Source organism: Lagopus muta, chromosome 1 (assembly GCF_023343835.1).
Source record: "Lagopus muta isolate bLagMut1 chromosome 1, bLagMut1 primary, whole genome shotgun sequence".
NCBI lineage: Eukaryota > Metazoa > Chordata > Aves > Galliformes > Phasianidae > Lagopus > Lagopus muta.
In genome coordinates this window covers 187,189,670-187,298,669 of record NC_064433.1, presented here as the reverse complement: position 1 = coordinate 187,298,669, position 109,000 = coordinate 187,189,670, and the positions used below count along the sequence as shown (strand labels likewise).

At 45.0% G+C, this 109,000-nt stretch overlaps 3 protein-coding genes and 2 long non-coding RNA genes across 13 annotated transcripts; 2 read left to right on the top strand and 3 right to left on the bottom strand.

The window, feature by feature from the left end:
* Window positions 1–12,333: 12,333 nt before the first annotated feature.
* On the bottom strand, window positions 12,334–24,645 carry LOC125691261 (uncharacterized). Its single transcript, XR_007376064.1, has 2 exons — window positions 16,653–24,645; window positions 12,334–15,601 (listed from the first exon to the last, which is right to left on the bottom strand). It is a non-coding gene; the product is annotated as an uncharacterized LOC125691261 (long non-coding RNA).
* A 158-nt stretch (window positions 24,646–24,803) lies between these two features.
* Window positions 24,804–70,776, top strand: RAB30 (RAB30, member RAS oncogene family). 6 transcript variants are annotated; one of them, XR_007376061.1, is made up of 7 exons: window positions 24,804–25,229; window positions 54,371–54,471; window positions 55,980–56,063; window positions 59,383–59,566; window positions 62,291–63,737; window positions 64,376–64,427; window positions 65,399–70,776. XR_007376061.1 is itself a non-coding variant. In XM_048940307.1 (5 exons), exons 2-5 carry the CDS (start codon window positions 54,379–54,381, stop codon window positions 62,539–62,541), a joined length of 612 nt encoding a protein of 203 aa, XP_048796264.1. In that variant the 5' UTR covers window positions 24,804–25,229; window positions 54,371–54,378; the 3' UTR covers window positions 62,542–70,776. The 6 variants fall into 6 exon arrangements, 1 of the variants encoding a protein (XP_048796264.1); XR_007376060.1 differs by lacking the exon at window positions 64,376–64,427; XR_007376058.1 differs by having other exon boundaries at window positions 64,376–70,776.
* A 1,566-nt stretch (window positions 70,777–72,342) lies between these two features.
* Window positions 72,343–80,967, bottom strand: DDIAS (DNA damage induced apoptosis suppressor). 2 transcript variants are annotated; one of them, XM_048940103.1, is made up of 6 exons: window positions 80,703–80,967; window positions 79,959–80,087; window positions 78,450–78,611; window positions 77,116–77,233; window positions 74,880–75,281; window positions 72,343–74,789 (listed from the first exon to the last, which is right to left on the bottom strand). In XM_048940103.1, the coding sequence occupies exons 2-6, from the start codon at window positions 80,069–80,071 to the stop codon at window positions 72,741–72,743; spliced, it is 2,844 nt and encodes a 947-aa protein (XP_048796060.1). In that variant the 5' UTR covers window positions 80,072–80,087; window positions 80,703–80,967; the 3' UTR covers window positions 72,343–72,740. The 2 variants fall into 2 exon arrangements, with proteins under 2 accessions (XP_048796060.1, XP_048796053.1); XM_048940096.1 differs by having other exon boundaries at window positions 72,344–75,281; window positions 80,703–80,966.
* Window positions 80,968–81,190: 223 nt separating this feature from the next.
* LOC125691166 (prolylcarboxypeptidase) lies at window positions 81,191–108,686 on the top strand. Of its 2 annotated transcripts, none has more exons than XM_048940195.1 (9): window positions 81,191–81,438; window positions 96,698–96,838; window positions 98,097–98,198; window positions 99,629–99,810; window positions 100,544–100,701; window positions 101,439–101,611; window positions 101,917–102,081; window positions 102,538–102,725; window positions 105,534–106,136. In XM_048940195.1, exons 1-9 carry the CDS (start codon window positions 81,301–81,303, stop codon window positions 105,577–105,579), a joined length of 1,293 nt encoding a protein of 430 aa, XP_048796152.1. In that variant the 5' UTR covers window positions 81,191–81,300; the 3' UTR covers window positions 105,580–106,136. The 2 variants fall into 2 exon arrangements, with proteins under 2 accessions (XP_048796152.1, XP_048796143.1); XM_048940186.1 differs by lacking the exon at window positions 105,534–106,136 and adding an exon at window positions 106,253–108,686 and having other exon boundaries at window positions 81,192–81,438.
* Window positions 102,734–105,513, bottom strand: LOC125691267 (uncharacterized). Of its 2 annotated transcripts, XR_007376068.1 has the most exons (3): window positions 104,932–105,513; window positions 104,373–104,492; window positions 102,734–103,020 (listed from the first exon to the last, which is right to left on the bottom strand). It is a non-coding gene; the product is annotated as an uncharacterized LOC125691267 (long non-coding RNA). The 2 variants fall into 2 exon arrangements; XR_007376067.1 differs by lacking the exon at window positions 102,734–103,020 and having other exon boundaries at window positions 103,254–104,492.
* Window positions 108,687–109,000: the final 314 nt, after the last annotated feature.

Below are 109,000 nucleotides of genomic sequence, written 5' to 3'. Positions count from 1 at the left end.
TTTGTTCCCTCATCGCGTCCCCATTGGCTGACGTTCATCCGCTCCGCACGTGATTGGCTCGACCTGAAGAAGGCAAACGTGATTCGCTGGAACCTCCCCCTCTCCCGCTGATTGGTTACTGCGACGAAACCCCGCCCTCGTCCCCCGAGTCCCGACTCGCGATTGGTCGCTCTTCCCTACTCCCCTGCCGCTAACTCGCTGAGCCTAACCCTCCCGCCTTCCTGTTCCGTCTTCAGCTCTGATTGGTGCCCTGGTGAATCCCGCCTTTCCTCCTCACCCTGAATTGCGGTTGTTAGGCTCTCGCCGCCCCGCCCCGCCCCGCCCCGCCCAGCCGTTGTCGTGGCAACGCGGCTTTCCGGCTGATGTAGTCGTAGTAACAAAGCCTGCTCGTGATATTCGCCCAAAGATAATAATAAAGCTCTGCTCCTGGTGGAAATAAACTTGTTGGCGAAGTGTTTTCTTCACAGCCCTTCCAAAACGCTGCATGCTATACCCAACACTTCTCCTTTGCCTTTGTGAGGAAACAAAACTGAACTTTTTGAGAGCCAAGGGGGGGAAATGTGGGAAACGTGGCTCCTTCCTAAACTGCTGTAGTTGTTAGAATCCTTGCTCGTGCTAATTACTGGAGTAAAACCAATAAAATGAGCAGAACTGCCTTGCTGAGGGCGTCACAGGGTCCAAAGGCACTCTCAGCATCAGATCTGCAGTTTGTAGGTCAGCAAAGGACAGGCTGGTGTGAGGCGCAGCAGTTCGCAGCCCCAGAGTCCCTGACCGGAGTTCATGTCTGAGAGCATCCAGTGCTTGGTGCTTTATCTGTTTGTCTGCGTGGGCTTCGTATGAAGCCACTAGAACCTCAACAACTACAGCAAGAAGTTGCCCGTGAGGTCCCTGTGTTAAAGAGCTGTGGGAGCACTCCTTTCTTTAAGCACTTCTTGGAACATTCATGGTGGCACAGAAATACGCAGCAAATCATTGAACTGTCTAATGAGAAGTTGTTGATGCTACAAGAATTCATAGAATCACAGAATTACGGAGTCACAAGGTTGGGAAAGACCTCCAAGATCATCCAGTTCAACTGTCCACCTACCCCTGGTATTTTCCCATTAAACCACGACCCTCAGTACAACATCTCAATGCTTCTTGAACACCTCCAGGGACGGTGACTCCACCACCTCCCCAGGCAGCCCATTCCAGCACCTGAACACACTTTCAGAAAAAAAAAATTCCTAATACGTAACTTGAACCTCCCCTGGCACAACTCAAGGCCATTCCCTCCCAGCCTATCGCTGTTAGCAGGGAGAAGAGGCCAACCCCCACCTCAACACAACCTCCTTTCAAGGAGTTGTATGGAGCAGTAAGGTCTTCCTTGAGCCTCCTCCAGACTGAAGTCTCAATTCCTTCAGCTGCTCCCCATAAGACTTGTGCTCCAGACCTCTCACCAGCTTTGTTACCTGTCTCTGGACTGAGCTGTCATACCAACAGTATGTCTAATGTGTGGATTTATCTTTTCCTGCAAAAGCATTCACTGTACATTGTGTATTTGAAACTGCCTCCCAAAAGCAAAGCCGTCCCACCAGCTTTGCTGAAATCACTACTTAGAAAGGCTTCTGGGACAAACACGTGCCACCTCTTCTCATTTCATCTGGTGTAGCTGTCAGTCAGTCTTTTCTTTGTGCAGATGTGGCTGGAGCTTTTGCTGGTATGAAGCTCATCAAAAAGCCCCAGGCGTAGACCTAGAAGACACTTGACTTGAGAATCACCAGTAACCAGTAACTAAGGAAATCAGTCAGGATAGCTGTGATATAATAGTGCTACATGAGAAAATTTGTCAAGGTAAGAAGCCATTCAAGAATTTAGTATTTTCCAAAACCTTTACAGTTTTGCTTCTGCTTGAGTTGGTGCTTGAGCTGGATTTTTGGGAAGTCTAATAAAATTCCTTTAATCTGTTTTGTGGAACAAAACAAAACATAATCTCTGGGCACCCAGAAATGGCCTTGCCACTTTTATTCTTGTGTAGTACAATCAATCAATAAACCAATCAATCACATTTTTTGCTTTTAGAAAACAAAAACACAGATACTACAAGAGAAAAACGCTGTGGGTTTTTAAACATCGGTTTAATTACATGCAAATTACCCCACTGTACATCAGCTCAAGTCCTTTGTTCTCCAGCCCAGATTCACTTAAGGAAGCAGACAGTGCTTCTCTGTGGTTCCTCCCAAAGGGGGAAATATCCTCCTTTCAAGTCTCCAAAGCAGCTCTGCTGTCATAAGCATTATTCTTCAGTCCTTCATCTGCACAACTGTCTCAACCAGAAAGTTTGCCAGTGCGGCTACAGGGGAAGAGCTGGAAAACCCTCTTAGAGATGGGACCAAATTTAGATCAATATATTGCTTGTATCAAAACTGCAGAGGATGTTTCTCTTGAAACTGCATCTTAAGGGTTTTGCCTTGCTGAATGTTGCTCTAGTCCTGGCATTGCTAAGTCAGCAAAACTGTAAATACAAGCTATGCCTCTGAGCCCTGCCAGTGGAAGCACTTGTCCAGGTTAAGTAGGACTCATACTGCTTCTCACACTTCTATTCACATTTAGAGTTGTACCTTGTTGACCTCTCTCAAATAACCACAAGCTTTTTATAGCTGGATTATCTCCTATTTAGAGCTAAGCACCCGGGTTACTCTGAATGCGGAGAGCCTGGTTTTGTTTGTAAGGTCAAACCTTAGGAAACACTGGAAATGCAAACTCTGGAAAGCCCCCAGAAAATTCATTCTCCCAGTGTTGGTGGTGGGCAAGTAGAGATGCACGGTGAAGGAACCATCTGCTAGCATTTCTGTACATACGAAGTTCAACATGTAACTTTTCCAATACGGTTTGCGTTTCACAGTCTCAGAAATTAAGACAAGCTGAATATATTCAGTCACAGATTATTTGATATGCTGATAATTATGAAAAATTCAAACACTGACTTACTGAAAAATATGTTTAATATGTCTAGACAAACCTGCTAGCCTGTATCACACTTCAAAGCTTTGCAAGACAGTCCTGACAGCTTGTAATTTTCATAACGTTTTCATTGAGGTGGGTTGCAAACAGCCACAAGCTAAGACTGAAGGCTAGAAATAGGTAGGCATATAATAGTTAAATCCACACATCCCTTGGTCGATCTACAGTAAATGCAGCAATATAAAAGTGAGACACCTGAAACATTTGGGATAATATTAACAACCCTGGTGCCTGATACCTGTCATAAACACTGCGATAGTACGCCTCTGACTTGAGCTCGCTGGGTACCAGCAAGAGCCTCAGACCACAGCAGTTCGTATGGTCAGCAGCAGCCTGAGCAGATGTGAGTAAGGTGCCGAGCTCCCACAAAGGCTGTGCAGTCTTTTGAAACCGTGTGTTGACTCAGCTGGGTTGTTAGCTGTACCCGAGTTAGCCTGAAAACTCTTCTTGGGTCTTTGAGAATGAAGGACTCAAGGCCCAGATGTACTTTGCTTTGGCATTTCTGTGTCATCTGCAGCTACCCAGGCAGATATTTATGACTGCCCTGCATTACCTGTGACTGCTGGGTGACATTTTGCGGGGTGAGGTTCTGGGTTGCTACAGAAACTGTCTCTGTAGATCCATCCCATCAAGCAAGGCTGTAGTGACAAGGCTTGCACTTTCAGCAAGAACATAAATAATTCACATTTTTGCTGGCCTGCTCTCCTTGCCTTCCCTACAAGCAGACTGAGGGCTCGAGGGAGAGCAGCTGTGATTAGCTGGAACACGCGTATCAGAATTAAAGGTGTGTTTACTAAAATATATTTTCAAAACATTTTGATTCAGAGCCCACTATTTTTTTTTAGGAGAAGGGCAATGAGCAATACTCTGTCAGTGGTTTTTTAGAGAGATAGCAGGAGCTCATCTTCCAACCCAAATGCTCCTATCGCATTGCACCACACCCACCAGTTGCCTCTCGCTGCAGTAAGCTGCCGAGGAGCAGCTGCTTTCCTGACTGATAGAGCACAGCCACGTGTCAACCGTCAGCTACCCCCCTCAACTCATCCAGCTTCTGCTCGTCTGATCTGGGAGTTCAGCACTTCCTCCTGCAACAACAACGTCCACTTTTACAGCCTGTTTCAATGAGTTTGGGATAGATGTCAAGGAGTACGGGATAGAGAATCTGCAGCAGCGTTTGGCAATCTTAGTTTTCATCCACCTTTTGCAATTCAGTCGCAGAGCTTTGTGAGTGAATTCCATGCAGTGACATAGTGTTCAGTTTGCGTTTGGCCTTTGCTAAAGTCATGGCACAACCTTTTTGTTATGTTTCAGTGTGGTCTGATAACAAGCACGCTCTGTACCATGTAATATGTAACCTCTAGATAAGTAATTTTTGGAAGAAGCCCTTTGGCTCTTAGATGTCATTTGTCATCTCAGCGGTCAGCTGCATCTGCTGGAGGTGGTGGTTGCTGGGAGCTGCCATGCAGGCGGGCGGCCCCTCCTGTCCTGATCACAGCTGTGTCTAGCTGAGGGATTATCTATATATTCTGGTGTTTCTGTGCACTGAATCCTTACTGAATGTTGTGAAGTGTGTGTGGGAGACTATCTGTTTTTCCATAGGTCCTCTTTTCAAAATGTTTGTAACCTACCAGCTCTGTGCAGCAAACTATACAGAGCCTGGAATGCTTTTTCTGGTCTTCCTCCAACCAAACATCAACAGCATATGGATCCTCCTCGGGGCAGAGACCTTTTCCAGCCACTGGGATCAGTGCAGATGCCATTTCTGGCAGCAAAAGTGGTGGCAAGGTACAAGCGATGATGGATGGGTGTTGTGATCCATTTATTTTTCAGATCTTTTTGGAAGAAAAAAACAGCTGCCTCACCAGCTCATCCTCATCCTGTATTTGTGCCACTGATGGCTCATGCCTGACTGTTGGCCTGCCATAGAAAGAAAAGTGACTGCAGTGATGAATACATGGTGGGTGCTACTCCTTTCCTTTTAATCTCCCAGATGCTCGCAAACAACTTTTTATGTGCTCCAGACTGGAGGAACTGAAGATGACTGGTCATTAACTTGTTACTTCCAGAAGCCAAATCCATCAAACCCTGCTCTTCACATGGCATGAAAGCTGCTTGCCTTGCGTAAACCTGCTAGAAAAGCTGGAGGTAGTTTACATAACACATCTGCAGCCTGCACAAGCGCTGTTCTCCATGAAGCCCTACTGAATTGCCTATCTTTAATGCTTTTCTCCCTCTCTGAGTGTCTTCTTACTCAAACAAGGATTTAAATTGCTTCGAGAAGATCTTTTTTTTCTGATAAATTTATGCTGCTGACGTCTTTGTATCCCACTACAGAAAAAAAAATATATATATATATACATATACATAAAGGAATTGTAATCACAGAATCACATAATTGCAAAGATTGGAAGGGATCTCACGAGGTCATCGAGTCCAACCCCCCTGCTAAAGCATTTATATATACATATATAGTGTGTATGTTATTCTCTTAGCAAAGTTTAAGATTCTCTTTAACAGAAGAGCACTGCCTATCAGAAAATGCACTGTTTCTCTCTGAGATGCAGAGTAGTTTTCCCTGAAGTCAGCAGATCAGATGGGTGGTGTTCGTTCCTTCTGGCTCTTTGGTTGGGTTAGAAGGAACCTCTGTGAAGTTAATTTGATGTTGTTCCTCGGGGTATTTTTCTGGGAAAAAAACGTTGCGATTCTTGGCTAAAAATCTCTTCTAGTCTGTTTACATACCGCCAAGTGTTGCTATTGAGGGACCTGCTCACACTATTGCTTTTGATTCTGAAAAATTGCTGTGGGTGCATGGAATTGTAGAATGACAGAGCAAGGGTTGTATGGAAGGGTCCTCTGGGGGTCATCTATTCCAACCCCCTTCAATCATTTAGGTTGGAAAAGATCTGAAAAATCACCAAGTCCAACCATCAGCCTCAGCGACTGCGTCCTTTCACTGCTCTGTGTCCCTTAGTGTCTCTTAAACGACTCCAGGGATGGGACTCCACCACTGCTCTGGGCAGCCTGTTCTGATGACTGACCACCCTCTCCATGAAGAAATTCTTCCTGATATCCAACCCGAACCTCCACTGCGCAACTTCAGATCCCTCCTGAAGAAGCCCATCTCCCCTAATCCCAGCCTGGACAGGCCTCTTGTGTAAATGAATATTAGAAAATAATAAAGTAATGACCCACAGTGGGCCAGACTCTGAGGTCACTTACAGCCAAGTAGCCGTATAATGTACAGTGCATGGAGAAATGGCAGCAGATCCAGCACAGTGTCTCTTGTGGTCTCAAATAGGCTCTTCCCTTATTCTTCAAACAGGATTTTCCTGTTGCTGTGTGGGGGCTGGAAGGTTTAACTACAGTCTGACTCTTCCTGCCGCTGTGACTGTAATTGGCTCCCAGGAATCTTTGTGGATATTGAGTAAGGAGGCATTACCTGCTGGGTGGAATAGCCTTCCTAGGGACAGCTTTTGTCATCACAAAACAGATAAGGAAGTGATCCTTCCCCTCCAACCCTTTACATTAAAGAATATTTTTTGACTTAAGCCTATTTTGTATCTCATAAGAAGATTAAAAGACTTAAAGAACCAAGCAACCTGTTTAGTCCATTTAATATTAAGCATATGGTACATGGCTTCATCTTTTGCGGGGCCACAGTAAGCTGAAGGACATCATTACACACCTTTTGTGCTGCTCTTGGCTTCCAAGCCGTGCTTCATCCATCTTCACAAGATTCTTCACAAGATCTCACTGACAATGCTGTTCTTCAAGAGCATCACAGAAGTCCTGGGCTGATTCCCAAGAGCTTTAACCATCCACCTGACTGAGTTTCTAACAGGAAAAAAACTCCAACAGCAGTTTTCCTACAGAAGGAAAGGAGCACCCAGCTGCCTAATATCCCTGTCTATTCGCAGCGCTGATCTTGTCCAAAAAAGAAAATGCTTCCAGTAAATGCTGTTCAACTTGTTAATCAGAAACAACCCGTAAAGCATTAAGGTGAACTCTTTGCACTGGGAGCATCGGGCAGGCGGGGGTTTGCTCTGAGGATCGCTACCTGGAGGCGTGCCAAGGGAGGCAGTGCTTTGGGCGGGTTCCTTGTGCTCAGCCCCTGCCTTGGGCAGGGCTTACAGTGCCTGTGAGTACGGCACCGCGTTACGTACGGATAGACGGGGTGAAAGGCACGTTTTGTCATTAACAGCTTCAGTGCTGTGAAAGGAGCCTGAAACTATGCTCGTACTGAAACGTGCCCTGGGTATTCCATGTATGTGTGAACGTGCTGACCAGCTGCGGGAGTGCAGCGGGACTCAGCAGTAAGCAGGGACATCAGTGGGTTGCTCCAATAAAATGTATCCAGATAGAAAATGGATCCCTGGCACCTGGTTTTTCTTCTTCGTTTCTTTTCAGCAGAAATTCTTGCTTCCTCTTTTTGCCCTTTTTTCACTTCACGCTGCTTCTGCATTAGGAATAAGGAAGCACACACATAACTGCTTTTTCTACCCATGCTATGCATAACGCTGCAAAACTTACACAGTGGCACATGAATAGGGGCAGCAAATATGCTTTGGACAGGCTTTACACATATTAAATAGGGCCCATGCTGCAAAATTTGCAAAACCACAAGTGTTTGAAGGGGAAAAATCCACCTGGTTAACGTATCTCAGTGCAGCTTGGCTCCAGTGGGGTGCTTCACGAGTCTTTCTCTGCCTTGCCCTCATATCACTCTTCACCTATGTACTCAGCTTGTGTAAATAGGAATGATCATGATTGCACCTTGATGTTTCCAGGCCAAAGTTTAGCAATGAATTTACGTTTAAATCGCTATGTTTTGCAATCCAGTCTTGCTTTATAAATGGGCAAATGAACACACTAAGCACTGGGCAGCAGAACATCATTTTCAGCTCTTAACTAAGGAATTCACATTATAATATTGCATGACAGCTACAGGAAGGCAAATCCATCCTGGAGGTAATAAACATATAATGATATTAGCAGCATGGTAGAGTCAGCAGATCTCAAAACACAAAACACTTAACTCCAGAAAGCAGATTTTTACTAGAGCATGCAAGTATTTTTAAGCAGAGAATGCTTTTATTTAAGCAGAACATTAAGTTTATAAACAAATCTTCCAAGGAACGTGAAAGATAATAATGAACAGAAATAGATACAGAAAATGAACAGACAGGAACAGAACCTCTGCAGGCTGGGAAGGTAGGCTGAGCGGTGGTGGCTGTTTTGCCCTGCAGAAGCTGGCTATTGCTCTACGTAATTGCCTGTTTGGTCTTGCTTCAAACATGGGTGCTCATTATGGGCAAATGTATTTGGCAATTGTTTATCTTGTATTGATTAATGGAGGTGAATAAAGGTGTGCCAGCACATCCAAAGGCATGTACTTATAACTGATAAACAGCTCCATTCCCAGCAGGGTCAGATGGAAACTCTCCTGGTCCTTGATTCTGGGGATGCTGCAGTCTATGTGCTCACTCTGGAGGCGTACAGAGGAGGCTCAGGATTTCACTCCAGAGCTGCTGCATACTGAGCCCATGACCTGGGTTTCAAAGGGACGAATTGAAACAGATCTCATGTCCTGGGTATGGACTGCATCCAGAGGGAGAGTGTGCAAATGTAAACCTCCCAGAGAGCATTGCTTGCTTAATTTACATTTAATTTCACCAAGCTGTTTAAAAAACAAAGCAATGCACTGTATTTTATATGATTTTATTGGCAATTTTAGTTAAGTCAACAAATTAAGAGGAAATTAGCCAGTTCCCAAGTTAATGCAGCAGATAACCGTATTACAATATCAATTCTTTTTCTAACCTTATCTTAGAATTTAATGAAGGTCTGGTTTTCTTTTAACCAGGAGAATCCAGCACCTGCTTAGCTAATTGTTTATAGACGTGGTTAACATGTCACTGGGCACTGGTGGCTGTTGGATATTAAGTGTGCAGTTTGGTCTCAGGCCAATTCAGTGATGCACGCAGACAATAGCTGCACCTTCAGCTCAGTGCCAGGTGGCCATACAGAGCCTGAGCCACAGCTCTGAATCTCACTGTTACACCATGGTAGCAGTTTGATGTGGTGCTCTGGGAGTGCTTGATGCAGTAACAAAAGGTCTTTTCAGACATTTAATATGGAGATGATGGCTGAATCATCTCCAGCAGCAGTTTGCATACAGCGGGTGGTGAAGCACTGGAACAGGCTGCCCAGGGAGGCTGTGGATGCCCCATCCCTGGAGGAATTCAAGGCCAGGCTGGATGTGGCTCTGGGCAGCCTGGTCTGCTGGTTGGTGACCCTGCACATAGCAGGGGGTTGGAACTGGATGAGCATTGTGGTCCTTTTCAACCCAGCCATTCTGTGATTCCACGATTTATGATTTCACTACAAGAAATGGCGTTCAGCCTTTAGCAGCTATAAGAAGCAGGGTTTGCCCTCCTCATCTCTGGCTGTGGCTTGGTGACACAATACGTGTGACATTGGGTCCCTGCTACCAGAGCAGATAATGCACACACACTCCTCTCTGTCTGTCTTGTCCTCCTGCACCTGCTGCTGTGCCTGTCCCAGCACTCTTCTTTTTCCAGGAAACTCATAAAATGATTTGGGAAGGCAGAGCCCAACTTCCATTGCGTTCTTCGATGGCACTCATTATCAGATACATTTCAAAACTCAATATGGATACTTTAAAAATCACTAAATTGCCGCCCCATCATTACTATTTGTTTGTAAAGGGCCTTGAAAGACGCCAAAAAAAAAGAAATGAATTTTGCTAATATTTGCCACTTAACTTTATATAGATGTCTGCAGTTGTCCTCATTTCACTGGCATTGTGCAAAGCAGGTTAAGCAAAATCTGATGAACCATCTAGTTCATGAAATACATACGCCCATTTTCATACATGAAGACTCCTGTTTACCTGTGCACTGCCACACGTAGCGTGCGAGGGTTCTGCCTTCCAGATGAGACTGCAAATGCAAGGCCAACATTAGCATCCATTTAGGTTTATAAAAATAATTAATATTCAGTACAGTATCTCCTCACAACCATTCTTTTCTTGTCAATTCGAGTCTTCTCAACCTAGCCATCAGCTTTTTAAAAGCCCTCAAGGTTTTTCTCTTTGTGAGGGGCTGTTCTGGCTCAGGAAGACGTGGGCTAGAGTACCTCTCCTATAAAGAAAGGCTGAGGGAGCTGAGCTTGTTCAGCTTGGAGAAGAGAAGACTCCAGGGAGATTTCCTTGCGGCTCTCCAGTACTTAAAGGGAGCCAATAAGCAGGAGTGAAATCAACTTTTTTGCATGGGTAGATAGAGACAGGACCAGGGGGATGGTTTTAAACTGAAAGAGGAGAGATGTAGACTGGATGTTGTGGAAATATTTTACTGAGAGGGCAGTGCTCCTGGCACTGCTGCCCAGAGAACTGTGGGTGCCCCATCTCTGGAGGTGCTCCAGGCCAGGTTGGATGAGCTCTGGGCAGCCCAGTGTGGTGGTGGCAACCAGCCTGTGGCAGGGATTGAAACTGGATGACCTTTGGTGTCCCTTCCAACCCAGATCATTCTATGAGTCTAAGACACTTCTATGATTCATTTTGGTTGGGGCATTTCAGGGACAAGTGAGAAGAGGAAGATGACAGCATGACAGCTTGCCCTCCAGCTTCACTGCAGCTTTCAGTCAGATCTTGGATTCCTGGGTACTTGGTTCAACTAAATTTCTGAGAGATACAAGTGCTCTGCATGCTGCTTAGCACCTCCACAGCTCTAAAATTGACCTCTGTGTGTTAAAAAAATGGCACTTTTTATACACACTTGGGTTTTGCATTGCTGATTTATCTTAGAAGACAGACATGTCTATCCAAAGCCACCCATGGCCAGTCAGAGAAGGGTAACGAGTGGTATTTTTGTCTGCTATTGTACCAGTGCATACTTCCTTCCTTCATCTTAGTCTGCAGCATGTGTTGATTCAGTAGAAACCCAAACCCTGTAATAACTACAAAGACTTTAATCATTGCAGTCCCAGCTGGTTGTAGTGCTTGTTTTAGTTCAGCTGAACAAGAGTTTAAATAGCTTGCGAATAGATGTTTTCACTACAGTAAGTTCTCTTCCCCTTGGCTTCTCACAAGATGAAACATCATCATAGCACTGCCGCGAGGCAGAGATGAGACATCTGCAGGAAAAGCAAAGCTTGTTTTGCAGAAAAAACTTGGCTTTTTGAAGCAGAAGTAGCCCCTCCTCTGAGTGTGCATTCTCTTCAGACATGTCACTATTTCCATATTGCTAACGTCCATCCCATCCATCCCTTCCTTGCTGATTTTGGAAGAAGTCACATCTGAATCAACTAAGTGGCAACAAATTCCTGCTCTGAGGAAACAAAGTCCCCTGGGAAAAATGAGTGCTGCCAATGTTCCACAAGAAAAAGCATCCTGTCGCATTCGTATTTATCTTGCCAAAGATTCTGAAAGATTCTGCCTTGACAAGAAATGGGAGCAACCGACATGCTTTACTTTAACCTGCGCTATCTTTTGTAGACAAGGAATACAATTCCCAACTGTGCAGTTGTCAGGAAAGGATTTGCGATCTGTTTCCATACATCTCCTCCGTTTCATTCTTTAGAGGGTCAGATTGAGGAATAGATGGTTGGACTGGATGATCTTGTAGGCCTCCTTCAACCTTGGTGATTCTCTGATTCTATTCTGTGGCATTCTAGAGTGATTCAAAAAGATTCCAAAAGCAGAGAAATACAGCACAGCTTCCAGCTGAAGCTACAACTTCTTAGGCACCTGGGTGCTCAGCACTGTGGGAAGAGAACTGGATGTCTTGGCATGCAACACAAAGCAATCTTTTTATTGGGCGAGAAACCGCTTCAAGTCGATACGAGAAGTGGGAAGCTGCCCATTTTTCCATGTTGGAAAAAGTGGGTACAGGAGAGGTTACTGCCATGACATGCTTAAGGCACAGAGTTAGGACATACAAACATATCACTGTAAGTCCTCCAAAACCAGGAGAGTTTGTGTATGGAATGAAATCAGTCTTGATAACTGCAGATCTGCAGTGCAGTTCTAGGACATGCTTTCTTTACAGTTTGGCTGTATTTAACAGTGCAACAAGCACTGTAATCACGATGAGACTGGAGCCTGACCTTCCCACACCTCATCTATCCATCTATGAGGGTTGGCCATGGTATGGAAAACAAAAGCAAACCAAAGCTGGAAGTTTATCTTTTCCAAAGTAGAAAAGATAAAGGCTAGAACACTGATATAATTTAATCTTGCTTTAGGGAATCAAAAACTTGAGCTCACAGTGAATGCAAGCATTCTTTCCCCAAATTAAGAACTAGACACAATTTGATTTTTTTTTTTTTTTTAGCATTCTATTGTAATTTCAATCAACAGTGATGGAATTCAAATCTTTTCCCCAGGAAGGCACAGCAATTCATCCAGAAGTGATGTGCTCAAGTAAAGTCTCCTCTCCACCGCTATCAACCCAAAGTATACAATGTGGCAGATGAGAAAGGCTGTTCAGGGAAGGTAAAGGTTTAGAGATGAGTCAGTGTTTCACTGCATCACTGCAAACAGGAAGAGGCTATTTTATATATAATGGGTCATTTCCATAACCTGAAAGCCCACATGTACACCAACAGGTCCTTGCAGCAAGGAATCACACGCCAAGTTTTCCATATCGTTAACGTCTGAGTTCAGGCAATGGGGACACTTCAAACCCTGCAGGTAGCTCTGCACAGCCTTGTGTAGACTGGAAAACGTGCTGGAAGAGCCACAGCATATACTGATCCCATGAATAGGTCCCTGTCTGCAATAATCTCATTTCTAATGACTCTGTTCCTTGGATCCTTTCAATAATTCCCATGGCATTTTTCTGCCTTCAAATAAATGAACCACCCTTCTTGCACTTTGGACACAGTGTTGGAGCTGGTTCAAAAGGCTTCAGCCCTGCAGAAGGCAAGGACATAGACCTTGTCTGTGTGTTTGCTGCTACCTGTGTTTTGTGGAATGGAGAGCCAAAAATAATCTGCAGTTCAAAGCCATTGTGGAAGATGCCTTGGAAATCTTCAGTCTTGTGCTGGAGTTGGTCTCTGCTCTGTTTCCGCAAACTGATCAGGGTGTTACTTACTGCAGCGGATACTGTGGCCTCATCTGTGCTGTACATCTGGAACCATTCAAAATGAAGACTGCTGGTCTTCATTTTTGTTTTTGTTTGGCACTTACTGCACTTTAGACAGGAACTCAGTTTTGAAAATACAGCTTCTGAACTGACATCACGGATAGAAGTTTTTGTTCAAATCTTTTTTTCCTATATAAAAAGCATTACAGTAGGAGAGCCCCCAGTAGAGCATCCAATACGGAATATGGAACACTCCGTATTTCTATATTTACATGATAGAGCTTCCATCATCACTTACTATTGCTGCTCATTAGGTACTTGCTAACAGTTCTCCAGTCAACAACAGCCTGAACTTCTAACACTTGTGCAATTCCTCCCATGTGGAATTCTACTGATTTTACAAAAGCTAATGACTATCTGCTAATTATATAAGTAACTGTTGTGGTTTATGCCATCAGCTGTGATATCAGATCCCATAAAAGATGATACACTCCTACAGACCTTCAGAGATGAGGCAGGCATTACCCAATGTTAGTAACAACAGCCAGCAGACATGCTGGGTGAGGCTTACTTACAGATACATGCGTAGGTATCTGTGAGCTGTCCTAACTTCTGCTCCCTATGTAGTCAGCTGAGAGGAACAGACATCTCAAGAGAGAAATCAGTTTCCCTGTAACACAGCATGAGAATGGAGCCCACTTGGCATTCTAGTTCTCACATAATTAACTGCCTAGTCGTTAACTGTCAGAAATAGGGCGATTCTACATGAGAATAATTATGCATGCACAAATAACACTTGGGATCAGGCTTTGGCTAGCCTGTGTTCTACAAACGTAGATTCTCAAATCAGGCTAAGAGGTGCTGGGATGTCCACGGTCCTCTTTGCAGGCTGCAAGTAAAGCCATGGACTGGGCATGTGTTACATGTCTCAAGTCTGGTGATACCCCACTAATTCCATGCACAAATCCAACAGCAGTGTCTTACTTTCAATCCCTAATCAATGCTAGAGTGCTGCCAATTTATTCCATTATTTCTTTCATGCATTTTGGTCCTGAACAGAAGCAGCAACTGGAGCAGCCTCTCTCACGTCAAAGCAAGCAGAGACCCACACATCTGACACACATTTTGCAGCACTGTGCAGTACCTGCATACACTGAACGTCACACCTGAGCAGTGGGACCTTGGAAAGGGCTGAGCTCCTCTCCCTGCCTGTTAGCATGATGGGTGCTGCGGTTCTGCAGCTGGGGGCCATGCTGCTGCCTCCCATTGCAGCCACAGCCACACACTGCTGGCACTGCCAGTGCTACACATACAGACATCCCCAAAAGGGTCTGTGATGGGAGAGAAGATGAGCAGGATTTCTGACTGCTGACATGATCTGTGTTCTCTTTGCAGCTCTGTAAGGAAAACAGATGGGCCAGCAAACCAACCCTGCCTGAATACCAACTATGAGAATGCATGCATTCATTTTATTTAAAACGTGAATCTAACGGTCCTGTCTTGAAAATCTGAGCTATTCTTGTTACTCTGTTCTAAAGCATTAACAAAACTGCTCTGTGTCTTGGACTTAGGAATGCAAATATTTTTTTCTGTGATGCCACAAATCAGGTATAAAAATGAGTATCCCAGTAGTCACAAACTATTCCAAGAAGCTTCAAAAAGTTACATTTTATCTATAGATGCTTTCCAAGGTAAGTTTTAATAAAATGGCATTGGTAGCAACCTGCATCTGAGTGCATTAAAATACAGAAATACCGTAGTAGAGGTAAAGAACTGAAATGTTTGAATCTCCTCTTTAAAAAATGTTATTAAATAGGTTTCCAAGGGATAATGTTGTTAAGAACACTGTAAAGAAGGGCTGTGTTGGCTGCAAAGTCTTTGCACTACTGCACATCAGTGGTGACTGCTTTGTTTTCAGCAACACTTGTGTTGTGCCTTCACTTGATACCTTCAGCATGGCACTTCTATCTGTGAGGTACTTAAGGCACATGACCACAGAGGTTCACTATTCAACCCCGGGTGTCATCAGCTTAGGAGCTGGAAGGAGCTACTTAGAGAAGCCATCCAGCACGAAGCGTGGTCCTGAGGCATAAGTGATTGAACCCGAGGGTACCACTGCAGGACCCAGGTCCTCTGAAGCTTGAGCTCAACAACTTTCGTGTCTTATGGCCCAATTTCAACAATGGGTAAGTGAAGAAAAGGAAAGAAGGGAAGAAAAAAGAGACTTTTTTTACCAAGGTCTGTTGTAACAAAACAAAGGGAAATGGTTTCAGGCTTGAAGAGGGAAGATTTAGGTTAGATATAAGGAAAAAGTCTTTTACAGTGAGGGTGGTGACGCACTGGAACAGGCTGCCTTGTGATGTGGTTGATGCTCTGTTCCTGGAGACTTTCAAGGCGAGGCTGGATCAGGCCCTGGGCAACCTGATGGAGCTGTGGTGTCCCTGTTCATTGAAGGGGAGTTAGACTAGATGGCCTTTCAAGGTCCCTTCCAACTGTAAGGATTAGATGATTCCATATGAATATTTGAGTAACTGCATGAATACATGCAGCTGTAACATAAAGCATGAAACAAATGCCTAAGAAATGTCACTTACTGGCCTTTCCATAAAAATGACTGGATGAAATGGAAGGCTTTTCTACAGGTTTTTAACTGAAATACCAACTAAAAAGTAAGAAAGGATCGAACTTTTTTCCCCTCACCACCTCTCTGAAGGACCACTTGAAAAAGAGTAGTGCCACATTTGTGTTGCAAGCTCAGAGCCTTCCTACCTGGCAAAAGATTTCAAAACCCTAATGCAAGATTTCCAGGTTAGGGCTGAGGAAAAACATTTGATCACAGCACATCCAACCGTCCTTTTCTTTGCTACGATGATGAGATGCGACAGCTGGAGGAGTGCAGCCAGCAGTGTGACCAGCTCCAAATGGCCACACAGATATGGAATTGTGTGTGTTATCTATCAGTGTGACCAGCTCCAAATGGCCACACAGATGTGGAATTGTGGAGTGTTATCTAGAATGAAATAGTGACAACTCCGAAAGCCCTTCACGGGTGGTGGATGTGAGCAAAGGAACACTTTGTATTTACTACTGTACCACTGCCTGTCTGCTGAGGAACAAGTTCCAGGTTCCAGGCAGCCCTGGGCAGTCCCACTGTGCCCCACAATGGTAGCACTGCCTGGAGGATGTGCATTTAAACAACTACCTAAGCACTGAGAAGATTCAGCTGCATGGTGGCTTTGGGAGGAATAAGGCTGGCAAATTGACTGCACCTAAGAGGCAGAACTACCCGCTCCAGAGTGTATGACTGAGTGTTACAGGAAGGCAGGCACATTCGAAGCCAAGGATCTTGGCTGTTCTGACTTGTGCCTAAATTTACCTTCAGATAATGAAGAACTGTAGTGGGAGGTTGGGATATTTGACATACCATCAAACTCACATAAATGCAGCAGCAACCACTCAGAATGAAGGGCAGCATCATCATCCATTCTGGAGACCTGCAAAGCTGAGGTGCTGACAGCAACTTGTGAGAGCCCCAACACGTACCTGCTCCTGTCTCCAAGCATGTCTCGTGCCTTGGTTCTCCTGACAAGGTTAATCCACAGCCAAAGAACCTTCTCAGGGTTGAGAGTCGGAAAGACAGATGGGATTAAAAACTTTTAACAAAGCAGAAACATTCACACAAACTCTATTGTCTAGGACACCTCTGAGCTTCCTCAACAGGGAACTGCCACTCCATTCCAGGGTTCTGTCAGCAACACATCACACTTCTCTATTTTTCCTTGACTCTCTTGGCTTATTGATTTATATAAAGTGAAAAATTGTCTCAATAGAGGCAATATATTATAAATACATATAGTGGGTATGATTGGGCCAGTGGTCACCCTGGTCACCCACTATCCAGGATTTGAGAGGAGCTTTTAGCTGGCAGAGATCTGCAGGAGGCTTAATGGACTTCACTGGGACGAGCTCATTGACAACACACTGTCCTACATCCCAGGTGAGATGCAGCACCCAGCTGGCTGTGCAGCGCCCTCCTGCCAATTCACACCAGGACCGCATCTGCCTCTGATTTTTCCAGGAAGCTTAACAACAGCAATAATCCCTCTGGGGATTATTTCAGCAGAAAGGGTTACAATGAAAGCAAAGGCTCACAGAGGACACGATTCACTATTGCCAGAGTGGAGGCAGTAGAGCACATCTGCATGGTAAGGAATTCCACTGTGTACTCTTATCAAGGAGCACTGCAAAAGCACTGACATGGAAAACACCTATCCTATCTCTGAAATGGCTGAGTACCTAATTCTCTCTGTGCAAATCTACCTTGCCATTAAACACAAAGGGTGTATTTGGCTAGGTGTGCAGGAGTAACATGTAAATCCTTAACTGTAAGAAATTGCATCATACGATAAATGTGTACCCTCTGTAACAGTTAAACTGTTGGAATCCTGCTCCACATCTTATTCTAGCTCTCTCATCATTTGCTTGACTACACCTAGCATCACCAATGCTGTTCACAGACTTTGTGGTTCCTCAAACCTGCTCAGAAGGCAGCACACAGCAGAACACTCAGCAGTCATGTATCAGAGACCTAAAGAAGAAAAAACACCATTAACCACCACACGCATAAGGGACGTGCTGCTGCTCCTCCCCTACAAACCAAACCCCATCTTCAGGTGCATGATTTAATGAGATGAAGGCTGCAGCAACCCAAGGACTGACTTTTGCTGTGTACCCTATCACCAGCTTTTACTGCCTTGTTGCAAATGCTCTCAACCACCTCACTGACCCACTCCAGGTTTTTAGAGAAGTCACACAAACTTCTTATGTCTCCAACTTTGGCTAAAGAAAAGCAGGCACAGGGCTGGACATTAACAGCCTGCTAATCACCCTGCTGCTGCAGACAGGCACAGGAGAGCAAAGGGCAAAAGATAACACTGAGCTCCTTAAATGAGCCGCGCCATCCAGTCCGTATAACACAGCTGCAGTCTTGGAATTCAAAACCTGTGGAATGCATGCCCCCAAAGGCTCTGAGATAGATGAATTCAGAACCAGGGAATGAGACGGCAGCTCTGTTTTCAGAGAGATAATACAGTCAATCTCAAACATCTATGCTAGTTTTGAGATCTCTCTCCTACACTGAAACACACCAGAGCTGTTAAGATGTGATTACCCCTTTCACTTGAGCGCCCCAGGGCTCGTGTATGCAAGAGCAAGGTTCAGAACAGATCTGGGTTGTGCAACACAGCAGGTAAAGCGACCGACCCCAGCCTGTCCTTTTTGTAGTTTCTGCATGAGCAGATCACGCTGTTGTTCCATGAAATACAGCAACCAAGGGCTGTACGAGTAGGCAGTGAATTCACAGTAGGAAGCAGCCTGGGTAAGCCTGACCTATGTTGACTGAAGGCAGACACAAATGATAGTGCTTACTAGCATTCCACTAAGTTACATCCTTAGGATGCTGTATGTAAATAACTTGACAGAATAGAGCAAGTGAAACCACAGGAATGGAAGCTTGGCCAGCAGCTTGAGCTACTTACTGTCATTGTGTTTTCCAGGAAAAGGCATTTACAGAGAAATGGCAAAACCAAAAACAAAATAGTTGGGCTTGTGATGAGGTGGGAAAAGAGCCAATGAATGACAAAATAGTGAAACAATTTGGGAAAATCCAACAGGGAGCTGTTGGAATGGGTCCAGAGGAGAGCCACAAAAATGATCACAGGGCTGGAGCACCTCCCCTACAAAGACAGGCTGAGGGAGCTGGGCTTGTTCAGCCTGAAGAAAAGGCTGCAGGGTGACCTCACTGCAGCCTTTTGGTACCTAAAAGGAGCCTACAGACAGGAGGGGAATCAACTCTTTGAAAGGGTAGATAACTGCAGGATAAGGGGAAATGGTTTGAAGTTGAGGGAGGGAAGATTTAGGTTGGATGTCAGGGGGAAGTTCTTCACAGAGAGAGTGGTGAGGTGCTGGAACAGCTGCACAGAGATGTTGTGGATGCCCCGTCCCTGGAGGTGTTCAAGGCCAGGTTGGATGGGGCCCTGGGCAGACCAGTCTAGTACTAAATGTGGAGGTTGGTGGCCCTGCATACAGCATAGGGGTTCAGTGCTTGACCCTTGAGGTCCCCTCCAACCTGGGCCATTCCATGATTCTGATACAAAGCTCCCATCAAAGGCAGGAGCAGCAAACTCAGGGAATTCCAGCACAGAAGCCGCTACCAAGTGACACCTCCTGGCAGCCGGGTGCTTCTTCACATTGCACTGTTAGTCACCCAAAAGGAAATGCCTTGTGTGTGTTAATGAACGCTCTGACAGCATTGCTGTTAATGCGCTCACACTGCAAACATTTGGATTTTCAGATGAATGGCACCAAAATCAATGTGTAACTTCGTGCCACTGCATCTGAATAGCCAGAGAAAGTGAGCACACTGTGACACATAGTCAGGGACTCCAGCATTAGCAGTTTCCTTGCAGGACATCCTTACAGCAATGCACAATTTGACACAAATTCCAGCTGTCTTACCTCTGTTATACATCCACTTTCTCCACAAACCACACAAGGGACAAAGAACAGCACTGGAAGTTTGCTGTACCTGAAGGGTCACACTGCCTTAACCATACCTTTCAGTTCCCTTTTCTACAGTTATCGTCAGTGAGCTTTGGATTTCAGTTTGTGGATCATGAAGAACCTCTACTTATCTCCCTTACCCCTTGTTGTTTTACAAGCATGGCAACTGCCACCGTGCTTAAGGATTGGTCAGCTCATGGACTGTTTGTCTGGCACAGGCACACACATTGGCTCCCCAGTGAGATGTGGTACAAACCCAGGGTTAGAGCTTCTCCCCAGATCTACTGGCAATAGTGGGGCCTGCAGCCAGCAAACCTCAAAACCCAACTTGCTTTGTACAACACACAGCCCTTTGTGCAGCACATACCAGCTACAGCTACACCAGTGCATCCCAAGTGTTAACTTGCTCTACTCAGAAGCGCTGAGGTTCCTGTTGGGTACACAAAAGCTGGGACACAGCCAACCACAGGGCTTCCATCCAGGCCTGGACCCCAGCCAGGTGTGCTGAGGCAGATCTTCAGTGCAGTGCTCCGGTCCCCATAGCCCTGCAGGAGCTGGGTGGGCCAAACAATACTGTGACTTTTTAAATAACAAAACATGGTCTGGTTTGACCAAGACTGAAGTGGTGTGAGTAGTTCTGGACAGCGTGGCTCTATTTATGGTCTCAAAAGAACTATCCCTATTCAGCTGAGCAGCAGACACTCATCCATTCCCTCTTCTCAGGAAGTTTCTGCCACTGCTACTTGGGAAAGTGAGTTTCCCCACAGCTGCAATCCTCCTGGATTCAGTCTGCACTTCTGCCAAGGCCCATCACTGCGTCCTGATTATCAAGTATGAAGCTCAGTACCCTCATCCCCCCGTCCAGTGTCAAAAATAGAAGTAACATCCTGTTTCACCATTGCCAATGAGTCCTCACTTAAATTCATGGAAGTTCCAAGAGAACCTGAGGTTTCCCCTCTATTAAAACTGGTTCCTGTGAGGCCACAACTTGCAGTAGCCTGTGCACCTCCCACCCCACGTTGTGTAACTGCTACTGAACTTCAGAACATGTTCACAACACTTGAAGAGGCTCCTCCTGTGCTGAAAAACAGAATATAGAAAAGTTATTACAGGAATCCCGAGATCTTTTGAAAATTTAACAATTGCTCCCCCCCGTTTCGTTTACAACACTGAGATACAGAACTCTTCCATTCTCACCTGTTTTCCCAAGTCCTCACACCACACAGAGGTACTTACCTACAGCCAGCTGAATCCACACCCTTACCTTGAAGCTGTTATTACTCCACAAAGCATTTCTGTAGATCATCACAGAAGGAAACCATCACAGCAGCTTCTCCAATATCAGAGCACTCATTTCAATGCCTCTTTACCTGCTTCCTTCACAGGCCCTACAGGCAGCAGAGCCCCAGTGACTCTACAGCTCTCCCCCTTCATCCAAAGGGACTGCAGACAACAAAGAAAGAATTTTAAAACTTATTTACGTGCCAAGAGAAACAAAAATTGTGTCACTTCTACAAGTCATTATGAAAACCCTCCCACCCAGCTGACTTGTGTGCTGGCAATTACACAGGGTCAACGATTACAACAGAGAAGGCCAACATCTTAACAGTTCTCCAAGCTCTGCTGACATGGATGGTGACTCCACACAAACAAAACACCTTAAAACTTACCCAGGAATGTTTTTACACACCATCTCATACACACACATGTTCCTCATGTGGATTGCAGGCACGTTTCCAGTACGTCATCCAGTGAAGGTTGAATTTACAACAAAATCTTTCAGGTTTTAATTAGGAGCAAGAATTTACCACGATGAAAGCAAAGAAAGCATACAAACACGCACTAACTGCTTCTTTGCAGAAGGCCAACACACGTTCCTACTCCTCCTTGTTCTCTGCACCATCTTCCACGACTTCCAGCTGCTTCTCCTCACTCTCAGGGCACAGTGGCTGCTTACTGGAGTGCACTCAGACCAAATTCATTTTTGCAAAAAGGAAAACTCGCGGTTTCTGCAGCGTAGGATGCTGGTACAGCAAAGCACAGACAAATATGACAGCTTAGCAGGCTCAGGACCATACAAGCACTTGAAGCAGCTTCCATAAAATGCATTAAACCAGAGTATACCCATGTATTTAGAATACAGCAGAGGCAGGCCTTCAGTTCTTTAGTCACTTTGTGTTTTTTCACATGGAAAACTGAGACAGTGCTTATTTCTGCAGGCTATAAGGCTGCTATAATGGCTAGAAGGTTCCTGTGGATCTTGCAATTGAGACCTGCTGGGTCAGAAGGTAAGTGACTGTAAGCATTTCCAGATGAACAGTGTAAAAAGATTACCAACATTTGAGATAATACAGGTTTTAAAATTCCAAGTTCTAAGCTGTGTAAAATGTAGCCTGACAAATATTGGGTACCCCAAACTCATGAGAATGAACTGTACAACACAGGAAACTATGTGTCAGGCACATCAAGCCTTCCTTCCATGACCTTTTCACATCAATTCTCACTGAGACATCAGCAGCATCTACATTGTCGGATAAACACAGTAAAACAGTGAAGTAATTTCATCTGTAAAGCAGGATCCTTGTCTCCTACTCTGAGCAGCAGCATGGAAACAAGGTGGGTGAAGGAAGAGTAGGAATCACTGCAGGTGGTATCAGTGATACTTAGCACATAAAAGCAAAGTATGTAGTTACTATGTCAGCAAATTTACCCTGGACAATTTCATACCATGCTTTCTGCCATTTATAGAAAAGACTCACACACCCTATCACACTACTTACCATCATTACTTGGTATCAGCTGCACAAACATAAGCATAAGCTTAGCCTTAAAGTTTAAGGACAGCAACTGTTCTGACACATAATACTGTCTGGTTTTTTTCCCCTTCAACAAAACTAAAAGCATCCACATAGAGAAAATAAAAACAACAAAGAGAGTGATGCTTTTAATTCAGAATTCCTCAGATGTGTAAAACTAAACTGGAAATTATAGTAGCAGAAAAGCTTTATATTCTCCTCTTCTGTGACGAATGCAGCAAAAATGGCTAAGGGGGGTGTGCAGAAGCTATGTGAGGTGCATGTGCTTTTCTAAGATGCCTGACCTTTTGTGGGAAGATGGAGAAGGGAAAAAGCTGGCTCAGATCCTTTGCCAAGAGGGATGTGGATTTAAAGAGATAGAAGAACAGCAAGTACTGCTACAATACCAACAAATATTTCAAGATGCCAAGGCTCAGGTTTTATGAATTACTTATCATCTCATGATAGTCCTTCACCATCTGATAGCGCCGTGGGGAGGACAGACCACCACTCCTGTGCAGTTACTGTGAAGCGTTGTTCTGAGAAATTCACTGCGCTTACCTCCAGGAGGAGCCAAAATACTTTAGAAAAGAAAAACCTGTAAATTCTTTTTCCAGACCTACACCACTATTGGGCTTTGACCCATACTTTCAGAAACCCTTTGAAACTCTCCAACTCCGCTAAGTGAAGTACCTTCTCCAAGGAATAAAACACTTTATTTTACAGGAATCAGCTGTAATGAAAAACAAAGTTATTTAACACACCATACAAAATGCTGTGCTTCCTCCCACTTTGGAGTAAGGGTTATTTCAGAAATAACCACCCTATAGGGAAAGGAAACAGAAATTCACCTCCCCTTGGACAAATGGATCATCCCCCCCATTCTGTGACACAGAGCACCACAGGCAGCAGCAATGCTCAGTGCACAGAACTCTACACACCATTTCCTCAAAGCAGCAGCCAGGAAGAGGGCGTGAAGCTGAGACTGCACACAAAGTGGGAGTGCTGATAAAGATTAGCCAATGTGATGCAGCAAGCACTGCTTAGAAGGCAGGGAAACAAGTCAGCTCAGCCAACTCCAGACTGGCTCAGAGAAGCCTGAAGAAAAGAAGGCTGTGTGTGATCTCATGGCAGCTTTTCAGTACTTAAAGGGAGTCTATAAACAGGAGGGGAATCAACTCTTTGAAAGGGTTGATAACAGCAGGACAAGGGGAAATGGTTTGAAGTTGAAGGACGGAAGATTTAGGTTGGATGTCAGAGGGAAGTTCTTTACAGAGAGAGAGGTGAGGTGCTGGAACAGCTGCACAGAGCGGCTGTGGATGCCCTGTCCATCCCTAGAGGTGTTCAAGGCCAGGTTGGATGGGGCCCTGGGCAGCTGGTCTAGCATTAAATGTGGAGGTTGGTGGCCCTGCATATGGCGGGGGGTGGAGCTTGATGATCCTTGAGATCCCTTCCAACCTGGACATTTTGTGATTCTATGAGAGAAACAAACCCCACAGAATGCCTTGGGTTGGAATGGACCCCAAGGATCATCAAGTTCCAACCCCACAGCCACAGGCAGGGCCACCACCCGTCACATTAGTACTAGACCAGGCTGCCCAGGGTCCCATCCAACCTGTCCTTGAGGATTATCCCACCTTGCCCTTTCTCCGTATGTGGATCTATAGATCCGCTTGGAGTACAGCGCTCCGAGCAGCGAGCAAAGCTCCTCCTGCTGGCCGCAGATCGCCCTCAGCCCCGACTGCACGCACGGCCCAGCGGCCCCTGCGGGCCCAGCACCCGCTGCTCTCCGCGGGCTCTCCCGCCTCCGCGCCGCCTCAGCCCCGCAGACAGCACGCACGAAGGGCGGGCAGCTCGGCGCCGCGCTCCCAGGCACCGTCCCCAGCAGCCTCCCCTCCCGCCTCACCGCGGTCCTGGCTCGCACCGCCTCACACGGCCGCGCACCCACCTCAGCGGGGGCCGCTCCCGCTTCGGGACCCCGCTAACCGTTAGCCGAAACGGCGCCCTGTCCCTCCGCTTCCAGCCCTCCGCGCCATCTCGGAACGGCCGCCCAGCTCCCCCTTTCCCGACATCTCGCAGCCGCTCTTCCTGCGCTAAAGCGATCCCGCGCCACCAACATGGCGCCCGCCGCCCGCTCCCCCTCCTCCTTTTGGTCTCAACCTGGAGGCTGCGCGGCGCGGGGGCCGCCGGGATGCCGAGTGCTTGCGCGCCTTCGCTCCCTACGGCATCCAGGCGCAAAAAACTACAATTCCCAGAATCCCTTTCTCCAACCAATGGGAACGCGGCCCCTCTTCCACTCGCCCCGCCCCCGCGGGCGAGAGGGTGATGTCATCTCATCGCCCGTTCATTGTGCTCGCGCGGTGCCGCCTCTCGCTGCCGCTGCCAGCGCCGGGCACGGCGGGGGGGCGCGGGGCTGCGCTGTGTTGCGCTGCGCTCCCGCTCCGCTCCCGCTCCGCGCCCTGCGCCGTCTGGGGCTGCCCCAGTGCGGTACCGGCACGCCACGCCCCCGCCCCCCCCTTCTATCCCGAGGTTTCCTCGCGCCGAACGCATCCCGGGAGCGGCAGGCAGCCGCACGCCGGGGTTCAGCGCCCTGCTGGGGGTGAACGGGGCTGCCCTGTGTCCGGCCCCGGGGGTGGGGGGCGGCAGCGCGGAGGGGGCTGCCCGGCGCCAACCCCCGGGGGGTGGACGCAGCCGTCCGGCCCCGCTGTGCTCGGCTCCCGCCTCGTTTTACGGCCGTGGAGAGGGAGGAAAAATCCCAAACCAGGTGAGTGCTGCGCTCTTCTTCTTAAAAAGAAAAAATACAGAACGTGAGGGAATTCGGGGCGGTTTTTCGTTTGGGGTTGTTGAATTGTCCCCCCTCCTTCCTCCTCTTCAATGCGTTTGTCCGCACGGTGCATTGCCCAACGCGGGGAAGCGCTGCCGAGCGGGTTTGGGGAAAGAAGGGAAAAAATCCAGACTGAAGGGGAAAAGCCAAATTGAAGGCAGAAGTCCAAATTTAGGGGAGTGAAGCCAAATTTGGGGGAAAAAAAAAAAAAGAAAAAAGAAAAAACAAAACAACAAATGACAGAAATAATTCGGCTACGGAGCGCTGCGCGTCCCGGGGAGCGGCGGGGCGGGGATGGGGACCGAGCAGCGCCCCGCGTGTCCCGCATCGCACCGGCGGGCAGTACCGCTATGTTGTCATGTTTTACCGCTATGTTGTCATGTTTTACCGCTGTGTTATGTCATGTATTACCGTTATGTCATGTATTACCGCTGTGTTATGTCATGCATTACCGTTATGTGACTGCTTGCTCCCATTGCCCCTCCTTTCGTGCTGCACTGAGATTGGGCTGGAAAAGAAACAAACAAAAGGACCGACATCGCAAAAAGTCACATAAGGGGGGTGTTTGTTTATTCATTTATTTTTTCTTCTCTGTTTTTTTTGGGGGGGGATGTTCTTAAGGTTTTTCCTTGCATTTATTTTATTTTATTTTATTTTATTTTATTTTATTTTATTTTATTTTATTTTATTTTTTTATGAGGCTTTGGGATCAGTGGTGCATGGTCCCGCAGGGTCCCCCCCACTCTGAGCCCTTTGCAGGAGGTTGGGGTCCAATCCTGGCTGTGTGCAGTGATTTCAGGTTCCTTATTCCAACTTCCATGCTGTCGGACACAGCCTTTTCCCTGTTGACAAACACGAGCAGGGCAGCTATTTTAAACTTCTCAACAACTTTGTGCTCTGGCAGAGCTCCATTGTGCTGCATCCTCTTTGCTCCTTGCGAGATTTTCTCTTGTGCATTGCTATGTCAGTGCAAGATGCAAAGAAATTTCCCCAGCATGGCACCCCATGGGCTTTTCCCCTTTCCAACCCCGCTGCTGCAGCATGGCAGGGTCCTCTTCTTCCTTCCTTCCTTCCTCTGCAGTACAAACTCCGAGGAGATGAACAGCTACATATGGAGGAGTCGCCTTTGTTGTGTCATTTTTTTTTTTTTTAAACCATATTTATTTCCTGGAATGCTGTTTTCCTCTTTATTTTGGAAGGGAGGGAACTGGGAACCTAAAGCAGGGTTTCCCTTCCTGTCTGTAAAGAAGTTTTACAGCAGTGATTTCATTAGGTGGGAAGGATGGCACTGGGAATGAAGTGATCACTTGAGAGCCCAATATCCTGGGAACTGCTCTGGGAAATGGTGATATGGGACTTGCAGGAAGGAGCACAAGTCCATGGGTTTGTGGTTTAAAAGTAATGCCACTTCTGTGATGATGCTGATATTGGATGCTGCTGTCATCTTTATTTGCACTTCTATATTTATGTAGATGTGTTGGGATCGATGCTTTGTTATTATTGATTTGTGTGCTGGCATCCAAGCTACTCAAGACATAATTGAAGAAGAATTTAAACTGAGATGGGGAGATTTAGGTTAGATATTAGGAGGAAGCTCTTCACACAGAAGGTGGTGACACACTGGAACAGGCTGCCCAAGGAGGCTGTGGATGCCCCATCCCTGCAGGCATTCAAGGCCAGGCTGGATGTGGCTCTGGGCAGCCTGGTCTGGTGGCTGGTGAACCTGCACACAGCAGAGTATTGGAACTGGATGAGCACTGTGGTCCTTTTCAACCCAGGCCATTCTGTCATTCTGTGATAAGTAGTGCAGAAATCTACGCTGTAAGATGAAATTTTGCTTTGTGGCAGCAGACACAAAAATGGACCAAAAGCTGCAAATCGCTCAGGAGCTCAATGACTGTGGGGCAAACACAAAGCTGGGCTGAGGATTTCCTTCCTTTTGAGTGATCGGAGTCAAATGGTTTCAAACTGAAAGAAGGGAAGTTTAGATTGGATATAAGGAAAAAGTTTCTTACAGTGAGGGTGATGAAGCATTGGCACAGATTGCCCAGAGAGGTGGTGGATATCCCAACCCTGCAAACACTCAGGGTCAGGCTGGAGGGGGCTCTCAGCACCGGATGGAGCTGTAGGTGTCCCTGTTCATTGCAGGGCAGTCGGACTCAATGGCCTTTAAAGGTCCCTTCAACTCAAATAATTCTATGGATTTCCTATCCAGGAATTGAGTTCTGGGGAGGAAATGAGTTTCTGGAGGAGGAAGTGATGGAGAAGGGCTCTGTGCCAGAGGCTGAGCTTCACCACTGGGCATGGGCAGGGCAGGTGAGGGTTGTGGAGCTTTCCTCTATTATGCTCCCCTTCTCTCCAGCCCCGCAAAATGTAGAATCAAAGAATTGTAGAGGTTGGAAGGGACCTCTGGAGATCATTTGGTCCAAACAAGAAATCACAACAACTGGGGATTGAATAAATTCACTAATTCTTAAAACATTTATTTCTTTTTTGTTCTAGAGCAGGACCAACAGTATGAGCGCAAGCCTCAGCAAGGACTGAGAAATGTGGCAGAAGCCAATTCCTGCAATTTGCCATCAGCTCCCAGGCAATAGGACAGCTAAAGATTCATGGCAGTAGTGTGACCAGCATGGCAGGAGCGTGTGGGGAGGGCATACCCAGCAATGCTGAGGCTGTTGAAATCAGGAGGCTTGCATGAATGCTTGCAGAGCTTGAGAATGGGGGGTTCAGCAGACAATAAAATGACAAGGTGGATTTCCAGTGCTAAAACCATCCGTGTGTGTAGACAGAGGTTTGGGCAGAGATGTGTTCTGCAGCCCAAGCTGGGCTGGTGCTGAGTGTTACATGACCTAGGGCAGTGTTTTGATTCACTCTTCAGCTCCTGTGATTTCATTTTGCAGCAAGTCACTTATCCTTCCCTCCCATCGATTCTGTCAGTAGCTGACTAACTCCTCATTTTGTTTTTAATGGCTCTCTTTCAGTGTGAAACAGCTGTTCTGTCATGTTTGTCATGCAGTCCTGATGGCTTATGGTCATGAATTTATATGGAGAGAGTTGGGTCAAATATTTCTCGGGTGCTAATTTGTTGAATTAATTAGGGCAGAACAGGACTTGAACATGTCCCTTGTCAGTACTTAAACAGAATCTGCACCACCTGAAAATATGTCACTGTTACAGTAGTTTTATAACTAATCTGTGCTACTAAGCATTGGCTCTGAATGTAGGACAAAGGCAAGGTATTAGTGAGATTTGTGTTGTGGTGTTATTTGATTTCACCTTATGTAGACAAAAATGATTAGAGGGCTTGTTGCATTGGGCTCTGGAGGGATATTGAGGCTGCAGACGGCTTGAGAGCTAATTGCTGTTTGTCACCTGACCTGGAGTCACTGCTCTTCCACTTCTCTCTGTGCACAGAGGCGTGCTCTTCCCCAATGTACTTCAGGCAAAATTTAAGCCACCTCTTTCAACTAACCTAGCTATGGCTTTCCTGGGATAACTAGGGAGCACTTTTACAAACAGAGGAAGAAAACTTTTAGTAAGATTTTACACTCCTTAGGGTATGTAGGGTGTCACTAAAATGTGCTCATATCCTATTTGAGATCAGAGGATATCCTGTTTATTTTCTTTTCTTTTTTTTTTTAAGGTGCTACTGAAGTGTTAACTGTAGCACTTAAGTATCTCAATAGTGTCTTCTTTTAGATTTTGAGATCAGGAAGGACAGAAAAGTTGTGCTGGCATTAAAAGCAGATGAGCTTGCATGCGGCTTCAACTCTTTGGAAGGGCTTAGATAACAGCAGGACAAGGGGAAATGGTTTGAAGTTGAAAGAGGGAAAATTTAGGTTGGATATCATGGGGAAGTTCTTTACTATGAGAGTGTTGGAACAGGCTGCCCAAAGACGTTGTGGATGCCCATCCCTGGAGGTGTTCAAGGCCAGGTTGGATGGGGCTCTGGGCAGCCTGGTCTGGTACTGAATGTGGAGGTTGGTGGCCCTGCATGTGGCAGGGGGGTTTGGTGCTTCACAATCCTTGAAGACCCTTCCAACCCAACCCATTCTATGTTTCTATGAAAAGGCTGTACCCTGCAGAATGAGTTTAAATTAGGAAATAAAAGGATGTTACAGGTGCCAAAGTGTGCAGAAGTCAGATGATGCCTGGGTGACCTGGTCCTGCTGCTGGATGCAGGAAGGAAACATGATGCAGGGTCCCAACAGCTCAACCCATGTCTGCACTGGGCTGCTCCTCATCTGCCAAGAAGTCACAGGGAACTAAATTGTGCTGTTTGATTGTGTGTGCATCGATAGGGAAGGGGCTGCTAAAGATGTTGGACTAAAAGAATGACGTGTCTGATGTGGAAGTCATGTTCTGCCCTGTGCTGGGTGAATCTGAAGGCACAGGGACTTGTCAAGCCCTCTGGTCTTTCTAGCAGTCACAGAATCATAGAATGGCCTGTGTTGAAAAGGACCACAATGCTCATCCAGTTCCAATACCCTGCTGTGTGCAGGGTCACCAGCCACCAGACCAGGCTGCCCAGAGCCACATCCAGCCTGGCCTTGAATGCCTGCAGGCATGGGGCATCCACAGCCTCCTTGGGCAACCTGTTCCAGTGTGTCACCACCCTCTGTGAGAAAAACTTCCTCCTAATATCTAACCTGAATCTCCCCTGTCACAGTTTAAAACCATTCCCCCCTTGTCCTGTCGCTGTCCACCCTCGTAAACAGTCATTGCCACTCCTGGTAGGAATGGTTTTACACTCCCTTCAAGTACTGGAAAGCAACAATGAGGTCTCCCCAGAGCCTTCTCTTCTCCAAGCTGAAGTAGCCCAGTTCCCTCAACCTTTCCTGATAGAAGCGGTGCTCCAGCCCTCTGATCATCTCAGTGCCTCCTCTGGACCCACTCCAAGAGCTCCACGTCCTTCCTGTACTGGGGGCCCCAGCCCTGGACGCAGTGCTGCAGATGGGGCCTCACAAGAGCCGAGCAGAGGGGGACGATCACCTCCCTGTCCCTGCTGGCCACCCCTTTTTTAATGCAGCCCAGAACACAGCTGGCCTTCTGGGCTGCAAGCACACACTGCTGCTCATGTCCAGCTTCTTGTCCACCAGGACCCCCGAGTCCTTCTTTGCAGGGCAGCCCTGAAGGGGTTCTTTGCTCAGTCTGTATGGCTGGCATTGCCCCAGCCCAAGTGCAGCACCTTACCCTTCTGCTCCAAACACCCATTCATCCGTAGGTACTGAAGTGATGAGAAATGTGGGAAAAGCTGAGATCCATGTTCAGGACTTTGATCAATGCCTTCATTTTGGAGGTGAGTGTCAATGTGCAGATTTCCAGGTGAAAGGGATTGCTGGGCTTGGAGAAGTCATGTTTCCAGCTGCCCAGATTTTGGTTTTGCTGTATGGCGAAGCATGCTTTCAGTAATAAAAAGCTGACTTGAAAAATAATCATTAGCACTTCTCTGTGATTTAAATTTCATTGCCTGAGCTCAGAGTAATGGAAAATAGATCAGTCAAAGCTTTTTATCTAACAAGTTTCTAAAGGCAGCCAGCTTCATTTCTAATTAGTGAGAGGTTCTCTGTAGGACCATCTTCTGTGCTTCCAGGGCCTGATACATGGTATGTTTGTGACTGTTGTGAGTGCAGCACTGGCAATATTTATTTCAAATAACTGATTTTCTTAAAAAACACACTAAGGCAAACTTATACATATACAACTTCTTTCTTGGACAGCCTGACTTGCTGTTAACGACCTCAAAAAATCCAGTAAGAGGTCTGTGTGCTGTGAACAGAGCTCTTTGCTGCTGTATTTTCCTAACACTGGAGGTTTGGGATATATTATAATGTGTCTGAACCTGATCAACAGTGAGGAAGAGCCTCTGAAAGTAGTCCTGTTTGGTTCATGCTCTCTACTTATTAATTAAAATATCTAGAAAGTAAAAATATCTGCAGAGTCAGAAAAGCTTTCACAATTTATTTGGTATTCCCATGAGGTCTTCTAGAGAAATGGGATTACTCCATTCTGAGATGAAGAAAATGTTTGGATGTGAGGCTCTGGCAGCCACTCTGTGTTATTCTGAAGTTACCATGAGAATATTGGTTCATTTTTGAGAAAGAGGTGAAGAGAAATAACAGCCTTTTCATTCTGTCATCTCCCCTGCAGTCTGTGGTGTGTCACATCCTCTGGGGAAAAGGTGTTCACTCTGATAAACCTACAGTAATGAATTCAGTTAAAACCCCAACGAAGATGGAGGTGATGTGTAGCTCTCACAGGGCACAGGGGTGGGCTCTGGGCTCCTGAGGACCCTGGGGAACTCTGCTTGGATTCATGGACTGGGTAGCCTATGAGAAAGATGGGTGGCTGCAGGTTCGTAGGCTGGAAGTTCAACCTGTGTGGTAATGGCTTTGAGCTCTGCACCTCCTTTCTGTAATCCCTTTGGTTTCGTGGCAGAAAAGGGATTCCACTACAGGGGGCAATTTTAACGCTTAGCAGCAAATTCTATACTCTCTAACCAAAACCTGCTCTGGTGAAGTCAGTATCCATACCATCCCCAGCTCCTGCAGGCGGTACCTGCCTTCAGAGCCTCCCCGTTCTGTAGCCAGTGGAGTTCTGCATTGCCCTCTAACTTCTTACATGTGCATCTGATAATACAGACATCCAGCTGTAAATGCTTGCTCTAGGGACCATTATGTGGTTATGGGGCAGTTCTCGAACAGTGCTGGGTATGAAAAAAGTCCTGCGGAGGTTCTAGCTGAGTTGCATATACCAGAAGCCTGAAACATCAGAAGTGAAGTTGGTGCCTGATTTCTCTATTGCAGTTGTCCTTGTTCAGAACAATTTGTTCCTTCTAAAAAAGGGAACCGTGCCCATTTTCTTCCAGCCAGCAGTATTCACATTTCAAAAATACGGTAGTAGCATTTTGCTCAAATAGATGGATCTGTGTGTGCGTGCACATCAAAAACCCTCCATATAATGTCAGGTTTCTGTTAACTCTCTGGTCTCAGCAGCCACATAGGAGCTGCAGACTATGAGCTTTTCAGGCTACTGAGCTTGTGATTGACTTATTTATAAGGGAGAAGCACGAGTGTGTGTGGTTTGGTTGGAAGCTGCTTTGTGGTGTCTGTAGGAATGAGGTTTCTTCTTGTGCTCTTGGGTGCTGCCAAGTGCTGACCATCTCCCCTATGAATATGGTGTATATTTGGTGCAGGATCCAACCTCATCTACCCCCCAGCAAAACTGGAAAGCTAAGTTAGTTATGTCCCGACTGATCCTTAGGTAATTCTCAATATTCCCATTGTGCTTGCAGATCTTGGAAGCTAATTTTGTGAATTAGAGTTTTCTTAATTAGGAAATCTTTATTCCTATTGTTTATATATGTATTTATATTATTGTATATTATGTGTATATTGTGATATTTAAGTATATTATTTATGCATGTGTCAGGTATATTTTAAGCAGTTCTGCTGTCTCAGTCCCCTAGAAAAGCCATCTTGCATTGCATTTGCTCTTGCCTGTGCCAGTAGTCAGTCCTGTGGTGGAGACCAGCCCTGCCTTGTCCGTATGGGGAATTCTTAAAGCTCCTCATGGAGTTGCTGCACTGCTGTGCTTCCACCACCAGTAACTTGGTCTTACACACCGTAAGCCTTCAGTCTGTTGTCAGTGGCTGTCCCATTTATATCAGTGTTATCTCTGACCTGTTGTGCAGCTGGATTAGGAAACTACTTGTTTAAAGACAATCTTTTTTTTTTTCTTTTTCCTATTTTTTGGATATTTTTGCTAAGTTAGCTTTCTTGCGACAGCGCCTCCAAACCAATTCACTTTGCAGCCATGCAGGTGCTTACCTGGTATTTCATTTTAAAAAGTCTCTTCTATAGAGAAATTCACAGAACCATAGGATATCCCAAATTGGAGGGGACCCACAACGATCTCCAAGCCTCTCGTCCCCCAGTCTGTGCTTACAGCCAGGGCTGTTGCATCCCAGGTGCAGCACCCAGCACTTGCTCTTGTGAAAGTGAAGAAATTCAGAATAAATTGAGCATTGATGTGCACAGCTAAATAACCAAGGAATGCATTCACTGCGGGCTGGGGCTAATCGAGTTCGAGTAAAGGAGGCTGATTGTGAAATAAATATTAAATAAAGTGTCTCATTAAATTGTGCCGTTTTACTAAAGCTGTCGCCGCAGGGAGGAAAAACCTGGCGTGAATTAATGTTTGTTTACTTCAGCTGTCAGTCAGCACGGCAGTGAGCTTGCTGCATCAGTCTGCAGAAGGGCCATTGGTACCCAGGACATCCCGCTTCAATGTCAAACTCCTTGCTGCAAAGTGTGTGGAACTGCATGAAAAGAGATTTCCATTGCCTTAGCGCATCTTTCACAGTGCTCCTGATTTTGCTTGGTGACATCAGTTCTTGGAGATGCTGGAATGCTGTAAAAATACCTGCTGTTCAGTGTTGGGTGGTGCATAGTAAATGCATTTACTTATGTCTGTATCTGATAGTTGGAGGGTTGCTCCTGAACCAACAGGTGTGACTCAAGGCCATTCCCTTTCATCCTATCAATGTTACCTGGCAGGAGAGCCGACCACCTCCTCACTGTAATCTTCTTTTGTGGCACCGTAGAGTGCAACAAGGTTTCCCTGAGCCTCCTCTTCTCCAGACCTAACAATGCCATATCTTTGGGATAAGACTTTTTTCTGTCACTCCCTACTCTGCACTGTCAGAATCTGAAATAGCTGCAGCTTGTTGGTGCTATGGCAGTAAAAGTAAGCAGTGCTATACCTGTGGGGGAGGGGTAATCATAGAATCATAGAATGCCTGGGTTGAAAAGGACCACAGTGCTCATCCAGTTCCAACCCCCTGCTATGTGCAAGATCACCAGCCACCAGACCAGGCTGCCCAGAGCCACATCCAGCCTGGCCTTGAATGCCTGCAGGGATGGGGCATCCACAGCCTCCTTGGGCAACCTGTTCCAGTGCCTCACCACCCTCTGTGTGAGAAACTTCCTCCAGAATGAAATTAGTGATCTATAGAATGAATCTTCAGTTTCACTGCAAAGCAGTCTGTGTATAATTTGCAGTCTTCTCTGCGAGAGCTTTGCAGGCAAAACAATTGAGCTCTGCATCTAACTGCTTCATGATTAAAGGCAAGGCACTCCCAAACTTTCAGTCTCCTGGTTGCCTCTATCTGCAAGATGGAGATAACCTCAGAGGGTTGCCTTGAATATTCATCAGTGATTTGTTGTATGCTGCCGATGAAAAGTGTTATGGGCAATGTTAACGAAGCTTATAGCTCAGCCTCTGCTTCACATTGATCAATACTTCGGGCATCTTCAGTCTCCACACAGAGCACTAGCAAATTCTGAACTGGGCTTAGTCTGTAGATGACAATAATAGCTCCTGTTTATGCAGGGCTTTTCCTTTGGAAGAACTCCAAAGAATTTTATGAACTGTCATGCGAGCTCTTGGTGCTGCATGATGGGTTTTGTAATGCGTTTGGCAGCAGTGTGTGAGGGGAGAGGGAGAGAGAAATAATGGTGTGTGTGGTGAGGGCAGCGCAGGTAGGTGAGTAAGGAGTCAAGCTATCACTGCCAGAGCTGTGGCTTGGCTTTGAGGTGATCTGGGATTCCTAGAGCTCGTGTGGCTGTCATGCAAAATGCAACATACTTCTTGCGGTCCCATTGCACTGCGGCGTGGGTTCAATCCCAGCAAAGCAGAAAGAGCACAGTTTGCTCTCAGGGGTTTCCTTCCTGCAGAGCATGTGCACTTCTGAAGATCGTCGTTCCAAAACTGTGGTACAAAATTGTGATGTCAGTGATTTCTCAGCCTGAGTGACAGCACGTCTCTTGTCCTCTGACAGAGGCAGAGGGCACAGTCACTTGGAGTTTGCTCCGCACATCCAAAATTGCTGAAAGTACAGCCTAGAGACTTTACACTCCAACCGAAATCCCATTAACTCTAAATCCTCTTTGGTAGCATAAATCACTTTGCAAAGGTGTTGCCTGAGGATTCATTATGTTCGATTGGGTTTGTTCTCTGAATGATGGAGTGTTGTCTTCTCTGAATCACGGACACCTAGGTTGGGTTCTCTGAAGTTGAATGTTGTAGGTCCCAAACGCTGTCACTGGAGAGAGATGGTACTTTCAGAAGTGCTCTGAGATGCTTGTCTCATTCACATATTGAATAGGGAATCTGGATCTTTTGTGAGACATTTTAGTCAGCTCTCCAAAGGTAGTTAAGAAGAAACACTGCCACTGGAGGTGCAATGTAATTTGCCAGAGCAGAATCACATGCTACTGCTTTTAAAGCCTTGATACAAGGTTCAAGCTATCAAATGGAAAATGATTTTATCAAATGGGAAATGGTTTTAAGTTGGAGGAGGGAAGATTTATGTTGGATAGTGGGGAAGTTCTTTACAGAGAGAGTGGTGAGGTGCTGGAACGGCTGCACAGAGACACTGTGGATGCCCCGTCCCTGGAGGTGTTCAAGGCCAGGTTGGATGGGGCCCTGGGCAGCCTGGGCTGGTATTAAATGTGGAGGTTGGTGGCCCTGTCTGTGGCAGGGGGTTGGAGATTCATGATCCTTGAGGTCCCTTCCAACTTGGGCCATTCCATGGTTCTGTGAAATCATTTACTAATGAGAAGTTCATCAGCTTTTGTACATCCCATGTGAGAACACATTTCAGAGAGGTTTTGAGCACTTGGCCAAATGCTGAAGCTTCAAGAGCTCAGAATTACTACAAACCAACCTAGAGAGGATTGGAAAGTGGGTAACATAAATTAGTACCTACACCTGGAAGCTATGACACAGGGAAAAAATGTGTTGCTGTTGTGTGTGCTTTTGTTGGAGAGCAATGAATGTCCAAAGCAACCAGGCAGCTGCAGCTAAACAGGAACGGCAGGAGCCTGTCCACCTTCATTACAGTGCAGCCACTAATTTGGCCTCATTTTTGCTTGCCTGTTGATTGCAAGACTTGTAGAAATCAGATTCTTCTTGTAATTTTTGCTGAAACAGTTTTCCTTTGGAACATTCTGGCACCTGTTTACGTGATTGCAAAAGACTGCTTTCCATTTCAAAGTAGAAATAAGATGTACATAACATTTCAAGGAAAGGAGAGCTTGTTCAGTTCAGATTCTTGATGGCAGTGTTCAACCAACGCTTACATGGTGTGGAGGACTGCTTGCACTGTACCATCTTCAGGCTTGGTCCGGGCAAACCAGTATTTCTGTTTGGAGCACCATCATCCCGTGGCTAATGGAGACATCGTTAGTCGATAAAGCACAGTTTGAGACTTGGCTTCCTGCCTGTGCCTCCCAGTTATATATGCATACAATGAATTTTACAATAAAAACAAAACACCAAGAATAATTATAGCCTGCTGAGTGATTTTATAGTTGGGGTATAATGTGTTGCTGGGACTCTTAAAGCCTCTGAGTCATGGATTCTGGTATTTCTAGGTGCTTATAACTCTCTGTGTTCTATATTTTGCTAAACCCCACCCCTCATTAAATATATGTATTGATGACAGTCAGTGGCTGCATTCATGTTTAGTCTAATACATTTTTCAGCTGTAGGATCTCATTCACCCGTATTGTTGTAATTGATCGCCCCAAGAAGTGCTCTGGTAATTAGAGGAGACGCTGCTTTGCAAGCATTACTGTGACACCTATAACCACCCTATCTCGTTTTGATCCTTTCATTGCTTATGCGTATGACTTTGTGTCATCTCAAGTAAGACCTGCTGTTTGTGTGCAAAATGAAGGAGGAGTGTGAACTTTTCATTTGCATGTTAATGGAGCTTTGTCTGGGAAGGTATGAAGGGGATTCAAGCAATGCTGTGCAGAAGAAGATAACATGTCCAGTATGCAATTAATTAACTTTGATGGCTTGTTCTTCTGGCATTGCTAATGTCAATAGCATTTCTAAAGGCCTTTTTCTTCTGGTATTTCATGTGGACCAAGCCAAGTGATATGATTTAGGGAGAGAATTATTATGGAATATGCCTTCCTGTAAGCAGCATCCATCTCCTCCTAGGAAGGAAGAGCTTGTAATTTGTACATCCTCTTGAAAGTGAGGATGTATTAATTGGGCCTTAATATGTGATGTGACACATAGGAGCACAATGGAAAATATTGTACTCTGAAACTAGCTGAATTTCTCATGTGTAAGACATGCATGTTACTGGGAATTTGGGTTATTCTCAGTAAATGCACTGAAGTGCTGATGTACTGTTATTTTGTGAAGTTAGTTTGGCTTTGAGGGCTTTGTCTAAGGCATTTTATCCTCAAACATCTGGTTTCAGAAAGGAGCATCTATTATTTGATTCTAACCCTGAAATGGTTCCCAGTGCAGCATGCCTCGGAGTGTGACTGGGGTCATTTGTCCTCCTTCAAAGGACGAGCTCATATAGTGGCTGTTTTGACCATAGCTGGAAGTGTCACAGCACTCCCCGTCATTTTCCTGCTTTTGTGTGGGAAGAACTCCTTCCGCCCTGTCACAAAAATCCCTGTAAATATAAAAAATGCATCTTACATCATTTGTTCACGTCCCTCATAACTCCCTACCTGGCTGACGTTGCCAAGGAATTTGATGGTGAATTTAAATTACGTGGCTCAGCATCTCAGCCTGCTGGAGCAGAGGAGGTTCTGGGTCCTTTGTGCATCAGACCCAGAGCAGAATAAATGACATGAGAGTAGTGACCTGACATTTCCACCTAGGAATAACAGGCCTCAAGAAGGGAGCCTTGCTGCTTTAAATATGGGGTGGTTCTCTAGGCAGGACTTGTGTGCATTACACCCTGTGTTTCATCACTGCTTGCTGAAGAACTGTGCAAACACAAAACAGCTTCCACTGGGCAAAGCTCAATGTTTTCTGGTGGGTGATAACAGGTCATGGCCACAAATTCAGAGAATGAGCTCATTTTGAACAACAGTCAGAGATGAGTTGGAGGGAGGACAGCTTGTTGCAGAGGTCTGCCCATGCACATCCACTTGTGTACTGGGGATAGCGCTGGGATTTATGTACTCAGGGCTGTGAAATTAATGTGAAAAGTAATAATAAGGGAACCAGTGGGAGGGAGAGCAAAGGGAAGCCCTGAAGTTGCAAATGTTTATCATTCAACGATGTTGTTGTTGAATGGATGCCAGTGAGTGAGACCTGTGAATGCTAGAGAAGGTCAGTCACAGTAACTGAGGTGTCCAGAGATGCAGAGTGGGATCAATCCCTTATTTATTAATTTCTTTATTTTAAAGGAATTCCCTGATGTACTTAGCATGGAAGAGCTCTCTTGCCAACAGAGCTTAAGCCAGCCTGAGCTGCAAAGCTGCCAGGTGGTGAGCCCTTGGATGGAGAGGGTAGAACAGCCCTGTGGAGCAGTTGGAGCTGAGAGCTTTGAGAAGAGGTGGATATTGACCATTTTAAGCTGGAAAAGTTGTAGAGAGGTACGGTCAGCTTTTGGAGCTTCAGAGCTGCTTCAGCTATCCATAAGTCTAACGTGTGTAGCACTAGAAGTACTGAGTGGCATGGTTTAGTGAGCATGGTACTGATGGGTTGATGGTTGGAGTAGACGACCTTAGTGGTCTTTTCCAACCTTAATGAGCCCATGGTAAGTAGTATCTTTTTTATCTACTGCTTGCAGAAAATTACATTAGGACTGAAAGGCTTTCCAGTGGTGTCCAGGGAAGGGAATGGCAAATGTCCGACCTTGGGCAAATAACTTCATCTGTTACTTTTCCCATCTTGCCAATGTGTACTGAGAGCACTGAGGTGGGAAATAAAGCTCACAAAGAGATTTCTGTGTAGTACAGAGGATGGTGAGGCCATCAGCCTGGCTTGGATTACTGAGTGTTATCACCATACAGATTAGAAGTTACTCTTAATTATGAAGAAAGGGGAAAAGTATACACAGTGTTTGTGCACAACCTGTTTGTTCTGTCAGATCTGAAGGATGTACCTGTGGGCACATCTGCAGGATGGAAATGTACACTCCTTGCAAAAGTTAAATGCTGAGTGAAGCTTTTGATTTGGCCTTGATGAGCCTTAAAGGTCCCTTCCAACTTGGGATATTCTGAGTTGTAATTTGGGCCTTTTAGAGGGTTCTTCCAACATAATAGCAATAACAGAACACCAGTATATTCTTCTAAGGCAGAACTCCTTTTTATGATGTTGGGGTCTGTACGGCCTTCTGTAGAGGCTGGTGTGAATGAGGCTTGCATTGTGCATTCTGTGATATAACCCAGCAGCAAGCACTGAAAGCACGGACAGCCTGAGGAGTGGGACAGGCAGTGAGGCCACACTATAATAGCTGTAACACTGCTCTTGTTTTCTTAAATAACCCTGGCATTCACGTTACTTTGATGTTTTTGACTCGCTGGTTGTTGTAAAAACATGATGAATGAATAATTTAACCTCAGTGCTGTGTTATAATGTTGAGTTTGGCTTCCTGCATGCTCATCACAGTGAAGATGTAGCTCTGTCCTAAGGGTGATGGGGATGATGTTTGTAACCATGTTTGAGCTCTGCTTTGCTGACTTTGGGCAAACCCAAGGTGACACAGACCTGCTCCAGAGAGCAGGCAGCGTCTGCACTGACTTCTCAAGAAATACACCAACAAACCGTGCTTTGTGTGACCTTCATCATCTGCAACTTCAGCAAGTGTACCCGGGAAGCCTCCCTCAGCGCTAACCCAGTTTGGTGGAGGGAGAAGAGAGGCTGTAGGTTGCCAAGAGAAGAAACTTGGAGCGATTTCAGTGAGCTCCCAGGGCTGCCGGCTTCTGCCCTGCGCTGCGTCTGGGGCCACTGCGGAGCAGCAGCATCAATGCAGCAGATTAGTGAGCACGCAGTGAGATCTTGGATTTCTTTGCTGGAAATGAAGTTCTTCACTCCAAAGGCTACAAAAAGCCTTTTGTTTTACTCTTTCTGATGTGGAGCACTTGTTTTTCCATAAGCCAACTTATGTTTCTCTGCCAAAATGGTGCTTAAACCTGTCTCCTTGTTTTGCACCACAAATGGGATACTTGATGCTTAATGCCTGAACTTTCATGATTGCTTGGGGTTGTTTTGTGCTTTTGACAGCAAACCAAAAGCCTGTCGGTGAGTTAAAAGCATTTTATTACTGATGCATGGCTCGCCTGTAGGTGACTCTTCTTATGGTTGGCACCAAGATTTGCACTCCAAACCTTTGTGCTCAGTTTTGGGAATTCAGATTCCCAAATACGAGGTACAGTTTCACAAAAATACACATCTGCTTTGTAATTTTAGCAATGGTGCATTTTGTGACTTTCCACGGAGGTGACCCAAAGGCTCTTGCTTTTGTCCCTGCAGATGTATGATGTGTGGATCAAGGCTCAGGACGGCTTTTGCCAACTCATCCTTGCCACTGTCCCTTCCTGGCTGCGTTTCTCCTGCCCTGGTTTTGCTGTCCCAGACTCATGGTGCTCCAGCAGCCTCCGCAGGGCATCTTTATCATAGAGTCCTAGAATCATTAAGGTTGGAAAAGACCACTAAGATCATCTAGTCCAACCGTCGACCCATCCCCACCGTGCCCACTAAGCACGTCGCTCAGTGCCACGTCTCCAGGCTCGGTGACTCCACCACTCCCTGGGCAGCCTGTGCCAATGCATTTTTGCTCTTTATGAGAAATTTTTCCAAATATCCAATCTGAACCTCCCTTGGAACAACTTAAGGCAGTTCCCTCTCATCCTAGGTCCACCAAGTGCTTCCACACTTCTGATTTTTTTTTTGTATTTTCTCTTTTTTTATAGTCAAAATTGCCTTATAGTTTCTTTCTTCCACTTTCTTTTTTTTCTTTTAAGCCTAGATTTTACAGCTAAAACATTTATTTTCCCCATAATCTGTAACAATTCCAGGTATTTCCAGCTAAGCAAATACCGCAGTCCACATGAACCCAATTTTGCAAGCTTTTGTTACTGTTTGCTTTTGCTTTTTTCATGCACGTATCCAGTTCTTCAAGCTGGCTAAATTTCAGTTGTTCCATTACATGACTATTCCAGGAACACTGGGGTGCTTTAGCTGAAAGGGAGCAGCAGTGTATGGTAGTGATGAAGGTGCCAGTCTTGAAAATAGTGGGTGTTTGGGCTCATCCCTTGGAGGAAAGCTGGATGTAAAAGCAAAGGAATTTGGAAAGGTGGAATTTGCTTGCTGACACTCAGTTGGCTCACTGCAGTGCACGTGTGGAAGTCTGCAAACTGTCTGAAAAGTTGGAAAAAAGAACAAATAGTGACTCTAAATCTGTTTCCAAACTTCAGCCTTAAAGTGATGTTTCTGCAGAAGTCCCTTACACAGAGCTTTGCTCAGTGGTCTCCTTGTGAAACGCTGAGAGGGAAAACTGTTATACTAAATGAGAATGCCTTATGTTCAGTTTTGAGTTACAATTGTTGTTATTGGGTAATCTGCTCGTCTGTTAAAGAACAAATGGTGTCAGTCCAAATAATTTGATATCAAGTTAGGGAACAGCGAGGAAAGAACAAATGGGAGATGCTACATACCCACACAGAGGCACAAGCACAGTCTGTTCATCTCATGCCATTTCCTCTGACAAGCTGTATCCTAAAGAAAAATGTCAAAGTCTTTATGCGTTTAAGAAGCTGATAATGCAGGGTTTTTGTAACCAAAACACACTTATCTTTCAGCAGTGTGTGTGTCAAGATCTGGAGCCTTGAATGTAACTAACTGGCAGTGGCCTCAGGGCAAAGTCTCTCAGCCGGGATGAATGAGTTTGCTCTGCCCTGTCTTTAAGGAAGAAAAAATTGCCTGGTGCCCCTTCCGGTGCAGCAACTCTCAGAGAATTCTTCTTGCTTGCAATCACAGAACCATTAAGGCTGGAAAGAACACTGAGATCATGCAGTCCAACCGTCAGCCCATCCCCACCATGCCCACTAACCCTGCCCCTTAGTGCCACATCTCCACATCTCTTTAACACCTCCAGGGACAATGACTCCACCACCTCCCTGGGCAGCCTGTGCCAATGCCTCACCACTCATTCTGAGAAGGCCCCTGCTTTCTTCCTTGCCATCTCTCCCAGCACCCACCTACTCATGGAGTAATTCAGAAATGCTCTGGACTCTAAAAAGCCGGAGGACAGCAGTCATCTCAGAGCAAGGATGCTGCAGTACTCCAGGGGTACCCTGCTCTGAGAGTCCTCTGTTCTCTGTGCTTTTGGCTTATTTTCTGGGCAGAGGAGCCAAGCCTCCTGTTGTGGGTTGTGGTTGGAATTCCAACAGCTCTGGCAACCTCAGTGCGGTGGGTTGTGGTTAACGTATGAAGCTTTTGTGTTGCAATTCCATGTTTCTAAGATGAAAAGTTGTGAAAATCCCATCGTGGGTGCACACCTCCTTCTGGTGTGTTCGTACTGAGTTGCTGCCCTATGAGCACAGCTTGTCCCTGCAGAGGAGGAAGATGAGGAATCTCCTGTCCCATATACAAAAGATAAAGGATCCAATCTAGTTGTACAAGGCTAGCTTGGATGGGGCCCTGGACAACCTGATGTCTAAATCAGTGCCTGATTTAGAGTTTGGCAACTCTGCCTGTGGCAGAGGGTTGGAACTGGATGCTCTCTGAAGTCTCTTCCAATTCAACCCAATCTGTGATTCTATGATACCAGTTGTCTTTGTCATACCCTGTTGCCTCTAGCTAATTTGCACCCCTCACAGCAGAGCTTTGAGGAGATGCCCACTGATGCTGTCACTTCGCTCACCTGTGGCTCTTGCATATGCAGTGACTTTGAGTGTGACATGCAGTTCTGTACCCAGTCCCTTTTTGGGGAGCTTGTGTTTTTGTGTTTTCATTAAGCTGCTTTCCAGTGAGCCACGTGTGCATTGTGCAACTTCTCGAGTCCCAGCAGATGGGGGTGGGAAATGTGGCAGGAAGGAGCCTGGCCCATGGAGGAGCATCACTTCCAGCAGCTTACAGCAAACATGATCCCTAAGGGTCCTGCTGTTCCTCCCAGACAAAGGGCTGGAGCAGAGTGCAGAGGAAGGCTTACAGGAGGGGAAGGGCTGCAAATAAAACAGGTAGAAGAAGCCGTGGTGCTGAAAGGGGTGATGGAGAGCAGCAGCAGAAAGGAGCTCTTGGGGTCCTGCCGCTGAAGGTCAGCCAAAGGAGCACCGACCTCAGAAATTCTGCTCTGATAAGATGTACGCATTGCTGGCAGTGCAGGGTTTGCTGAGTGCATGGGTTCATGAGCAGTTAGTAGGAAAACATTCCCTTCTAGCTGTGAAAAAAAGGCATTTTTGTTGTTTCCTTTCCTACAAAACACATAAGTCAGAGAGTTGGGGATTTTCTTTGCCATGACAACCAATGGAACTGCAGAGCTATGTGATTTCTTTATCCTTCCTATGATTAATTTTTTTTTCTTAAAGCCACGTTGCTGACTGAGTTGGGAAACATCAGGTGGTATTTGTTTTTCTCATGTAGATTAGGCAGCAATTTATTGCGTGTTTGCTTGGAAGCCAGAGGAAGCTGGGGATATTGATACTGCCATGACTCACAGAATTATAGAATGTCCCAAGCTGGGAAGGCACCCATAAGGATCATTGTGTGCCAGCATTTATCCTCTTTCAAAAATTGCTATCTTCTGCTCAGGAATTTCCCCAGGGTGCCAAGTAGAGACTCAGCATCAAAAAAAACCAACAACACAGCTCACTAAAAACATCCCCTGGGGCTGCTCTGTTGCTAAGGAATAGAGATAAATGGTCACACACACAGAGCTGATGTGCCACCCAGCATCTCTGTGGCTGTGGCAGTGTGTTGGTGTGAGCTCTGTCACTGGGCACTTCCCAGACTGCTGTGGAGGGCTGCCTGCCGTTTGCTGTAAGTGCAGAAAGAAATGATTTTTCTGCTTCCTGACATCAGCCCCACGGAGGTCAAAACTTCAGTGGGTTGCTGCCAGCAGATCAGGATCAGGAAAGGGTGATTTCTAACGTGCGATAGAAATAAACCATTGAGCAAAGGGAATGCACGTGCTGTGCTTTGGGAGATTATGGGCTCTGTCATAGGGCTGTCACATGCTGACAGCATCCAGAGGGTGAGTATTAGTGCTGCAGAAGCTGCAGTTGTGCCACCTTGTTCTCTGCAAATGCAAATCTCTATCAGCACATCTCTGCAATAATTTATTACCTGGGTGGCTGGAGACAGGGAGAAGCTGAGCAAGGAAGCAGAGGTGAGCAGAGGTGAAGATGTGATCTATCAGACTGTTGTGACGGATGCTGTACTTCTAAGGGTGCACACGAGAAGCTTGGCGCTGTGGGCTTCTGCCTGCTTTTCTCCTCAAGGCACCACTTGCTGCTCCAGCTCTAAATAATAAATCTGAAGGATCCTCCCTCTGGAATGCTGCCCCTTGGGAATGATGCTGGTGCTGGGGATGTTATTCAGACTGCGTACCCAAAAGCTGTTTGAATAATGTCTTTGCAGAGGTGGGAGATCTGAAGCAGAAAGCTTACACCAAGAGCTGGTGTTTTGTCACTTCTGAGGATTTCTTTTGGTGTCAGTTTTAACCCATGCAGACTCTTGAATTGCAGCCAGCCACCATGGATGGATAACTGTGCTTTAGCAGTGGGTTTGGATATGTGAAAAGTACTGTCACCATCTGAAAGCCTAAGTGGAACTGAGAGCTGGCCACATGTTTGCTAAGATTTGGCCAGAGAATGGATATAAAATCATCATCTGGGCTGGAAAAGACTTTCAAGATTATCAAGTCCATTCCTTATGTCTTGAAGAGATTTATGGCATTCCTATAGAAACCTTGTTTGGGAGCCATCATTCTGAGAAATGGCCATTATGGAGATATTAGTGATGATGAAAATACTTTTCTATGGAAATGAGATTCTGGGAGGTGCATGCATGGCCAGCAACTGCAGGGTTGGAATGGTTTTGTGGCATCACTCCTGTTTTATTTCCTCATTTCAGCCATGAGCTGCTCCTCTGAAAACAAAACCACTCCATTTCTGCAGGTAAAATTGGAGCATTGCACCAAAACCTGAAACGATGAATAGACACAGTAATTCGTAACCATTGCTTTGGTTGAGCTTTGGAATGGGCTGCAGTCCCAACACTGGTGGTATTTAAGAGACATGTGGATGGGGCCTAAGGGGTTGGTTTAGTGGTGGGATTTGGTAAGTCAGGTTTGTGTTTGCACCTGGTGATCCTAAAGGTCTTCTCCTGCCTTTGACCCCAGGCTCCCACTGCCATTTGGGGCCATGAAGTCGCCTGCAGCCTACAGCCAAGCTGAGTCAAACCTCATTCTGCTCTCCCATCCACAGACTCCTTCCCATCTGGACTGGGTCTCAGCTGGCAGAGCTTGGGAATAGCTGCCTTCCCTCAGAGGCAGTGGGGCTTAGATTGGCTTAAACCAGTCGTGAAGCTACGCCCAGCTCTCTGTTTTTTCCCCTTTCTTCCCCCTTCTGAACAACTTGTTTTCATGAAACATCTGCTGCTCTGGCAGATTCTTGCGGTTAGAAATATTCTGGAGGCTTTCTTTGCAGAAGTGCAGCTGCCTGTGTGTTCCTTATCAGCTCAGCTGAAGGTTTGCTGTCAAATGAGAGCATTTTTGAGGAGAAAATGCTTGTGCTGGCAGCGTGGTTTTGTTACAAAGCAGAGGTTTATGTGTGCAAGAACATATGCGATTCTACAGGTAAAATATGCTTCCTGGATGGAAATGACTGAGGGTTATGAATTGTTTCTGGGAACTGATGCTATTGCATTGTCTCTGCCATCTTAACGGGGGTCTGGAACTCTTCCATTCATCTACCACGAGCCCAAATCTCTGCTTTTGTTACCAAAGCTTTTTAGTGATGCCACATCTTGCCTTCAGAGTGCTGCTGAATTGTTGTTTCATCTCCTTGATAGAGGTTGGTGGAGCTCATCCTCCACAAAGATCAAGGTCCTGTTGTCACCCTGAAGTGAACATCCATGTGCCAGATAGCCATCAGCCTGCTCCTCAACATGGGGGATCGTGACAGCTGGGAGAGGTTGCCCAAGGACTGGCAATTAAAAAAAATAATCATGCTACAGTCTCTACCACAAACAAAACCCAGTGGTACACAGCAATAAGATATGGCATGGTCTTTAAAACTCAAAAAAGTTTTCTTGGACGTGCTTTTGTAACCCAAACTATCTAATGCCACAGAATCATAGGAATTGGAAGGGACCTCTGGAGATCGTAGAGTCCAACCCCTGCTGAAAGCAGGTTCCCTACAGCAGGTTGAGCAGGAAAGCATCGTATTTCACAGTACAGTTGTGGCACTCGTGTCATTGGTGAACGATAAACACGCTGCTTTTGCATATGTAACCTCATTTCAGTCATGATGTTCTGGTAAATATCCAAAGCTTTCCGTATGATAGCTTTTCTCTTATCAAAAATGCTGGTGTCAAACAGTCTAATCCAGCACATGTTTTATCAGAGCTGTCACCCAGTGCCAAGATATATCCACAAATGACTGTGACACCATTCAAACCCATGCCAACCCCATGAATGAATGCACCTGGGGATGTTCTTTGCATACCCACAGACCTTTCTTCTGCATCAAATTGGAATCATTCCTCTTTTGGCATGAGCACACCACAGACTGTTTCCCGTCTGCAGATGTGGGAGCTGCAGATGTGGGGTACCATAGCTGCTGTTGCTGCTTCTCCCTTTGCTTCACCTGTGGTGGAGTCGCAGCTGCCCAAAATGCAGCTCTCTAAAGGACAGCTTTGTTCCCTGCTGCAGAAAGCTGAACACACAGAGCTTTCCTGGCTTTTCCATGCAAAGCACAATCCAGTGAATTCTTGGCTGTGGTTCTTTTTTTTTCTTTTTTATTTTTTTTCCTGCATTTGGGAAAAGGCTGCTGTTTTTGAGTGGATAAAACAGCATTTTTGGCTGGATTGTTGGCAATGCAGTTTTTCCACTTTGGAAGTCAGCCTGTCTGCTTTGCTGGCTGATGCTTTAACCTCTTCCATGCAAAAATGTGTTGTGGTGCAGTTTGCAACTTGGTCTTTGGAGTGACTGATTTGCACATCAGCATTTTTTTCAGTCCTAAAGAATTTTTTTTTTCTTAATTTAATTTTTCAAGTGGTATGTGTGTGATTTTTCCTAAGTAATGCAGAAATTACATTAGTTCATAGAATCATAAAATCACAGAATGCCCTGGGTTGAAAAGGAGCACAATGCTCATCCAGTTCCAGCCCCCTGCTAGGTGTAAGGTTGCCAACCACCAGACCAGGCTGCCCAGAGCCACAGCCAGCCTGGCCTTGAATGCCTCCAGGGATGGGGCATCTACAACCTGGAGCATCATCACTGATTAACAGCTCTGTCCTCAATTATATTTGATGGAAAATAACTTATTTGTGTGGGGGATCTTGCATTTCTGTGGCCATTCCCAGTGCCAAAGGGCGTTAAAAGTGCTTCCAAGCGAAGGTGATAGAAAAAAATTAAATGAGAAATTAACTTTCCAGAAGAAGAGAAATTTAAGTGGGGAATCTGGACCACAGGAAAGTTTTGTCTGATCTCTCCTGAAGACCCTTTGGTGAGACTGAGGCCCTCAGTGATGTGTCAAACACAAACACTGCCCATCCTTCAACTATTGAACAGAAATTCCTTAGTGAGGTACATTAATCCTGCTTTTGATGCTGGTGCCAGCAAAGCACCCCAGAAGATGTTAAGGCATGTGAGGGATGAGCAGGGCATCTGAGACAGCCAGCATGGCTTCACCAAGGGCAGATTGTGCCTGACCAATCTGGTGGCCTTCTATGATTGAGTGATGGCATTGGTGGACGGAGGGAACTGATGTCATCTACCTGGACTTCTGCAAGGCCTTGAGATGATGGGCACCAAATCCTTGTCTCCAAATTGGAGAGAGATGGATTTGAAGGGTGGACTGCTCAGTGGATAAGGACTTGTTTGGATGGTTGTTGTCAATGCCAGAGGGTTGTTATCAATGGCTCTATGTCCAAATGGAGGCCAGGGATGAGTGGTGGTTCCCACCACTCCATATTTGAGTCTGGTACTCAATGGGTCCATATGGGGTCTGGTACTCTTAGCTGGGATTGAATGCTCCCAGAAGTTTGCTGATGATGCCTAAGTGAGTAGTGCCGTTGATATGACAGAAGAAGGGATGCCGTCTGTAGGGACCTCCATAGGCTTGAGAAATGGACTCGTGAACCTAATGAGGTTCAGCAAGGCCAAGTAGAAGGTGTTGTGCTTGGGTCAGGGCAATCTCAAATAGAAGGCACTGCACTGGATGTCATCTACACAAAGACTTTTTTGTCATTACAGAACAACAAGAGTGCATGAAAATCCAAAAATTGCTCCTAAATGTGAGACTTGCAACCTACAGCATTAAGAGGAAAGGGCAGATGGAGAGGGCAGTCTACAGTTTGTTGTCTGTGGAAGTGGGTAAAGCTGGTATCTGCCTGTAGGCTGTGCCAAAGCTGGGCCTTCTGGTGTTGCGAGCATAGGCATCGCCTCTGAGCATCTTGCTTTCCTAAGCAACTGCCCAGTGAAGCAGAGCTCCTGCTCCAGGCTCTTCTATGAAATGATATTGGTACTGGATTTACCTGGTCAGGCACAAGTCACTGGTTGGGGTGTTACATAGACTTCTTGAGGCCAAAGAATGTGTGACCTAATTGAAATAGCTCGGTGAGCTGCAAGTTTTCCCTCATGGCAGTAGAGGAAAGGGGGAGAGCTGTGTGCTCTGTGCAGTCACTGATGCAAAACCCCTCAGCTTTAGCATTTTTATTAATTACAGAAATATCCCTGTGAGACACAAGAGTTTGTACCTGCCACTTATTTCACTTGGTTTCTATAAGAAGAAATACCCTGAACAAAGGCATGAGGAACAGAAATCTCTCCAAATAAAAATCTTGGGTAGGGTTGAGGTTTTCACAATACACTACTTTTTCCAGTTGGAAACCTTTTATGCAGTGCTGGTGGGGCTGCAGTGTGCAGGGCAGCCCTGCACATCGCTGTGATGTGTGTGGCAGCTTAAATGCCTCCTGGAGCATCAGATGGACTTACAGAGTCCGAATTTGTCAATGGTGGCAAGTACACGGCAAGCCTAACATGCCTTGGATGCTGGATGTAGCGGCTAACGTGCATGGAGTACATACACCTGTGTTTTGACTGGGAAATCACCAGGGTATGGAATTTCTGCACTCTGAACCATCTCCCTGCATATGAGGGACTAATCTTTTTGAAGAGTCCACCTAAATGAGTGTGTGGATCCCACCTGGAAGTGGCTTTGCTGCCACCAGCGCAGAGCAGGGCTGTGATACAGCTAATCTCAGCTTTAATGGGAATGAAATCTCTCTTAATTCTTTCTGTTTGGATGGAAAGAAAGTTCAGCCTTGTGGAGAGGGAGCAAGAAAGGTGGGCAAGGGCGCAGGAGGAGATTCAGGCTTCTGCTTCTTGGAGGGATGTGAGCTGAGCTCGTCCTTGGCAGGCACAGGAACCTGCTTGAGCTGGCAGGTGCTCTGGAAATGGAAATATTTTATCCAGCCTTATGTAATGCAGCAGCATGTCCAGAGATGAGTCCCCTGCAATTTTCTGGCCCGCAAGGGATAATTTTCTGCTTGAAATCTTGGCCTTAGTTGTGAATTTCCTTGCTCGTGTGGAGCGTGTGTTCCATGTGATTTCTGTATACATAATAGCTGCTGCTTGAACTTCAGTAATTTAGGTAAATTTGTTTATGGCTGTTGGATGAGTAAGAGCAGAAAATCTTTGTTCTTTGAGTTGTATAAATACATGCAAATACACCCTGCCCTACTGGGTAGCTATAGCAGAGGAAGGGGCTGCAGATCCTCCTCTGCATCTAACTGAAATAGGTAGTAAATGCATACTGTGGGGTTGAAGAGTAGATAGGACTGGAATTCATATTATTGGGGTTCCTGGCTTCCTTTGGTGCCTCAGTTTCAGTTTTTATTCCTAAACGTGGAGAAGCCTCTGCAGTGTGGATTGGACTGGCTGTAAATAGTCATGAATGACCACACATGGCACTAAGCCTGCTCTGATTCAGGGCCAGTGGTCTCTGACTGTGGCTGGTAAGCAGAACTTGCCCATGAAGCCTTCTGATCCCTCCTGAGGCTGCGGGAATTGATAATCCATCAGTGGTGAGCATGATGGGCTCAAAAGCCTCTGCAACTCAGGAGGGACTGAGATACTACAGGAATGTAGAAACAAGAAGATTATTTCTGTTTTGTTCTTCTAAAACAAAGGCGTTGAAGCTCTTACGCCTTTTAGACAGAAGAGATTTTTGACTTTGGATGAGGGTTGCTCATGTTCCCTGAGGACGAATTATCTGGTGATCTGGTGTGCAGAGGTTGGCACACGCTGAGGTCAGCTGAGTTAGTCTTGTTCCTTTGAAGTCTTACGCTTCTCATGGGCCAAAACAACTCGGGCAAAACCATCAACCTTGGAGTCTGCCCTTGTCAGGCTTAGAAATGAAGAGTTATCCTCAAGCAAAGGAGTCAAGAGAAAAGCACCAGATGTTTCATCATCTAAAAACCTTATTCATACTTGAGTGTTTTGGGCAGAGACTACAAAGACTTGCTAGTGTATAAGGTAGCGAGGGACATGCAGGCTAGAAGTTGCCTCCATGTGAAGGAGAAACCAATCACTTCAAAGCCACTAATACCTTCTGGATGGTTTTTGCCACTTATTTGATACTCAGATTAAGCTTGGCATGGTCTGAAGTTGTTCCAGGGGAGATTCAGGTTGGATGTTAGGAAAAAATTCTTCTCTGAAAGAGTGGTGAGGTGCTGGAATGGGCTGCCCAGAGGGGTGCTGGAATCACCGTCTCTGGAGGTGATCAGTGAATGTTCAGATGTTGTAAGGGACGTGGTTTAGTGGGGAAATATTGGTGATAGGTGGATTGTTGGACTGGATGACCTTGGGGGTCTTTTCCAGCCTCGGTGATTCTATGTTCAAAGCCGGTCAGAGATGGGGAGCAGCCCTCTGTGCCCATCCAAGGTAATGAGTGAAAAATTGATAATTAGTTCAGAAGGTAAAGAGGGCAGTGGTGAACGCTGTGGAGTAAATGGAAGTGAGTCAGGAAAAATAATAGATGAACAAAGCAAATTCAGGAAGAGGGCATCACACTGAGGAATAATCTAAAATGTGTGCAAACAGTATTCCCTAAAGCATGTATTTACTGCAGGGAGACTCCTTGCCTTATGAACAGAAGCAGATAGGAGTGTATCTCCTCCATCAGCTTTGCAGTTTCACACTTAGAGGCAGTGAAAAGACCATGGCAGGGTAAAGCAGAGGGCCAGGTCCTGCTGACCATGAATACAGAAAGGTCTCTGTAATTGTGACCCTGGGTGAAGGGTAAGGACTATTGGATCACACTGGTTCTCCCTGCGTGAGGTAGGCAGCCCGCAGCTTCTACATGTCCTCTTCTTGGCTGTTGAGGTTGGATATCATGAAAAGTTCGTTCTCAGCGTGGTGAGGCACAGGCACAGGCTGCTCAGTGAGGTGCAGGGGTCTCTGTGCCCAGAGGTTTTCAAGAAGAAGGTAGATGTGGCACTGAGGGATATGGTGTGTGAGCTGTGGTGCCACTGCAGGGCCACCTCTGCTGGTGCTCACCCAACCCAAACGCTTGCACCCCCCTGCAACTGTGTGCCAGCCTTGAGCTCTCCTCCTGCTTCATGCCACGGCAGGGCATGTCTCTGGCTTGGTTTGTGACCACAGTGGTGATTTAAAGAGATGCACTGGGTGAGGAAGGCTGGTTGAGGTGTGGATGAACACGCCACCCCTGCTCTTCAGCTGCGGTCCCTTGTGCCCTGAAGCACAACAGTGGTACAAGGCTTAGCCCTGTGCCTGCAGAAAAGGACAACAACAACAAAATAGGGGAAAAAAAGAAAGAAAAAGAATTCTATGCTTTAAAAAAGAAAAACAGAAAAAAGGTAATGTGCAATGTATTGCCAAGAATGGAGAGAGGGCAGAGGTTGAGGCACACCTTCCCTGGGGACAGGGAGCGACTGAGTCAGCAGGAAAGGTCACTCTGCCCAAAGGCTCTGGTTGCAAAGAAGGGGATTTCGTAAGGGAAACTGCTGCAGTGTTTTCATGTTCAGTGCTGACAGCGTGGTAGCTCAGTGTGTGCACGTAGGAGCAGCAGTTCTTGTAGATGGGGGGCATAGGGCAGCGATGGTCAACCCCAACTGCCCTCTGAATTTCTTATTTGTCCTTTGGTTTCTTTCTCCCCCCCCAGTTCTCTGATGTCCACTGCTCCCTCTTTAGTTCTGGCATTTAATCTCTTTGTCACACTGTTTGTTTTCAGTCCCTGGCTTCTCTTCCAGCTCCAGTTCGGGGGTCATTATCACATATGATTAGTCTTGGAGCCTAACGAAGGGGATCAGACGTAACTCGAGGGTATGTCTGAGCCACTTAGACTTTCTGAGCTCAAAGATCTGCAGAGGAAGTTTATTTTTAAGGTTCCTGAGAAGATAAATTTGAATGTTGGGTTGTTTGGGGTACAAGTAATATAAATGAAATTGCTCCAGGGTAGCAATGCCCTCTGGGATTTGAAGAATCCCAGGGATAATTATCCAGTGCTGAGTAAGTCTCAGTAGTCTTGAAATAGCTTTTAGTAGATGATCACATTTTTCTTTGTGCTGGCTGGTCTGAAAGCTGGAAGCCATACATTAGCATTTAGCCTTGATTATAAGAGGAGCATCAACACATTCTTAACACTGCATTACCCAGGGAAAGCCACGCATGGAAGCACGAAACTCTTATGTGAGATAACAGCCCCAGGAAACAAACAAGCATATTTGAAAGCCTGCTTTCTGAGGTCCCAGGGCATGGTGTTGGAGCAAGGTGAGGTCCGAGCATCCTGAGGGCTGCTCCAGCTGTGTGCCTGCACTCCAGCTCAGTGGTGACGTGGCTGTGCAGTGACTCAGCTGCCCCTCCTGACTGTCAGCCGGCGTGATGCAGATCATTAGTCACTAATTGGTGTGGATAGCCTTTTTTTAGGCTCCTGAAGAAGCCAAGGGTCTCACTAACCACGTGCAGATGAATTGGTCTCTCACCTTGCCAGCCTTTGGGTCCATCAGGTGATACACAGAGGGCTGTTTTGCTGTGCTGTGTCAGGCTGACTCAACCTTGTAAGCCATATGGGGCTTGACAGAGGACAACAATTCTCTAATACTATTTTTTTTTTTTTCTCACCACCCTCCATCCCCTGTGCTTCTCATCTTTGGTTCCATCTCCACATCCATAACCTCTGTGTACCAGTAGGTTGGGTACCACGCTCAGATACCCAGCTGTGGATCTGTCTCTTTACCAAAGTCTTCTATGCCATTATTGCTGAGGAAAGGGGTTAGCAGTCTTGAAGACAGGTTTTTGCCACCAGCTGCAATACCTGCACTTTCTTGAAAACCCTCTTTTCTGGCTGTGGCACCAGCAGCACCCTTGGGTGAACTGGAGAGGGGCTGTGGGTCTGGCATCGCTTGCTTGGCTGCAGCAAGCTCTACATCTGTGCTTGGTCCTTTCCATGCTCTAAGCAACCAAAGGAAGCCCTGTAGATCTTCCCCATGTAGGCAGCCCCACACTTGTCCTGTGGCATTGCCAAAATGCTAGTGTGAGCATCCTGGCAAGGGGTTGCACAGGGATTCTTGTGGGCGTGCTATGTTCCCCTTCACCTCTTCTACCTTCTCTGCCCATTTGACATTTATGCCAAGCTATTCTCACAAAGTTTTGCTTTGGCTTTATTTTTATCCAATTTCCTAGTGCTCCCCCATCCCAGCTCCACATGCCCTAGGCTGAAGGCACCTCTGATGACTCACAGGATGGCAGGAAAGCCAGAAGCAGGCTGAAGCCGTGCAGTTGGTGACGTTGCTGGAGCTGTGTGGACTCTGCCTATGCGGTGCCACCACCATAGGACAGGCTTGTGTCCCTTATCTGAGGAGTCTGGAGAGACCATGTGCTGGGAAGACCTTTGTTGTGATAGCTGGAGGAATAAAGTCCAGGGGGAAAGGAGGAGCATTTCCCTGGCGGGAAGGAGTCAAAACTCAGAGCTGTCCCGCAGCAGAGCTGCACAGCCAATGTGAGGACACCACTTCAACCACTGCTTTGCTTCACGCTTCTCACTCTCCCTCTCTTGCAGCTGCGTAAATGAGTATGGAAGATTATGATTTCCTCTTCAAAATTGTTTTAATTGGCAACGCCGGTGTGGGGAAGACCTGCTTGGTGCGACGCTTCACCCAGGTAAGGTTGGGCACCTGTTGGGTGGGAGAGTGGATGTCCCCACCAGCACTGCATCTCCATGGGGGGGAGTTTGTTGTCCGTGCTCGTAGCCTGGTGTAACCCATAGAGAGGTACCAGCACGAGCACTGCATCAGTACTTGGTGCTGTACGTGGTCCTGCTGGGGCTCTAGCTGTAAGGACCTTCTGGTGCTCTCTCTATAGACTTTCTCATTCTCATCCCTCTAGGGTAGGCCAAACTGCTGCTGCACAGAACTGTCCCTAGAATTGTTCATCAGTAGGAGATTAATTAATTTGGTTCCTGGGCTATCAGCCCAGGGTCTTCTGTTAACATCAGATCCCCTTTAGGGGTTACACCTGAAGAGTTAATGGGGACACTGAATGAATTGAAGCAGTGTGAAATGGTGCTGGCAGCAAAATGAGACCTTGTGGCAAAAATCTGTGCTCCCTGTATTTGTGGCTTTACACATAGCAGCTCTCAAAGACCTTTTAGTAACAGTGCAGGATGGTGAGACAATATCTGCCTGGTTGCTGACAGTGAGTCAAATGCAGAGCTTTCGGAACTGCCTTTGCTTTTTTTTGTGATGGAATAGCAAGGAAGGAACCAGGCATCTGTAATTTGGGCTCAGAGTTTGCATGATGTACTATAAAATGCAAGTTATGTTTGCTTTTTTTTTATTTTTTTTTTAAACTAATAATGTTAAGCATGCTCTCTGATTGCCTGTACTAACTGATGGCAGCGAAGCTGCTCAGATCAGAAGGGTTAACTGCAAAATCTGCTGCTGCTATTCCTTGCACCTTGGCAGTGTTGCTGCTGCTGTAGGGGATGGCTGTGCCCCAAAACCAACACAGCTTTGCAGGCTGGGACACCAGAAATCAAAAAGCTCTGCTAAGTTCTGTTTGGTTGGCTGTACTCCTCCCTTCTGGAAGCTGAACTTCCAGCTGCAGGCTGTGCTCTGGGAGCAGCATCCAGCTGCTCGGGAGCTGCTGAGGGTGCCCTGGGCACTTCTCTTCAGGTTCCCATTTCTTTCAAGGCAATGAAAAATTGGATCAGAGAGCCTTTCCCTTGCTTCTGTGCATTCGGAAGAGGCAGAAGGTATTTTCCCCTCTCCTTTTCCCTTTGTGTGTTATAGAGCAATAGAACACCCCAAGTTGAAAGGGACCCACAAGGGACTGCAACTCCTGGCTTGACACAGGACCACCCAAAATTCAAAGCTGGGGAAATGTCACTTTTTGTTTAACTTCCCATAAGAGGTGGCAGTAAGTTGTGTGGCTTCATCCAGTGGGTGGAGTGGGGATGGGTCAGCATGCAGAGCTCTCCAGACCCAGTCCCCACTACCTGGAGCAGCAGAGAAAGCAGTCACACCTTTCAGTGCAGCTCCTTCAAGGGTGTTCTATGTAAATGATAGAAATAAGTGTCTGGGGAACCGGGCAAGGGAGAAGCAGGGATGGGGACACCCAGTGGGAGTCTTGCCTTGCTGCAGAACTTGTTAACAAAACTTTTCTTTCAGGGGCTTTTCCCACCAGGCCAAGGAGCCACGATTGGGGTTGACTTTATGATTAAAACTGTGGAGATAAATGGTGAAAAAGTAAAGGTAGGAACATGATGGTTTTCATTATAAACTCATATGGTGGCACGATAGTTTGGCTTTCTTGCTTCAGCCCTCCTGCTGGATCTTAACAGCGGATCTCAGGATCTTAACAGTGAACCTGCTGTAAGGAAGAACATGGAAAGGGGAGATCTTGCAAAGCTTGTCTCCCACTTTGTTGAGTTGCAGACCTAAGAGGAGTGATGAGATCGCAGTACTGGTGCTTTGCTCAACAGGTTGAAGCGAGCTCTTTTACTCTCCCAAGTGGGGTGTTTGCAACCAAATCATCACCTTGTCCTCTGCTACCTTCAGAAACTAGCCAGGGTATCATTTGGCAAGGAGATGGGTGAAAACACACTGGGGTCCAAGCTAATTCTTTACTGGGAGCTGTGGTTCAGTTCCAATACCCAAAGATGCTGACTGGTGCTTCTTAAGTCATTTGAGATTTCACCAGAGCTATTGTGGTGTTCAAGACCTGTGAAAAGAGTATGAACCTCCTGTGTCACAGAATCACAGAATCACAAGGTGGCCAGAGTCCCTGAGCTGCTCCTGGAATTATTTTTCCTGTGTTAAATACCTGTCCATGAGTATTGAGCTGAAGAACACAATTTTTTTTCCCTTGCTGCCTTCATCTTATCTAATGGTGAGCGCGTGGGAGAGTGGCAGCAGTGTGACAGTGGCTGGCTGTGAGATCGAGACCTATCTTTAGGCTTGTGGGAGTGGTGGGATGGAAACAGTGCACTTAGGCAAATTTTCAGTCCTGCAAATTTTTCCACCTGTGTTTTAGTGCAGAGTTTTGTTTTGTTTTGTTTTGTTTTAAGTAGAAAGTCATGGAGGTGGAAGTCAGTTTTAAAAGCACTTTGCTGCTTGAGTAGCTGTACAGACTTATGGCAAGTGATGGTCCTTGACCAAGAGACCTTCCAGCCTGAGCAGGTGGAGGATATCATCTAGTCCAACCCCTGCTTAAGCAGGCTCTCTAGAGTCGGTTGGAAAAAATGAAATTGAGTTCATTTGTACCTTACCTACCTGCCATAATCCAGCTGTCTTGAGACTCTCCTGGTCAATGGAGGAAGAAAGGCAGTTTTGGAGGAAGGCTTTCCCATCTGCTGCAGGCAGTTCCCTTCCTAGTTGCCTCTCTGCTGCCATCTGTGTGTCCTGCCGGTGCAGATGGAGCCCCAACAGCTTTGCTTCTGTCTGAGGTCCAGGTTTTGAATGACTGAAGTTAGTGGAAGTCACCAACGTTGAGTCTTGCCGAAAGGCAGAAGGATTCCTGTTTGCCTCTTGCATTAGTGCAGGCAGGGAGGTGAGCTTGTAGATGAGGTTTTCTGAGTAAGCAGTGCTAGTAAGAATCAACATATAATGAGTGAGAAAAGCAGGGATGACTCACAGCATGGAGTGGAAAAAGTGACATCTCAGTGCAGTGAGGCACTTCTGTGAGCTCATGGAGCTGTGCCCAAGCCATGAGTGCCTCTGTGCCAGGCAGCGTCTCCTGCAAAGCCACTGAGATCCAGAGCCATGCACCAAGAAGGTTTTCAGACTTACAAATAAATGTCTTGGAAAAATACTCTTTAGCTTTTAAAATTACATTGCAAAGTCAGTGGAGAGGGACTTGCTAGCTTGAGTCATATGTAGGACATTTCATATGGAAGGCTGCTAAGGGTCGCTGGTAGATACCCCAGGACAACACTCTGCAGTTTAGGGGTTTTTCATCTATCTGATCATTTCTGACAGAACTAAATACACTTGCAGCATGTGCTCTGAGGGGCTACACAGCTGTGATAGTAATTGCAGTGCCAGTCACCCATAAGCATCCTCACCACTACAAACACAAGGCTCTGCTGCGTGCACCTGTGATCCTACTGCACTTCCCTATGTGCAGAAGGCTCAATGTATGTGCAAAATGCTGGGGCAGAGGGAAGCATCAGCTGCCTCTCAGGAAATGAACATCCAGGTAACTTCTGCAGGTGGAGTCAGCCCTGGCCAACAACAAACCATCTGCCACTTTTGATTTCCAGTCTTACCTTAAAGCAGTGTGGTCAAGCCTTTATCTGCTCACAGACTGCTCACAGAGTGCAAAGCATTTATCTACTGAGTGTAACCACTAGGCCAATCTGTAGGTGTTTTTCCTACAGAATTAACTGGACAAGAACTGCAACAAAGTTGTCAGTACTTTTTCCATCTGTGGAATTAGGAGGCTGGTTTGTTTTGAAGGGAACTCGTTGGCTATGCCTAGAGATTAAGCACAAGGCTGCCAGGAGCTGGAAGCCAGCAACAAATTCCTTTCTCTGCAAAAATGTACTTTTTCAAAATCATACCCCACACCTGAAAGCTGCTAATGAGGGCTCTTGTTTCAAGCTAATGTATTTGTGATGAGTAACTGACATAGTTTGACTTTGGAACTGGGCTAGAATAAGGCTTCCTCTGTTGTGGGCTGCTGAATATATGGAAAAAATCTCAACTACTTTTAACTTTTTCTTCCCAAACTACACAGGGTTCTGTCTGGAAATCAGCCTTCCACATATTTAATTCCAAAGAGGGGTGCTTAAAAAGTAGAAACTGAAGCAGAGCAATGTGCTTTTATGCAGATATATGTTCATTTTGAATGCTTTTCTTTGCTGCCTTTTTGAAAAGTTGTGGTTTTGGTGACAAACCAAAAGCTGTCAGAGGGTCAAGTTATGAAAATGGTCCAAGTTCGATTCATACAGGGAAATGAATGTTGTTTTTCAGAGCCTGGAGAACTTGCCAAGCAGCGGTTCAACTCATGACCTCTGAGCTGTAGTGAGGGATCACACTGATCACGTTGGGAAGGGAGGCAGCCAGCAATGGGGTGGGACCTCAGAAGGAAATGTGTTGGATTCCCTAGATGAGCCTGCAAATCTCAGCTGGTGGTTTCCACCCTCCAGTGCATCATCTCGGGTTATATCGCTGACTCTCAAAGCTCAAAGAGAGGCTTTCCTGTGGCTGCTGGGACAGACCCTGCTGGGGGTCGGACCGCAGAGCAGGAGGAGACTTTCTGCCTGCATCGCATAGGCCAGCAGCTCTGTCCCCATGAAAGCCCTGTGAGCGCTGCGGGGGGAGTCGGCAGCAACGCCAGCTGACTTTGTGCCTTGCATTTCAATCTGCAAAGGCAGAAATGGAAACAAAAAAAAAAGGGCTGGGGGATGGGAAGCCAAAGGGGAGAAGAGCAAAGCACTTTCTCAGCAGTGGCTGTACCCTGAAGGCGTTTAGGTCAAAACAGCACTGCTAACAAAAAAAAACCCAAAAAACCGCAACCAAAAAACGTCTTTAAATGATGTTTTTTCTCCTCTCCTTCTTGTGCCAAAAGCTGCAGATCTGGGACACGGCAGGACAAGAGCGGTTCCGCTCCATAACACAGAGCTACTACCGCAGCGCCAACGCCTTGATACTCACCTACGACATCACCTGCGAGGAGTCCTTCCGCTGCCTGCCTGAGTGGCTGCGTGAGATTGAGCAGTACGCCAGCAACAAGGTCATCACTGTGCTAGTGGGTGAGTGGCCTGAAGGGGGGCGAGCTGCCACCTGGGGTGCTTGGTGACAAAGAAGTGGCGTCTGCTTGATGCTTGAAGCAACGCGGCAGGTCTTGCTGCCATGCAGGGCTGTGGGTTTGTTTGGGTCATTCCTCCTGCAGATGACCCCAAGGTGCTGATGGAGTTGTTCAGGACTCTACAGCTGTTTGTCAAAGCATAGGTTGGAAAAGACCTCTAAAAGATCGTCTAGTTCAGCTGTCAACCCATCCCCACCATGCCCACTAACCATGTCCCCCAGTGCCACATCTCCATGGCTCTTGAACAACTCTAGATGTCTCAACCAGCTCCCTGGGCAGCCTGTGCCAATAAGTTATCACTTTCTGAGAAGAAACTTTTCCTAATGTCCTATCAGAACTTCCCCTGGGGCAACTTAAGGCCATTCCTTCTTGTCCTGTCATTGTTACCTGGGACAAGAGGCCAACTGCTACCTTGTCACAGCCTCCTTTCAGGTCTCCCCTGAGCCTCCTCTTCTCCAGACTGAACAATCTCAGTTCCCTCAGCCACTCCCAGTAAGATTTGTGCTCCAGATCCTTCACCATCTTTGTTGCCCTTCTGTGGATGTCCTGTCTCAAGCCTAATGCTACTTCACGCAGAGGTGGATAATTCCCATGGATTGGTCCCATAAAGCACTGAAACACTGGTTGTGTAGCTCTGCAGAGCTAAGAATGGGAACTTATCCCTTGTGACTCCCAGGCCAGATCTCTCCGTGTAATTGAGGATCTGCTCAAGCTGGGGATGTGTGCAGGCTGATACTCCCCACAGCTGTGGACAGCAGAGTCTTGGCTCAAATGTGGAAACCAGCTCAGGATGCAATAGCAATCTTAGTATTCATGGATGAAGCAGAGATGAAAAAGTGGGTATTTTTGCATGGATTTTAGGGAACCTAAAAATAAATACTGAATGTCATGTTAATCTATAGCAGCTTCAGCTCAAGCTGAAACAGACCTCAGGCCATCTGTCTGCTACAAGCAAGGTGAAGGGTATTTTGCTTACCCATGCTTCTCCATGCTCTGCTTTTATATACCTGATAGTCCAGGACTTGACTTTTAAAGGCCCAAGAATATATACAGAGAAATGGAAACGTAACCTGGGTAAAGCCAGAAAGTTTCATACTGCAATGCCATTACTTCTTTAGTTGTTTGCTGCTTACAAGAAAAATCTAGAGCATTATAAAATATGTTCAATATGTCTTTAAAGATCTTTTGAATTTTACATGCCCTGATAGTATTGCAAGTGAGCCCTGGGATTTAAGGAGCTTCCATGCAAGAAACTCATTACACTCTATAAGAAGAGTATGGCTCATGTACAAATGGAACAGAAATAATTAATGACTAGCAAATGTATGCATTAATTTTTAGGGAACATTAAGTTAATTATCTGTATCTGCTGTATGAAATATAAATGATGAGTGCCATAGCACCCACTTTGAAGATGGTAACACCCATTAACTGCTTTGAGTGATAATTTGTTTAGAACTGGTAACTTCAGTGTATAGAGTGGGTCCAAGACTTCTTTGGTCAGAAAAGAAGAGGGATGTTAGATGGAAGGAGAGCAATGGGAGGTGGCTCGCCAGTGGAAGCGCAGCCTTGTCCCATGGATGCTCACACCAGCTCCAGGACAAGGCTGGGAGAGGTTTCCTTCTGAACCTGCAGAATAACTGGACACGGCCCCCTGCTATCCTGTGTTTCGTTATCTTCCTCGTAAGATTAATTTATGGCCCAAGGATTGTGTTTGAAGTGAAGCGGTCAGTAACAAGCTATAATCATATCAGATCTTTGTTGGAGATGTTAATCAATCCCTTGATAAAATGAACTATGGAGGAAGGGGCTGGTTCCTTGCCCTGCCTCGCTCCGGGAGCCCCTCAAGCCCATCCATGTTCCAAGCCAGACTGCTCACAGGTATATTTAATTAAACTAGGAGAGCACTTTCTGCACCAGACTCCCTTAAAGCTTGTAATGACGTGAGGAATATCACACTTAATGTCTCACATGCTGTAATTGACAGTTTAAGTGCTCCTCAGAGCCAGAACAGGGGAATTTTCAGTAGATATTAAAATGGAAGTCCTTTAATGTCAGTTGATAGCAGCAAACAAATGCACTGGTGCTAAATTAAAGCTGACTGACTTGGATGTTCACAGAGCATGTTCCATTAGGTGAGCTGATACTGAATGAACACAGACCATGAGTTGGGGAACCAATTATTTGAAAGGGAGAGCACTGAGTTTCACATCAAAAGCACTGTCCATGCATATGGAATTATTGAATTGTTTGAGTTGGAAGGGGCCCTTAGAGGTCCATCTAGTCCAACTTGCCTGCAATGAGCAGGGACACCACAGCTCCATCAGTGCTCAGAGCCCCATCCAGCCTGACCTTGAGTGCCTCCTCAGATGGGGCATCCACCACCTCTCAGGGCAACCTGTGCCGGTGCCTCACCACTCTCATTGTAAAAACTTTTTTCTTATGGCCAGTATAAATCTCCCCTCTTTAGGTTTGAAACCATTTCCCCTTGTCCTGTCACAACAGATGCTGCTACAGAGCCTGTCCCATTCTTTGTTACAGACCCCTGTTAGATACCGAAAGGAAATAGGTACCAAACCAGTACCAAACTTTTCCTTACACCAAACTTTTGTTTATTTTGTTTTGAAAGTCAAATTAATTTCCTCTCTACAATCTTTCACCAATGCAGGTAATAAGATTGATTTAGCTGATAAGAGGGAAGTCTCCCAGCAGAGAGCAGCGGAATTCTCCGAGGCACAGGACATGTACTATCTGGAAACCTCAGCAAAAGAATCGGATAATGTGGAAAAACTCTTCCTGGACTTAGCCTGCCGGCTGATCAGAGAGGCACGGCAGAACACCCTGGTGAACAATGTCTCATCCCCCTTACCAGGAGAGGGGAAAAGCATCAGCTATTTGACTTGCTGTAATTTTAATTAAAGAGCTGGCATGCGATTCCCCATCCGCCGTGGACCTGAAGATTTTTCGCTGGGATTTGTCTCCTCAGAGGGAATTCCGCCTTGACCCATCTGACTTCCTCGCAGTCAGGTCGCAGACCTAGAAGCATGGCAGGCTGACAGCTCCAGCTGCATGGCAACGTAGCAGAATATAACGTGGTTCACATTTAATTTTTCTTGCAGTCTGTGGAGTGGGTTAGGAGAAAGGAGAGTTGCACAAGAGCTTCATGTGATGCAGAAAATGAGCTATTGCGTTTCCTTCTGGGGGAGATTAGAGCAACCTCTCTTGGGGAAGATTTGGAAGAGGTCAAAATCTCTTACAGAACAATGTGTTTGTTCCTTTTTAAAAGAAGAAAAAAACCAACAATGAGCACTGACCCAGGACTACGCTGGCAATCATCTGGGCTGCCAGCGGAGTGAATTCTTGGGATGTGTATATAGCGTCTTTGTGGAGGAAGGTGTTTGAAGTAGTGTTATGTCTCTCATCTACAGGCACTTTCATGAACATGGAATAATAATAAAAAAAAAAAGTTATGTATCTCAACATTTCCAAACAACAGTTTGAGAAGGCATGGATACAGCTCAGTTGCTCCCTTTGGTGCTAGCAGTTCAGCAAATATTCCATAGACCAAATGTAGTTTTACTACATTGCTGTCCTCTGAATGTGTAACCTAGACTGATTAAGAAAAGAACACTAATAAGCACTGTTCATTAAAATCTCATTACCTCTTTTTCTAGGCCTGAACATAGCGAGAAACATCTGTGCTTCTTTGATACCCAGTGCAGGATGAAAAGACTTCCTGGAAGTATAATAAACGTGTAACTAAGAAAATGTCCCTCCTCTAATTAGTCATGTCCAAAAGTGAAAAATGCCTTGGGAGATGTTTCTGGTGGAGCAGAAGAAGGGCACCACACATGACCAAAATGTTTTGTGTGTGCTGATTGTGCAGAAGGGTTCAAAGAGAGCACAGTTCAAGTGGCAGCCTGCAATATGTCTGCGTTAAAAATAAAGCTTGTAGATAAAGTTCCTGCTGGAAAGGCAGGCGTACAATTTTTGTAGAGATTTTCTTTTTTTTTAAATGCTAAATGGAAATAGCAGCAGGTTACAAGTGGCATCGTTCTGTGTCTGACCCATCTGGCGACCACATGATGGAACTGTTCTCTGAGAAGCTCTGGAAGGTATCTTCTTGACCTCTCCTCTCTGCTAGAGTAGCTTCCACATTCAGGGCTGTAGAGTTGTTTAATTTACTTGATGTTTAATGCTCTTAATCTCAGACTCCAGCGTATGTGTAACTATTTAGGCAGTTTCTATCTGCAAAGCCCCTGAGTGGAAGCATTATGGAATCTGTATTACACCTCGAGTGCCATATGCGAATGATGCAAATTTACACACTGACTTTAGAGCAAAATTGGAGTATAATGAATGTGCACATGGAAGATGATTTTTAGAAGTTTGAGTTCAGTTTAGCTGATCCAGGTATATCTCTCCAGACAATTACATGGCTGTGATATGCTGTAATTTAAAGTTAACCACCTTAATCTCATTTGGCATTTACTGAAGGCTATAACAGAGCTTTTGTATTGACGTAAAAGCTGCCAGTAAGTTTCTCTTGAAAATAATAATAATAAAAAAAGAGAAGTAGCATTTTAAAATGCTTTTTTCACATTTTCCTGAAAAGATTTCTTTGGGTTGTATCATGGTGTGCCTTTGATCAGTTGGTGATATATGTATTTGAGAGAGAGGGGATAGTTGTATCATATGGCCATTTAAAATATTTTCTTGCTAATTTTACGTCACTTTCTTCTTTTGTGATTAGTGCTAAAAATGAAGAAGTAGAAATTGTGGTACAAATCTTGCTTGTTATTGAGGTAAGACTTTGCAAATTGCTGCTGCAGTCATTAGATGTTGGGGAAATATGACCGATGCGCTGGCCTGCACCGGTCCTTTTGGTCTCTGCTCATGATGTCCTCCAGAGGATTTAGAAAGTTGTGGGACTTCATGGCTGCTGCTCTTCTGAGTTGTGTGGTACAGCTTACAAGAGCACTGTCTCTCTTGAGCGTTCCCCAGCTTGCCAAACACAGCCTGATTTGAGCTTGTTCAGACCACCCAACACAAACAGCTGCTTCTGTTTATAGCAAGACCCAGGGTGTTACAGGTAAGGTAACACTCGAGTTAAAAATCAATATTACATTTAATTTCTAAAAGCTTTTACTCTCCAGATGTTGGGCTTGATAGCATATAATTGAGAAGAAGGGCAGGGCTCTTTGGTCAAGTGAATTGAGGAGGAAGGATTCTACCCACTGAAATACTGGTGGGTTCCTCAGCCTGGCTCTCAAAACCATCAATGCTGGGCAGGTAAATCTTGTTGAATATCAGTATCAGTGCATTTTCAAATGTTCCTTGCATCATTCTGGAAGTTGTACTTTAACACATCATCATGACTGAATGCATCAAATAGCAGAAGCTGCTAACGTTATTTTCTTGAGAATTCTCTTGGAGGTTTCCAGAAGGCAAAGTCTCTTTTCCAGTCCTTTCCTAACTTGTAGGTGGCTATTTTGGAGGCTAGCTACCTGCCTCCAAGCGTTGGTTCTTATTGCTAGCAAATCTTTGTGCAAGACCTCCGGCTCCAGACAGCAGTGTGCTCTTGCAGAGATGTGTAGAGCTGTGGTCAGGCCAGTGTTGCGTCTGACTTCTCCAGGGACAAATCTAAAGTGATTCCTTTCAAAGTTAATTCTGTCTAGACTGTTAAGAAATCAAAAGGAAGCAAGGGTGGTATGTTTGATTTTACAAGGCAATAAGCCAAAGCTGTAGCTTGAAACATGTTTTTTTTTTTCTGCAGTTAACAAACACAGTACCGGTTCAAGAGGCGATGTTTTATTGCCGCAGCAACTCTGCAGCAGTAATTTTTCTCTACCTTCTAATATCCCTCTGGGACATAAAACCCATCTTTCCACCTAGCACTGAGGACTTATCTTCAAATCTGGTCCTCCGCTGAAGGCTCTGCAATCAGAAGAGGAGCTTTTTCAACTGCCAGTAACAACATATATTGTAGCAGATTGATGAGAGAGTGGAAAAATTAAAGGAGATCTAAGAATACAAATCCCAGTTATCTGACAATCATCTTTCCGACTCTGACCAGCACCTAGCTGGATGACTGGGCTTTGGAGAGAGCTGACAGTGAAAGCTTTGTGATGCTCCTGGTTTGAGTGCCCAAAACCCATGCAGAATTGATGTGATGGGCCAAATTTGTCTGGAAATGTTCTCCGCTATCATGAGATCATGGCTTTTGGCGTAACTGCTAGGTTTTGATGCTTTTTAGGGTGATACTCTCACACTCCTGGTGTAATCTTCTTAGTTCTGGGTGAAAAATGGGTATTTATAGTAGTCCCCCAATTAAACCTTTTCTTTAAATGTTTTAGCACATTGAATAGCTCCAATCAGAAGCCAGTGTTGAATGGTCAATAGGTTTTTGTTTGCTCTTTAGCAAACCTGTTTGGAGAGATTTCTAAAAGCATCTCCTGAACGCTAGATGGTCTAAGTTCTGTTATCCCATTCAGCTGTTGATTCCATCAGGATGATGTTGGGTAAACCACTGAGTATTCTGTGCTTCTGCTCACTCTTTGTGAGGTACTTCCATCAGTATTTTCCTTTAGGCATTTGCTGCAATGTGCTGGGAGAAGCCATGATTCTCCTCTGTTCTTATTCAAGTTCCCCACAAGAGAGAGAGTGCTGGGAAAAAAACAACCAATGTCCTATCTGCCCTTCAGAAAAAGTGTTTTGGTGGAAGAAATGAAATTACTGGGTGCCTCTTCCTACCTCACATCTCACTTTGATGCACAGGTAAGTCGCTTGAGCTGCAGTGGGATATTGTTTGTGCTGAATGCTAAATGGCTTTGTGATCATTACTTAATGAAAACCACATGTAACGAGTTGTCAGACAAGATGCTTTGTTCTTTGCTGTAGAATGCGTGAAACAGCCCTTACAATCTGCAAGCCTGCTGGTGCTGTTTGTCTTTTTGGAAATAGCTGTATCAGTAACAGTGGGCTCCTGCTAGTCTACATTTAGTGGCTAATGGCTATTGAATTCCTTCAGCATCGGTAATAATAGCCACAGGCAGAGGTTGACACAGCAGACAGTGATTTGAAAAGAGGGAAAGTCGAAATTAGTGATGCAGAAGCATTGTGGGTGTACACAAGTGGGACGACATGCTTTCCCCAGCTTTTGCTGGCAAGGGCTGCAATTAGTTATAGTCAAACCCACTGGGTTTTGCATTGTTCCTTATCACAAGGGACTGCTGTTTGTTCAGCTGCTTTTCCACTTGTCTTGTCTTTCCAGCATGAAGAACTGTCTGTAAGTCATGCTGAGACGTTGAGCTGATGTAATTTCTGTAGTTGGAGACTGAATTCACTTGGGAAACAGGTGAAATTCTCTAGCTATTAAAATAGGCTCTTCAAACATATGGGATGCACAGTGTTTTGGGGGTGCCATCGTGGCCTGACAGGACAGGAGATGCTGACATAGAGAAAACCTCTCCTGGATGTGGGGCATGCTGGGAAAGAGCTGTGCAAAATGTGAGGTGATGGTCTTCCTCTTGGGATTTCCTCAGTTCAGTCCTCTTCAACAACGCAGCTGTGACTTAGATTTTGATTGCTCTGGATTTTAATAAGGGATGCCTTGAGTTTGACTTACCTGAGATTCTTCTGCCTTATTGCTTTCAGTATCCAAGAACCCAATACCTTTGTACCCAGTGCTCCCCCAGTGTTTATCAACTGGAAGACCTTTTTGAGTGTAAGAGTAAAAGAGTTTGTATTGCTGGTGAGCACACGTGGAAATTCATAAATACTGGTATTGGTAAGGGCTCGCCTGAAAACACATTGGAGCCAAAGAAAATACTCATTTCTAGTATCACAGAATGGCTTAGGTTGGAAGGGACACATCCAATTCCAACTCTGGGCTGTGGGCATGTTGCCACCTACCCTCCAAGCTGTTCTTGGGCACCTCCAGGGATGGGGCACCCACAGCTTCTCTGGGCAGCCTATGCCAGGGCCTCACTGCCCTGTGAGTAAAGAATTTCTCCCTGACATCTAATCTAAATGTTCCTTTTTTGGTTTAATACCATTCCCCCTTCTTCTAACACTGTCAAAGTGAAAGGCCAGTGAAAAATGTCAGAATTTGGCTCTGAAGCCATCCTCTCTTGTACCAAATATGTCCTCTTGTTGATGTGAGTAGTAATTGTTCTAGTTGCTGTTCACAAAGAAAGGATTGACATTTTGAAGGACAGAGCTGTTTCCTGATGGCAGTGAGCAGTGGGGAGCCACTCGCTTGGCTTCCCACAAGTGACCAGAGCATCCTAAGGAAAGCAGCCCAAAGGGAACCAGTCTTTGAAATGCAATCACCCACTTGAATTGTAGCTGAATGTCCCATAAAGGTTACAGATCTCCCATCTGCCTCCTTTTAGGATTTATCTTGGCTGGGAAAACAGACAGCAGGGCCTGCTGCCTTGCTCTGACTTACCTCGCTCACAAGCTGATAGGACCCAAAGCCTCCTGCTGCCAGGCATGCTAAATCTGGCTGAGATGGATGGCCGGCTGTCATCACCCAGGGATGCGATCGCACCCTTTCCCCTCTTGTGAATGAGCTGTAACTTAAACCAGGAGTAAAAAGTATGCAGAGTTAAGGGTGCTGAATTTTTTCCTCCAAATTGGGAGTCATGGATCCAGATCTTATCATGCCCTTCCAAGTATGGAGGAGGTTAAATGGGGGAAGATAACACAGATATAGCTGAAAATGAGATGACAGCGACCAAATTATGCTGGAAATTTAGCTGGAAATCAGCACCCAGATCAAGCTGTGGGTGTCCCTGTTTGTTGCAGAGGAGTTGGACTAGATGGCTTTCAAGGGTCTCTTCCAACTCAAACTATTCTGTGATTCAGTGAAATGTCAGTAATGGATTATTCTGGGTGTAGGAGTACAGCAAGGGTTAAAAGCTCAGCTCTCCTGGCCGTGGATAAACAAGAGCTGGCTGTGCTGTACTCGGGTTGTTTTCACATTAATATCAAGCTATTAGCACTTCCTGGATGTGATCGTGTCCTTTGAAGCCATTCTCCTTTTCCAGCAAGTTCAGAAGATAATTTTAGCTCTGATGAGTGCTATAATTAAATAACTGAGTCCCAGGCAGAGGCAGCAGGTGCCACCCATGCCACTGCTTTTTCCACCACTCATCCTGGGGGAACGTTCCCGAGGATGTGTGTGTTTGTGAGCACACCGCAGTGTTGTTCTGCAGAGCATCTCCTGGAGCCCGGCCTGCTTCACTTCTGCTTGCTTGCTTTCTTGGCTGTTTCCTAATGTTTGTGACTGTCCCCTCTGTGCTGCGTGGCCTCACCAGCACTGCATCACAACGTAAGGACATTAAACATCCACAAAGGGCTATGGTGATGGGGAAGGGTCTGAGGGTAAGGTATATGAGGAGCAGCTGAGGTCTGTGGTGCGCTCAGAGCAGAGCAGGCTGAGGGGAGGCCTGATGGTGGCTGCAGCTCCTCACAGGGAGCGGAGGGCAGCGCTGAGCTCTGCTCTGTGTGACAGCGACTGGGCCTGAGGGAACAGCATGGAGCTGTGACAGGGGAGGGCAGCTGGGGGTGAGGGAAAGGGTCTGCAGCACAGGGCTGTGGGCATGGAACAGCCTGCCCAGGGCTGTGGGCACGGCCCCGAGCTGCCGGAGCTCAGGGAGCACTGCACCGTGCTCTCAGACATTGGGTCTGGATATTGGGTGGTCCTGCATGGAGCCAGCAGTTGGGCTTTGTGATCCACATGGGGCCCTCTCACCTCGGGATGTTCATTTCTCTATAAGTACTCTTACCCTTTCAGAGGATGTGATCAAGGGCTCTGGTGTCACATGAATGCAAACGGAGCGCTGGAGGGAAAAACAGCTCCTTAAGCCAACGTTCTGGGGGAAAAAAGGCCACCTAATGAAAGCAGGGAGGAGATCTGGTGCTCGTTGCTTGCTGGCTTTGAGCCTCTCTCACTCTCTGGATTCTAGAGGAATAGTTTGCAATGTGCAGTTTTCAGCATAATGAGATGCACCGCAGCTATGTCACATCCCTTTCATTCCCCACAGCTGTTTACAAAAGAAAAACAAATAACTCAGCCTGCTGGGATGGGAGCAGCTGCAGTCACTCAGCTGTCAGTGCAGGACGGGCCTCTTTCTGCTCTGCTTTTATTCCCACTTCACTCTGTTCTGCTGCACACATTCGGCTCTTCTGTGAATTTGCAGATTATGAGGGTTTTTTCCCCAGCTGCCTTTGATCTGAACAGAAAGACTCACCCAGATCTGCTTTGAATCCATTAATATGTTGAGTAGGCATTTTAATTTTCTGTTTCCTGGCTTGTTTCCCTTTGTCATGTAACTGAACTGACAAGTTCTCCGTACTCTGCCTCACGTTTGGCTTTTTAAGTCTAAAACGTTTTTCCTTTCCTGAAAAGCTATGATAATTCTTAGTGAACTTATCAAGGTGTTTTCACTTCCATAAAAGAAAAACTGCATTGCTCTCAGTGTTGATTACTACCAAATCAATCCTGGAGCACTTAATTCTTTTTACACCGTGAACAAAATACATTTTATACCATCATCTGCAGCTTGAATTGTAGTTTAGAAGCCTGCTGAAGCCCTAAAAGCTGCATTTTGTTCGCAGCTTCCATGCCAGTGAAATCACAGCATTAAAGGAATTTCCTGGGCTGGAGCTTTTCCCACACATTTGGCTGTCTTGCAATGACCCGCTGTCTTTTCCCCCGACAATTGTGAATTTAGCACAATGTACAGAATTCTAGCAAGAACCCTGATTGCTCAAACGCCCTGAACATGTGGCCAGAAGGATGAGGAGCAGACACACTTCTTGCTGATCAAGCACAACCATTTCAGTAGAGAGAATGAGCTGCTCTCAGTCGGGCCCTTGATGTCGGGTCGCTGGGACAGCACTGCCTTTGGGGAGGGGAGGTGTTGGAGGTCGCCAAACTGGGAATAGTGGCCTGTCAGAAGCATTGGACCTGTCCATTTATTTCCAAGTTCCTGTTGTCAAGCGTGGTACAGTGGGGTTGAGAAAGGAATGTATTTTGGATGACTATGATGATGAATGTATGACGCTCCATGTTTATTTGTAATGTCCTTTTTATACTTAGAAATCGCTGACATCTGTATCTCTATGTAAATAAATGTTTAATCCTTTCCAGCTGGTGTTTTAAGTGTCTGATTTGATTGATTTTTGTTAGCTTTGATCTGCAAAGTTGCTTTTAACATAGATACGAGACAAAATGATTCCCTTTAGGACGTGATTTCATTCAGATCTACAACCGCTGAGGATTCTGCTGGAGTTCAGCACCCCGCAGCACTCACAGCAAGGGCAAAGGTACAGCTGTCATCCATGGGAGCGATGTCCCTTTGCACTAGAGCAGCAGCAAGGAATGTGTTCACAGTCAGAGCGTTCGCAGCGGTGCTGGAAACACCAAAGAAATGCCCATGGCAGTCACTAGAGGGTGGTGTTCGGCAGAGGGAGCATCCATACCTGGAGTCATTGCAAACGGGCTGCTGGTCCAACTCCTGGGTTTGCATGGATGGAGGCCATGTTTGAGCTGGCTGATGTTCCTTGTCCTAGTGTTTCGCTCAGTTTGTAATGCTAGTTCTTCAGCCCTCACCTTGCTCTTTTCATGCCCACAGCTGGACTTCCCTCATAATCGGCCTTTCTTGGGTGGAGAGAACCCCCACTGAGCACACCTTCCACTTTAAGCCTTCAGCCTTTTGGTCAGCATACAACGTTTGCACTCAGACTCATCCTGTGGATCAGATGTCTCCCTTCTGCTCACATTTGCGCTGAGAAATGAGCTGTGAAGCTTGAAGCCACCATGTGTCTTTTATTGCCTCTTCCACTGACTTTGAAGGTCTCTCCTTAGTAAATGGCCGGCATGAGTGCTGGGCCATCTGCTCCGTGTTTCACAAGGAAGCAATAAAACAAGAAAAGGTATTTGGAGAGAGAAAAGTTGCTGCAAGCTTCTAGGTAGGAACTGGAAACGCAGGAGGAATACAAAGGCTTCCAACAACAAGAGAACAACCTGCACAGGGGGAGAAATGCTCCATCTTCATGCATATAGATCCTCCCTCCAGAGCACCTCTGCCCAGGGTCTGACACACTTGGGACTTTTTGGCCTCACTGGTGTGCAGCCCTCCTGCATAAAACAGAAGGCTCTGACAGCTCTGCATTCGTTTCAGCGGTATCTTAGAGACAGTTCTATCTGAAATTCTAGTCTTGATTTATGGCTTTCTAATCTTAGGGAATCAACCATGGACTTGGTATTCGCTGGGTATTTTTTCAGTTTCATTGCCTTCAGAGTTAAACATGCTGTATTTCATTTCCTCCCCTCTCTTCCCGCCCCCCCCCCCCCCCCCAGTTAAATCATATCAGCTTGTACCAAAGCTATTGCTTACTGTAATACGGGGATATATTTACCACTGAAGAAACAAAGTCATGCTGGGTGAAACATGTCATGCCAAGGCGCTGTCAGTACACAAAGCAGAAGTTCTGGCAGCGGTTTAGTGCTAGATGCATCAGATCCGGCATATCACCCCACTAAGATCAGACCCCCGTGGTAAAGTGGGTGTTTGTCCAGTTCATCACAAGCAAGCATTTAAAGAGCCAGAGATATCATATCATATATCATGCAGGAGGCTGTAGTTTTAATCATATAATTTATTGCTTAGGATACCAATCTCTTAAAAACTCTTTCAGCAGTGCCCTCCCTGTGCTGAGTGATAGCAGTAATGCTTTCTTTCCCTTCATTTCTTCTGCATAAGATATAAATTCATTGGCCATTTCCAGACAGGCTACATTTCCTCACTCTTTTGAGGAAGAGTGGATGCTGAAAAACACCTCATCTACACCCAAACTTGAAAAAAATGAGACTTACACATTTACATAAGTCTTTATTGCATTGTTCAGAGTTAATTAACAACAAAATAAAGTAACTGCAGAATTCTCTTCTCCTCATCTGCATTGTGCAAAGCTCTGCAATAAATATCATTAATCTTAAGACATATGCCAAAAAGTATATAAACGATACAATTGTTTTCAAATAGTTCTTTCATCCAACTCAGTCCTCCCAAAAGACAGTAACACAGCATAGAAATATCCTTTTTTTACTGTTTTGACTTATGGAAAATAGGGCTCTGTGCTTGGAAGAACAACTCAGGAGACCAGCCTGTTGCCCCTTCCATTGAAACCCTTGAATAATTTGCACGTGAGCTGAGATTCTTTCCTTCTGAAGAAGAACAGCTTTCCAGGACTGTGTCACTTAAAAACAAAGCCTTGGCAATACCTGCAGACACAGGAGTCGTTAGAACTGTAGTTGTATTCACGGAGTTGAATCTCTCACTCCTGAAGCACACGTCTTTTTCACTGTTCTCTTTGCTTCCAGAATTAGGGTTCCTGTCAGCATGCTCACAGGACAATTGTGAGTGCCAGCTAACTGGTTTTATGCTCAAAGATGCAGTTGGTTTAAATCTCTTGTTTGCAGATGGAGGGATCCACTCCTCAACACTGGCAGGTGACTGGCTGTTACAGAACTGCTGTGGAACAGAGCTCTTACCTTCTATGTCTTCACTGCTGCTCAGCCTTTCACGTTTCACTCTCCTGCCAGTAAGCTGCTGTAACAGAGTGTTCTGAAAGGAAGATCTAGATCGCTTGCGTTTGGAATGGATTTTAGTGGGATTTTCAGAGGTGAATACAGTGACAGAAGGGCTGTGTTCCCCAGCAGGCCGCAGTTTTTGGAGAGGTTTTGCCACAGGAGTTGACTCTGAATAAGGAACAAAGTCTTGAGCACTAAATGTATTGCAGTCTGAATCATAAAAGGAGCACGTTACTGGTGTGCTGTGCTTACGAAAAGCAAGCGGGGTTCTATGTAGGGAGGATGTCTGCTTTGAACTGTTACAGGAAACATCTCCAGGAAAAAGCACCAATTTGGGAGTTGTGACCTTTTCTGTTGAAGGATCTTCTTGTATCAAAGAGTTACTTGACTTATTTAAGGATTCTGCAGCTTTTGCTCCCTCACCTGCATTCACATCAAAGAGATCAGCAGAAGCATTGTAGCTTCCTTCAGGGCAGCCCCCATTCCATATCACCTCTCTCTTATTTATACTTTTGAAAGCATTTTCACATAGCTCTGACAATGGTTTTATTTCCCCTTCATGTATCCTTCTCATAACACTGGGAGTTGCTGGACCAGAGTCCCATGCCCCCGTGAATGTAAGATCTTTTATTTGGTTTGGTATACAAGAAGAATTTTCTTTATTTTCACTACCAGATAAACAGCTGTCATGTGCAGAATGCACACAGGTAGCTCTCTTGCTCCTCTGTAAACAAGTTTCTTCATGTTCAGCAGAACAATGTGGGCTGATAAAAGAACAGGCTGACTTTGAAACTTTAGCACTTGCTTCTTTGGACTGTCTGCTTCTTTTGGAAGCAGAAGTCTCAGATGTTACTTGCAGGGACTTTGATGGAGTAAGTAGATGAGAGTGAGGTATAAAGCAAGACGCTCCACATTCCTTGTCAGCTGAACATAAAACGCTACTGAAAGAGTTATGCTGTAACACCTCATCACTTAGAGGGTTTGGACTGGCCTTTAGACAAGCAAATGATATGCTCTCCCAGCTGTCTTTCTCTACTGATGGCAAGAACCTCCCTGATGCTTCAGTTAAGGCACCAGCTACTGGGGTTTGCCTGGGATGAGATTTGTTATGATTTATACTCAACTTGCTGCTTTCAAGAAGGCCACATTTACCTACATCAAGATTAGGTGATGTCACAAAACTCTTATATTCTATTCTGGCTAAAAATTCATTTAGGCTTTCTGAGAATGGGAGCTCATCCCAAAGCATTGAGTCTGTCTGAGATGCTCCAGTTAGATTTACACGATCAGAAGCTGAGGTATGTCTCCCATAAAAAAGCAACTTCGGGGATTTTTCTTGGCAAGAATAATTTCCACTATTAGTCTTTGGGTAAATTATTTTTGATCCAAAGTCCAAGGGATTTTCTAACAACTGGGAACTGTTTTGAAGTGAACACTCAGTCTTTGAAGAAGAAATTCTCTCTAATTTATCAGTGGCAGAGATTCTGTCAGCTTGACTAGGCTGTGAACTTAATTCATTTTCCTCTTCTTTATTCCCTTCCTTCACTGAAGAGCTGCAAAACTGTGAATCCAAAAGAGTTTGATTGTTAAGGCTTACACTACATGATTCTACAGACACAGGCCTCCCCTCTTCTTCATGCTGTTCACTCACCAGCTTTCCCACTTCCAGAGAGGGAAAATCTTCTGCTGTTACCCAAGCAACAGATGAAGTCAGGCTGAAGGATTGCTGCCAGGACCCTAAAAAACTTTCTCTACCACTAGATTGAACAAAACAGGAGTTTCTGCTCAAAACAGACAAGCTGCTGAGTTCACTGACAGATTCATCTATTGGAGCTGAAGATGCATCAGGTAAGTATGAGCTGTTATTATTGTTCCCAAATTTCACAGACTGCAGGAGCCGACGGAAGTAGCTGATGACAGTAAAGCCAGTAACAGCAGCATTTGGCAGGAAGATCTGGCAAGCTATAAGGTTTTTTGTACCTCTATTAATTCTGGAACAGTTTTGCAAGATGCTGCTGGCAGCAGAACATGCTCCATCTTCACTTCCAAAACCCTGAGGAAGGAAAGAAAAAAAAAATAGTATAGTGCTTTGTTTTAAGACAGAAAAAATAATTAAGGCATGTCTTCTAAGTCAGGATTAAATGTAGGTCTCCCTTTTTAGTCAGAAATGCAGGGAAGGGAAGGCAAAACAGTCTGTCACACAAAGCATAACTCCCTGGGAAATAAGTACTGGCAAAGGCTATAAAGGGCATCACAGTATGAGGCACTTTCCTCGCTGCAATTATGCAGAGTTCTGGAGCTAGAAAAATGACCACAAATTCTAAGGAAGAACTTCACAAAAATTTTCCTCCTCCTGGTAGGGCAGTGGGTGCTCCAGGGCTTCCTCCAGAGCAGTTCTGTGCAAGTGACAGCTGCTAATACCTGTGCTCTTCTTTTATCTAGGAGGCACTGCACAGCACTTGAAGCAAAACATTCTGCTACCAAGTACATGACTTGGCAGCTCAGCTAGCAAAGCCAGCATGGTATTCAATATGTGCTACCTCAACCTCTGGTATTCAAGAAACATCAAGATGTTGTACTAAGGGACACGGTTTAGTGGGAAAATACTGGTGGTAGGTGGATGGTTGGACCAGATGATCTTGGAGGTCTTTTCCAAGCTCGGTGATTCTGTGATTCCATTAAATGGAAAAAAAAAAAGACAACTTTTTTTCCCTCAGGTTTATTTGGAGCAGAGTATTTCAAAGATGCAATTCCTTATATCACCTGCTCCACTCCCCAAAGATAGCGGAGGTGGAAAATGGCATTTAAATCAGAGAAAATGATCCAGTGTTTTGAGAAGAGGATAAACCACCTTCTACCTCTCCCTCAAAGTCTGGCAATGCCAGAGAAGACGAAAGCTGTCTTCAAATTCAGCCATCCTCCTACTCCCTGACTGCAGGGTGCAAATATCGAGGCTGAAGGCTGTTAGCCAAGGACAACACCCTTCTAGTTGTAAAGCTTAAAAGTAAAACTTGCCTTAGAAAGTCAATATAAATGAAAACAAAAGCAGTATATTATATTGTTTCTAATTTTTATCTGGGAGAGTGCAACTACATGCACAACTGAACATGATACAGAGATGTTATAGCCAAAGGCTGAACAAATGGTCTTAGCGTAGGTGTTCAGGCCATGTGTGCAGATGAGTAGCAACAAGGCTACTGATATGCAGAATTATTTCTCACATCTTTAAAGGCACCAAGCAGAGAGGCAGTGAAGGCTCCAGTAAGAAACTTAAGCCATAAGGTCTTCAAACTTCCACTGCATATACATGCCAGGAGAAGAATCTCAGCTCAGGCTTGCAACCATTGGAGATGAAAAACACTTGTGCCAGATAGGATTTATAATATGAACAACTCTCAAGAGCACCACTTGAAGTGAACTTAAAATACAGCTCCCATGTAAATATTACTAAGAACTAATATTCCCACGTCTGTTAAACACATGGACAAACCATAAATGCATATGCTGAGCAGCTGTACTTTATCAGCATTTTTGAAGACTTAAATCCAGAAATGTTAAAATGCTGCAAGGTGATGCATGCATTTCCTTACATTTTAGAAACCAGGAGACAGTGCAGCATGGAAAAGGTGAGGCAGTGCTTACAAAGAAATCTGTTTTATGCTTGAACTGCACGTTTTGTTTTGCTTCTTTTTTTTTTTTTAATATCCTGATTGCAAGCTGTTACTGACAGGCACAGGAGCTGGAGTTACAGAGTAATTCCCATACCCAGGCCCCACATTTTCTCCTCAGAACAACAACATCCCAAAAAGATGTCTTGTTTATGGCTCCAGTTGGATACAAGCTAATGAAGAACTCAATACAAGAGAGTAACGTGGATTAAAAATTACCTTCACTCCAAATATAAATCTTTTTCCAATGAAACAGGTTTCAACTGCTTGAACTAACACTGCTGGAGATGCAGCTTTGTTTGTTTCTCCTGACAGCTGATTAAAGTCTTGAATACACCTTGAGTAAAAACACACAGAGAAGTAATGCACCAGAGGAAGCCTTACATAGCAGTTCAGCTGTAGTACAGGTAGGTCTGTAGGTAGCTACTGTGTTAGCATCAACTAAACAGAATGAAACGGGCAATTGTGAGCCTAAAAACTGTTCAGTTCATTTCATCTACTGCGATGAAATGAAGTAAAACCACTTTAATGGTTTATTATACATACAACTTTTGAGTGCTCCTCATGTGTCTCCAATTTTTGTGTCAGCACAACTGCACTAAGGAACATGGTTTAATGGGGAAATGTGGGTGACAGGTGGATGGCTGGACTGGATGATCTTGGAGGTCTTTTCCAACCTTGGTCATTCTATGATTTATCTATTGCAGTGCTGTCATATATGCTGCTATTTCTTGTACATCCTTTCTGCCTACACATTTACAGAGATGGCAGCATCTATATTAAGATATACAAATAGTTTTGGTGTTCATGGTAGTGCAGCAATCTAGCGTGGAATGGCAACCATTGGAATATTAATTATATTAATATCAGAATTAAAAAGTATTCATCTGTGACCAAGTGATAACAAAAGTCAGTGGGAAAGAACATACAGAAACAAGCAGTGAATCTATCCGAGTATCTTACTGCAAGTTTCAATATCAGAAAGTCTTGTAATGTGGGTGGTCAGGCTCTAAGGATAAACAGCTTTTCTTAGAAGTCCCTCATTGCATAAGGAATACCTGTTTTTTTCTCTGATACAACCAGCTTTACACCTTTTTCTTAATCCAAACTGTAAACCAAATCAACAAGAAAAAAACAACAATAACAACCCTACAGCTCTATGTTTACCTGAAGAGTTTTCTTCTGAAAACTTGAGGAAAAATTATGTTTATCTCCCTGGAAAAGGCAATTTACTTTTGATGAAGGAAACTCCATATTGTCAAATTTAGGAGGCAGCACCCAAGCAAGAAGCCCAACCAATCAAAATGTGAAACTTAAGTTGTCTTCAATAGGTCAGTAGAGGATCTTTTACATAGAAGTAATCCATCTCAAAATGCTTTCAGGAGGAAACCAAACTTGAGCACTTTCTCAAGGTGACTGGTACCTGGGAAATGCTGGCAGGAAGCACTTCAGCAGCTTCTTCCTACTCACCTCCCCATCATCCATGCTCATCTTAAATGCTTTTCGGCTGCAGAATATATTAGCTATATAGCTAAAAGCAATTAATTCCTTACCTCTGCAGATTTCCTGCAGTGACGCCAAAGAATGGATCTAAGCAACTTCCAAACACAGTAATGTCAAACAAATCATTTGTGTCAGCAATCTTTAGGGACAGTCTGTATCTGTAGCCTGCTTCTTCAGCTTCACCTGTGCAGCCACATTTAAGACAGTTAAACCTACCAGAAGAGAGTGAAAGAATAAAAGAAGACTGAATACACGAACTTCTGTTAGTCACTGCTGAGATAAGAACTTATCTGCAGTTGTAAGTACCGATGAAATAATGGGTCAAATATTCCATTACAAATTTTAGGATTTTTTTTCTCAGTCTTTATCCTTTGAGGCATTAATATTTAATACCTAAATTCAATACCTAATTCAGTACCTAAAGGGAGCCTACAAACAGGAGGGGAGTCAACTCTTTGAAAGGGTTGATAACAGCAGGACAAGGGGAAATGATTTGAAGTTGAAGGAGGGAAGATTTAGGTTGGATGTCAGGGGGAAGTTCTTTACAGAGAGAGAGGTGAGGTGCTGGAACAGCTGCACAGAGAGGCTGTGGATGCCCCATCTCTAGAGGTGTTCAAGGCCAGGTTGGATGGGGCCCCGAGCAACCTGGTCTAGTATTAAATGTGGAGGTTGGTGGCCCTGCCTGTGGCAGGGAGGTTGGAGATTCATGATCCTTGAGGTCCTTTCCAACCTTGGCCATGCTGTGATTCTGTGAATATTGCCATTAGCTCATTAAGGGGCCTGTGTTACTACAGAATCCCTATAGCTTCTTTTATGGATTAAATGTTAGCCTGATGTCAATACAGAGACACAGTGGGCTCAGAATGACCTCTGGGGAGTCACTATGGATTCCTTAGCATCTGTCTCTGTTTTGTCCTCTTCTGGAATTCTTTCTATAGTTTTAGTGTAAAACCTAGGTTTAAATAGATTACAAGGAAACAGCTCAGTTGCATGTTCACCTTCAGCATGTAAATCAATAGATATTCTTACTTTGCACAGCCAGCTCCTTTCATTTTGTGCTGACATTCACTGATTTATTCCTCCTCTATGCATCATTAATTTGACATAACAGCGGGGAAAAAAATGAAAGCTTGCATGTTTCTGGACACACAATAAGCAGAAGTGTTTTAGAGGACTGGACAACACGTTGAACATACAGAACAAGAAATAAAAGGTAGGATTTGACTTACAGAGGCTTTCAGGTAATGCCTTCTAACCTAGGAACAGCACAGAAGAACTGAGCTGCAAAGGATGCAATTGGAAGCTATTAACACACATCACTCACTCTCCTACACTGCCTTTCAGTATTGCATGGCACTTAACACAATGGAGTCCTGATGCATAACCATCTCCAAACTGCTGCAGGAATACAAAGAAACCCATGTAGTGCTAATTTCAGATATTTATGCTACTTATCATTGATTTCTTTGATTGCTCAATTATTGGTAACGTATTGTTCAGACCTGAGACTTCCCAGGCCTCTCTGACTGTTAACAGGGCACACGGGATACAGGACATACCTCCTGGAGTCCAGGATCAGCCTCGACAAGCAGCTCTGACAAGCAGGGTAGATGAAGCAAGAGTTCTGGACGGAAATTACAGAGGCAGCCAAGAGTCGTCTTGCACTGCTCATGTGCTCGCTGGATCACCTGAAACAGGGAAGCCAAAACAGCTCATTGAGTTCTCATGTTCTGAGATGTTAATACAGACTGCTTTTAACTGGGTTTTACCAATGCTTTGAAAGGCAACCCTTGGGAAACAAAGATCTCTGTGAACAGCATCCCCATTCAGACACGTACCACCAGCCTTAACCCTTCAAAAGAGATGAAGATACATAATAAGAAGCAAACATTCAGGAAATGTATATAATGTTCCAGCTAAATCATTAGACGTTAAAAAAAAAGAAAGAAAGGCCACATAAAGACCATAAGCATTATAAAAGAAATGCTGCTCAGCTGTTCCCCAGGGCAGCTCTTGCTTTAATGATGCTCTTTATGATACTGGCTATAATGCAACTCCAGATACGTTCAAGACAGCGTGGCTTACATAGAAGAAGACTCAAGTGTCAAACACAGTTGAGCTTCCTTTGCTTCTTACACCCTGAGATGGAGCGCAGCATTTACGCGTCCCCACGGGTTATACGAGGGGATCCCTTCAGAGCCACACAGCCAACACCTCCACCTGCCACGCATCCAGCAGCGTCTGCTGCCCTCTGGCGTGCAGGAACGAACGCACGCCTACTGACTTTACGCTGCCGTGTTTACCTTAGGGCTGCGTCACCGGAACGAGGGCTGCGCCGCCTCCCCGGCAGCCCTCAGGGAGGAACGGAAAGCGAAGGCCAGAATGCGAGCGCTGTGCCCGTACTGCAGCCTCGCACGGAGCAGCTCCGCGCTGCCCGAACTCGGAGGAGAACCCGGAAGACGGAAGTGGTTGCTTGGTAAGGGCCGTTGCTAGGGGCGGGGCGATGCGGCGCTCATCCAATCACAGGGTCGCTCCGCCTCACGACCGAGGAGCTCATCCGCAAATGGGAGCGGGCATGCAGATCAGAGGGCGGATCACGTGCTCCAAGCAGCCAATCGCTGTCTTCTCACCGTGCCCAAACTCCTCATGTCACGCCTGCCACCTCAGCCAACCAACCGCGAGAGAGCGCGCGAATTAACTGCAACCGGTAACCAATCGGAAGCCCGGATCGCTTAGCGCCCGCCCACCACGTGCGTGACCGTAACCCATCCCCTTCAGGGCTCCCCCCCTTAGAGTGCCCCGTGCCGGGGCTCAGGGGAGGCGCCTCCCCCCAGCCGCCGGCGAGCGGGCGGGCCGTCTATAAAGCCGCGGGCCGGTGGTTAGTTCCTGTTCAGCCTGGCGATGCTACAGATGCTGTGTCTGCGGCTCCTCCTGCTCCTCTTTTTTCTCGGGTCACTTGGCGCGCTCCTTGCTCCCCGCCGCCGCCGGGGGATCGCGCCGCTGCCCGCCCCGTACGTCACGCGGTACCTCACGCAGCAGGTAGGAGCCCGCCGGGCTGCGGGTCGTGAGGAGAGCCGGGCTGTGGGGAATCGTGATGGGACAGGCTGTGCTTGAGGGATTGCTGTTGTGGACATCTTTGTAGCCGTGTCCAAAGCTCCGTAGTACGTCCTGAGTTGTCACCTGTACCCTGATAGCGTTTCCGTGTTTGAATGGGTGGCTTTTGTTCGTTGCAAATGTGAAAGAGATTTCTGTTGTTACTCTGAGCTTTGTTTTGCTGTCAGCTGCGACGGTTCTCAGTTTGTTGTCAATATCTATAGCACGTGTACAATACAGAGGAATCCACGACTATTAGGTGACCAAGGGACCTTAAAGGCCGTCTTGTCCCAATCCTCTGCTGAGGGCTGTGTTGCCACCTGCTGGATCTGGCTGCTCAGAGCCCTATCCAACCTGGGGCTCTGCTTGAAACCTGCTTGTTTTTATGCCTTCTCCAAAGCAGTCAGCAGCTCCTTCTGACACGTCAGGGAATGTCTGCATCTTGATCTTCTACCTCATCTTGTATGGTGGTAATGGTTCTTATTAACTGGGATGCATGGTGAGAGGAAAGGATGCCTTGTAGTAGTGTCTGGCTTTGTCTGGGGGCAGGCTTGTAGCTTCTCTTTGAATCTCATGCCCTGGGTTAAGCAGGGAAGCTGTGGGTGATCAAACACAGAGTTGTGAGAATAAAACATTTTTTGTTAAATTTATAGGAGGTGACTTCATAATGGAGGCTTCTTCAGCCTGGAGATGTGAAGGCTTAGGAGAGACCTCATTGTGGCCTTACAGTACTTGAGAGGAGCTTATAAACAGAAGGATGAACAACTCTTTACATGGGTGAATAGTGGTAGGGCAAGGGGAATCAGTTTTAAAGTAGAAGAGAGGGTATTTAGACTAGATGTCAGGGGAGTTTTTTTTTTTCTTTTAGCAAGAGCTTGGTCAGGAACAGGCTGACGAGAGGAGCTGTGGATGCCCCATATCTGGGATGCTCAAGGCCAGGCTGGATGGGGCCCTGGGCAGCCTGAGCTGGTGCTTGATTTAATGGATGGCAACCCTGCCATCTGCTGCTGGAAGATTTGAACTAGATGATGTTGGAAGTCCCTTCCGAGCTATTCTGTGCTTTCAGGGAGAGCAGGTAAGAAAAACATAAAAATGAAATAATTTTAGTGACTAGGTCTTTGTTGTTAGTAGTGAGAGGTGGCCAGGGAGCTGTGTTAGTGGGGAATCTTGCACTGGGATTTCATTTGTCTGTAGTCTGTTTCTGGTGTGTGCATAGTCTTCTTCCAGGGGTCTGTCTGCATAGCCTATGGTATTTCGTGTTGAGAACTTCTCTATTGAATGCTTTTCTGATGTTCAGGTAGTGGTTTGGGTTCCTCTTTTAATAATTCTGAAACTCATTGCCCCATAGGATACCACAGATACCTTCTGCAGCCTGAGGTCTGTATTGGCCAGGATATCAATCTGGTAGTAGTGTTGTAACTTAAAGCATGACACATAACTGTAGCATGCTGGTCGTTACCTATTGCTGCTCTAATATTGATGGTAATCATTCCGTGCCACAACCTAAATTGCTCTTTGTCACAGTGCTGCTGCACTTCTGACCTCACCCCTATTCAGTTTGTGGTGTCACTTGGTTATTGTTGGGTGCCATGTAGCTGACAGCAAAATGACAGAGCTGCTGTGTGCCTGAGTTCTGTGGATTTAGGGGTAGATAAATTTTGAGAGATGGGAAGGGAAAATCCCAGTGACTTTGTTCTAAAGATGTTGGCAGATCTTGCTTCCTTCAGTCTTTTCCAGGTTTTCTTTCCTTACTGCAAACAGAATGATACTGTCTGCGAGTACCTGCTATGGGAAAGAGGGTTCCTGCTTAACCATAGGGTGGGACATAAAACTTCTATATTGGTAGCACAGCATGCAGGACCCATGCTGCATATAGGACAGGCAACAGCAGAAGGCTGCTGTCTGGAAATTCATAATTGCATTGTGGCTGTGTAATGGAATATAAACACTATGATTATGATAACTATGTTTATGATATCAACTAGGGCTGATGATACTTTGCTTGTTGATGTTTAATTGTTTACAGTGAAGTTGCTCAGGGCTTGAATCATCTGCCCCTGTTCCATGCTGCTGTTTCTTTTGTAGCTGAAGTTTATTCTTGTTGTTTTTCATGTTGATGAGTTTATTATCAATATATGCACTATAAAAACAACTCGACAGTACAGCAAAATCTGCTGTAATAAAAGAAATGCTTCTTACACATTTGTATTTAAAAAACACCAGTACTTGCACACAGGACAACTTTGTGAAGTATAGATAGTGGTTTTCTTGAACCTCATCACTTAAAACGTCACCCATTGAGCACTGTAAATCATTCATTAGTGTTGCACTCTGGAGAACAGAGTTTCAGAAGCTGAAAACTTCAATGTAGAATCACAGTCTAAGTGGAATTTCTTGGCATAGAGACCTTTAGCATTGCCTGAAGGTTTAGTGACAGCATATGCTGATGCCTGAATTAAGTCTGGCATTTGCCTGCTTTCCTAAACATGGGGAAGTAAAGGGTTCATAGTTAACTTGCATTGAAGTTCCTCCTGTTTGCTATGCCAAGTGTCTGGCATCCTTGACAACAGGGTTAAAGTCTAGAACTCAGAAGTCAAGCAGTGTCTGTCAGTGTGACTGGGATCTTAGCCTGTGTGTGCCCTGGTCTGTGTCCCTAATGATCTTAATTATTTTGGCTTGGGGGTGGGGGATGATGACACTTTTTCCTTGGTATGCAACTGATGCCTTTAAGGCCTCTACTTCTCCAATGTACAAGTGACACTACCTGGATAGAAAGACCCCTCGTGCTGCCACAAATAGGTACGCAGCCTTTGGATGAGGAACTGCCATCATCCACATCTTTAGTTAACAAACTGTATCTGTACTGGGGAAGCTGATCTCTTTTACAGTTCTGTTAGGCTAGTGTGGCTTCTATTGGTAAGACTAGCCTTATGCTTTAGTATTTTGCTCATGAACTGTGGTTGGTGTATTAAGTCAAGCCTTTTTTAAAATGAACTTAAATATGTAAAATGTATGGAGGTACGAGTAGAAGGCCAATCTGAATAGCCCTTTTGTAGGCAGCTGTAGCAGTGACCACAATGAAGAGTCACTGGAAAGACACTGAAGCATTTGAGAGCTGTCTCCTCCAAGTAGAGATAATCTCATGATGGGGAGGGCTTGGAGTCAGGCAGCTTTTCTAACTTTCAGGGAGCCTTTTCTTGCACCTCTGGATTCCTGTTTTCAATGCACCTACCAGCATTATAAAAAGTGAAGCCTAAAAATTTTTGATGCACTAAATGTGGTACTGAGTGGACAACAGCTTGAATTTAGTGAAATTTAAAGGTTTCTCTGTGATAAGCTGGCCTTTTTGAAAAGAGTGAATCATAGAATCACAGAGGTTGGAAAAGACATCCAAGATCATCCAGTCCAACCATCCACCTATCACCAATATTTCCTGGTTATGCAGGAGGCTGATCCCTGTCTTTCCACAGCCTCCCTTAAGGCAGTTGTAGAGAGGAACAGGGACTCCCCCGGTTCTCCTCTTCTCCAGACTAAATAATCCCAGTTCCCTCAGCTGATCCTTGTAAGATTTGTGCTCCAGACCCCTCACATCTGTGTTGCCCTTTTCTGGACACACTCCAGGGCCTCGATGTCTTGTAGTGACAGACCCAGAACTGAACACGGCACTGGAGGTGCACCTCATGAGAGCTGAGTACAGAGGGATGATCACCTCCCTGCTCCTGCTGGCAACACTCTGATACAAGCCAGGATGCCATTGGCCTTCATGGCCACCTGAGCATGCTGCTGACTCGTGTTCAGGTGAGTGTTGACCATCACCCCTGGTTCCATTTCTTTCACACAGTCTTACAGCCACTCTGCCCCAAACCTGTACCATTGCTTGGGGTTGTGGTGGCCAAAGTGCAGGACCTGGCACTTGGTCTTGTTGAGCTTCAGCCCAGCTACCCAGCCTGTCCAGATTCCTCTGTGTTGCCTGCCTACCCCCATGCAGATTGGCACTTCCTCCCAGCTTGGTGTCAACTGCAAACTTACTGAGGGTGCACTCAATGCCCTCATCCAAGTTCTCAGTGGAGGTACTAAACAGGACAGCCCCGTACTGGCTCCTGGAGAGCACTGCTCAGGACCGTTGGCCAGCTGGCTTTAACTCCATTCACCACCCAGGCCTCCATCCTCTTCTTTACCCAGCAAAGAGCCACAGGCTGCCAGCTTCTCCAGCAGAATAGTGTGGGGGACAGTGTCAATGGTGAAATCTAGATGGACTGTCAATAGGCTTTCCCTCATCCACCAAGCAGGTCATTCGATCACAGAAGGAGATCAGGTTGGTTAAGTAGGACTTACCTTTTGTGAACCCTTGCTGATAGGGCCTGTTCTCCTGGTTGTCCTGCACGTGGTGTGATCTCACTCAAGATGATGTGCTCCGTAACCTTCCCTGGCACTGAGGTCGCCTGTAGTTCTCCAGATCCTCCTTGCATCCCTTCTTGTAGATGCGAGCCTCTGGAACCTCTCCAGTTGATCAGGAATGCTGATTGCCAATGCAAAGGGCTTGGCAGTTACCTCCATCAGCTCCCCTGGCTGATCAAGTGGATTCCATCTGGCCCCATGGACTTGTGACAGCCCAGGTGGAGTAGTAGGTGTCTCTAACTGTTCCCATCTGAATTCTGGGGAGTTTATTCTGCAACCCATCCAAGACTTTCAGATCAGGGATAGAGTACCCTGAGGGTAATTGATCTGACCTAAATAGTTCAAAGTCTGCCCTCCAGAAGTCCAAGGCAGCAGTTCTGCTGTTCCCCTCCTGACTTAACCAAGAATTGAGAGTTCTGAGTGCATGTGATGCCTCTTCCATCAATTTAATAATTGATGACGGTGCAAGACGTAGTGTGGTGATGGCCTTTCTCCACAATCCCACGCTGTGTGCACATCACTTATTCTGTAAGCAGCTATGAATTGGCCTAAGAACCAATGTAGCATGTACATATAAACTGCTGTTCAGCAAGGTTCTGCGTCTGTTCCTCCTGTCAGATTATTTCAAGCTAAGACACATCTATTTTGTGGCCATTTCCAGAAGATTGGTTTTGGTTGCATTGAATCACTTCTAGATTTCATAGCTTAGTAAAGGCACGTAAAGGTCTGTGCTCACATTGTGTGTATGTAAAAGGAAGCTAGCTCTTCATGCTTCAGAAGTAATGCAGTTTGATCTCTTCTGGCTACACCAGGTTTCTTTAATGTCTATCTTGTGTTACAGGCTGAAGCTTTAAAGGATGGATAATAAAAGTATAGAATTATAGAATGGCCTTGGTTGAAAAAGAAAAGGGTTTCAACCCCCTGCTATGTGCAGGGTTGCCAACCACCAGACCAGGCTGCCCAGAGCCACATCCAGCCTGGCCTTGAATGCCTCCAGGCATGGGGCATCCACAGCCTCCTTGGGCAGCCTGTTCAGAGGAGACCTCATTGCACTCTACAGCTTCCTGAAGGGAGGCTGTGATGAGGAGGGGTTTGGCCTCTTCTCCCAGGCAACAAACAGGACCTGAGGAGATGGGGAAATGAGGAAAGTTGTATCAGAGGAGGTTTAGGTTAGATGTAAGGAAGAACTTTTTGTCTCAGAGAGTGGTCAGGCACTGGAATGGCTGCCCAGGGAGGTGGTGGAGTCGCCGTCCCTGGCAGTGTTCAAGAGGAGTCTGGATGAGGAGCTGTGAGATATGGTTCAGTAGCTTGTAGTACTAACAGGAATGGGAGGGTGGTTGGACTAGATGATCTTATAGGTCCCTTCCAACCTTGTGATTCTATGATTCTATGTTTTATAGAAGTGCCATTTCAGAAAAAGCCAGTGATTCCTGGAGTTGTTCTGCTCTTGACTGTGAGGGACAAATTTTCTTGAAGATACTGAAGCAGATTGAAATCAGCATTTTAATTCTGAGTAGCAGTTATTTGGCAGCCTTTTGTGACTCAGGTTGGTGTCTCAGAATAGTAACAAGCATTGGGAATGGTTAAAAAAAAAAAAAGTTTGGCATGTCTGACAAGACAACACTTTTAACTTCTGGTAAAGGAAAAAACACGAGATTTTTGTACATAATTTTAATTGGCACCAAGGGGCTGTGACAGCGTGCAGAACAGTGGTGCTGATGATTGTATTTTGAGGTGCAGTACTTGGCATGTATGTTTTACTCATCAAGCAGTACAGGAGTACTTGGCAGCTCTTACTCTGTGATTTCACAGTGTGATTTGAAACGGGAGCTGTAAGCTATAAAGCAGGCCTATAAGCAGAAACAATAGCAGTCATTCAATGCACAGGAAATCAGGGAAGTACTTGTTACAGCTTGTCAGTGAAGTTTTATTTTTATGCACTACTTATCTGAGGGTCACAATGCAGACATAATCTGCTCAAATTAGGCAGGAAACACTTAATTTCCTCACAACTTGCAGTCTCTTCAGTCAAGTGAGCAGTTTGTAGGAAGGGCTACAGAAAGCATTGCTTGCTCCCGTCTCTGAAAATAAGCATCTTTATCTCAAGCTTTAACCATTTAAAAGCTGTAGTGGATCTCTGAAGGATTTCCATCAGTCCTTTTTTTTTTAATAAAGAAGGTCTAAGGGACTAAAGAATAAAGAAATCTACGCGTGGCTGAAGTAGCAAGCAGTTCATAAACCAGGTATGCACGAGGTCTTAGCAGAGAGCAATCCTGCTAATGTGGTTGAAGCTTCCTTGTGTTACCATGCCAATCGCCCGAGCTGTTGCACTGGTTTGTTTCTTTAGGTCCTCAAAATCTGAAGAAACACCTACGTTTTCTTTTTTCTGTAAGTTCTGGAATATGTGGGCTTCGTATCTAAAGCAGCTGAACCTAGAAGGAAATCAATCAAAAAAGCAGGCTGAACTTAGTGATCATCTGTATGTCTTCCTGAAGGTTACTTTGTCCCCTAGGTGCAGGAAGTCAGAATTAAACATGGATGGAAGAATGGAAACAGCGTTTCTTTTCAGCACAGTTAGTAGAGGCTGTCCTCCTGGCTCTGTGATAGGGGGTTAATTTTCTTTAATTACTCAGTGCTGACCTCTGGGCTTGGTTCAGCCCTTCTGGGAAGGTGTTTGTGGAGTAAAGCCTAGGAAGAATCTCTGGACAAGGACTGTTCACTGAAAGGCCTGGATGTGTGGGATGCTGGTGCAGGAGCTGCTGTGTGATACCTGCTGTGGCTTCTGCCTTTCCCTGTTGTTAAGGACACACTTGGTGCATCTCCTTTCATTTCTGGTAAACTTATTCTGCTTCCAAGGGGAGTAAATCCTGCATTGTGAAGCAAGAGGAGGTCCTGACAACTTTCTGAAAGCATCCACAAAGGGACTGAATCTGCAAAAGAGGTAGTTGTAGGCGGTAGTTTCCGTGCAGCAATTTCCCTTTAAGACAACAGGAACAGAAAGTGATGGGTATTCAGCCCCCTGCCTTCCTTAGGGCTTGGACTGAGGCCAGACTGAACTAAAGGAAGTGGGTGAAAGCAGAACTAGCACTAGTAAACTTCTGATTTATGCCTCAAACCAGCAGCTGCCTGACTTCCTGAAAATGAGTTCTTCCACAAAGCTGTTAAAAACCACAGGCTGATCTGAAAATCAATGGCAAATGCCTGGCCACCTACAAATGTAGAGTTTTCAGTCCTTGAAGTCACACCAGGGTGAAATGAGGAGTTCCTGTAGCTCCTAAGCAGTGGCTTCTGTCCTACAAACTAATGGCAATTAGTATTTTGCAGAATTGGTAGTTATTAAACAAATGATCCACAGTGGCAAGTGTGAAGTCCCTAGCACTTGGTTGGTCTCAGATGGAGCTATGCAGAGCCTTTTAGTTCAGTGAATGGCAGCAGCTCGGGTTTTTTTCAGTGCTTTGTCTAACTAGGAGAAGAGCTGGATGGATAACGGTAGTTTTTCTGCTTATGTGCACTTCAACTGAGTTTTTCCATGGATTCCCTGAGTAGTGTGGGATTTGCTGTAGAAAAGAAAAGATGGTAGTGATTGAGCTGCAGCTGAGAGAGAAATAGCTGTGAAAATATGGGAAGTAAAACTGATGCAGCTTGAGTTGAACCTCTAAGAAAGCAGCAGGTTTTTAGCAGCTTTTTGCACAGGGACAGAGATCAACTGAGCAGAACTGGAACATAGGTTTTATAGTGATTAATCTGTGACATCTCGAAAGGATATGCACATTTTTCCTCCTAATGTTAATGATGTGATACAGTTGTAATAATGTAGGAGATTTGTAATTTGGTCTGGAAGGAGGATGGAAAAAGTTACAGGCCTCTGCCTGTGATGGATCTGAGAGACCTTTCACAAGAGTGCCTCTGCTGGCATTGTGCATTGTGGTGCACGTCAGCTTTGTGCTTTGGGTGATAGAGCACAGACCTGTTCATCTGTACTCCTTACTCCATACCCTGTCCTGCTGAAGAATTTGGGCAGGATAATAATGCCTTGACCAGAAGCATCGATGAAATAACTTTTGGTGAGTGGATTGCCTATTTGTTCTAAATTTATGTAGCTGATGAACTCGCAGCAACACAAACTCACTGCTGCTTTGAGCTGAGAGCAGGGTTGAGGAGAGTGGGCAGGAAAGCTGATTGCAGTGGTTTTCATCAGCTGCCTTGCCCACACGTTGCCTCTCTTCTGCTGCAGCTTCACTACCCTGGAGTCTGGGGCCAAAAATATGGGGAGGGTGTGAAACCTCTTGGGTTGTCCTACCAGCTGGATAGCATCCTGTGATTGCTGGAAGGTTCTGCAGCATTCATTTGAAGCCTGAATGATTTGTGAAGTTCTTCCTTTTTGGGAGGACCTGAGGTATCGGCTGTGGTAGGATGCTGCTAATAGTTTATGGAAGTAGGAATTCGTTTGTTTGTGATCCCAATAGTTGCTTTGATTCCTGAAATAAAAATAACTTTTCATCCATACCATGTTTGGAAACTGTTTATTTCTAACGAGGGCTGACCTGAGCAGCCTGGTGCTTTCCTACAGCACATCCTGTAGCTGTTTAATGTTCCTTGGTCTTTTTCATTTAAGTGCTTCGTCCAAACTGTGTGTCACTGGGCAGGGGTAGAGTTCCTGTCTGAGGCTTTCCTCATCACTGCTTTTTAATTACTAAAGTGATAAATGAGTGCCAAAACCAGACTTCCTTAGGCAGTTTCAGCCTCCCTGGAGCAGATGACATGGTTCCTGCAGGGCAAAAAGAGCTTCAGTAAGATACACAAAACATGATTGGAGTCAAAGGGCAGCGTGTTCACAAGGACAGAGTCACAATTGGGGAGATCCTTCCATTACAAGGATTTTGAACCTCCCAACTCAAATCTGGCCTCGCTGAGTAATGGAAAATTGCTGTTTTTCTACGTAAAATGGAAGTTGGAATCTATAGACAAGAAGTTTGTGTATTACATCTGCATGCTTTATTATTACATGTAACAGGTAAAATTAGATCTAATGACAAAAACCTAAATTGCTATAAAACTTCTGAATTATAGGGAATATGAAAGATTGCAGTGACATCAAGATTGTCACTGAATTCCAATTTGATTTATTTGTAGGACTTTGAAGTTAGTGGGTCAGTGTAGCCTGATGCAAGAGAATGCAGCATCAGTGTGCTCTTCCAGAGAGCTTCAGTTGATCAGGTATGTCAGGACTGGTGCTGATCTTCAATCTCTGGTGTCCCTTACACAAACAGCAGCCTAGTGAGCAAAGAATGGAGAACTCAGTTGGTGAGTGCTTTGTAGAACGTCTCTTTCTACACTTCTAAGATGGAAACATTAAAGCAAAGCTCATCTTTTTATTTTTGTTAAGTCACTTGGGGCAATCTGAGATCATGAATCTCATGACTGAGTGAGATGAAACTCAAGGGCTGTCTTACATAAGCATGTACAGTAAGAGGAAGTAAAGCAGTAAGAATGGCATTGGGGAGACAAATATGCTCACGTTTTATTTAGTTTTTATCTCTGTTTCTGTGTCCCCTTAAAGAGGTAGTTGGTGTGTGTATTTCTAGTGGTACTCTATTGCTGCAGTGGTTTTTAGGAGCTGGAATATTTAACTGCACATCACTGCACTTGCAACAAAACTTTGGGCCTGCTTAAATACAACTATACAGAGATGGCAGGGCAGTCTCTGCCTTCTTGAACTTCCAACTTAGATGGAGGAAGCAAAGAGGAAACAAAGCAAGTAGGGCCAGGGGTCCCCCAGCCTGCTGGGAGTGAAGCTGGGCATAGCAACACAGTGGTGAAATCCCAAGGAGGCTGATGCCTGCTGCTCACACAGGAGGATATCCTCAGCCTATCCTGCATCTTCCTGTCCTCAGGAAATAATTCAGACAGGATGAGCACTCAAAACAACTCCATCACCACTTAATCCTTAATCCTCTGGCTTTTCACCAGTAAAACAACTGACTCAGCTTCAGGTGGGACATCTAAATTTGGAGAAATAATGCTGTCACATAGAAAATTGAAATGAGGCATGTCAGGAAGGCTGTGCTTGAGCACTTGCCAGAGTTTCAAAAGTGTAAAACCATCAGGTGTAGATTTTCCACCACTGATGACCTTAAAATCTTTTTGTTAGATACTACATACTGTGTTAGATACATAGCTACTCTATGAGTTGTTATCTCTTTTTGGAAAAGCCTCAGCTCTTTTAGGGCCACAAAGATGATTGGAAGGCTGGAACACCTTTCCTATGATGGAAGGTTGGTGGAACTGAGGTTGTTAAGTCTGGAGAAGAGAAGGCTTCAGGGAGACCTTGTCATGGCCTTCTACTACTTGAAGGGAGCTTATAAGCAAAAGTTGGGGGAATAAGAGAATTGCAGAGATTGGAAGGGGCCTCAGGAGATCAAGTCCTACCCCCTGCCAAAGCAGTTCCCTATAATGGGTCATACAGGTAGGCATCCAGACAGGTCTTGAATATCTCCAGAGAAGAAGACTCCACAACAGTTCTGGGTGCTCTGTCACCCTTACTGTAAAAGAAGTTTGCATGTATGTATGAATCTTCCTATGTTCAAGTTTTAGGCCATTGCTCCTTGTCTTGTCACTACACACTACCAAGAAGAACATGGCCTGATCCACTTCATCCACTTACCTTCCACCTCCCTTCAGATATTTATAAACATTAGTCTGATCTCCCCTCAGCCATCTTTTCCCCAGACTGAGCAGACCCAGATTACTCAGCCTTCCCTCATGTGAGAGATGCTCCAAGCCCTTTGATGGACTCCTTCTAGGAGATCCCTGTCTTTCTTGAGCTGGGGAGCCATGAACTAGACACACTATTCTAAATGTGGCTTCACTGGGGCAGAGTAGAGAGGAAGGATGACCTCCCTCGATCTGCTGGCCGCACTTCTACATGGTATGTTAGCAATAAGACAAGGGGGAATGGCTTTAAAATGAAAGGGGGGAGACTTATGTTATGTGTCAGGAACAAATAATTTACTTGGGGCAGTGAGGCCCTGGCACAGTTACCTGAGAAGCTGTGGATGCTCCGTCCCTGGAGGTGCTCAAGGTCAGGTTGGATGGGTCCTGGGCAGATTGAGCTGGTGGGGGGCACCCAGCCCACAGCAGGGGGTTGGAACTGGATGTTGATTGTGTTCCCTTCCAACCCAAGCCACACTGATTTTGCTCTCTGTAATTATTAATGACCTTAAGGTGCTGCTGAGAAGGAAGTGGGTTTTAGCCCATGTGTCCTGTTTTGCTGTTACACTTCACTCAGTACCACAGGCTCTGAGTATATTAAGCAAACATCTGTGCAATAACTGATGAACATCTGTTGTGCCTTTTTTCTTCTTTCCTGGAGGAAATGTGTGTAGCAGGGTGTCTTGTTTTGGGAAGTCCATTTAAAATAAAACAAAAAAACCCCACCTATTTAGAAAGAAGTCCTCTTTGAGAGGTCCACATAAGCACAGGACATGTGCACATCCAAGGTAAGGTCAGAGAACTGTGCCACATCCTTCATGCAGATGGCAGAGAGGTGGAACAAGCCGGAGATGGCTCTTCATCCTGAGCAGATGAGATGTGCTGGAGGAAGTTTTGTTGAGCTGAAAGATCAAAGCTGCTGGCTCAAGCCTTCTGAGACAGAATGGCCCACGTGGCTGTGAGCCTGCCTGTGTTTTTAATGAACCTCAGTGAGAGCAGTTCTCAGCAGCTGTGGCCAGACTTTACTCAGGAGGCAGCTGGCTCCAGGTTGCAGCCATGTCACAGTGTGTTGTGTTTATACATGTATCTTCCCCAAATGTTTTGCAAGTCTTTCAGGCCAAAGAAATTCTTCTTTTGGGAAGAAATAGGGTGATTTCTTTTTTTATTTAAACTAGATTCCTGAAGACTTTCCTATGTGGAAATGAAATTCTCTTCTTGCTCTCTTTGCCTCTTACTTGTTGCTCCCCAAAGTATTCTCCTGCATACTGCAGGTGACAGAAGCTTGCCTTACATTTATTTGTGACTTCTTGCTTCCAGTACAGTACTCCTCCTTTTTCTACTTGAATCCTTTTATCAGAATCTGGTTCTGTGGCAGAGATGGTGATGCAACAGATCAGCAAAGAGATCCATTAATCCAAAATTAAAAAGAAGGCAACAGTTGAAGAGTCTCATGATTTCTGGAGCGAGGATTATTGCACAGCTTTTTGCTGTCACAAAAATTAAAAGTAACCCTCATATGTGGTAATATACCTTAACCAGTGTTATTGTTAACCAGCTAGGGTATTGTCCTGGGGGGAAAAGGAAAACAAAACAGCTGAATACACTTTTCCTTGTATGTTCTATTCTGTCTAATCGAGCTTGAATGGCTTACTCATTTTGCATAGGAGTGGGAAAGAAATTTTCTGGTTCAACTTTTTAATAAAATCTGACTTAGTTTAGGTGTTAGCCTGTGTGTCGTGTACTCTTTGCGTGGAGTTTGATGTGTTTGTATTTGACACAGGATGGGGAAAGAAACTCACTCAGGGCTGCCTGCTCTGATTCAGCAATGCAGTGGTGCGCTGTGGCTACACAACAGCTCCACCTGCTGTTTTTTCTCGTGTGTTTCTGTCTGGCTTTTTCACTAGGCTGCCTCCACTGAAGATTTTTATTCATAATCTTGCAGGTCAGGAGAACTGAATATGTTTTGTGTAGCATCATAGTTTGTACTCTGGCTTCAGGCAGAGAGGATGGAGAATCAAACTTTAAGGCAAGGCGTTCAGTTTGAGGTGATCCCATAAAAAGCAGATAGGACATGTAAGCCTATTTTCCTGATGTGGTTTTTAACTGTCTAGAATCATAGAATGGTTTGGGTTGGAAGGGGCCTTTAAGATCATGTAGTTCCAACCCCCTGCTATAGGCAGGGACACCTCCCTCTAGACCAGGGTGCTCACAGCCCCATCCAGCCTGGCTGTGAATGCATCCACAGCCTCACTGGGTAACCTGTTCCAGTGTCTCACCACCCTCACAATGAAGAATTTCTTCCTCCATCTACTTGTGCTTTGTTGGAGTTTATTGAACTTTGTTAACTTGTTAGATCAGCTTTATTTAATCTCCCTTTAATTGCTCCAGGGTTTTAGGATCAAAGACTTTTGTGTACTGATCTCGTGTGTCCGATCTACAAATCACTCTTGATTATGGCTGATATAGAAAATGAACTTAAATTTAACAGTAACTGTGCAAACAAAAAAGGAGCAGGTGAGTTGTTGGTGTAAAATAAGCTCAGCATATGTTGTTGGTATTGGAATTCAGTGAATAAACCCTAAGGGTGTGCATGATAACATGCATGTACTTATACACATAGGGAGCAAACTGTAAAACACACAGGAAAAAAATGTAAATAATTTAGCTGTATTTCAGTCTGGCAGCAGCCATGAAGTTGGCTTATTTAGGATGAGGAGCCTGTCCTTTGTGCCAAGGCAATGCACGGGTCAGGCAGTGGACTGTATCCGCTGTCCTCTTGCTTCAGGCTCACCAAAGTTCTCCCTGAACTTTGAAAGTGGGGGAAAATACATCTTGCAGCAACGTGTAACATAAATTCCTGCACTCTCTATCCCAAACTGTACCTAAACATGTGGTGCAGAGAGATTGGATCCTGCAGATCTGGAGCTGGGCTGCTTTTCCCGAGCTGTTGAGAGAAATGAGCCTTTGGATTTGTGTATGTCTTGCTTTTTAACACTAACTTGAGGGTGTTCTCCAAATGAAATGTAGTTCTGAGAGCATCTGAGGTTTGACAGTTGTCGATACAAAGGCAGATGGCTGAGCAGAGGTGCTCAAGCCAGCAGATGTCAGGCTGCTACCGCAAGCAGCAGTATGAAAGGGAAGAAATGATGCGTTCTGCTGATGTAAGTCAAATCATAGTTAGAGATCATCTTCAGCTGATGACCAAAAGTGGTGCTGATCTGGGAATACGTGGAAATTAGACAGCATAGCTCTCCTGTTTAGTAAAAACGTGGGTAGGTATCTTTCTTCCGGAATAACATCCTGCCCGTGCAGGAGCTAACTATAAAAGCAATTTTAATGAATGTTTGGTGAAGGGGAATAGTGCATACAAAGCAATATGAGGGAAGGCTGAAAAACTGACGCGCAAGGTTGGAAGTGAATGTCTAATAAGCCAAACCCCACAGCTTCATTGCCTCAAGTTGTGAGTAGGGCAACTTAAAGTATTTCTAGGGCAGTGGCAAGAAGAAGAACTGGGGAGGCTGTGTGAATTACTGAAAACTACAAGGAGAGGAGGAGAAGCACTTGATAAAACTACTGGAAAAGTCCTCTCAATAGAGAGAATCAGTATTTTTCTAAGAATAAAAAGTAAACATATTCTAACAGTGAATATATTCTAAGGTAAGTTAACATTTTCTATTCTAATTCTGTTTGAATTTTGATGTTATGCCAAAAGAGTGAAGGAAGCCTTAAATAACAAGGTAAATCAGGAATTTTTCTAAGACTTTATGCACTGTCAGGCAGTGACCAATTTTCACTTAACAAAACTGAAATTAGACTTTACTGGTTGGGTGTGATACTGTTAATAGAGCATGTGGCTTTTATTTCTGAAGGTAAGTTTCTCCTTGACTGCGTAGACCTCTAACTTTCGTTGGCTTCCTTGCAAGGCAGAGGAATGTTGATACATTAGGAATCTGAGAATATAAATTAGTGTCTTTTATCCTTGTGAAACTCTTTCTTCTCTTTATTTTTCTTCTGCAATGTGACTGTCAGCACTTGTGCTGCGGATCCACGATCAATTTTCTCTTTCTGAAATTGGTGTTCTCCACTGTTTTGACAGATTGATCACTTTGGATTTGATCAAAATCTTACGTTCCAGCAGCGATATCTGATAGCAGATCAGCACTGGGAGAAAGACAATGGGCCAATACTGTTTTATACAGGCAATGAAGGAGACATCACGTGGTTCTGCAACAACACAGTACGTACAAATTAGATCCCTGATTTTTAAATTACAGTCCTTCTTTCCAGCAGTGACCTACTGAAAAATAAGGACAAGCAAGATGGCATCGGCGTCATTTGAAGAGAACTTACAATTGTGGTTATGAGAGTTTCAGGAGAAAAAGTAAGCTGAAAAATATAGGAAAGATTTTAGGGGATTTGAGGTCCTGTTTGAAGTCCACAGAAATCAAAGGGAAGAACTTGCCTTAACTTCCTTGAGTTGTGAAGAAAACTTGAGGAAACGCTCTGTGGTGCCTGAAGCTAAGGATGAAAGAGCGTGGAGCAAACTGCACCAATCTCACTGATTAGAATGCTTCTGAGTAAAAGGAGCTGGTTTGATTGCTTTATTTTATTTTCCTCTAAGAAAACTAAGGAAAATATCAAGTGAAATGAAGCTGCCTAGGAATTAAGAACAGATGCTTGTTCCCTTACAAAATCCTTGGAAGTTATTACTTCCCTGACATGCAAATAATAGAATCACTACAATTGGAAAAGTCCTCTAAGACCATCCAGTACAAATGTCCACCTATCACCTGTATTTCCCCACTAAGCCATGTCCCTCAGTACAATGTCTGAATGTTTCTTGCACGCCTCTAGGGTCGGTGATTCCATCACCTTCCTTTTACACAAAAGGGAGTGTAGGCATTTTTCTGCTTCTTCACTATAAAATCCACTGGTGCAACAGGAGTTGGCATGTGCAGGTCTGAAGTAACCAAGGACTGCTTATGCACTTTGTTCTGGCAGCTGGTGGTCTGTCTGCCCCTCTGCATAACTGGTGGATGGTAAAATGTTGCTGTCACCAAGTAATGACAACTGGTTGTGATTACTTATCACTTGCCAATAAGTGTGTTTCAATTATCTATATTACTGCTCATTGCCAAAGAATTTTTTTCTGTACTGTAGTCCTAATTCAAACACGTGCTGTTTTGCTTTTTGATTTCTTGGGAATTGATGTTGTGCTGTGTAGGAGCTGTGGCAGGATTGCCTTGAGCACACTTACAAAATAAAGATGCTGTAAAACATCAAGCAGTGTGCGTTTATATTTATCTGGGCAGTTGTCTACCTTCTGCATTTTGCCACTTCTGTGTTACTTTAAAACCAAATTGCAGTCTGTCTTTCTGGTTGTATTTTGATAGCAATATCTTACTCATCAAAGACCACATTCAAATAGACTGGAAGTAGGGACTTCTAAGCAAGGTCACTCAATCACTTTCAATGTCTGTTTTTTCTCCAACCAGGGTTTTATGTGGGATGTGGCTGAAGAACTTAATGCCATGTTAGTATTTGCTGAACATAGATATTATGGAGAATCCTTGCCCTTTGGAAACGAATCTTTCAGTGTAAGTGTTGTCTTTGCTTTCTTCTTTGGAGGTGTTCTATAAAAACAAAAATCTGCTTACTGTAATTCTTGTTGGTGCAACAACTTCTTGCCTGAGTAAGATACGCTAGAAAAAAACAACTATCCTATTTTTGTAACTACTGATTACGTATTTTAAGAAAATCTAGGATTTTCTAGCAAAGGACACCTGCAATAATTTAGTTTGTCAGGCACAATTTTATAACTTGATGTGCATAGAATCATAGAATGTTTGTGGCCGCTCAGTAGTTTTACATAGGTTGTTCAGAATGTAATCCCTCTTACTTGTTTCTGTAGAATCATAGAATCACTCAGGTTGGAAAAGACCTTAAAAATCATTATGTCCAACCACAACCTAACCATACGACTTTAATTCTAACAACCCTCCGCTAAATCATGTCCCTGACCGCATCCAAACGGTTTTTAAACACATCCAGGCATGGTGACTCAACCACCTCCCTGGGGAGCCTATTCCAGTGCTTGACAACCCTTTCTGTAAAGAAATTTTTCCTGATATCCAGCCTAAACTTTCCCTGGTGCAACTTGAGGCCATTTCCCCTTGTCCTGTCACCAGTGAGAAGAGACCAACCCTGCTCTTGCTGTAAGCAGCTTTCAGATATTGGAAGAGAGCAGTAAGGGCTTCCCTCAGCCTCCTTTTCCCCAGACTAAACAGCCCCAGTTCCTTCAATCTCTCCTTGTAGGGCACATTCTCCAAGCCCTTCACAAGCCTTGTTGCCCTTCTTTGGACCTGCTCCAGCACCTCCATGTCCTTTCTGTACTGCGGTGCCAAAACTGAACACAGTACTCAAGGTGGGGCCTCACCAGTACCAAGTACAGGGCAGGATGACTTCCCTGGTTCTGCTCACCACACCATTCCTGATACAAGCCAGGATGCCATTGGCCTTCTTGGCCACCTGGGCACACTGCTGGCTCATATTCAGCTGACTGTCCATCAGTACACCACCGTCCCTTTCCATCAAGCAGCTTTCCAGCCACTCCTCCTCAAGCCTGTAGGATTGCCTGGGGTTGTTGTGAGCACAGTGCAGGACCCGACACTTGTCCCTGTTGAAACTCATACAGTTAACCTTGGTCCGTCAATGCAGTCTATCCAGATCCCTCTGTAGTGCCCTTCTCCCCTCTGGCAGGTCAACACTTAATCCCAACTCTCTCCCAAGTGTCTGCAAACTTACTGAGGGTTCACTCAATCCCCTCATCAAGGTCATTAATAAAGATGTTAAATAGAAGCAGCTCCAGTACTGAGCCCTGGGGAACATTGCTTGTGACCAGATGCCAACTGGATTTAACTCCACTGACCACAACTCCAGCCAGTGTTTCACCCAGAGAAGTAGTCTGGGGAAAAGAGACTGCTGCCAGATATTGCTGTATAAAATGCTCCTGTGTTCTTTGTCTCAGGATTCCAAGCATCTGAATTATCTGACCTCAGAACAAGCTCTGGCAGATTTTGCAGTGCTAATTGAGTACTTAAAGAAGACCATTGCAGGAGCCCGACACAGTCCTGTCATAGCCATTGGAGGCTCTTATGGGGGAATGCTGGCAGCCTGGTTTCGGATGAAATACCCCCATGTGGTAGTTGGGTGAGTTTACTGCTCTGCTCTGTGTTTGAGCAGGACATCTGTTACCTCTATATCATAACCGTTACAGTACTGGGAGAATTACTGTAATTCAAGCTGGCTTCAGTGTTGGAAGGACAAATTAAATCGCTTAGAATTTAGGAAAAAGTATTGTCTGCCTCAAAAGTTATTGTAGGTCAGTGGGTACTGGATAACCTACATTTCAGAGATGTCTTATTGGGGATTTTTTTTTTTTTTTTTTTTAACTCAAAAAAGAAATAATTTGTAACATTGACTTTATATCTCCTGGTGGCTTGAGACAGGTTTTTAATCTCTTCAGTGCCTTGTTTCCACTGTAGGATACAAGAATAGTAATTCTGTTCCTGTTGCATGCTAGGGAGTAGTTCTGAGCAAAGGCTGTCTTCAGTTGAGTTTGCAAATGCCTAGCGAGAGAATTAGTTGCTAGATGACACTTAGCTTACTTTACTATTTGTCAGAATTTCCACTTGATATATTTACTGGTGTCTTTGCACTAGCTTCCAAGGCTAGTTTCAGCAGCCTTTGCGTGTAGACTTACAGAAGAATTTTGCAGCAGTATGAGTTAGTTCATCCAGGGGTGAGTGTCTGAGTTGAATTATAAATGCTGCTTAAATAGTGGCTGTGGCAGAAGTATTGCCCAGAGGGCAGATAATCACATAGCAGGGATTCAGGATACATGCGTTTCTCCAAGCAGTTTTGGTTTTGTATTCATTTGCAGAGCACTGGCAGCCTCTGCCCCAATCTGGCAGTTTGGTGACTTGGTTCCCTGTGGTGCTTACTTTACCATAGTGACTAATGATTTCAAGAAGAGTGGAACTGGCTGCTCAGAAAGCATCCGGAATTCCTGGAGCGCCATTAACCACCTTTCCTCAACAGGTAAGACTTTACCACTAGCCTTCAAATGGCTGTAATGTTCAGGATTATGTTATGACTTCATAGTATTAATGTCTTTGCATCGTGCCTTTAACCTGGAGATGTACAGGTGCTGGTGGTCAGTTTTCTCTATATTAAGCTATATTCTTGGATGTGTTCAGCACTGTTTTTGTAAGTGACTGTTTTGTTGAAGCGTGTGCTTTATTCACAAGTGGCAGAATTTGGAATCCAGAGCCAAACATCCAAGATCAGATGAGCTGACAGTCTTTTCTCTTAAAAATGAATAAATAAAACCTGGTAGGATGAGTTAGCCAATTCACATTAGGAAAGCTGAACTGGAGAAATTCTAGACCAGATAAAATAAAGAAAGCAAAGACAAGAAGAATTCTGAGATCCATTTCATACGTTGTAATTTGAGCTAGCTGGATTGAAGTTTTTCATTTGTTGGTAGGTAACTGCCTTCTATCAAAAAAAAAGAAGCCAAATAACCTGATCTTTGCTTCTTGGGTAATGCTGCCTGAACTGTGGCAGATCCATAAGCTGTAGTATTGAGGTTGCATTTCCCACTGATTTAGCAATGTTGAGTAAGTCTTAATCTGCTCTTGTATCCCACATGTTTGTATGTGGGGCAATTTCACCAGGTCAGTTACACTAAGTGAACTATTTAGTAGCAGCACAACTGACCTATGTGATAACGGCACAAACATTTTAACTGTAATTTTTTTCTTTTTCTACTAAAGATGCAGGTTTACAGTGGCTTTCCAGGACATTTCACTTGTGCAGCCCATTGAAGAATCTTCAGGATGCTGCTATGTTGAAAAGTTGGCTGAGTGAAACATGGATAGACTTGGCTATGGTGGACTATCCCTATAAAGCTGACTTCTTACAGCCTCTACCAGCTTGGCCTATAAGGGTAATTGAGAACTGATGCCTTGGAGGAGTGATTAAAGCCTGGGCTTTTGAAGTCATTTCCACTTGGTTCCACTCTCCTCTCTTGGTTTGACTGACTGCCACAGGTTGCATCAAGAGCCAAGGATTTTTTTTAATCAGGAATTGTAAAGTTTCAGATTCTTTGTGATAGCATAGACTGCACAAACAGGGTGTATAATACAAAGATTCTAATAGTATTTTGAATGTACTTTGAAAAGAAAATTATATCCCATCAGGTATTGTGTATTTCTTGCAGATTTAGACTCCTATCTCTCCTCTTCATTGCAGGAAGTTTGCAAGTTCTTAAAGGACCCCAGTCTCTCTGACAAATTGTTGCTGCAGAATGTTTTCCAGGCAATAAACATCTACTACAATTATACAGGAGAAGCCTCCTGCTTTGATATGTCTGAGACTGCAACAAAGAATCTGGGCCAGTTGGGGTGGTACTATCAGGTGTGTGTTCTGTCCTCTTAAAATTGCAACTTGTTAAGTTTTTGGGGGGCTAGAGGAGATGGGAATTCATGTTACTGTTAAGATATTGGACCGGATACAAATTGAGGAGGTTGTGTAAGCACCAGTAAAGACCCTTCTTGTTTGTATATTGCTTTAAAAGAACCTCATTCTTCAAAAGCAGGGAAAATAAAAGGGATTACAGCAACGTTTCACAGGCAGTGTCATCAGTGATTCATGTTTGGAGAACATCTGAAAACAAAAGCCCAAGCTATATCTCTTTTTCTGTCTGGCTTGTCAGGAAATGTTTTTGCATGAAAGATGAGGCTTTTACTTGGCACGTATTGTGATAGCTTGATGGTAATCTCTAAACTCTGTGTGAGCCTCTGTATTTACATACTGCACAAATGGCTCCTGGACAGTTTCTCATTAACATCTTGTTGCTCTGCTCTCTCTCAGGTCTGCACAGAGATGGTGATGCCCATGTGCACAGATGGTGTCCATGACATGTTTGAGCCTCAGAAATGGGACTTTGAGGCACTTTCAGATGAATGTTTCAAGCTGTGGGGAGTGAGACCTCGCCCCTCTTGGATTCTTTCTATGTATGGAGGGAAAAACATCAGTTCACACAGCAACATCATCTTCAGGTGAGCCTTATTTGAATTGTCTTCTGGTAGTGATCTGTCTGCAGCATTCCAGCTGAATAAATCCGATTCTGTCCAATGTAAATTTCTTCCCCTTGGATTCCTTCTTATCAAATGGTCAAAGTCCAGGTTTCTCATGCTGGTAAATCTGTCTTGCTTTTAAGAAGCCAGAGCACTGTCTCTTCCACGTAAAAGGGAAGTCTGAACAAGTTCTAGCTGTAACATAGGATCTTGATCACTAGAACTGTTGCTCTTGGTGATAGCCTTGTGGACTGCTAGTGTGACATTCCTCTTTAATCTTGATTTCAAAAAAAAAAAAAAAAAAAGCATATTAGGGAGCTTTCATTTCCAGTTGCTGCTGTCTTTTAATGGTACATAGGCAAGTTTCAACAAAATCATGCAAGGTCTGAAAGTAAAAAGCTGTTCCTGTTGTGGTAAGGCATACAAGTAATATAACAGCAGTGTCTAACACAACTTAGTACGTGAACAAAATGTAAAAATGTTTCAGTATAGTACAAAAATTGTGCATGCTTCTTGCTGTTCAGTCTTTTTTTTTTTTTTTTTTTAATTCCTAAGGTTAAACCCTGCTCAGCTTTCAATAAAGGAAAGGTTTCTCTAACTGTACTTCTGCTGTGAAGGGATTCTAGTTGTGGACAGCTTAACACTTGGCTGTTCATTAGGGTCTTATGTGGTAGAGAGACATTTAATAAACCCAGCTGAAACCTGTGCCCTCAGGAGCTGTGATTCTGTACTCACTGCCAACAGCAGGCATCTCCTGGTTTACATTTTGTAAGGCCTTTTCAGGGAAAAAAGAAAACCCAACACTTAAAAGTTGGAATTAATGTCTTGGACTTAGTAAATAGTTGTCTATTTTAAAGTAAAAGTTGTCTTAAATTGGGATTCAGCTGTTAAATTCAGTCTGTTTGGCTCCAGAAGCCTGTTGATTTCCTTTCATTTGTCCTTTGCTGTTTCTGTCCCAGCAGGATACGTGCTCCAAAGTGAGAAATTTCACCCTGTTTGGAAAGCTTTTAAATTTAGAGGAAAAAAAAAAAAATAAAATAAAAAGTTGCTCTAACTTAATTCTTGTTATGTTACTGATTTCCAGTGTTTCACAGACCTGTAGAGTAGAAACTGGCTTTGTAAGTGATAAACGAGCAAACAAATCTAAACAAGTGTTTCAGAATTTATGCCTACTGAAGGAGATTGAAATGAGAAAAGCTTAAAAGCAACCAAATGCTGTGCACACAAAGCTTTGTGTGTCAAGCTGGGTTGCCTCTCTGCAAACAAACAGGTTGTCAACAGTGTACATTTTATATAAGAGCTCTTTATTCTCAAACACCAGAGCATTTTACAAAAAATATCCCTGTGTCTGCTGGGGGATGTGGCTCCCTGTGGGTTTAGAAGCACTGCATTAGTGTTGAGGAACTTGCACAACAGTTTTGCCCAGGAAGGGAAGAATGCTGCATCTGAACAGAACCAGCACGGGGTGGATTCACCCAGCCGTGCTGGGGTTTGGCTGATGTGCTCGCTGTTCTTGCTGTTCTTGCTGTTCCTCCCCTTGTAAGCTGCACATCACTCTGCAGATCCACTTTATATTGTACCACTCAGGCACCTTCTAAGAGTTACTTAATTAAGCTGGGTGCATCATACCTGGACGTTTCAGCTTCTGAGCTGAGGTACCCATCTGTCCAGGTCTGTATGGGAGGGGGAGGCTAACTGTGAAGGTTCTATCTTGAGAGATACTGGAGAAATCTGCAGAAGAAGGCATCACTGGAAGGGGAAAAAAAAAAAAAAAATAAAGGAATGAAAAAATGAAAGGCAAAGCAATGCCAGGCTGAAGAGAAAGGTGAGAAGTTCAAAAAACAGATGGGCAACTGTGAGGATGTACATATTAAAAAGCATGCACAAACAGTTTCTGAGATTATGCAAAAGTCTCGATCTGGGTGTGGCTCAAGGACTGAAGAGGCTCTGAAGATGTGGTAGGGAAGGAAACTTCTTGTGGGATAGGCGGGACCCTATCTATGCTGTCAGGAAGTATGGTGAATTAAAATCAGGGCTAGTGCTGATATTGTACATTGAGATTGCTTGCTCTGAAGCCCTACTTGCCTGACCACTGCAGGAAGGGAATTGCTGACTTATTTTACTTCTGCTTGCACCTGCAAACTTCTGTTCTGTGAGTTGGGCAACGATTATTCATGTGCGTGCTTACCTTTAGCATAGGAATGATCCGTTTCTGTTGGTACTCAGCTATCTTCTGTAAATTGTGAGCCTTGGGATGACTTAATGGTGAGCCCTCTGTCTCCCCTCTCCTGGCCAGCTCTCACTTCTCAAACTGCGTCAGTGCCTCTGCTGCTGTCGTTTGGCAGGAGCTGCAGAGGATGCAGCCAGCAGCTCCCAGAAAAGCCAGGGATTGTTGTTTCCTCGTGGCATGCTTAGTTTCCATGTGACTGGGAGCAAAAGATCCAAGTCCACGTACGTCTTGAGTCTCTCAGCAACTCATCCCCCTGTTGCCAAGGTGCTCTGCTGATTCAGATGACCTTTTAAATCAAATGCTTTTTGCTTATTGGGCAGCTTTGTGTGCTTTTTCTCTTCCAGATGTAAAACATTTCTTTCACTTGCAATCATAGTTAAAAACACTGACAATTAAGAGCTGTGGAAATTGAGGACATTTGTTTTTTCTTTTTTTTCCTCTCCAGTGGAGAAACAAATGAAATCATAGATTCCATCACATTTTTTACTGTTATTTCTGCACTTTTTCACTTGTTATTGTCTGTGATTTCTGGTGTTGCCATGTGTTTTTTCTTTTTCTAGCATGCATCTGTGGCCCAACGTGTCCTCATTTCTTAGATATTTCTAGAAACTTTCACTGAAATACAGAAGCCAACATCTAATGTTTCTTTTTGTGGGTGGATCCAGTGTGTTAACTGAGGAACCAATCTAAAGTCACATAGTTTCATAAGCATATAGAAATTGCTTTCTTTATGAATTGAAATGGACCACTTCTGGGAAGAACAGTGCAGTAAAGGAAAATAACCCAGTAATCCCTACAACCTCTGAAGTCCAAAGCTAGGAATAAAAGATGCAAAACTTACTTCATTTCCACCGTTGGCTTGTTCTGTGGACAGGACATGATTTGGAATCGGATTTGCAGCACAAGGAATGCGTTCATTGACTTGGAGAGGAAATTATATTAAATTCTTCCTGTCACAAAGGAAGAGTTGGAGGCAGGTTCAGGGGGACGTGAACTTTTCATGGCAAAGCCTCTGAGATGAATCTGTTGCCATCTCTCTGTGGCCCTACATGTTATTATAAGGACCAGCAAATAGTTTATGATTACACTCTAGCCTTGTCTAAGCTACTAATAGCTGTATAACTGTTGGGAAGGCACCTCTGATGAGAGGTGGGCATGGAGGCAAGCATGAGGTCTATTTCTATCATACATCTGCCAACTGGTTGAAAGTCCTCATGGAGATGTTGATATGAAGTGCAGCCTCGCTGCGGTGCCCTAATGAAGCATTAATTCCTTACAGCAATGGTGGCCTGGATCCATGGTCTGCAGGTGGAGTGACCCAGAACATCACAGACTCCCTCGTGGCAATTGTGATCCCAGATGGAGCTCATCACCTGGACCTGCGTAGCCGCAACCCTTGTGATCCCAAATCTGTGCAACAAGCTCGGGCTTTGGAAGTCCACTACATGAAGCAGTGGATTGCAAAGGCCAAGCACCAGCACTGAAGTGGTACTGTAACAACTGTGGCCGTTATACCTCTGCTGGCTTTGCTGGGATCAGGGCCAGGCCTCGTTGTGCACGCTCTCAGTGTTCCCCTCCTGCTTCCTTATCTGTGTTGCAGCGCTCAGTGTTGCTCATGCCTACAAGAGAAGTAGGCAGCACACAGATAACCTTCAGTCAAAGTGTGTGGATTGAGCTGCTGCTCTGTGTTGCTTTCTCCTTTGGCTTTTCTCCAATGCTGTACCTTACAGTAGAGTTTCTGTTCTAGGCTTGATGCCTTCCTTGCTGCGCTAGATGGCTGTCCTTACTGCTGGTGTATACAATGGATTAAAGAACAGTGCTGTTCATGTTGATGCCAAACTCCCCCTGTGTTCAGTGGGATTGAATTTTGGACATCTCAGCCCTCAGCTGGTGTAAATTGTCATGATAAGGGCACAGAGAATGAGGGAACAGAAATTTTATCTTACTGCAACTGGAGAGGGAGGGAAGGCATGGGCAGAAGTGGGCTGTGAAGTTTGTAAGGAAAATAAACAGCCCCTACCCTTTGCAACTGATGCTGGGAAAGAAATCTTTATTTTTTTTAAACTAGCTTTCTGGAAGTTTATTAACATAGCTCCCTTAAGTGGCTTTTCCATTCTGTTCTACACGGGTCAGGGCTGGACCCGGACTCTTGCTCATAACTGGCTGAGAATGCAGTCTGCATCAGTGTTTTCATTTCTTCCTTCGCTATCTATCCTATTCCTGAAATGCCACTGTGACGATGGTTGCCAAAGAAAACTGTGGGTGTGTTTTGTGTGTGTGTATATATGTGTATCTCCCACACACACTTAGCTTTTTTCAAATCAGGATGCTTTCAAAGCCATTCTCTTGAAGAGCAAGTGTGACACTTGTGCTGGGTAGATCTTACGAAGTGACAAATAATTGGGGCTGTGCCTTGTGTGGGTTCCTCCCTCCCCCCATTCTGTGTATTGTTCAAATTCTGCATGATCTGTTTGCTGATGGCTCTTCAATAAAAGCCTTTAAAAAAATTGTTTGCGGGACGAACTATTCAAAACACAGAATGCAGCTCCCCTCTTGGAGCGGGCTAAAGCATGGTGCTGAGCTCAACGAGCCAGGTGCACTGGGCTTTCTGTAAGGCTTCCAAACCAGACAAACTGCCCTGATTCATGAGACAGCATATTTGACGTTAATAAATGGCTGGGGCAGTCCCCTCATTTTCCAGCTTTGGCTTCATTCACACTGAAGCCCTTCTTCAGAAAGGCTTCTTTGCAGTTTAAAAGACAACTGCATTTCAGGAAGACTCAGGCAAGGCTTGTTGTCCTCAGGCTCTTAAAATTCCAACTTTGTTGAAAAGTTTTCTCAGCTTGGCTGATATGTCTGATAGTTCAGGATTTTCCTAAGACACCAAGTGCTTTTCTGTTAGCAGTCTCCTCTGGCCCTCAGGGAACAAAGTGAACACAATGTTGAATTTTAATCTTTTAGTACATACCTGTGCATCTTTCCATTAGAGTTCCTGACATTTTCTCACCTTACTCTAACATATTAAATCTCAGCATAAACACTGTGTTTAAATCCAAATGTTTCATGCTCTGTTTTGAGCAAAGTACTTAGAGACTGTAGAATTACATTAACTGTTTTGAAGAAATCATATTTAAAACAAAAAAATCTTTCAGTTTTATTCATCCTTTTTCTGAACCTTGCTGTCTGCCAGGCTTCAGCAGTGAGATTCTGTGACTCCAGTGCACCGTGGATCAGCATTTTGCAGCTTTGACCAGCTTATGATTTAGGTGACTTTCTTTCTGTTATCAGTTGTTCTTTTTTTTTTTTTTTTTTTTTTTCCTTCAAGAAGCTGAAACCTTGAATATGAATATCTTAAGCATTGAGACCTTGTCTTAAATTTTATGTACACATTAATGTATGCTGGTGAGGAACTGCCTGTGTAACTACCTCTTCTAAATGTTAGTTCTGATTGCTCATGTAGGTGAGAACAAAATGGGCCTTGGGGAATTGCTGACTTCTTTTTCCAGGCATGTAATGATGGGCCATACTTCACCTCATGCTTGTTGGTATACTTCATCTCAAGCCCTTGGTGTGTGGCATGAATGTTCTGAATTTAAAATGTATGTTTGCTACTAACTGAGGAAAACATTAAAAAGAAAAAAAGAAATGAATGATGAATCCTACTGGTGCAACTGCAGTTTGTATCAAAAAGACATTAAAAATATCCAGTGTGAGTTTCTGGAAGCGAGTTTTATTTTGTAAGGAAAATTTGTGCTTGACTGGGATGGAGTGGAAGGAAAACTGGTGAAAGTGATGATCAAGTTGTGCACACAGCACAGCTCCAGATGTTGGGAGCATCTCTGCACTCATTTGGTTGTGTTTGCATTTTGGAGTTTTTGCTGCCTGGTGAGGAGCAGATCTGTCCACTGGTTGTTCCTCTAGGTGGCCATTTTGAATACAGTCCTGCTAGTTGTACTGAGGATAAACCATGTAGTTTTGGAAGCTTGTTTCAATCCCAAGTATTTCTTATGTAGCAGAAATGAAAATG

What these genes read in the sequence shown, in the direction of transcription:
- RAB30 (XM_048940307.1), top strand. Translation starts at nt 54,379, where the DNA reads ATGAGTATGGAAGATTATGATTTCCTCTTCAAAATTGTTTTAATTGGC. An exon ending in TGGTGCGACGCTTCACCCAG is followed by an intron (nt 54,472 to 55,979) that starts GTAAGGTTGGGC and finishes CTTTTCTTTCAG; the next exon opens with GGGCTTTTCCCACCAGGCCA. An exon ending in TAAATGGTGAAAAAGTAAAG is followed by an intron (nt 56,064 to 59,382) that starts GTAGGAACATGA and finishes TTGTGCCAAAAG; the next exon opens with CTGCAGATCTGGGACACGGC.
- DDIAS (XM_048940096.1), bottom strand. Translation starts at nt 80,071, where the DNA reads ATGAGCAGTGCAAGACGACTCTTGGCTGCCTCTGTAATTTCCGTCCAG. An exon ending in CTGATCCTGGACTCCAGGAG is followed by an intron (nt 78,612 to 79,958) that starts GTATGTCCTGTA and finishes CTCTTCTGGTAG; the next exon opens with GTTTAACTGTCTTAAATGTG. An exon ending in ACTGCAGGAAATCTGCAGAG is followed by an intron (nt 77,234 to 78,449) that starts GTAAGGAATTAA and finishes TTTTTACTCAAG; the next exon opens with GTGTATTCAAGACTTTAATC.
- LOC125691166 (XM_048940186.1), top strand. Translation starts at nt 81,301, where the DNA reads ATGCTACAGATGCTGTGTCTGCGGCTCCTCCTGCTCCTCTTTTTTCTC. An exon ending in TACCCCCATGTGGTAGTTGG is followed by an intron (nt 99,811 to 100,543) that starts GTGAGTTTACTG and finishes ATTCATTTGCAG; the next exon opens with AGCACTGGCAGCCTCTGCCC. An exon ending in TACCAGCTTGGCCTATAAGG is followed by an intron (nt 101,612 to 101,916) that starts GTAATTGAGAAC and finishes TCTTCATTGCAG; the next exon opens with GAAGTTTGCAAGTTCTTAAA.